This window comes from Anguilla anguilla, chromosome 18, assembly GCF_013347855.1.
Source record: "Anguilla anguilla isolate fAngAng1 chromosome 18, fAngAng1.pri, whole genome shotgun sequence".
Lineage (NCBI taxonomy): Eukaryota > Metazoa > Chordata > Actinopteri > Anguilliformes > Anguillidae > Anguilla > Anguilla anguilla.
Genome location: NC_049218.1, coordinates 15,166,653 through 15,298,128, shown reverse-complemented (window position 1 = coordinate 15,298,128; position 131,476 = coordinate 15,166,653). Strand labels below are relative to the sequence as shown.

Sequence of the window (131,476 nt, the reverse complement as noted above, 5' to 3'; positions counted from 1 at the left end):
CTGTGTGATATTTAATATTAGGCTGCCACTCAGCTCCTGAATAAATTCAACAATAGCCAGGCTTCATTTGATTTGTTGTTTTTATTAAACAGGCTATTCATTGTTATATTTGTTCCATGTTATATGTTACATTATTATACAAAAAAGCATCTTTTGAAAATGACTACTCAAAACTGTTATAATTTTAATAATGTGAAAGAAATTTAGATCAGGAGCAAAAATATGTTTCTATTCTGTACGACCTGAAATATTAATTTTGGATAATGTGGCTTTATGTGTTGGTGAGAATGACAGCAGGTGACATTTTTTTCATACTGATCCTACTGGTAACACTCTATCTCTGTAAATATAACCCCATTATTAATGACAGCAGAGTCATGAGGGTTATTAACCAAATTGACTGTTGATTTTAAAATTGCCTCATCTGCACCTTTATATTATATGCCCTCTCACATCCTTATGCAGTGAAACAGGGTTGTAATTCTCCAAAATTCAGAGCAGGTAAGTAGAATATCAGTGTTCGAATCCAAGAGATAAAGCAGCCCTAGGGGACTGCAGGAGTCACGGCCATGTTTGCATGACCTACCACCACTGTAGGAAGGACCCAATCAGCCATTGGCTGTGAATGGAAATGTAATGTATGTAAGTATTATGAAATGTCGCCTCCTAAAATAATGCGTATATGATGAAATACTGTCCCATGGTATAATACATATATGATAAAATATTCTCCAGTATAATTCATGGAAGTGATTAATTGTATGTGCTGACATCAAATTCATGTCAACCCCAGAACATAATAATTAGATAATAATATTATTGTGTAAAGTGTACTGTGTTCAAAATTTCCATCTGCTTAAAATAATTAGTTATCACAATTTTAAAGATTATTTTGTCATTTTACTGTTGAAATTTAATTCAAAATTTAATTTAAAAAAATAAATGACTTTAAAAAAAATTACATTATGTGTTAGTGATCTGACTCCATTTCACATTTTGACAGTTATGTTCTTAAACAAAGTTTTTGAAAAATATTCAAAATCAGATCCACCATTACACCACTTTATGGTTTGGTAATGTATTGATGCTGGATTTGAATACTGAATAAAATAGAAAACAATAACAAAGTTAAGCCTTAGCCTAAGTTAAGAAAATAATGAATGTTAATAATTTTATCAAATTTAGTCAAATTGACTATTCATATGTAATTTTGTCATAGAAAAATTGAATAAATGAATATAATTTTCACAACCATTCTATGTGTCATGGTTTTGGCTGATACCACCATTTATTTTCCTACCTGCGCCTTTTCTTCAGTTATTACGGCCATTGGTTTTTTCATACGCCTTTTCTTCAGTTATTACGGCCATTGAGTTGATTAAATTATACACGTGCAAATTTCTTTTTACAATTTGCACCTGTTGGCGTTCTATTTAAACCCTGAGCAAGCCGATAAGCTTTGCTTCAGTGTCACTTATGTTGCACGAAAGCCGGTATTCTGTCAAGCGAGGTAAAAAGGTAAAAAGGTAAAAAGGTAAAAAGGTAAAAAGGTAAAAAGGTAAAAAGGTAAAAAGGTAAAAAGGTAAAAAGGTAAAAAGGTAAAAAGGTAAAAAGGTAAAAAGGTAAAAAGGTAAAAAGGTAGCGATATTGGATTGTTGTGGCTATAAAATTAGCACAACAGTCTTTAGCTTTTTTAGATTGTTGGCAACCAGTTAGTGCCACAATCTAAGCTCAGTATTCTTTCTTTAGGGTTTTACTTTTTCAGCCTCGGTTCGAGGTCTGTTTTCTTTGAGTTGCCCCGTTTTCTGCTCTGGCAGTTTTGTTTTATTTTCATACTCCTTAAGCTTTAGTTCTTTTTTACCCAGTACGTGGGTTGTGTAGAGCTTTTCTTTGGGATACTCTCCCTTAGGAGTATTGTTTTCCTTTCCCGTGTCTCTTGAGACTTTGTGGCTATTTTACCTCTGGTTAATAGCTTAAAGAACCCCCCTGTTCAGTCGCGGTTGGTCTCCAAAACTCCAACTCCATCACAGTACACTGAAGCCACGAAATGGATGTACCAGCGACTCCAACGGGCTTAGAACAGGCTGTTGCAGCTCAACAGGCTGCCCTAACCGCCCATGATAGGGGCATTCAGATATTACATTCCCAACAAACAACCTCTTATGAACGGCAGGGGGAAATGCTTGAACGCCTGCACCGTCAGGAAGAAAGTTTGCGCAGCCAGGAGAATGCACTGCGGGAGCTTGCTGACAGTGTTCGCCAACTGGCTTGCGCATTAAACCCCACAGTTCCACAAGCACCTTCCTTTCCCCCGACCCCAGAGCCGATGGTATCAGTCATTGTCCGCGAACCTAAACTGCAGCTTCCCCTGCGGTATGATGGAGAAGCAGGGAGATGCAGGGGTTTTTTAGCGCAATGTACGATATTTTTTAGAGCTCAACCATCACGTTTCACTACGGAGGATTCACGGGTGTCTTATTTTATCCCTGCTAACAGGGACAGCCCTTGCATGGGCTGAGCCGCTCATCCGTTCACAAGCCCCTGTAATGAACACGTCTGAAAGTTTAATGGCAGAAATGGCGTCGGTCTTTGATCATGATATTACCGGAGAGGAAGCAGCTACAAGGCTAACGCGCATTCGTCAGGGAGAGAACAGTGTAGCAGCCTTTTCTGTCACGTTTCGTTCATTGGCTGGTGAAACAGGTTGGTCAGAGGCTCCGCTCATGACGTTATTTAAGAATGCGCTCTCGGAGCCAGTGAGAGACGCTTTAGCAACTCTTGAGCCCCCGGCCACATTGGATGCTTTAGTAAGGACGGCTATCAGGATTGATAACCGAGTGCGGGAACGTGAGCGAGAGAGAAGTGAGAGGAGGAACCGTTCCCTCCCATATGTTGCCTCTCTTCCGGTTAAGCCTGCAGTTTTGGTTCCCCCATTAGGCTCTCTGAGCTATGATGAACCAATGCAGATAGATAGCTCCAGCCTACGCAATGTGCAGGAACAAAGGCAGCGCAGCGAATGGTGTCGGTATTGCAGACAGAAGGGACACATTAAGAATGAGTGCCCTAAGCTGGGGGGAAACGGGAGGCCTCACTAGGTGAAAGAAAGGTCCCAGTGAGGCGTAACCCATCAGCCTTTCGAACTGTTTTATCCATTGAGCTATCCTGGAATAACCAATTAGTTAAAACTGACGCCTTTCTAGATTCAGGAGCAGTTGACTGTTTTGTGGATTCTAATTGGGCTAGTGAGATTGGATTGCCTGTGGTTCTCCTTTCACGGCCTCGCCACATTACAGCTCTTGACGGTCGCCCACTGGGCACCGGATTGGTTAAAAAGATTACCGACCCTGTCTGCATGCGTGTCCCTTTTAGTGGTCATTCGGAGCGAGTCCGGCTCTTCCTGGTTGATTCACCAGCCTATCCACTTGTTTTAGGTCATTCGTGGCTGATGAAACATAAGCCGCACATTAACTGGGGCAATAAGAAAAACACAGTGATTCAGTGGGGGCCCAAGTGTGTCAAACATTGCCAACAGAGGTCATCACCAACTCCTAATTTTCGTGGTTGGCAAAGAGAGACTAATTCGGCTTGGGACGATGAGGAAGAGGGGTTTCCGTCCAACCCAATTGCGCCATCCCCACCTTCTGAGGACAGAGAGGAGAGTTTGGATTGGGATTCGCGGTTCGACTGGGATCCTCCGGTTGATGACTTATCCCTAGGGGAGTTAACGGAACCAGAGACTATCTCTGACTCCATGCCCCACTCTCCCGCTAGTTCAGAAAATACCAGTATGGTGGGTGCGCTTCAGTTTCCATTACCACCTAACGTACCAGCCGATTACGCGAATCTCGCTGAGGTGTTTAGCAAACAAAGGGCTACCACCTTGCCACCTCACAGACCGTACGATTGTGCCATTAATCTATATCCTGGCACAGTACCGCCTCGCGGTTCCTTATATTCCTTATCAGCGCCGGAAAGTACCGCTATGAAGGAATACATCCAAGAGGCATTAGCTAACGGTTTTATCCGACCATCCACTTCGCCGGCGGGGGCAGGGTTTTTCTTTGTGAAGAAAAAAGACGGTGGACTGAGACCATGTATTGATTATAGAGGATTGAACAATATCACTATTAAAAACCGCTATCCATTGCCCCTCATGAACTCAGCTTTCGAACGCCTCCAGGATGCGTCAGTTTTCACTAAACTCGACCTCCGTAACGCTTATAATTTAGTGCGTATACGTGAGGGAGACGAATGGAAAACGGCTTTCAATACGCACAACGGCCACTTCGAATATCGGGTCATGCCATTCGGTCTCACTAACGCCCCCTCTGTTTTTCAGGCATTTGTGAATGACGTGCTACGAGAGATGCTGGAGAAATTTGTGTTTGTCTATTTAGACGACATTTTAATATTTTCTGCCAGTCTTTCGGAGCACGTCAGACATGTTAGACAGGTTTTAAAATGTCTCTTGGACGCCCAGCTATTTGTAAAGGCAGAGAAATGTAAGTTTCATGCCAAATCCGTTTCTTTCCTGGGGTTCATTGTGACAGAGGGGAAGGTACAAATGGATCCAGAGAAAGTTTCCGCGGTCATGAATTGGCCTACCCCAGAATCGGTCAAACAAGTGCAGCGGTTTTTGGGGTTCGCTAATTTTTACAGGCGTTTTATACGCAATTTTAGTTCAGTGGTGGCGCCAATTACCGCACTGACGAAGAAAAATACCCCTTCACGCTTTGAGTGGACGCCCAAAGCCGAGGCTGCTTTTACGGAGTTGAAGAGGAGGTTCAGTTCGGAGCCCATCCTGATAACCCCTAACCCTTCACTCCCGTTTGTGGTAGAGGTGGACGCCTCGGAGCTTGGGGTAGGGGCAATTTTATCACAACGTTCTCCCCAGGATCAAAAAAATGCACCCCTGTGCTTATTTTTCTCTGTCACTTTCTCCGGCTGAGAGAAATTATGACGTTGGGGACCGGGAACTTTTGGCGGTTAAGCTGGCTCTAGAGGAGTGGCGGCACTGGTTAGAGGGAGCTGAACACCCTTTCACAGTGTGGACCGACCACAAAAATCTAGAGTACATTCAGAACGCAAAGCGGCGCAATTCGCGGCAAGCTCGCTGGTCGCTTTTCTTCTCTCGTTTTAACTTTCTACTAACATATCGCCCAGGTTCAAAAAACATCAAGCCTGACGCACTCTCCCGGATTTTCGATCACTCTGACAGTGACCACTTCTCTGAGCCCATTGTTCCTACCACCCAGATTTTGGCCCCAGTTATGTGGGACATTGAGTCTGTGGTGCGGAGGGCTCAACGACTGGAGCCGGATCCAGGTGGGGGACCCCTTAACTGTCTTTTTGTGCCATCCAAGGTACGTGCCCAGGTGCTGCAGTGGGGACATTTCTCCCATCTAACTGGGCATCCTGGCATCCACAGGTTTAAGGATTTCCTGGCCAGGCGGTTTTGGTGGCCTGGGATGGAAAGGGATGTTCGGGAATTTATTTCCGCTTGTTCGGTCTGTGCCCGCAACAAAGGTTCTCAGCTCCAACCCTCTGGGCTTTTACGCCCTTTGCCCGTCCCGAGTCGTCCATGGAGCCACGTTGCCTTGGATTTTATCACCGGTCTGCCGGCTTCTGATGGCAACACAGTTATCCTGGTTGTGGTGGACAGGTTTTCTAAGGCAGCCCATTTCATTGCGCTGCCTAAATTGCCATCCGCACCAGAGACTGCACGGCTGGTAGTCGACCACGTCTTCAGACTGCATGGTCTGCCTCAAGACGTGGTGTCTGATCGGGGGCCTCAATTTGCCTCTCGGTTTTGGCGGTCGTTTTGTTCTCTTTTGGGTGCGTCCGTCAGTCTCTCGTCGGGGTTCCACCCGGAGACTAATGGACAGACGGAACGTACCAACCAGACGCTAGAGAACACTCTTCGTTGTCTGGCTTCCTCCAACCCGACATCGTGGAGCCGTCATCTCGCGTGGGCGGAGTATGCCCATAATACGCTGCGTAACGCGTCCACGGGGCTCTCACCATTTGAGGCCCAGTTTGGATTCCAACCTCCTCTGTTCCCAGAACTGGAGAAGAACAACGAGGTGCCGTCTGCTGGGTTCTTTGTTCGGCGATGTCGGGCCACGTGGAGGAAAGTCCGTGCGTCCCTCCTGCGCTCCTCGGCCAAACAGAAGGGACTTGCCGACAGGCATCGCCGTCCGGCACCCTCCTATCGGGTGGGTCAACGGGTTTGGTTATCTACCCGTGACCTTCCTTTACGAGTTGAATCTCGTAAACTCGCCCCTCGGTTTGTGGGCCCTTTTAAGATCGTGCGTAAAATCAACCCGGTCACGGTTCGCTTGCAGCTCCCTCGTTCCATGAAGATCCACCCGACGTTTCATGTCTCTCGCCTTAAACCGGTTCTCGTGAGCGCGTTGGCTCCGGCGGACCACCCGCCACCCCCACCTCGGCTCATTGATGGGGAGCCGGTATATACAGTACGCCGCATTCTGGCTGAGAGACGAGTGGGCCGAGGGGATCAGTTCCTTATTGACTGGGAGGGCTATGGCCCCGAGGAACGCTGTTGGGTCCCCTCCAGAGACATCTTGGACCCTGAGCTTATTCATGACTTCCGCAGGCGTGGTTCGGAGGGCCCGTCTGGAGCCGGTCCTTAGAGGGGGGGTCCTGTCATGGTTTTGGCTGATACCACCATTTATTTTCCTACCTGCGCCTTTTCTTCAGTTATTACGGCCATTGGTTTTTTCATGCGCCTTTTCTTCAGTTATTACGGCCATTGAGTTGATTAAATTATACACGTGCAAATTTCTTTTTACAATTTGCACCTGTTGGCGTTCTATTTAAACCCTGAGCAAGCCGATAAGCTTTGCTTCAGTGTCACTTATGTTGCACGAAAGCCGGTATTCTGTCAAGCGAGGTAAAGGTAAAGGTATAGGATTGAGTTGCGATATTGGATTGTTGTGGCTATAAAATTAGCACAACAGTCTTTAGCTTTTTTAGATTGTTGGCAACCAGTTAGTGCCACAATCTAAGCTCAGTATTCTTTCTTTAGGGTTTTACTTTTTCAGCCTCGGTTCGAGGTCTGTTTTCTTTGAGTTGCCCCGTTTTCTGCTCTGGCAGTTTTGTTTTATTTTCATACTCCTTAAGCTTTAGTTCTTTTTTACCCAGTATGTGGGTTGTGTAGAGCTTTTCTTTGGGATACTCTCCCTTAGGAGTATTGTTTTCCTTTCCCGTGTCTCTTGAGACTTTGTGGCTATTTTACCTCTGGTTAATAGCTTAAAGAACCCCCCTGTTCAGTCGCGGTTGGTCTCCCAAAACTCCAACTCCATCACACTATGCACTGCAATTTTTGCAAAAACACAATAAGAACATACTTATATGTACAGTATCTTTTTTGGCTTTGAGACAGATGATTGGCTGACAGGCCAAAATGTATTAAAAATGCAAAGAGCCAACAAAACAACCATGTCTGACCATATGGAATATGACTCAGACATTAAATACCTGCTTATTGTGTGAAACGTAAAAAAAATCCAATATGCTTTTTGCGACCTGTGTTATTGTTATGGGTGCACTGAAAAGCCTTGCTTCGTGAAAACCTTTTCTGTGCTTAAAGCAGTGCAGCTCATGAGCTGGACAATATGACAGTTGACACAAAATGATGCCACCAGTTTCTTAACAGTATATGAGTTGGAGACCACAGCCCTTCACACTTCAATGGTGCTGAATGCAGATATTACCCACACACACTGCACAACAAAGGAATTAATTTGTATTCTCTAGTTTGAGTGGTAGCAAGATCTGGCACACATGCTCCTATTATCATCTGCGGCATAATGCTAATCCACGCAGCCCTGACAGTGCCTTATGTTCCTGGCCAATATTATTCCTTTTCTCTTCTTATCGTTAATTGGTTTAGCTAAATGATACAGTAATCATGTTTATAACCCAAATATTGCATTAACATATATAATTATTCACTGGTACTGTCAACACCCCTATATATTTCCAATCCTCGGTCACAAACCACAACTTGTTCATGTTTTAAATTCCTCTGATCATGGATTTTTGCAATCTGCATTATCATTTGTATTGCATGGTCAGCAGGTTTCCTTTTGCTGGTGTTTCCCTGTTTGTCCTAGGCTCACAGATATCCCGCAGACAGTGTTTCTATTCTTAAGGTAACCCGCCTCTACTTATGTGTAAAGATATAAAGAGATTGGGAGCGGATGATGAGATTTAAATGATTGCGATTAATGCCATAACATTAATTAGTACATATGAATGTAAATGTGGTGTTTGCAGAGACACCTTGTGGACAATCAGCAGAATGTACCTCAAGGTCATAGGCCATATTTATTGGAAAATAGCCTTAACATACTATTTTAATTTGTCATTAATTTTGCTCATATTTGCTTGTTCTTAAATCAATCTCTTTTTTGTGGTTGGTTGAATACCATGTGGTATTAGCATGCATTTGTTCCAAATTAAAAACTCAAAAAGATGAAGCTGAATGAATGAATGAAGCAGAATACAAATCTATCAGAAAAGGGAGACCTTAAAATGTTTAATCAACACAGTCCAGAGAGAAGAACAGACTATTGTAATAGAACATTGTAATATGCATGCTAAGGTAAAAAAAAAAAAGTGAAAGTTAAATTTTTAAAAGCTGAAATTGCAAAAATGTATTAAGTATTCCTTTTCTATAAATTGCAGTAGAAAAGGGAAAGTGAAATAAGGGGTTTCATAAAAACTAGTGTGTTCCCTGTTCAAATGAGATCCTATATTTTATCAATAAAAATAAATAAACTTAAAGAAAAAGAGTTTTGAAACATTTATGATGAAATAAAATCTGTATGACTGTATTCTTATGACCAAAAGTAAAACAGTTTTTTAATTTTTAATTTAATTCTTATGTCAAAAAAGTAAAATGCCATTTTTTTTTATTTCTCTTTTGTCATTCAGGTGGATGAGAAATCATGTATGTTTTATAAATATTAAGTGATAAAGCAAATTCATTTTCAAAATGTATTTCACCAGAGAATTAATAAAATATATAAAACAAACAGTTTTATTATTAGACTCTCATAGGAGTGTGAAAAGAATACATTTTCTTGTCAAAAAAGTGAAAGCCTACATTTTTACATTTCTTTTTTCATTCATGCAAGAAGGACACATTTAACCATTCCACCAAGTCATTAAAATTGAAAAACCTGGGCTGATCAGTTCCCACAGTCATCCTCAGCTGTTCATGTCTGCAGGTGACAGAATCCATAAAATTGAAGGCCTTCAAGGGGGTGACCACAGGCCACAGGCTTTTTTTAAACGGGGTTAAGATAGACAGACAGACTGTGACATATCCTCACGTAGCTCCATTTGTTTACATTGCTCGTTTACTTGAATGAGTCAGTCTGTCTATTTTAATAACCCTGGAAAATGGTTTGAAGTTTTTATTGTGATCAAAGAGGCAGAGCTAATCTTTCTGTTCATTCCACACACGTGCGAGAATCTAATAGTAAAGCAGTGTGCTTCTACTTATGACCAGATGCTAATGTATTTTGAGATAAAATCAATGAATACAGACCCATCTTATAAACAGTAAAAGTGTGGCAGTTTTATTATTGTTCATGTTCTCTGGATTAATTTTGGATTACCTTTGTTATATAATTCTTAAATTTAGTTACAGTTACAATGTGATATCAACATATTTTCAGTATTTATTTAATATTATATTTCCATACTTCTATTCCATTATCAAATTCATGATACAACTTAAATGTTTTAGTTTTATGTCCAAAAACTTTTAAAAATTAAAAATGTCATGTTTCTTTCATTCATGGTGAAATAAATGAATAATAATGTGGTTGAAGACATTTATTTTTTAAATTGTATTTATTGATTAATTTCATTTGGCCCACCACCCCCTCCACTTTAGTTAGTTACATATTTTACAATATATTCCCAGTGTCTCCCTATAGTGCATACCACCCCATTATATAATTCATATATACAGATATACATGCAGTAGTAATACTAATAAAGTAGAAATAATTATAACAGTGTTGCAGATATTTACTCTGCCTCCCCTCTGTCCTCGCCCACCCCACCCCACCCTGCCACCATGTGTTAAACAGGTCTAGACAGATGGGCATGCAGGAACATAAAACCTAGTCTGGCAGAGACACAACATCGACAACAGCATTGTTCGTCATGAGCACAGTGGAAAGTTCATTGACATAAAAAAGCAAAAATATATAAATAAAGTAAATGAGAAAAGAAAAAAAGCAATACATTAAAAAATAAAAAATAATTTAAAAAAATATACAGTACTGTGAACAAATGTCTGAATCAGTGAGGCCCAGTATATTCATGTTTCTTTAGTTATGTGTACCTTGTGTATAATCTTATATTGTATATTGTATTTTCGCAGTCTTTGATTGGAACTGTTAATGTGGAATTTGTTGCTGCTGATCTAAGTTTGTATAATTGAGAGAGATGTTTCCTCGATGTTGTGATTTTTGAAAGATTGCCCACTAGTGGTGGGGGTTGCAGAGTGTTACGTGAAACATTGATTTCTGTTTTGAGTGCATTTTTGAGTTGGAGATATCAAAGAAAATTATATTTGCTAATCTCATATTTCTGGATTAATTCATGGATGGTTAGTAGAGTTATTTTGAAAGAGGTGTTTTAACTGAGTGATGCTTTTTTACTTTGTTGAATTAAAGCTGAAAACGTTTTTGTCAATTAGAAAATTCCAAATTAGTGTAAGGGAGTGATTCTGATCTTATTGATTTTCTACCTCACTCTCAGGCCTGTAGGGATGACACTATGTTTGAAGCAGTTATGTTTTTTGTTGTTGTTGTTTTTTTGGGAAATGAATGGGTGAGTTGTGAAAGTTCATTGCATTCTGTTTGTTCAATTTCTGGTCGGGGTTCTTGTTGGTGATTTCAATAGATCCATTTCATAAAGACATTTCAAAAAATGGATTTCACTGAAATAATAAAATAATGTACTTGAATGCATAAATTATGAAAAACGGGTTTCAGTGGAAAATCAGCAAAATACATAAGATCACAGTCTTAAGTGTGAAAATGTGAAAAAAATACCAAAATTCTAAATATTCATTTTTTTATTCATACAGATCAGGAATAATACCATTTACCATCCAGAGTGACATAATGTAATGTACTGGGTGCTGTTTTTGAAGACATGTTTGATGAAACATTGGTATCAGTGGAAAATCATGCGAATGCTACTGTCTTATTTCCAAAAACTTCAAAAAATATAATTAAATACAAAAATTCTAAATGTCTTTTCATTCAGACAGATTAGAAATCGTGTTTATTAAACACTCACTCAATGTTCCAAAGATCAAAAATGATAAGAACTTTAAATATCATTCAAAGTCTATTCTGTTGTGTTAGTCTGATTCCAGTATCATATGTAAGAATACTATTTATAGAATATATATATATATATATATATTTTTTTTTTTTTTTTAATTTTTTTTTAATTTTTTATTTTTTACTAATGCTGAAACATTAATTAAAATACACTTGAATTTTTTTCACCCTGGGTATATTGTGTTAGTATTCTCACAGATGGCCCTGAAAGCAGACTTTTCATAGATTATATTCCTTTTTAAATTAAAAAGTTTTGACAAATTAATTACTATTCCAAAGCTTCCATTCTCTGTTTAATGGATCATGGCTGGTAGACAATTCACATTAGCTTATTCACCATGAATACTCATACCAATTTTAAAAGGTTCAAATAGGCATGAAATTGTCTTCACCTTTGATGACCTATTGACAACAAATTGCCGTTCAATACCGTGTGCAATGCCAACTTCTCCTAAATTTTCTTTTTAATTGTATAAACTATTAATGGGGTACTAAATCTAAGGTTAATGTTATTTTAACATTACCCCAAACAGAGCAAATTTAAAGTAGTCAGCATGACTCAAAGAGAAGCAGATGGACATTTCTAGACACTTAGTTTAAACTCAGCACATATGGGGAGTGATATTCTGAGGATCATATATTTATATTGATGAGTTATATTTAGCAAGTTATCCCTCTTGGAACTTCAGTCATATGTAATCACATGTTTGAGCGTTCACAGGACATGTTGTGTATGATACTGTAACTATCGGACGTGCCGATTTTACTCTTTTTGTATGATAAATGACAGCAAAATCAGACAGTTCATTCCATCATTGTGACATATGGAAAAATCAGACTGTTGTACAGGGGGAGCAAACACCACGCCCAGACGGGTATGGGTTGTGCGATCTGGGCGTAAACAGGAACATTTGAAAGGTCCCTTTGATAGAGACAGGCAGGAACAGCTGGCCAAATGCACCAATCTATGATCAATGAATCAGACTGGTGGATAGGATTATATGCCTCTTTGCACAACTAAATCAGCCATCCAGAGCTAAACGACTAGACAGCAGAAGCTTGCGTGGCAGAAATGAACCAATCAGGGTACAATGAGAGAGAATCAGGGATTTAATGTAAACATCTATTTTCATGTCTTAAGACCTGAGAATATTTTAGTATATAACTTCTCAAAAAAAATGCCAAATCCCACCCACTAATCAGAAAGGCAAAGTAAGCTCTTACCGTTTGGACAGGTTTGGACAAATTTATGTTTATCATATTATTTTAAAAAATGGAATTTAAACTTTAAAAAAGAATTCCTAATAAATTATGTTTTAAATAAGACATATCATGAAAGTTTTTGAGCTCTGCTGTCATTTCTGAAAATTTTCATACAAAAAAAAATAAATATATATATATATATATAAAGTTCAACTGTAGCATTGAACTATGAGATTATTGTTTTGCAACTTTAATTGTTGTGCACTTGTAAACAGATTTGCTGTGACACTGTGCTATAGGGGAGGTCTGGTGGGGGTGGGGAGTTTGTCTACCGCAGACTTGCTGAAGTCATTAGTAACAGATGTGAATGTAAGGCAGTTACACACATTATTTCCTGTCTGCCTTCATTTTTCAGAGCACTAGACAGATTAATTATTTATTTATTTATACCACAGATGTAAATGTGTGAAACACAGCGTAAGAATATTGCTGATTACTACCATAGAATGACTCACTTAGAAACCACATTAATGAACATGTCTACTGTACTATTCTGTATTTGTGTGTGTGTGTATATATATATTCTTCCAAAAACAGGTGTATGAATCTTTTATTCCTCACACACTTTGATTACTTCAAATTTTCTATTATGATTAAAGTATGATTATAAAATGCTTGAATCTTATGCACTTTGGGCTGCAAAATTGTATGAAAAATGATTTATAAATAATAGCAACAAGAACATATTATTATTATTATTATTATTATTATTATTCTCATTATTATTATTATTATTATAATTAGAGTTTATTTCTGTTTAAAAGTCTGAATAATACATACATTTAAAAAAAATCATGGTTCAATATGATGTTATCATTATTTTATCCGAAGAATCTAATAATATTTCTTATACAAGTTCAATACAAAATTTCAGTTGGAATGCTATTTAACTTACTTACAAAATTTTATACAAATCTGCAATACATTTTCTTGTGAGATTTTGTTATTGACAGCACATAACCTTTCCATACAGAAGTAACTCTACATATATGTACTGAGAGTGTTGAATGTACCATAAATATTTTCCCAAAGATGGATGGATTCAATGAAAAAGGCTGCAGAGGACGATGAAAACAGGAACAGAATAATAAAGGATAGGTCATTCTCACAATACTAAGAAAATCAATAGAATTTTGCTTGGCCTGTGATGGGCTAATGTTGAATCTGACTCACCCTCTGTACTGATAGACTGATAGGCGTGACACTTTCTGTGCTTAGCCAGTGATAGGCTAATGGTAAACATGACTTCCCCACTGTGCTTTCCCTATGATGGGCTAATATTGAATTTGATATTTAAAATTTGCTGGAGTACTAAACGGTTTGATTTACAAATGTATTTTTTTAAATTAATTAATTGATTTGTTTAAAAACAGTATATGCGTAGTTTTAGTATTTGTAAAGAGGCAATTAAATATTACAACCCTCATAAATATTGACATCAGATTAATTATAGAAAGCTTTTCTTGATCTACAATTGACATCTGTCACATCAGAGACCAGAGCAGCTCAGTTACAAGCTATTTGATACAAAAGAAACAGTCAAACATTGTTATTCTCTTCAAGGATGACTTAATTTTTCAGTTCTCAAAAAAAATACATTACATTTCATTGATTGATTTTTAAATATTTTATAATATACATTACATTTATTTAAATATCTTATTCATTGTTAACTATAACAAAGTATTGTTATTAATATTCATTAACATTCATTTTTACATTGCTCTTTATCATATATAATGTAAATGTATGGGAAAATTATGGGACACAGCATTATCAATTAAGAAAAGCACCTCCACATAATTTTATCACTTTCAAGGAACCATCTTGGCCTGGACCAGATGGCATTTTTTTCTGTTTTTATAATGCATGTCTGTGAGTGCAAACCAAGCCTGCATTAATTGGCATTTCATTAATATTTCTGGGTGTCTGTGCTTTCCACAGCTAGGGATGCTTGGATGGGGGGCAGACTGAAGCTTCTCCACCTGCTGCCACCTGTTCGCCTCCCTTCCCCATCATATAAAAGCCCTCCGCCCACACAAGGGAGCACACTGCAGAGCCTGGCTGTGCTGGAGTTCAGCTCCATCTTCATCAGGGTTAGAGTTCTATATTAAGGAAGAAGTTCTGCATAAGCACCGATACTTTGAGGAGATTAATCGGCGGTCTTTGTGAGGGGCAGTTAATCAGAGGCTGGCCTTTTCTGCTTCCTCAGAAGAGTGTGTGGACAGCCACTCCCGTGGGACAGGGACTTTTGGATGTGCTTGGTGATTAATCCTTCCGAAACATGAGGTCCTGTCAGCCCGGCTCTGCAGATTCCAGCTCTGAAACGGAGTCTAAAAGTCCGGAGAAGTATGAGAATGTGACACGGCGGAGGACGGCAGCCAACGCCCGCGAGAGGAAGAGGATGCAGGGCCTGAACACAGCATTCGACCGCCTGCGCAAAGTCGTCCCTCAGTGGAGCCAGGACAAAAAACTCTCAAAGTACGAGACCCTGCAAATGGCCCTGAGCTACATAATGGCCCTCAATCGGATTCTAATAGATGCCCGGAGGCACAGCGCCCCCCACTGTCAGTGGCTGGATCTGCACATTGGGAGTATACAGCAAGACAACTATCCTTGTTATTTTGGACAAAGCTCTCCAGCAAGCAATGAGCACCTTCATCCCTCTCCTTATCAGTGTGACTGCTTCCACATCACTAATTAGAACAAGGATATTTAACATAGCTGTTCTGCTATCTGGTCCTGCATTTCCTCCTACTCCAGGGTAAATATATTTGTACTGCATCTTGTTTTATATATATATTTTTAACAATGCTTTCATTTCATCCAAACCAAAAATATTTTTTTTAAAGAAAACTTAATTATGCAACTGCTTTCATAGGGAGATAACTATAGCAGACAGTAAAGTTAAAGAATACAATGACATGCACTGAATATTTGAAAGAATGTCACTTGACAATCATTACTTGCGTGACATCATCATTCAAGGAACCAGTTTCACAAGAGCAAAGTGTTGCATTGTTTCAGTTAAGTCTTAAAAATGTGCTTCTAATATGCATTTAAAATGAAAATCTGTATAAATAGGTGGGATTCACATTCGTGAATACTTTTTGAATTAGACTGTTTCACAGTTTTTCTGAAATTCTCTAATATAGGCAAAGTGTAAGGGCAATTCCTATTTTGATGTGAGTTTCACTGTAAAAATGCATGTTTTCTATATTTTGTATTTTTGTATTAAATAAAAAAAAATTCTCAGCTGTATGAGAAATGAGTCTGCATCTTGCTATTGAAGGCTGCTTCTTTGCCATTGTTATGAATATTCAAATAAACAGATGGCACAGTGTAAAATATTATTCATATTTATTTGACCTTTTCTTTTTAGTTCTAACCAATAGTTCTGTGACTTCTGTGAGGAAATACTGAACACGGGACAACAACCATGGTAAAATGAAAAAAAAAAAAATATGACCCCAAAATGTTTTGTGAAAGTCATAACAGCGAGGGCTATAAAAATGAATAAAAGCTATACCTAAGAAAGGAGTCAGGTCTAGCCCATGTATAATTTGAAAACCAAACTGAAAATGGGCCAGACAGCACCACAGCTCAGTACAATGAGTAAAAGTGCACTCTCCTCATCGGCAGGAAACCAGCACCATCCCTCAGCCAACACAGTCTAAGGGCCACTGCCAAGAGCTGAGCCCAGCTCTCTCTCTCCAGGACCAGCTTGTTTAATATTACAGTACAAAAGGCACAGGGATACACTTCCACTCATACCCCAGCCTCCCAGGTGTGCCAGAAGGGCTTTACCTCCACTTCACTTTAAATGAAAAAAAGTCTCAGTGTATTAGTGACCAAATTACTGACCAAATATCAATACAGAAATACTCATACACATTTTTGAATAAATATAACTTTATTCACAGAAAAAAATATTTTAAAATTGATGCAACTTTACATGAATATAATATTTACTTTAAAATCAAACTCTCTATGTACTGAAACCTATTTAGTATGTATATTTAAAGGAAAAATTCAGAGTCTCTAATTGTATCCTTTAATTATTTGGGTACTTACTATGATCTTTAAAACCAATTTACTGTAATGTGCCAATCAGCATTAAAATGTAGATGCAATATTTCTGACTGCTAATAAAATAACTGCATTTCTGAAGTTAATATTTTTTCTGACATTGAACACTAAGTAAAAGTAAAAATTTTAAGGAAAAGGTTAGGATGCTGACTGAATTTTGTACAGCAGAAATATCTAAAATAAAGTACTTAAACTTGTTTGAACACCATTAAATAATGTCATTGTTGCAAATACTGCAGTCAGGAGATGTTCTGGATCACCATTATGAATTTTATACAGAACCCTAACTGGCACACGCTTTTGCTACTTTTTACCTCCTGCACAGTGATATGATTTTAGCATTTACATAATATAATGTATACAAAATATCTTTTGTTTTTTAACTACTGAAAGAACACTTGAGTCAAGCAAAACTTGCAGTACACAGTACAGACTGCAGTAATTATAGAATTTCAGCCCTATGTTCTTCCGATAAGAAAAAAACCCTAAAATGAGCAATAATATTACAAATGAAAGAAGAGATTATAGAGAGAAATTCTGAACAGTGTCATTACTCTCTCTGGAAACAAGTTGTTCTAGACAGTTATTGGTTCAGTACTTTCCCTTATATAATTTTTCATTGCATCTTTAATAACATTCTATGCATACCAGCTCAGTTTATCTCAGTTAAAGTACCACAAAATCTGCAATAAAGGATATTTTTTAATTATATTAAGATCCAATCTTTTTATACTGACAATTTGGCAATAGAAAACAAGAAAAAAATCAAACACAAAATATCTAAAACAAAGGAACAATTGTAAGGTATGCTAACATGAGTGTTAGCTTTTTCAGCCCCAATGCCACCATCACATTTGACAGGTAGTAGAAAAAACCTGAAAAATATACAACACAAAAGCCTTTTTAAAAGTAATACAAGTTATTGCCAGGAATAACAAATTACAGTGAGTCAACAAAGACCTATCAAGATGTTTCCTATCCTGTGCATGACCGCTTTAAACCTGAAAGACATGGACTCTAATGGACTTTAGCAAAGGTGCAATTCTGGTGAAAGGTTACATTCAAAACAAAAGTGGTATTTATAGGGTGAGAGCCGCAGGTGATGGGCCGGGTATGTAACACTGCCCCCTACAGTTCCTCGCTCTCCATTGCAGCTTCTGCAGGAGTGCTAGTGAACAGGATGGGGTTGTTTTCCATGGTTGGGAAGGCTGAGTGGACGTCCAGGCCCTGGCTGGCCAGGGCGGCATAGCGACTCCCCGCTGACCGCGAGGTCTTCATGGGCAGGGGGATCTGCTGGTGCCATTGAGCTGCCAACATGGAGGACTCATCATCAGTGCAGACAAAAAAAACAGGGTTTCCCAGGGAGGGAGGCAGGGGGATCCATAGCACGATAGCGCAATAGCACGTTAGCCCAGCAGTGAGATCAGTAGAGCCCTTGATAGCAGGCAGAAGCAAGGCCTTCTCAGTCTTTGACAGTCAAGATCAGGTGTACAGATATGAGATGGTATTTGTTAGTTCGTCAGGCAGGGGAAATGATCCAGAATGTGAAGAGGAAGAAAGAGACAGAAATGAAGACAGGTAATTTGTTCATTATAAGGAGGAGGCATTAAATAATCACAGTAATGCATGCATTGCCAGACCTGCCAGATAGTTTTCTAAAAATATTTCTGTCTCATAGGAAGTGTGAACGGCACCAATCTAGCCTGGAGGTGGAATTGAGGTGCTGTTATGATGGTGTTAGTCGTTTTCTTTTTTTAAATATCACAGTAATTAAAATTTTGAAGAGAGACCTGGGAGTTGGTGATCTATTTACCATACACAAATTGGTAGTGTGTAAAACTATGATCAGAAAGCTGAATGGTACTCAGATGTGTATGTGGTACATGATCCAGGACGTAACTTTGTCATATATGTATGGTGCATAATAATAAATCAGTTGGATTTTTGCTTTTTCATGACACCTTTTCTGTTGTTTTGTTGGGTTATCTTTCTTCCTCAGAGAGACTATAAATAAGTTCACTTTTGCGATTTCAAAAGGAAAGTTATTGCTTCTCTGATAAATGCAATATCCAAAAGATTTTTTTTAGTCAAACTACTGTGTTTGAATCAACTTCAGATCTGAAAGTTTTCATTTAATAAGCCCATTAATATTAAACTTGATTGACTGTCATGCAAATTTTCCGCAAGGCATGCACTTAGCAGAATAAGTGGGAAGATTACAAAGGATGAAAGAAATGGAACAGAAATCGGTATTGCTGCAGTCAGTTTGGAAATGAACACATACAGAACATTTTAAAATAATGACAATATAAAATAATTACAATTTAAACAAATAAAACAAATGACAGCTGAATGACTGAACCACCTAAATGATCCAGCTGCCACCCCTCACTGATTTAATGTTAAATATCACAGTATTGAAGAAACATTGTTGATGGCAAAGGCCAAAACAAGTATGTTTCACATGTCCAAATGGACTAAACTAGGTTTCAGCCAGGCACCCGGCTTCCATCTCTTTTCCTCTTAAAGCTTAAAGTAGTGAAGAATATAAACCAAGACAGAGACAAGGCAGAAACCTGTCAGTTTTTAAGAAAGCCCGCCAAAAATATGGACATTATTATCAGTTTTTAAGAAAGTCCACCAAAACTGTGGACATTATTATCAGTTTGTAAGAAAGCCCGCCAAAACTATGGACATTATTATCCGTTTGTAAGAAAGCCTGCCAAAACTATGGACATTATTATCAGTTTTTAAGAAAACATGTCAAAACCATGGACATGGAAAAATGCACAACAGTTTTTTTTTGAAAAATAGGCCAATTACAATAGGATGTCTATATCTTACCATATATGTCCAGCCTAGCTGTGCATGACACAATTCCTGCTTCATTTTTAGCTGATACTGTGTACCACGCAGCATCCTCTTTCTTAGTCGGCTGAATCAGCAGGCAAACATATCCTGTTGCATCCTGGTGCATGCTGGGATTAAAGCAAATTTATTAAATTAGAATATGAGAAATCATTATGAAAGTCCATATAACTTAACAAGTTGAGAATAATATAAGTATAATATTTTAACACATTTTCAGCATTTCTGTTCTTTTGCTCAGAACTTCATGATAGTAGACTGAATACCATACATTTGACTACATCCTACTTGTTCGACAGTGCTCATTGTAAAAGGCACTTTTTTCTATTTACAGTACAGCATAATAAAGCATGTGAAGCTATAAGCTTGTTATTGTATAGCTTATGCTATTCAAAACTCAAACATTCCTCGGACTTTAAAAAATGTAACCATCTAACCTTTATACTAAAAATCTTTTTTTGTCAAAATGAAACTTATCAGAGGGTTCTGAAACCCTCAGGCTCCAGTGAATGCCTGTTCTTCATTTTCTCAGCCTACATTTGAGGAAATGAGACAAACTGCAGTCAGGGAGTCCATGGTGCTCACCTTAATCTCTCCTTCATGAGAGGAATACTCTCATTGTCCTTCTTCCAGTAGATGACAGGAGGGGGCATGCCCACCACCCTGCACTCCAGCCTCACCGGTGACCCCTCGGCAATGCCCGTGTTCTGGAGCTTTTCCACAAACACCGGGGGTCTCTTCACCTCTCTCGCTACACCCAAAACACACACGTCAGAATTAGCACTGCGTCAAAAATAACGCAAATCAGTTTCAGGTGTAGCGACAGTAATAAGCCTGATGGGGAACCGTTTTCATACACATTTCTGCATTTGCTTTTCACTGACGGAAATACTTCTCACCCCTGGTTTCACTCAGTTACAGAGTACACAGACATAGGAAGTGATTTTGAAAGGAACACACACGTGGGACTGCGCAAAAGTGTCAAAATAATGCTCACTAACTCTTCTGGTGTGCAACTCCAAATCATTACACCATGCATTGATCGCATTGCATTTATTTGTCAAATCAACTGCATAAAATACAGCCTCCAGTTAGTGTACTAGTCAAACCATAACAACTTTCATTACCTTCTGTGGGTGGACTTTTATCAGTATTCAATGTTCTTGAATTTTTGTGAATAGGACTATTCTACAGTGTAAGGCGTGGAACAGGAAGTTGAATTCTTACCCACAACGCTTAACTCCAGACAGAAAGAGCTCTGCCCTGCTTTGTTTGTTGCGATACATGTGTAGGTTCCTGCATCACTTTGCTTCAGTGGGTCGATGAGCAGGGAGTGAACTCCATTTTCCCTCACCAGCATTCTGTGGCAAAAATCCGGAAGAATCGGTTTCCCGTTGACAAGCCACATCAAGTCTGGGCTTGGTAGCCCACTTACCTAGACAATAGAAAACAGTATAAAAGACAGAAAATGAGAGTTAGCAGAATTCAAGCAACTTAATCTCAGCCAAGATGGAAGTCAAGTCTACAAGGGGATCATCACTTTAAACATTCACATCAATATCATCCTCCATTACTGAGAAACAGAATAACACACAGCAGCTCACGTAATGTAACCCTGCTGATGTAACTTCTTATGCAATGTCACCATACTCATGCAATGTAACGTGCAATGTACAGAGTAACGCCGCTCATAAAGAATTTTTAATTCCAAATGCATGTACAAACAAAATATTATTGAATCTGAAGAGGCTGGATGGATGAATAAAGTAGCGACCTGCTGTAAGGACTAGACTGGAATGATTTACCTTGCAGTCCAACCTGCACACTCTTCCTTCATGAGCCAACATGTCCCCTGGGGCCTGCAGGAAGTGAGGTCGAAAGAAGCGCTCCTGAATAGGCTCCCCTTCCTCCGCTTCCTGCGCCCGGGACCGTATTCTGCAAAGATTCAGCAGGACAAAAGTCATATGCACATTAAACAGATGCTGTCATCATTGCTACTTGTGGTACTTATTAACTTACTAAATAGCCGGTTATCAAATATTATGTCAATTGCATGAATTGCATGTATGTAGCTACCTTGCTGAATATTAATAAAGAATTTTTTATTAATCATTTCATCATGATTTAATTTAATTGAAAACCGCAAGCCACTGTTTCCATGCACTGTGCTCTAAAGCAACTGATATTACGTTTACCTTTGAGAATGGATCATCGGGGTCAGCCGACTCCGTATGGGTCCAGTCTGGACAATCAAATGACCAGAGCAGCTGATTCTTCCCTGTAGAACACACAAGGTTTTGATACAGCCAACTCACATCAGCCGAGCCACTCACCGCTGTATGACCTGAAGCAAATGCATAATGTACATACCTGAGGGTTGGCGGCCATCACAGTGTAGTTCCCATCATCGTCATTTGTGGTGGCCTCGATGTGAAGAGCACAGGTTCCATCCCCCTCTCTCATCTTCTTATAATGTGTATTTTTCTTCAATATCTGCTTTCCATCCTTAAACCAGTAAACCTAAATAAAATTGGGGATTGTTATATATCAGTGCTCCGGCTTCAAGTTTGTCTCCCTTTCTCACATGGTACATCAGTCCTCCACCAGCTAGAGGCTGCAATAGCCTCTTTGTCAAGCCACTTCTCAAACAATTATCCCATTTGCACCACTTTGGCAATTTAAGCTGATTAAGTAATTGGCACTAATTAAGCACAGATGATGATTGACAGCAATGTTCACAAACTACATATGTCAAATTGAGTTTGATTACTTACTACTGTGGACATGCTACAGTATTTTTAAATGTCATACAGGGACATGTTTGGTTTTGTTAGAAGAGCAATTATATAATATTAACTTGCACAACTTAACTTGCGCTCCAGGACCAAGAGTGAGGACCACTGGCTCAAAGACATGCTTTTCGTAGCATTTAAACTTCCATACATGTTCACTTTCCTTCCGGACTCTCTCCATATTAGATTAACTAACTGTTTTTATAAATGTCTCAATTAGAAACAAAGTTGTACAATTAGTCACTTGACTGTACTGTTGGAGTGCCTATGGGCACCCCTGGTGGATAACCTTTGAAATACAAGTTTAAATCCCTGCAGGTCACATGGTGGAAACAAACTGATGGCCCTAATAATTACACGTCACATTATTAAAACAATGCTATTATATACCCTTTAAGCAAATGTTTTTAAAGCATGCATACCTTTGGAACAGGAATTCCAACTACTTTACAGCTGAATGTCACAGGCACTCCCTCCATGGCTCGGTAGTTCTTGAGTTTCTTGTCAAAGATGGGTGCAATGCATTTCCCAGTGGGGATCTCATCGTGCTGAACTTCATCGTCAGACTCCTCCACTGGTGTTCGCTCCAGGCGAAACTCAATCTCACTCATCAGCCTTTGCTCGAAGTTAGACACCCGATACTCCTGCAGAATGCATAACACTATCATGCTAACCCACTCCAACAGAAAGTTTGCATTAAGCTCAATGAAAAAAACAAACTTTTTATACGTATGTAGCATGCAGTTTGTGTGATTAGTATGTAGTATGCTTGATTAGTATTCAGTATTTTGATTAACATGCCATATGTAGTTTGTTTTGTGGACCCTGAAGCCTACTCACAAACTGACACATTGCAAAATTTAGAAGGTAAGCAAACTTGGGCTTGGTCAGTACTTGGCTGAAATTCCACAGGACTGTTAGTGAAGAGGAGACGTGTTAACCCTTCTGGTAAAATTCCCACAAAATACTGGCTCTTAAAATCTTATCACCCCTTGAAATATGATTAGCTATACAATCATTTGCAGTCCCTCCCCACTATGACTCCCTTGAGAATTCTCAGTTTACATTCCTGTTAAGTAAAAATGTTTCAATGCATACTTAGAAAAAAGGTAGTATTAAAAAATCACTCTTCCTACAGTTCCATGGAATCATTCACCAATGAGTACATGCTGCAAATCAGTGACCCAGTATCTGTTGCCATGACAATGGCAAATAACCTTTGCTCATCAGCTCATTGCACCAGACCTTGCAGCAATTTCTTTATGTTCAATTCATATATAACTAAGGTCTTTTCACTAGGCAGACATGTAGAAATAACTGATGTAAATTGAGATTACCCTTTACTCAGAAGGCATTTCAGTGTGCCCAGAAGCCAGAACCTACCATGCATAGACACGTGAAACATTTGCACAAACACATATGAAATGTTTGCACACATGCATAAAAATACTTCTGATTTATAATACAAAAACTATGGTTTTCTGTGCTTTTTTCAGGAAACTTGTAAAACATTTTCTTATCAATGTCAGTTTAAGTCAGGTCCTGGAATCTCAGTCTGGCCTTAAAGGGAGAACATCTGAATCCTCAGCAACCCACACCGCTGACTTATTGAGTGGTGAAAACAGTCTGTATGCGATGAATCCATATGGAACAGTAACATTTAAAGTTAGGAAGCAGTGTTTTAACAGGTGAACTTATTTTTTTTCCTTTGTAAACTCTTATAACAACTTCAAAGTCTAGTCTAGTTCTCACCTTTGTGGCTAGACTTATTTTTAACCAGGGAACATTCAGCCAGTATGCTATAGGATCTGCCTCTGTAAAAATGCAAAATCCTCTGCTCAGGCAAACAGAAGCAAAATAACCTAAGAATAGGGAAACACCTAAGCCACCTTTATTAGAGAAAAGACCATGAAGAAGAAGCAGGTAATGATCCTTCATCTGAATTCTCTTAGTATCACAGCTCTCTTAGTTTACAAGCAAAAGAACTCAACCGCTCACAGGTCCAGAGATTCCAATAGTAAACGGTATTGGAGATGTAATTGAAAATTACAAATGACACTGAAGATTAGCCATACTATGATACATATGATAAATATACTGAATTTAAATGGTGGCTCTAGAATTATTGCTAAGTTATTTGATTAATTTCTAAAAGTCATTGTTGTTGTCTTGTCATGTTATGACTATGTAGCCCACTTTGGTTATATAAATATGACATAATATGATATTTTAGAACAGCTAATATGCCTCCCAAGATAGCATAGAAAAGGGGTGTCAAACTGAGGGCCATGTCGAGCACTGTGAATCATATGAAGGGCAGACATGTAGAACTATTACAGAATGTGATTATGGACATGAACAGGGAGGGTGGGTAGTGTGACCTGGGGGGGGGGGGGGGGGGGGGTTGGTGCCATCATGGTTACAATTATATTTTGCATCATATGTGCTTCTTTGGAGATTTTACAAACCTCACATTTGTATTTTCTTCATGATTACAAAATCATCCATTAAAACCACGCAAATGATATTATATAACAACATGTTAGTATTCAATGAAATATTAGTTTAAAACAAGAGATATTAGTATAATGATATTAATATGTGCTGAAATGTTAGTACATTATTATGAAAGATAAAAAGCTATACTTATCAAAACTATTATTGATGTGTTAGAATTATGAAAAATATTCTGTTAATGAATTTTTTATTGTACTGAATTTCTATGTATTTTACATTCAAAATATGTGTAATATTTAATATATCACAATTAAAAAATGAATAGCGTTCAATGTAAAACTATGCAAACATTCTATCTGCCATTTTCAGTAAGAAATATTTTTGGAACATAATGGCATTTTCCGAAAAACAAAACTCAATGCATAGTATGTAAAAAATATGATCTAGTCAATAGAACTGCTTGTAAATGTATGCTTGATATTTAGTAGAATTTCTTTGGGAAATTCTTGATAAGAACTGCAATAAAGCTTCACTGTATAAAATATGCTTAATATTTAATGTAATTATGTCCATTCAGCATTGGTGAGGATCTGAAAGGAAGAGTGCTTTTGTACCTCATTGTAATTAAAAGTAGTTACAGGAGTGTTTGGTCCAAGCTGTCTGCCACTTTGCCTCTCATATGCAGGTTTCTATGGATGACAGGGATTAATAATGCACACACACGTAAAATTAGGGATTCATGTGAAACTTCAAACATTTAATGTGTGTAAATAATACTGACATCATATAATAATCTGTGTGTTTTAATAGCAATTGTGTGTGTATGGATATAATAATGTGTACATTTAACTGAAAGTCTTATTACCTAGTCAAATTACCCAACAAATGACTATGATCTACCCGGCAGTTGTATCTCACAAAATAATTCTAGCTGCTCACACAAAGGGTTCTCAGGGTATGTCCATAAATAAGCACTTTCTAAAATTAGTCTGGTAGCTACATTATTCATGTAAAAATGAAACAAAGAAACTAACAATTAGAGCCAATTGGACTACAGTTACCATGTGCTGAATTCTTTGTGTCTACAGTTATCAGAAACTCAGACATTGATACATACCATAATTATTAGGAATATACTGACTATAAAAATCTTCTGACATACAATGCAGTCCATAAGTATTTGGACAGTGACACAATTGTTGTTGTTTGGCTCTGTACTAGTTTTCATATAAACATCTGTGTTTGTTTGATGTGCTGAAAACTCAAGATAAATTAAGTGCTTGAAGTGGTTAAAAACAATGCAGGATTAAGCCATTAATTGAAGTGTTAATTGAAGTGTTCAGTACATTTCTTTCTTATTTTTGGATAAATATTTTCCACATTTAAGCTTTATTTTGTGTTTACTTTTGAGGCACTTAACAATAGTAACAATCTCAACAGGGTTTCTTGTTTGTTTGTTTACTGCAAGGCTTGAAGAACCCTAGAATTTGTGGGGCAATTATGTGCTGTCATAACTGCATTGAACCAATCATAGTGCTTTGACAGGACCTGAAAAAAGTCTTCGGATTAGTCCATATGAGTGATTGACCGCACATGGTAGATAAATCCATTACAGGGTTCAAATAGTTCACTGTTCCATCACATTGTCAGCCTAGCAGAAGAATCGATTAAAGATGCTTCATACAGCTAGCTATCAGCAGATAATTAAAAAATAAAGGTCAGTAATTACAGTTTTTTCACGTGTCATGGATATCTAAAAAAGTGTAAACAATCATTATAGTGAAAGTCAGCATAACAATCCCTCTAGAAAACCAGAGGAAACAGTCTGCACATGACAACACAATCTGCAATTGAGAGAAAAAACACCTTGGCGTACTTTGAAATGGTATGACAAACACAAACGGAATAACCCACAACAACATTGGAATATACTCAGTGCTGTTTATACCAGTGAGCATGTGAATTTGAGTTAAAGCACTTCTCACAAATTCATTAGAGTATGACCAAATTCAAGTGTATTGTCTTTAAAAACACAAAAGGTAATAGAAATATTCCCTCAGTGAATAGCAGAGAAGAATTTAAACAAGCCACTTATTTCTCACACAGAATATCTCGTTTACCAGTTTTGATATTGCATTGTTAGATTCAATAATTTATTTATGCTGTCACACTTTTCCTTTATGGTGTTTTTCACCGTGCAGCATAATGAGGTTTTAAATAACACATCTGTATATATCAGTTCTGAGAGCTGTTGGACAGCAGACAGCAGGGAGCAATATACAGTAACAGGATGAATGTAATGTTTTCCTATGGGAGAATGTGAGTAAAAATGAGTAATTACTGGCTGCAGGGGAGGGTGGCGGAATAGGATGGTATCACTGTACATACAGTTTATTCTGTAAAGGGCTCTCAAGTGTCCCTTATAATCCCTTCTCTCCAAAATAACGCACAAATTGTGCTGTTGATTAAAAGCACTGCTATGGACCCTCCCCCCAAAATATTCCTTTACCCAACTTCATCAGCCTTCACCATACTGGCAGGAAGAGACATATTTTTATGATCTCATGCAAGGAGAAGCGACATAGCAGCTGCTATGAGTCAGCGGAATGGGAGGCACAAAGGCAATCTGACCAAGCAGAATAGTATTCATGCCACTGCCAAACAATAAAGAATTTGTAACTGTGAAATCAATTATAAAAATACTACTAGGTCGGTAGAGGGTCTGAGACATGATAATGAGCTCATATGCAAATATAGCCAGTGCTAGACAATGATCTAAATAGCCAATGCTTGATAGCCAATACCTGTTGCCCATTTTGGGCAGAATTGTCTCTGAAATGTAGTTTCCTCTCCAGGTCTTGTACAATGTTGTCTTTGCTGTCCCGGATCTCCTCATCTGAGAGAGATCGATGGGTTCTTGAGAACCTCTTCACTGCTCCTTGGGATGGTCTATATATCAAAGTGTAATATTAGTTACCGCGAGGGAAAGACATTAAATAATGAAAGTCATAATAAAAACAGGCTGCCACCAGTTTTCTGGGATATGACACAACTAACTAAAAGTTGAATTCCCTATTTTCCAATTTTGCATTTCAAATCCTAATTATAGGCCTGTTTCATCACTACAATACCCTCTGAAAATCTGGGAGAGCACAGATTAATGCATGTGTCCTACAAGGCACACGCATTCTCTTCTGGAATATTTCTATATAATGCCAAACATTTTTTGTTTAAAAACTAGAATCAATGTTTCAATGGACCTCAGCTGAGGTTCAATTTTATCAGAATCAATCTTTTAAAATCATAATAATTGTTTCTTAATCTCTAAAATCATAACTGTTCCTCATGTGACTCACGTGACAGGGGCGCCCCTGGGCAGTCCCATGGCATTGGTTTGAGGTGGAGGAGATGTAGGCAGGGAGGGAAGCACCGAGCTAAGGAAGGCCACTGGGTTCTGGATGGGGCTGGGCGTGGATCCACTGGGGGTCGGAGAAGATGCTTGTGGGGGGGACTGTGCCCGTAGAGAGAAACCTGAGCCGAAGAGGTGGTGGGGCATCGGAGGGGGTGACGAAACAAGCACGGGGGGGCTAGTGGGAGACCTCAGGACTCTTGTTGGCAAGAGCTTGGGGGGATGGGGTGTAACCTGATTGGCTGTAGGAGAAAATGGGGGGGAACTGACAGGTCTCTGGGGTAACTGCGCTGCCATGGCATTAAGAAAGGGGACTGGGGATTCTGTGGGCGAGAGTGACTCAGAGAGACTGCTGACGGGGGAGAGGCCCTGCGCAGCTACAAACTCCCTGGGCCTGGTGTAGCTGAAATTCTGCGCCATGTTGTTGCTGCTGCTGTTGGAACTGTAGCTTTGGGAGATGTTCGTGCTGGTCGTATGCACCGTCTGTGACAGGGCTGTGGCAGTGGAATTGAGGAGATTATTGGGGGTAGGCTGGGGTTCAGGGTAAGCTGAGGGGGGCCAGGGGGATGGCTCCTGCTGGCTTTGAGGGGCACTTTCTTGCTGTTGCTCAAGTAGTACTTGGTTGTGGAGAAGCTGGAGTTGCACAGGGTCCCTGAAAGTTACAACAAGGTGTATTAAGTTATGTATAAACATAAGCAGCTTTATAAAATAAAATGGACGGCTTGCTTATTTTAATAAATGGTGGGCACACCACTGCAAACCAGAGGACAGCATGTAAGAACTGACCTGTATTTTTGTGCTAGTTTACTATTGTGATGTGATAGACCCCTGTGATTAAGCCACGCAAATGAAAGGTATAAACCCTTTACAGTTTTGCTGTCCAAACATATGTGAGAATCAGGTTCCAAATAGATCACAATAATCCAGGCTAGGAATGTCACAGTATACACAGGCTGAAAGGAATATTTACAGCAAGTCGCATAGTTTAAGGTAGCATACTGTGGGGAAAAAAAATCTCCAAAAGCATAATAAAGAACCTGTATGCTGTTCAGTAGAGGAGCACTACAGGAGAACTGTAGCAGGTGTTTCATTTGCATTTAGATGACATCTGACTGACAATCAGTCAGCTGGCTTTATTGCAGATATCAGCTCTTGACATTAGCTATATTAATAGTGCTGCTATTGTTTATGAGGCAGTTTGGAGACTGTCCATTCATAATTGAAGTAAGACAGAGAGGAAGAGAAAGAGGTTTGTATAATTTTCTTACTTAATTAGAGCAAATCAGAAATGATAACCTGATAATCCTGTTTTTTAAAAACATATGTTTAGTTTTGGTGATCATGAATCTTGGTAAACTGGGGAGGAAAAAAGAAACCAAATAAATCTTACATTTTGTCTAGGAATAATGGTGATTGAATTTTGGCCAAAGTTAGGGAATGACTAAAAACCTAAGAGCAACCTTAATGTTTATGCTCAAATGTCTAGGCATACAAATTCAAATTAGAAGGTGTTGCATGGAAACGCATCCCAGCTAACATCCAAAGCAAATTAAACTGTAACAATAAATGTGTTACTGTTACATACAAAAGAGTGAAAGAGAATAACATGTTTTTCAGCCTCATTGAATCATCGGTAGAACAGTGTGTTCCAGAGGCTTCTACACCATATAAGGCTGCATGCAGGACTGAGGGAGGATAATGACCTTGGCTCTGTGAGAGGTTTATAACATATAAGGATCTGTGTTTGGTTAATACAAATATGTTGGCTACTCGTTGTAATGAAAAACATGAGCAGACATTGGCTTTGGAGCAAGGAAACCAAGTAAACTACAGGTAAAGTCTTAAGACTTTTGAGGTTTGTACAGTACATGATCACTGGATCTGCATGTTCGTGACTGGAAATAAACATGAATTACTTGTGCACATTCAGATACACCGCATTAGGGTTTAGTCACAATTGTTTTATTTAATTCTTGTTATTATTCTTGTCACCAGAAAATTAACAATAATGATGATCTTAAATAATATGGAAACAGAGAGTCTGTCTATATTCGTATGCATGAAAATTCAATTAAATACTCATCATGAATGAAATAAACTTTGGAATACTTGGAACAAATAAAATCAGTTAAACTGAAGTCAGTCCGGTAATGTGGATTTCTGTTCCTTTAGAACACTTACTGTCAACAGTTATCTTACCCTGTCTTTGGCCAAAACAGAAGTCTGTGAAATTTATGAAGAATCAACCAAATTAAATCAAATCAGTCTGATAAATATCAAATATCTTGACAGAAATATTTCAATAAAAGGCAACCTTAGGCAGCTGAAAATACTCTTTCAAGAAAACAGGTTTTTTTTTCACAAAGTAAAAGGAAAATACATTCAATACAATAACAAAAATAATTGGTGACAGAAGCATATACCATTAATGCCCATTATACACTTACATAAAGTCATTCACCGGACAGCGTTGAATCCATATTGATTCAAGATGAGTCTTGCTGTTAGAGCAGAGTGAAACCAAACTACCCTTCAGTGTGTGTTAAGAATACAGCATAGCCCTGGCTCAAAGTGACACACCCACTATGACTCCAGCTACACTAGAACACTTCAAAATAAAGCCTGCACCAGTTTATGAGTCCTTTTGGTCTGTGAATCTAGCAAGAACTCAAGAACTATATTTGTGGACATAATTACTCTCTGATTTCTAACTATACAACTTCACCTTAATTTTCAACCACAATTTCTGTTTCTTGAAAAGAAAATGTTTATATCTTTGCTGTTTTCACATTTTAAAGGTGCTGTGGTGGACAGTTTTACAGCCATGATAAGAACAGCAAAAGGCTGATTGATATTACATGTTATGAGATACTATAAGTAGCACTCTGCTCTATCAGGGATCCAGTCATACTTACAAAGCTTCCTGCCAATCAATCAATGTTGTAACACTTAATAATCGCTAAACTAAATACTCACATAATCAACTGTGCAAAATCACTACAAATTAAACATGACAGGAAGCCTACATATCACAGAACCCGACAGACAGAACCTCCAACAACACAGTGTCCACATCACTGTACTGACGCATTGGTGTTTCTCCTTGGCCCAATGGATGACTGCCCCCTACCCGCAATTACAGTTCAGAAACAATTACAAACTTTAAATACTTCAGTCAACATTTTTAAAAGATTTCATATGCAGATAATAGAAATACAAAATCCTGGATGGGATACATGAAAAAGTAGGTCTTTAAAGTTATAGAATTTTGAGAGTTGTGGTAAATTCGTCCTAATCATAAAAATATGAATAAAAGCAGTCCTAAAGAGCTTTTGCACTTTATTTAGGTGACCTCATGAAGTCTCATTAAATATTAATAGTTCCAGCAGATGGCTATGACAGCATGACATAAAAACTGAAGCTGTATGTTGTGAGATAAAAGCACCTTTTGATTTTGTACGATCATGTAGAAGTACTAAAATTGTTTTTTCTTGATTCATTTGGAATTCTTTTTTGATATTTGCAAAATACCTGTGTACTATTATAATCGATATAATGTTAGTTGAATTTTAATATACGGGCCAAGTAATATTAATTCAAATACGCAGCCTCTCAGACATTTCTTCAGTGGCAGTGATTTGGATTCAGTCCCTCTACTGAATATTCATGTACATTCTGCAGGATGAATGTCCAGACTTTAATAAAGAAGCCATTTAGCAAGTTATATGTACCTACTAAACACGTTTGTGCTTAAATTTGAATTTGAATAACTAGACAAACACATAAAGAAAATTATAATTCAAGAATGAAGCAACTAATAAGCAATTTATGAGTATATTAAAACTAAAATATGATTTACTTAATAAGTGTGTCCATTGGATCATAACTGAAGCATCTGAAGGCATTGCACATGAAGTATACTCACAGTTTGGGCTTGGCCAGAACAGGGGGGGGTTCTTTGTGCAGAGCGTCGTGGGATTCACTGTCCTCAGACGCCTCGTCCTCTGGCAGTTTGAAGTGCACGCGGAGGCCCACCCGCGAGCTCGACCGCGGCTCATTGTGGTTCACCAGGACCCCTTCCAGTTTAGGCTTAAGACAGGACGCGGGCGGCTCCGGGGCGGGGGGGCCGGGCCAGGACTCGGCGTAGTTCGGCAGGGTCCCCGGCGGGACAGGGGGGTCTGAGGCCGCCACAAAGCCATCCTGTTTGGGCTTGAGAATGGAGGGGGGAGGGTCGCGGGGGAGCATTCTGCGGGTGCAGGGCTCAGCGTCACTGACCTCTGACCCTTGCAGCTTGAAGCAGAGGGGATCAGGGGGGAGGGTGTTGGAGACGGCCGGCGCTGGGTCCACCCGGGGCTTTAATATGGAGCTGAGCGGATGCGCAGAGAACGTGTGGGATTCAGACATTGCTTCCTCCGGAGGTTTCAGACAGGGCCTAGTGAGGACTGCAGAGACGGGCTCTGGTGCTTTGTGCTTGGCAAACTCCGCAGTTCCCTTGCTCGCTGCTTTGGTGTCAATAGTGCGACTCGCTTTGGCTGTTTAGGCAAAGAGTAATATATATACATGGTGCAGTCCCAAAATATTTACTTGATTTGACCATATTTAAAGATAACACAAACTAAGCTAGGGATTCTAATGGGCATCAGTACTGTTTTTATCACAGATACAAATATTACATTTACTCCATTCCCTTCCCTTCAATAACTGACACTTCTATGACTTTTATATCGATTATACCAGGTCTGAAAGTTATTTCCCTATCAGAAATTAAGAATAATCTTCTTTCTGTAAATGTGTAAAAACAAAAGAGCAATATAACTTAATAAGTGGAATGTGCAGCGATGCTGTACTTCATCTGTTACATTTCCTTTATGCATTATAACATTCTCTAAAAGCTCTACCTTTAACTTTCAGCTGTGCAATGCTGGACACAGTCCCATATTTGTTGACTGCTGTGCAGGTGAATGTTCCGGAGTCTTCTGGGAAGACTTCAGCAATTACCAAAGTGCATATTTCCTCTAGAAATAAAACAAAACATTAATACATTTTTGCAGTGAAATCATCATCTTTGTCAAGGAAAAACAACGTAGCCCAAGTGAATAAAACATATCTTAATATTAATGGAATCACATGCTTGACATGACTATCGGCACAGATTATAGTTGGTCGTTGTTTAATATTCCTGTAGGTCCATAAGTCACCATTAAAGCTACAAAATGAACAGTAGACATTTGGTACTGCTTGTCTAAAAAGGGTGACTCCATGGTGTTTAGTTTAACCTTTGTACCTGTATCCCATCACTGGAATAATTTTAATCCTGTTAAGTGAGATAAGCATCAGAATTAAAGCTGGCTATATTGTAGATAATGATATTTTTTATCAAATTGAAGTAAAATATTTATGTGAATGCATTCATATTTGAGAGGGAAGATTAATTTTAGTAAATGGGAAACAAAATTTTTTCTGTCTGTCTGAGCGATCACAGGTGTTTCAAATGACAAAAATAGCCTGCAGTTTAAAAACACTGGATAAGTGTAAGGCTGCTTTCAATAGGAAGATGTCTCATTCCCTTATATGGCTGAAGTTCTTGAGAAGAATCTTTCCTCTTGCTCCATGTAATCACATTAACATAAGCGCTGTGTCAAAGTGACGAATGGTTCTGAAGCACAAGCTGAAAGTTAACTGCAGTACTGTACCAAACATAAGCTTGGCAGACAACTCCATTTTTGAAAATGCAAGACAAGATTTCAAGATTTTTTAAAAGCAATTATGATTAGTTTTAAGATGATTCACACTTAATTTTCTGTTAAACTAGCTGGTAAAGACATTTACTCAACAAAACCACTTTTTTTTACAAAAATATTTTGTAATGATAAAATGTCACAGTAATTCCACATCAGATTTATCAGAGTTATTTCATATGTATTAATACATTGGAGCAGCACAAAAAACATCATTGTTTCTTTTATGCATATAAAATACCCCGTAATACTGAAAGACACAGGATTACGCTATGTTGTTATGAAAGCATTCATGCTCCCAGGCACCTCTGCCCTGTTCTGCGCTTACCTGATTCTGCCATGGAGCGGGGCTCTAAAAAAACAAACATTACTCATTACTTCAAATGCTCAAAAACATTGGCATCAAAACTCAATGTGAAGTCAATGCCTTTGAAAAACTGCACAAAAATCTGTTCCAAATGCCATTCTGAAATCCTTTAATAAAAAGCCCAAGAAAGAAGTAGATACTTTCTTTCAACTCTTCTTATGAACCATGACATTTATAAGAGGTCACTAAATGACCAGCAAAATAATATTAAGAACACATTTCCTCAAAGTAGCCTTAATCAACCCTATGTGAATTAAAGATCAATTTTAAGAAACCAGTCACTTACATTTATACAAGGAATTCATGCAATATACAAATATATATAGTATGTATGCATCTTTCTAAAATAAATTCATGTTGTGTTTTATGTATGCAGCAAATATAATAAAATAAATGAATACAATAAAGAAACGAATGACTTACTCTTTTGCAGGATTCGGAAGTCAGGGGAGTCATCTATCACAGTCCCTTCTCTGTACCAGTCCACTCGCGGAGAGGGAACCCCCTTTACCCGGCACTCCAGCACTACCAGCTGGCCCTCCAAGGCCGACACGTCCTGAAGACTCTGAACAGCAGGAGCATCATTAGCCCCATTATATTTCTCAGCGTTCATGATTCATTCATGATTCATTTCCAGTGAAGATGATGCAATGTTAATGCTAAATCTTAAACAAGCATCGAAAATGTTTAAAGGTTTACCTTCGTAAAAACAGGGGCAGCCATTATTGGTCTTCCATCTAAACCATGTGGATAGCTACCGCAGTTTTCACTCTGTAGAATATTGATAAAACAAGAAATTAAATTAGTGTGCAAGGAAAATAAATAAATATAAATTAGCATTGTCATTCAAAAGCATTATCTGCGTGCAAAAAAAGCTTGTGTGCGTTACCTCCAGAAATGGTCTCTGTGAGGTAACCAACTGTATGGGCGGTGGAGTGGACACCTCTTCTGATGGTAGTGGAGTAGATACCTTTACAGGTGTTGGTGTAGTCACCTGTACAGTTACTGGAGTGGAGACCTGTACAGGTATTGGCTTTGTCACTTGTGCAGTTAGTGGTGGGGACACCTGTACAGGTATTTGCCTGGTCACCTGTGCAGTCAGTGATGGGGAGACCTGTACAGTCACTGGTGTGGTCACCTGTGCAGTTACTGGAGTGGACACCTGTACAGGTATTGGCGTTGTCACCTGTGCAGTTATTGGTGGGGAAACCTGTACAGGTATTTGCGTAGTCACCTGTGCAGTTAGTGATGGAGACACCTGTACAGGTGTTGACGTTGTCACCTGTGCAGTTAGTGATGGAGACACCTGTACAGGTATTGGCGTTGTCACCTGTGCAGTTAGTGATGGGGACACCTGTACAGGTATTGGCTGTGTCACCTGTGCAGTTAGTGATGGGGACACCTGTACAGGTATTGGCGTTGTCACCGGTGCAGTTATTGATGAGGACACCTGTACAGGTATTTGTGTAGTCACCTGTGCAGTTAGTGGAGTGGACACTTGCACAGGCAACGGGGTGGAAACCTCCTGTACAGGTAGAAGAGTGGACACCTGTATAGATAATGGAGGGGACACCTCCTCTGCAGGTAGCACAGTGGTTATCTGTGCAGGGAGGGAAGTAGACACCTGCACCGGTATTGGAGTGGGCACTTCCTCTGCAGTGGACACAGGTGCAGGTAATAGTGGAGATACCTCTGCTGGTGGAGAACTAGATACCACTTCTGCAGATAGAGGAGTGGACAACTCCTGAGCAGGTAGCGGAGTGGAAACTTGTGCAGATAGGGTTGTGGCCACCTGTAGAGGTAGCAGAGTAGGCGCTTCCTGTTCAGGATACTGTGTAACTGGCAGACAGACAGGTGGCTGGGCGGAAAGGGAATTTTCCACAATGGTTGATGGTGGTGAAACGGGAAAAGACGCAGAAGTCTTCCTTGGCACCCTTGGTTTGAATAGGAAAGAAAACAAAAACAGATTGCCTTTATCTATGTTAGAAGTTCTACACCAGACATTTCTTCTCATTAAAGTGTAATTTTTCATGTTATTGGTTTGAGTATGTAACAATGCCAGAGAACAACAGCATTGCAGCTATTCACTTTGCTAAGATACCAAAAAGCCCCATTAAGAAAAAAAAGGATTCAATTCAACATAAATACACCATTCATGGGGTTTTATGTGACTTAAGTGACTTTTCCTGCCATAGCAGATACAGCAAAGGAAAGTCAGGCATTGTAACCAAGGAAGGTTTCACTGAGTGATTGACAGCATGGGCTGTGATTGGACATGCAGCAGTAAACAGCCTTTTTAATTTAAGTTTCATTTTAGGTTGGAATTTTATTGAATACCAAATCAACCCCCCCCCCCCCCCCCCCCCCATAAGTGTAACTGCACTTTTGCACTTATTTCACAAAAGCACAAGATACTCACTGTGTTACACCAACAAAATGCTGCTCTCCATCTGAATCAGAAGAAGAAGCACCTGTGGAAGATCATTAGCATTTTGGATTACATAGATGGCAGGTTAGGAGGCCACATAAGAATGAGATTTCACATTTATACGAAAATCATTTCTGTATTTTATGACATCAACATTTTGTCAAGACAATACAACCCTGGGCACAGCCAATTAAGGCCGGGAGCTAGCCAAGACCAAGAGACTGCAACTAGGGACTCCAGGTAATAACCCTCTATTCAGGACTTGAAAAGCAACAAGAGAATCACAGAAATGCTTCCTGAAGAACACTGAGCTCCTTTCGTGTCTTCTCAGAATGTCCCAGACCTCAACACCCCCCATACTGCTATTCTAAAAAAGACACACTTGTGCCCTTTTAGAAAAGCTTAGCACGACAGCTGTAAAGCTCCCAAAATTATCCCAAAGGGAACATCGGCCCATGTCTCCATCAAGACCACGGAGAAAAAGAGCACTGACAGGAACTAGAATTCCATTGTCCACCAAGGGACCATCTTCCACTCTTCACTTTCATGAAGCATTGAAGCACAAATCTAATTATTTTACCTCAGACTTTTCAAGAGATTATTATTCTTATCTAATATAAACCCTATGGTACCTCCCAGAAATTAACCTCCACACGGGATATGTAAAAGGTAAAAGGTAATCTCGATGAGCACACCATATTAAAGTAGCAGCATTGGGTGGCCAGTGTTACTGAGCTTTCCAGTGGTATCAGGTTTTCTATCCTGCCCGGGTTACAGTCAATGGGTCAAAAAAACAGAAGGCTTCACTATGAATGTGTGCAGCCTTAACCCAAGAATATCCTCCACAAGAGTTGTCTCATAGCACAGGCAATTCTAAATGTCAGCTAAACACATGCCTGATTTTTCACGAAAGCTTGATTAATTTACATTCAAGGGACACCTTTTTATAAATGAACTAATTAGAATGCAGTTTACAGCAAGAATTCATTTCAGAGATGAAAAACTATTTAACCTTGCATGACCTGAAATGATACACTAATCTATATTATATACTGCAACCAATATTAATGTGTATAATCCTGTTTCTTTGGGCATGAAGATACATAAACAGACAGGAAACATCTAAAAAATTCTCATACATGTTTCAGAAACATTATTTCATCCATTACAATGAACAGTAAACAACTGAATAAGTCACACAACATAAATTTAAATCTTCCTGCAAATATTTCATACTTACTTCCAAGTTTGTATTGGTTTTGCCCACAAACAAATTTGATACAGAAAACTTTATTTGCTAATACTTCATGAAGTTATCACAAACAAAAGAAAATTATTTAAAGAAATTAAATGGCGAACATTTAAAAAAACAAAGTCTGAACAGCTCTTACTGAGACGCACAACCATTTTCTTGCCCGAGCCTGTTTCTGCATATATGATGAGCTATTGTGCCTGTGTGTGGCCACAGGCACACCAGCTGGTGAACCTTCCCATCAGTCCAAACAAAACGCACCAGAACAGAGCAGCAGCTGTTTTCATGGGATGAACACTCGAGTGTAATGTATTGTTGTCTTAAATTTGGATGGATTATTCATGCCTTGTGAATATATTTGAACAGAATGAATATTGTAATAAAAAATTAATTTGGGTTGAACAAAACTGTACTCTGCAAACATGCATTAAATAAAGACTCACTGTGTACATTACATAGCCCAGAGGGATTGGTATGAGGTATGAGGTTTTTAAAGGGCTTGCCTTATGGATTTGTGAAATACAAATCTTACAGAACCTGAGAAGTTTCTTGCAAATCAAAATGTATTAATACATTTTATTCTTTCAACAATACCTGCACTATTTTATTTGCACATTTATTTAGATGTAATGAGACTGAAATAATTGTTGTGTAATTGGGACTGGCTCTAACAACCAATGGATGGATGACATTTATTTTTTAAATCCTGGGGTATTACATTTATTACTTTTAACAGATAAAATGAAACTTTGAATATTGCCCAGCTCATGAATTATTTTGAGGTCACTGAGATGCATTGTTGGCAATTTGAAATCCTGAGACAATTATTCTGTGATCCCAAGGAAGCACGTTCATTTAAAATATCTTCAGCCCTAGAGCTCCTGTATTGCATTTGACAAAAACTTAACTGGGTCATTTTAATTGTGAAACCTCAAGCCGAGTACAACTGGTCCCCTGATTGGGGATGTGGTCATGCACCTTCAATGTAGATTTCTGCAGAGGTAGAGTCCGTGCCATAGAAGTTGGAGGCAAAACAGGAGTAGCGGCCGGTGTCTTCTTCAAAAGCCTCTGCAATGATGAGAGAGTGCAGCTCTCCAACGCTGAGAATCTGAATATCAGGACTGTTCTCCAGCTCCTTCCCCTCACAAAACCACCTGCAAGGGAGACGGAACATGACCAGTTCTGCTGCAGGCATTTAACCGACAGAAACGCTCCCAAACAGGCAGGTTTATCCCATAAAGAAACGTAAATACCAATAACAGACTCCCACGTATGGTTCCAGTGTAGTGGCAAGTCTCATTGTCTGCTGAGAGTATGTGTTTCAGAGGAGAACATGTGCAACTGTCCCACAGTTGAAGGACCCCGTACTGACGAAATAGGCTCACAAATATGTAATTCAAAAATGGCAGGAATGAGGGAAAATTGTATACAACTACTTTTAAAAAATGAAAAGGAACATCCATTTATCCAACATCCATTGCTGAAGTGTCTGCCAATTGACTGTAAAGTAATGTAATGTAATGTAATGATTAAAACAAGTTTGGATTTTAAGTGGCAGTGAAGTAATGTTACATAGATGTAAAAAAATTATGAAATTACACAAGCCATCATAAAAAAGCTATCACAGTATATACAGCTAAATACAGCTGGAAAATAATAAATTGAAAGTCCATATGTCTTTTATATACATTTATTTCTTTACGCATTTTTTGAACTGGTTATGGCAGCAACTGTAATTTCTCCCCAACCCTCTGTGATTAGATTTCCTCCTAAAACCCAGCTGTCAATAATCCACTTGAGTTCACTTTAACACTGAGCTTCATACATTGACTCCTCCCCTTCTGCCAGCTGACTGTGCCATTCACAGTCACCATGGCAGCACACGCTATCACTATAGTAGCTGCAGTGAAAGACAAGAACAGCTTGCAGGACCCTGTCATGGCGGCCATGGTGTCAGGGGAAAAGCCCTGTCATGTATTTTTATAGAGACTAACTATGGATCACAAAGCAAATACCAATTTTTTTAAATAGACAAACTACTTTTGTGAAAGCATTTTAACGGGTCACATCACACACTCCAAACTGAATTTATATAGACAAACTGCTATTATGTACGTATATTAATGAGCATGACCAAACACTTTTTCAGTTAGAGATTAAATATAAAACCAGGTTCTCACCCCTCAGCCTTGTCCTTCAGTGGCCCTTGGTATCAGGCATTTCAGACATATCAGAAAGGGCTGCCCCATGGAGAAGGACTGGAAACAGGGGCTAACAGAAGGCTCAGTTTTGGGAAGGTTCTTCCAATTTTCTTTGGCTGGCTTTGTCTCAATGTACAAGGATTCACCTTTTTGCAAATTCGTATCTTATTATTTTATATTTCATCACATAATTCACACAGAGCGTGTGGACAACCCCTCCCTCCAAATGGAAATAATCACACATTTAGCACAGAAACACAATGGCAATAAACCAAACAGTGAAAAAAGGGATTCACTGTCATGGATTCACTTTTTTTAAATATTCCTTTTCCTTTATCCTCTCAAATTTGGAATTTAAAAATGAATTCTGATGTAACATACTCTACTGATGCACCCACCAGCCAGATAGCTATTCTTGCACTAAAATGTAGCCTAGTACATGCTAAATAGTGCTAAAGGAGAGAGAAGATGCTTATGCCTCACTGACGACAACTGGTATCCTGTGTGTGCCCAATGCAGAGTAGTCTTCCTTTCCTTTGGGATGATGCCATACATTTGTGGTGAGAACCTTTACTGAGTCCCTGGAATCAAATTTTTGCAGAATATATTGCATTATATATCCCATGAAGGAACTGGATTTATGTCAAATATGCTGGAAATGGCCACAAGCACCTACAAATAAAAAGCTATTGATATTTCAGTAATACAGAAACAATATTAGTCCAAAATATGTAGTATGTTGCAAAAAATGTATAGAACAGCCAAAAGTACACTCCTAGGCAAGAAAAAAAAATGGGCCAAGCCCAAAATGGCAAAAAAATTAAGCTTTCAATGGTCTTAACAACAAATCATTGGTCAGAAAATTAGCAAGAATTAAACAAATGCACTTCTGAGACCTCCTGAGCCACCATTTGCTCGTTTACTTTTGCTGCAGTGAACTGTTTGGGGAAAAGCTAGAAACAGGGAAATTCACTTATACAGTAGACAAATTAACATAATGTCAAATAAAAGTCATGTGTTGTGGTTGCATATCATTTGCATGACATGACTTCCTGGTGTCTGTGACCTATCAACATAATCAGAGTCTGGATATCTAATTTTCAGGCTGTCCTACAAGCGATACAAAAACTCTTTGCATTTGAATGGATCTCTATGGGAATTGGGGGGTGGGACTAGATTCAGCTGTACGCATTTGCAAATAATTCTGCTACAATACTAGCCTCATATAAAACACCATTGTCCATCGGATATTGAAAGCAAAACCTAAAATGGACCAGATCGTGTCACCACCACGATTGCTCTACCCCAATTACATTGGCAAAGTTAGTTACTATCACGTAAAAATATAAGTCAAATTGTATAGAAACCTTATTGGCATTAAAAGTTAAATCATTACACCAGTATCATATCTGGACAAAATCCCAGCTTTTAGATTCACACCATTATCCGATTTATTGTGCCACCAGAACTGCTCTGCCCCATACAAAATGTACGTTATCGTTGCTCTCCTAACATTGGACATTTAAGTGACCATACCACGAATTAATGGACACGCTTAATGTAACCACGAATTAATGGACACGCTTAATGTAACAACGTTCTGAACAGCAGCAGATTGACCACATTTCACGTCAATTAAGCGTATCTGTCTGTCAGGCAAAAGCCGTAGGGAAATGAGATGAAAACGGGAAGAATTACACGAATTTGCTTTGTTCAATTGCATGGCGATCTACCTACATGAACTCTGCGTTCGACCGGTCGATCGCGATCGACATATTGGGCACGCCTGGCTTAAAAGCAAACGAGAGCTTTCTCTACAACAAACTATCGCTGCGAAGCTTCCTGATCATTAACAAAATAAGAATAATAATGAAAACTCATAACAATTGTTTGTTTTTAATGCATTTTATTTTCAATTTGCTTAAATCTGATTGTTAGATCGACTCACAGAAACTCCATTATTGCTAGCCCGCCGCTTCAGCTTCAAACGAGAGAAAAAAAAAGGTGGTTCTTCTGACCGAAACGTCATGACCTTTGCCATTGGTTGAATGCAGTCAAGCTACGGTGGCCCTTTCAGTACAAAACATTCGACTCAAAACCAAGAATATTTTCCGCCCCCCTTGAGAAACCCTAGTCTAGGAGGAGATAGAATTATTTGTGTTATTTAATGTATTCGAAATCTCGGTGAATCTAAAATGGTAAACTCATGGGTCCTCGAGGCAAATGTACTCTGTGTGAGAAGCAGAAACATTATTTTCAGGTCCCTTGATGGAGTTAGATGCCAAAACGTTTTGTGATTGTAAGTTGAGATATGCAAATGTAAAATCAAAAATTGTAACTAAAAACCTGATTTATGTACGTAATTACTTAATATGTTCATGTTTCATGTCCTTTCTGCACCTGTGGAAATTATGAGTGTGTGCTCAATTCTCTGCACATTAGCTGTATGGAGGTTTTTTGGCAAGTCACCAATCCGTATTTTAATGTTAGCTAGCATTTGGCTAGCATCAGCGTTCACCCAGCTAACGTTAGCTTAGATAGATGAGATGAGTATAGTTTCATCATTTAATACCCAACTGTGTGGGATTTGTTCACTTTTTAAAATCCAACCACATTCACTTCTTGTAGGAAAAAATTATTTTTAATTCTAGGCCAAAGGGGTCAGGAGTTGCCTGTCAAATATAGCATATTCAGCCATTTGTTGTAGCACCATCGACTGGTCAATCGTGGCCAAAGTAGCTCATAAACCATTTGAGTATCCCTCTATCAGTGTGCCAAGTTTCGTAAAAAGTGATCAGGTGGTTTTGCCAGAACCTGAAGGTAGCATAATAATACCAAGGAATACAACAGGGTGCATACAGGCTTGAGACCCCAGTAATCTGTAAAATGCTTTCTGAAAGCATGCCAAAGCCCTTGTGTTTATACTGTGAGAATTTTAGGCAAATGTTGGGATTCAGTGTGAGTCTTTGAGCCACAGAGTGTGTGTCTCTGTTTCTGATACTTGACCTAGTGTACACCAAATTCCAGGATCACCATGCCAATATATAATCAAGTATTGAGTTACATTCCTCATGAGTAAGAGTCTAATTTGAAAGCATGAGCAGTACAAAATCGCTTCCCCATCCCTATCCTGCAGCTGTCCTTGTTTTTCCTAAAATTAGATGCATGAAATCTACAAAGGCCTACACAAAGCCAGTGTACAAACACTGGGGAATTAGACAAAATGAAAGTCTAACTCTCAGGGCCTGTTTTGCATGACATACTGAAGACAGGAAATGCAGCAAGCAGGTTTCTAACATTGATGCTAGATGCTTGTAGACAGGACCAAAAATGCCCTTTTAAATACAAACTCAAGTACAAAAATGGATGCAAACGGTAAAATGCTCTGACATGGGTAAAGAAGTGAGATGAGTGAATAAGGTTTCACCATCAACTCAGCAATCAGGCCTCACAAGAACATCACCTTTGAAAATGTAACACTTCTGTGCTGACCGCAGACAGGTATTTATTGTGTGCAAAGAGAAATCCACATTCTCCAGTCAGTTAAATTTATTGTAATCTGGCAGCACTAAATATCTTTAATTCAACTACATGTGACACCCAGCTGTGAAAACTGATACTACACTGCACATACCACCATTTGCACATATTTGAATGCCGTGTCAAAACACATCCAATTCTAAATACAAGTTCTAACACTAAATAGTTTAACAATAATTCTGTATATATTACATTGCTTGTTTGCTAGTCTTAGAACCAACAACAAGATCAGTAATACTATTAGCCTTGGAGATAACAAGAATCTCATCAAACTACATCAAATAAATCAACAATACTACAAGTAAGCAACCATTCAATAATTAACCATTCAGGCAATTAAGTTTACTTACCAAATATCTTAGCCTTTTTGGCAACTGCAGGTACGAAGAACTTAGAATGTGTTTGACTGTGCAATATTATTCCTTCCTTATAATAAGACACATATTATGTCGATGAACAGTGGCTTACATTGTAGTGGGCTCTCTGTCTTTAAGTGCTCCATCTTTCTCTGTGACCTTTGGTGTTAAGTACTTGTCTGTCTAGCAAGAATGCACTCCCAATTGAAGCCGAAGCAGCTGGTGAGGTCGATTAACTCCTTTTTTCCTAGAGAGTTAGCTGCTGTTAAACTGCCTTCTGTTTAACTGTCATTTAAGCAGTAAGTAAATAAGCATCCTATAGTCTGTATTCACTCGCTGTTTCATGCACATGCAGGTCTCATCACTGACATCAAGATCCAATGTTCCTGACATCACACTCTTACTGCCAGCATTTGGATCGGCAGCTGCCATGGCTTGTCTTTTCATCTGTCAGATACGAGACTTCCCCTTTGTGCCTCTCAGAAATACACCAAGGTTGCCCTGGCTTCTCTGTATCCAAGGGCTTAACCCACTCGAACAGAATTTTTTTTACTGCAAAATAATGCTTTCATAGTTTTAGTGAGGTCAGAGGGGACAGACGTTAATGCCTGTAAGGACTGAGAGTCTATGGTCATTGTAGATATTTCTGTGGGAAATCCTGAGAAACACCAAACACAGTGCTATATAAAATCTAGTGTCACTGAATAAAGGTGGCTGCCACACAAAAAACACTTCTGCTCGTCTTCAACAGCTTATCACAGAAATATGCAAATGATGATTTAATTTGCCTTTCTGTAAAAGTGTGTTCTCTAGGTGAAAGGGTCATATGGTATTTATAAAACATGAGTGTAATTATTTGAAGAAAGTGGTCACAATTTATTCTTATGAACTACATCACTGACACGTACAATATCTAGCCTGCATAATCAATGGACAACACTTTATCAAGTTTGTCCCTTATGTTTGGTTGGCAAACAAATACGACAGTAAGAGGCGATCATATTACAGGATCATATTATCAACTGGTTATCAACCTATGGCCATATGATTTGTTGTTGGCTGGAGTTATTGCTAATCATTACAATTGTTAAATATTTATACAAAAAATCTGCATATCTTACATAGATCCACGTGATATTGTGTACACCCCTCCCCTTTCATAACTAATGTCCGAGAGTAAGTTTCTGATGGAATGGCATAATGACACAAAAACAGCAGTATTTCTATCTGTATGTGAATATTAATGCATTCTTTGGCAGAGGAATAAATTCATAAGCCCTATTTGCACGGGACTAGTTTTACCCCAGGATGTCCTGTAAGTAATTTTTATGGCTATGTGGGTAATTGCAGTGGAGAATTCAAACAGGACGAATCCTTCCTTTTTCAACCAATCACTGAGATGTTTCTGTATCTCCAAACTGACAATCTCCACACCGCGAACACCACTTGAACGCATCTGCATATGCCGCTTGTACACGGCTTCTAATTGTGCAGAAGCTTCCAATTGCCACCGACTGTCATGGACGCAACTCATTTTTTTCCTCCCCTCCTTTGTTTTTGGTAAAGTCGCACATAGTTTCAGAACACTTGTGACTGGAACGCAGCTGAGCACTTTGAATCTTTTTTTTTACTTCTGTAAATTGGTCTCCATGCTGGGCTGGTTGAGTGTATGGAATTAAAAAAAATCTCTCCAGCAGAGTTTCAGAGTCTTCATGTTCCCAACTAGGAGAAATTGTTCATACGAGATTAGTCACGATCTAAGGACCTCTGAGTTTGGACCTCCTGTTCTGATTGCGGACATGGATGATTCGTAGGGGATTCAAATCACAGGAACACTAGGTCAACCTAATAATTACAATTACAGGACATCCTGGGGTAAAACTAGTCCCGTGCAGGTAGGGCGATAAACTGTGTTCGAAGCAGGGGTTCGTCTGACTGCCCATTAAGCTGCGTAGAATCGTTTTCACACAAGCTGCTATAATAGAGATCCAGCTCTGGACATTTACCCCGCTGCCACAATTATAATAAATCATTGGCCAAAAGCATTTGAATCACCTATGTTTTAGTGATTCATAATGACTATGCATCTACCTTTTCATTTCAATGTTGATTTGTGCAATATTATCAAGCAGCTTCTGTTCTCTTTTAAAAGCAATGCTCATTAAACTCCTTCAGGTGTTCTTGTACCTGCTATTTTATATGAAAAATCCAGCCAATAAAAGGTAGTAAATTAAGGTACATGCAGTAGCATCTTGTAGATTACAACCAAGTGAACGTATGTTAGTGAACAAATTTGTGTTCTCTTTGATCTTACCTAACTTCAGGGACAGGAAATCCTCTTACAATGCAGTCCAACTGAACCTTGCTACCCTCTGGTACCTCTCTACTCTTAAGCTTTTGAATGAACCTAGGAGGATCTGGAACAGGCTCTGCAGACTGCTCGACCGCGGTTAAATCCAGGCCTTCAGCTTCACATTCTTCCACCTCTCCACCATCACAGAGCTCAGTCTCTTCAGCCTCCTCCCGTCCACACTCTTCCTCCTCTTGTCCACACTCTTCCTCCTCCAAGCAACTCTCTTGTATGTCCAGCTGATTACCAATGGGTGGGGTGGTACCTTCTCTGTCACCTGTTTCCATTATCAGTTGGTCAGGTGAGAGGGAGATTGGTCTCTCTCTGTCTTCTGAATTGAAAGCAAAAACAGCACTGTCTGACTGAGTCTTTACATTAGATCTGCTTCTGTGAGCTTTGCAGGCACGGGGACGTACCCTTTTAGAACTGTTGGCCTTAAAGAGTGAAGACAGTTCTTCTATGAAGTCGGCGGCCTTGTTAAGGAATTCCTTTTTAGACTGAGTCTCAGGTCCATACGGGGTGTTTCTTACTGGCCTTTGAAAATCTGAATGAGATTCTGTTGGGTTCCTGTTATTCTTGATTCTGTTTTCTTTGGTAGCGGATGGCTGTGTTTGCCTGTCTGGTGACAGTGGATGAGACTGTGGGTACCTCCTTTTCTCAGGTGATGGGTTTTGGGCATGGGGGCCATCCCCCAGCCTCTCTTCCTGTGGGCCTTGACCAATGGCTTGCCGTGCCAGGTTGACGCTTTTGTGCAGCTCTTCACTGCTTAAGAAGGCCGAGAGGTCCGGAAGGTCCTCCTGTCCAACAGAGCCTTCTGATTTTCCACGGTGAGTTCCATAAAGCAGATGCTGAGGAGACGCGTCCACAGACCCCGTTTCACCATGCCTTCGCTCAGCTCTTGAGTCAACCATGTAGCTCTCTCTCAAAATTTGAGCTAGTGACGTATTCGGTTCCAAGCTGTTCTCTTGCATCCTGTTGAAAATTAAAGCACACCATCTTGATTTCTAAATACATTCAGTTCTTTATTGGATAAATTAGTCTAAATACTTCTTCACAAGAGTACAAAAAAGTTGTGACAGTGGAATGTTTTATCTATAAGGAATTCAACTCTCTGGGCTGAGTGTATTAATGGGTTGAGTGTATGAACATTAATGTTAAAAAACTAAAGGGTCAGAACCTTTAAGGTAAGATATTAGGTCTTATTTGGTTTCCATAAAATGTCGTCTTAATGACTGTGATATTCAAGTAATAATATCACTGAAAGTACTGTGATGTTATTCAGACTATCATTTTGTTGGCCCTTAATATTGCCAAAAATACTGCACATTTTTTCTTTGTTAGTAATCATATCTCAAGCGAGGCAAACACAATTATTGCTTTCCTACTACTACAATAAATGCTATGTGAAATTCACGAATCATATGACTATGAATTGATGTTAACCTGCCAACATTCACCTTAAAATCCCCAAATCCATTACCAGTTTTTACATTTACAGCGTGATTCAATGGCTAATTAACTCAAATCATTTCACACCTACACCTTTTTCTACACTGTATAGAAGAAACTGGCATCTGCATGTGAAAAAACAAGTTCTGTTAATTACACATTATGTATTCACATTTACAGTACTTCATATAATGCTGAATAAAGTAACCTGCTTTTAAAAAAAAAAAAAATTTTCAAGGGCAGTATTTGTCGGTGGCCACCGGTCGTTACTGAATACAGACATGGGATAGGACACACAGATGCTACTGACACTCAAATCATCGCAATTAAGAAAGCCATCGTCGCCCTTCCAACAGACCTGCTGGTGCAGCTGTTGTGTACATTAATCCTGCGCACCCAGCCCGCAAGCCCCAAGCGACAGCTAAATATAGTATGAAGAGTCATTTTACATGAAGAAAGAGAAAAATAGGTAAGCCAGCTCATCTACCTTTTAAATGAATTTGTACACCCAGAATGAGTTAACTAAGAGTTCACAGTTTTATGACACAAAATATTCTGACAGACAGCCAGGTTTCCCTTTTGGAAAAGGCTTAAGGAAAAAACCATCAGGCATTAGTTTCTGGAAACAGACACAGACGTCAAATTGAAATCTTCCTCTCTACAGAATAAACTTAGTCCAAGTGTTTTGCATTCACTGTCAGCATCTGTCAAAAGGGCTAATATTAGCTCCCTGATAAAGCATATAACTTCACACAAACACATCTGAAAGGCTGCATGTTTGGTATACCAATGCCACTTCATGTTGTTTTAACCCAAGTGACTGTCAGCAAAAAAAGGCTGTGAACTATTATAGCAGGTGTTTTACCTTCTGATACACCAAGTAGTACACGTCCAGAACTGGTAGTCCTCAAAGTGCAACAAAGGTTAGAGACCAGTCTTCCTGGGCTTGAAGGAAAATGGGAGAAGCTTAAGCCTTTTATTCTGGCAGAGAGGTAACCTTTGAGTTAAAGGGAAATATGGCTGCAAGTAGCTTGGGAAACCTATCACCAATACAAGCAGCATTTGTCAGCATGCTGGGTGCAGGTTATTTTGGGGTAGCCCTGACCATGTGCCTGGGACACACCACCTGATTGGACGGCAGGGGGCTTCTGTAAAGGGATTCCTACCCCTGTGCAGCACCCCCGCTCTACAGAAATCCCTCAAGGAGTCACACACCAGAGAAGTGCTCGCTGGCCATGATGAGCATGCCATTAACTAAAATAAACACAGTACTAAGACATTTCTGAAACATTTGTCAACATAAACTTCAGCTGTATTTTTAATTGCCAGAGAAATCCCTTCACAATTTCCTGCTGCAATTTTTTATCACTTAAGTTATAACTGTCCAACTAATTTCTAGCGATAACATGCTAACCAGTGAGAAAAATGTATTTCAAGAGATGATGTGCCAGAATATAACAGGTGACGAGCAGAAAAAAATGCAGGCAATACCTACCTCTGTTGGTAAGGGGAATCTTCATTTATTTACGTCTTGAAAATGTTTTTTTTATTTTTTATCAATTCATCATGGAATATGACTCAATAGTCATACATTAATCTATTTAAAAGTGAATATATTTTTTGTAAATGCAGTTGCAGTCTATATTTGAGGGCTGAGGCTTCACATGAGAGCTGACGCACAGACATGCTCAGAAATAGATGTGAGATTACAGCATCTGCATGGAATGGCAGGCCCACAACCAAGAAGACATTCTGCCAAGTGTGCCTCAGTGAACTCTACTACGGAGATTCTACACCTCTGTTATACATGAAATGTATCATTTACCACGTATTACATTAAGCACGGTATAAACAAAGAACTACTACTATGAGTATTCTATTATAGGAGTACCCTCCTACTATGACTAATACTATGAGTACTCCACTATTTCTTTCCCCAAAGTGCTGATCACACCCCAGTTTCCTTCAGATTTTTTATTCAGTTTATTTTCAGAGAATGTAATCATGATGCCTTAATCTGAAAATTATCAAATTACTGAAACATAAAATGGGGCACCAGGCTTGGGGCAGGTTTATCAGGAGGAACAGAGTGTCCCTTTCACCTTCTGAAGATATACTAGCCTTCCTTCTGACTTTCTGAAAGCACAACATTAGAAAGTGCAATGACCTCTAAAACATAGATCAACCACCTGAATAAAGACAATTTTGGAGCAGACAAATTTTGGCAATAATTTTTTTAAACTTGAATTTTCCAATTTGGAATGCTCAGTTGCATTTCCATTGCTTCTGCCTTAAGTCACAACAGGAAATGTGCAGTGCAGCTGCAGAGCTGCACGGTCATTGCATCAGGGAAGTGCATTTCATGCGCAGCTGCTGCAGCCAAACAGCAGGCACCAAGTGAGCATTTCTTCACAAGAGGTTCTCCATAGCAAAGTCGAGTAAGTATACACACAAATGCACACACCCTCTGATACATGTACTTGTGTACAGCAGAGCAGCTGCCAAAACTAACCAGAGGGGGAGCTCTTGCACAAAGCACAGAAAAACCCTGCTATTTGTACCCTTCCATCCTTCCCTGAACGAGGAAAATGGAAATGATTTATTTACCAGTGAGATTGTTTTCATTTCAAGAAGAGAAGAGAACTCCTTTTTAGTAGAAACTGAGCTGCTTTAAAAATTCAGCATAGACAGAAATTTTTATTTACCAGTGTCACAAAAAATGAAAAATCATTTCTGATAAATGGATTGATCACAGGACACACAGAGGCACTTCTTCCCCATCAGAGGAATTCTGTACTTTTTCATAGCAACAAAGCTGTTCATTTGAGAAAAATCATATTTTTTAAAAACCTGGTAAAATAACAGTCACCTGTTAAATACTGCAAAAAGTCAGTATTTACACCATTAAATGAGGGGACCATGACAATCACCCTCATTTGCTAGAGACTATGACTGCTCTTGACTCACATTGTGCTTTAACATGACTTAAAGCTTTAGAAACTTTCTATTTTACACAGTAACTTCCATCATGTGATACGGTATCTGTGCCAAACTACAGCTTCCTCAACAGTTTGGTGTTGGATTATTTTGCCCACAATTTCAGCATTTGAAGGTCCCTTCATAAAAAATAAAAAAAATCAGAATTTCCAATTCTTTTATCTGCAGCTTCTGGAGGTAGACCAAGGAACAGCAGATGAGGGAACATCTGTAATGAAACCATGGATATAACCGATTACAGACTGCACACATTAATATTTAGCACATGATTCAATCATAAATCTAAAACATTTTAGACAAAAACAGGGTGATAATGACTTCAGACAGAACCTCACAGAAATCAGGGTGAAAATGACTGCATACACAGAACCTCATTGTAATCAGGGTGAAATAATGGCAGAGACAGAAATTCTATAAAATCAGGGTAAAATGACCACATGACTGCAGACAAAACCTCACTAAAATCAAGGTGAAAATAACTGTTGAGACAATCCTCCCCTTACTGTTTGCCAGGTCTTCACCAGCCCTTTTGCGCGATTGGTCGCCCCTGAAATATTTTCAAGAATCAGATTCTGCCATGCACTGGTAAATACAAGCTCTAGGGCATTCAGCGGTAATGCACTGAAACTGCCAATGTATTTGGTTGCATTTCACCCACAGAAGTGAACCCACCTGGCAAAGCCATTCTGGATGAGCTCCATTTGAAGTTTCTGGTCCTGAGCAGCGTAGTGTTGGAGCTCAGACTGAAGGACTGGCGGATGAATCTGGGGAATGAAGCTGGAGAACAGAGCTGGAGCCAACTGTACCCAGTCTATGAACACAGAAAGCAGGGAACTGCTACCTTTTCACAGTATGGACCACATTATCAAACGACAGTTACCAGGGGACCACATGAGAGACATGGGAACAGTGCCACTCAAACTCAGCCTTGAAAATACTGGCACATTTATGATCAATCTCAAGAGAAGGTAAGGTAACACTGCAATAAATAAATCTATTTTCACTACATGGAAACAAGTCAATAATCATACAATATATCTATGATAATGCTACTCACAGAGGAAAAACAAAGAATTTCACGGGAAAATGAATTTATCCACAAATCAGGTCAATGAGGCTCCCTACCTGGCCGGAGAGAGTAGAGGCCCCTAACTACACTTTCCATGGTGGAAGGTGTGATTTGAAAAGGTGTGGACTGGGCTTTTAGAAGGAGAGCTTAGAAAAAACAGAAATACAGAACAACAGATCTTATCCCTGCTTACTGCTCAGTGTTGCAATCACTGCAGCAGTCAGCCTGTGGAATTCACACACATATCAACTGACACTGCTTCAGTAATAATAAAAAACATCCGCTTTCTCTTCATGAAAAAATAAACATTATTAATATGTCTGTCCTGAGGGATTTATAAACACAAAGTCCAGTCAGTGAGTGTGAAAAGCATAAACTTACATGCAGGACAGTACACAGAGCATGGAAGAGCACAGACCTAAGTATGAAAACATGAAATACATGTGTGGAGAATATAAAAATGGTGAAATATTCTACTCACGCATTAATGTGTTCACGTGTTTATCTGCAACATTGTCTGTGAACAGCCTGACCAGGTCATCTCTCAGATCTCGGTTGAGTTTTGTTTCAATGTAAAACTTGTTCTAAAAGTGAAAATGAAAGAAGAACTACAGACTAACAGGTCTCTGTGTCTTATTTGGAAAATGTTTATTTTGAAAACACCAGCATACATTGGAAGACTAACTTTGCATGCGGCATGAAATAATGTCATGAGGGAAAGTAATTTTTTGCCTTTCCATGTAAACAGACAAAGAATTTGCATTTACTGGGTCAGTAACCTACCATATATATGAATATGGGCACTATGCTTTCCAGGGCTGCCATGTACCGGGTGAGAACAGAGTCAAACTTTTCAATAAACTTGTCTGTTGGGCAAGCCTAGTTAAAAAGATAAAAGTAGAAATAAATTTGTTAGAATTGTCAGAACAGTCCTTCACAAATGTAAACAGAGTTCAGAAATACAACAAAACTGATCATGTCCAAAACGGTAGTTACCTTAATTATTTTTTTTATTTTTTTTTTAAGTATCACACATTCAGATTTTTTTGTAGTTTTTATATATGAGATACTCAATTACTCAATTAAAAGGTCAGAGTCTGCATTCATCACTTCATTAACAGTCAATCAATTACATGTGCACCTCACCTGCAAATCTTCTGAGACCTGTTCCAAATGAGCCGTTATTTTCTGTTTTAAATCACCGTACATCATTTCCGAGTGCTGCTGACAGACACATTTATACACACAGCTGAAAACAGAAACAAAGTGGGAAAAAATAAATATATATTTTTTCCTGTCATCTGTAAGATGTTACATTAGAGTGGCCTTTTGCCACAGTTTCTTCATGCTAATTTAGAGTTCCAAACATGTTAATCACACCCATTAGATTGGGATGTTGGGAGAAATATTTTAGCAGGCAGAGGCAGTGCAGTGTAGTCCAGTCTGTAGTGGTGTAATTAAGACCCACTTCACTTTGGTTGTATTAAGATGTATTTGCAACATGAAAGAATACTGGCTGATATGAAATAGCCTATGTCTCAGGCTACTAGTCCAATTATCCACCAGGGCATACATCAGACAGAGCATAAAAGACAAAATTATGACACAAAAAAATATACATATTGTGCACAAGAGAGCTTTGGCATGTGAATTTCAATGAAATACTAATTTTACACATAATTACATTTGTAAAACATAACTTTCTGTGTTACTGTTTTCTGTGTTATCAACTAAACACATTTTTTTTTTTTTTTTTTTTTTACAAACGTATGCCAAAACAAACATGCAGCCACACAATTTAGGAATATTAAGCATCTAGAAAGTCATCCATGCATGTTACCTATATATTTGCTCATAGGAGATTGGGATGTAGTCCACTGGGCTCTGTGTCAATAGCTGATCAATGGCTTGTTCCAGTTTTGGCCAGTATGTGCTTTTATAATCCTCTGTAGTCATTACATTCATCACTGCATCAAAACAGGAATACATAAAAAAGGAAACCGAATCATTACCGACAACCTGAAATTTTTAAATGTTTTTTAAATTAAGAATTCTTTAACTTCACTTAACTTATCATACTTGATAGAATGCACAAATATTAAATAGCCTACACGTTTCTAAGGGAATTAATAATATGTTAACAAGTGAAAGTTCTTTCTGTAGCACTTTAGCGTAGTTGGTACCTAACATTGGAATACAACACAAGTTTCGATAACATATATTTGAAAAATAAAGTTTACCAGTCCACAATATGCAAGATAGCAAATTACTGAACAGCTTTTGTTTAGGATATCCAGGTAAAACTACAGCCTCTGGAGCAGTCATATGGAAAATATTTGTAAATCTAATCCTGGCCATGCCAGTGTCAACAGAAGGTAGCCCGCAGGATGTTGCGGGAGAGGACTGAATATCGTTGGGATGTCTCTCCTGTTAGGTCAGGTGCGACTGGCTGGCTGCATTAAGGCAATGTTAAATGTACAACATTTTTTAATTCACACTTTCAATTAGTAGACTAATTTGTAAAAGTTTTCAAAACTAACGACGCCTTAAGGCACAGCTGTTCAGATCATTGTGTTTTCAAAAACGTCTTTATTTAGCTGAACTCCCAAGACCGGAAAAGACGAGGCCAAATAGACTTGTCAGCACTCTTAACACCAGTTTCTTGCCGTACAAACAATGTACACTGTCATGTGGTAAACACTGAGCCTGCTTGCTTACAAATATGATCGCTATAAACAACCTCAGTAAATGCTAAAATTCAAATAATTTAACTATTGTTGATGCTTCGCTAGCTACAAGACACCCACTAGACTCTGCAATGTGATTATGGTAAACTTACAGAACTTGGGAGCTGAGTTATTGATGTTAAGAGTAGTGTTCCCAGGGACAGAAGCGGTAGCACAATCTGAATCGCTGGCCCAGCTAGATTCCGACGAGTAACTGTGCACAGACTCTTTTCTTTCACGAACTTCTTCCAAATCGCGTGATGAATGTTGTGTTGTAAGTTCGGGGCAGCGCAGAAAGAGTTTTGGCTCATTTGAAAGATTATTTTCGGGGCACCTCAATGTATTTACACTCGTCTCCCAGTTATTATGGTTGTGATCATCAGTAATCTCGAAGCGATCTTCTTCCATAGTCTCCTCCATAAGGCCAGATAAATTCCAAGAACTAGGTAAAAAATAATAATAATAATAATAATAAAGTCCAGCGATATCACCTCAGAGAGCTACTTTCATTTTCAACCTGTCATATTCGCTCTTTTTTCCTCCTGATTTCAACCACTGATCAGGGAATATTAGGCTACCGCATTCTTACTAAATTTTACGACACTTTTCAGCAAGATACGTTCTATGCGAGTTCCTTCTGGGAAATGAAGTCCTTTTGATAGACATCGTTCAGTGCGACCGGGCGGGACCCTTGTCAATTATAACAAATATATTCCATTACATATGTTGACTTCAGGGCAGAACAGGCAGACAAGTAGTAATTGTAATGTAACTTAATGTAATGTAATGGTCTTTGTGAACACATCGATTAATCTGCCTACATCTGACCGGAAAAGATGCATGCAGTGCACTCGTTCACCACCAGATGTCTCTGCAAAACTGTGAATTGTGATCGACCAGTCGATCTCAGAGGCCATGCTGGCGGATCGCATGTCATTTAAAACCGCGCATCTTCCCGTTTTCATTTCTCTTCCGTATGGCTTCTACCTGACAGACAGGTACACTTGATTATTATGAAATATGGCCAATCTACTGCTGTTGAGAACTTTGTTACATTAAGCATGGCCATTCATGACATAGACACCATTTTTATGGAATCATTCATGATGCTAAAAATGCGTTTTCTATGTTTGACCAGCTCACCTCTTCACTTGAGATTTTTGTTTGTAGCGCTCGAGGGTGTCCTCAGCGGAGGTGTGGGTGGGTTTGAGGACGGAGGTGCAAGTGGAGTTTACAAACACAGAGTCTAGGGGCCACAAAATATAGTATAACTAGTATACATAGTATACTACCTAGTAATATTGCACACAAACCCTGACCTTTTTTGTATACAGAGAAAATGTATACACACTGAGGTTGCTATGTATCCATGCTAGTTTACTTAGCAAGCTATAGGCTTGTAATGTCCAGTCAGAGTAACTGATAAGAGAAATTTAGCGGTTATTTGTAGGCTAATGAATGAATTTGTGGGTCAGTGACGTGCATGGGCACCCCTGCTGTAAAACACTGAACCAGTGGCTGACAGTTCACCTAAATATGTACTTCCATTGACATTTTAAACAAAATATTATGCAAGTCAAGAAGATAAAGGTTTTCCTAGAATCATTCAAATAATCAAATTTGACCCAGAGACTGGATCAGTACACAACACTACAATAAGCAGAGTTGTGGCACTGCCGTGCAGATAAATTAAAATTAAGCGGAAGCGCAGATCCACCCAAAAATAAAAATATTTGAATGTTTTAATTTACATTAGTAATTATTTTAAAAATGTAACCACAAATGTAAGACTTTAAAAAGCATCCCTCCCCATAAAAAGCTTTCCCGGACAATTCTTGAGACAAAATCAAGAATTACATGAATAAAGATGTTATAATAAAAGCCTATTAAAAACCACTGAAGGACTGTGGGAGAGTTGTAGCTAGTAATAATTCAGCTAATTAAGTCAATCGAAATGTGTGCTGTCCCTCAGGCTCATTTACATGCGAGCAGTGCCCTTACGAAGCCGCCTCACGTCCACATTTCCACATTTCACAGCTCCTGAAACATTAGCGAATCATATTAATTCAGCCATGCTCCATTTATGCACTCTCATGAATGCCGTGCTTCTGTAACTCTCTGACAGGTTTTAAAATATCTTTTTTTTCTCTTTTCTTACTTAACAGACTGGGAAAAACCCATTCTCAGGCTGGAACAGCCTTCATCCAGGTGCATGGCCTCAGATCCCAAACACGTTTTAAGCTATACTTTTTCATGTATTTATTTTTGTCTAGCGGGGCTGTGTAGATTTATACATGGCTTTGCTGCAGGTTTGCAGATTTGTGGCCCTGCAGAAATGTGGTTGGAGTGGTGATGAGAGTTGTAGTGAGACTGAAAATTCAGAACGCTCTGTACTCTCTCAACGTGCCAGTCTAATTATATTCCGATTCACCGGAAACAGCCTCATAGCTGCTGGTAGGGAACTTTGTTTTCTTTTCTTTTTGGGGAGGGTGGGGTGCAAAATGGCTCCCTGCAGTGGAAGCAGGAGCTGGTTATGTTTATATTTTTACTAACATTATTAAAAAGCAACACATAGATTATTTGCAAGCTGTCTAAATCAAGCCTTAAAGGTCATGAAAACTAACAAAACAATTCTTGTAACCGATTACCTTGTGACACCCACATTTTTTAAAGGATAATTTTTCTTTGCCATTTAGACAGAAAGTACAACTGTGGATATGTGTGCTTTAGTTGATAAAACAAAGCAAAAGATGAGTTTTATCCATTACATACAGTGCCATGAAAATGTATTTGTCCCCTTCCTGATTTCCTCTTGTATTGCATATTTGTCATACTAAATGGCTTCAGGTCTTTAGACAAAATGCTATATTAGACCCATATCACCCATGTGAAAAAGTAATGCCCCCTTGGTTACTCAATCAACCAATTAATTGATAATTTCATTGATAATTAGATTCAGCTGATTGACCACAGCCAGGCTTAATTGCAGCCAGGACTGTTTAATTTAAACCTCACTCATATTGAACCTTACCATCAGAGTAGTCATCACAAAGTCTCTACAAGCACACTATGTCACTATCAAAGGAAATTCCAGTAGAGATTAGAAAAATATTGTTGAAATATATTAGTCTAGAAAGGGTTACAAAGCTATTTCTAAGGCTCTGGGACTCCACTAAACTACAGTGAGCGCCATTACCACCAATGAGAGAACATTTGGAAGTTGGAACAGTGGTGAACCTTCCCAGGAGTGAATGACTGCCAAAATTTCTCCAAGGGCGCAGCGACAACTCATACAGGAAATCACAAAAGATCCCAGAAGAACGTCCAAAGAACTGCAGTCCTCTCCAGCCTCAGCTAAGGTCAATGTTCATGACTCCACAATAAGAAACCTTTGCCTGAAGGACCAGGTTGAGAAAATGAGAAAAACAGTTGAGTGCCATCAGCACAGCCATGATATGACACGCCATGAGCAGAGATGACTGGACCAAGCGATTTAGTGTAAAGAGAGGAGAGGACCAAACACTGAGCCCTAGGGGGGACCAATCAAATAGAGGCACGGGGAGGAGATGGATCCCGTCCAGGTGACCTGTTAGGATTGATCAACAAGATGAAAGGCAAACAAAGCAAGGGTGAAGCCTTGAGATGCTCATCTCAGGGAGGGATGCAGTGGTTGACACCATCAAACACTGCAGACAACTGGAGCAGGAGGACTCAAGTCTTTATGACTGAGGAGAGCAGTGTCAGTGGATGGAGCAGCCAGACTGGAAACCCAATAGGTTGTGATGGAGGTTATACTGCTGGTGATGTACAGTCGATTACAAACTGCACACTTTGAGTAAAAATTTCAGAATGGGGTTATTTGTGTGCGTGCGTGAGTGTGTCTGAAAATGACTGCAATTCCAGAGATGGGAAGTTTAGTCAGAACCTCTAGGATCCCTGCCACTTTAAGGTACGTGCCGCTGGATCACTGAAAACTAATGAATCAGGACACCAAGTTTATCATCAATGATGGCCTGTGATTTTAAAAATAACAGGCGTTTAAAATATTCTATTTGTTGCTTCAGTTGTTTGCAGTGGAAATAAGAGTGTTTCATGGTCTCTATTTAAAAAAAATAACCTGCATCAAAGGGAAGCGCTTTGCCTTTTTAGTGGAAAATTTTATTGATTAGAAGGAAATGTGGCATCTTGCACAGCTTGGATTTATTTAGTATCTTCTGACACTGATCCTTCAGCGAAGGGGGGAAAGCAAAAGTGCTGTGAGCACAGCTACACTGGGAGCACAGCTACAGTGAGAGCACAGCTGCACATAGAGCACAACTACAGTGAGAGCTCAGCTACACCGAGAGCACAGCCACAGTGAGAGCACAGTTACACTGAGCACAGCTACACTGAGAGCACAGCTAGACCGAGAGCACAGCTACACTGAGAGCACAGCTAGACTGAGAGCACAGCTACACCAAGAGCACAGCTACAGTGAGAGCACAGCTACACTGGGAGCACAGCTACAGTGAAATCATTGCATTGCACATCAATAAGGAACATTTTTTCCCCCAAAAGAGCAGTTGGTGTGCATAATATGCATCACTGTGGCACACATCACATATACTTCAATTACTGCTAACAATTAGCAATTACCTTCAAACATTTTCCCCGCAATGTATATAATTAGGATTTTTTCAGTTTAAAAAAAAAAGAAAGCTTTTGTTTTCGGTGATCATTCTTTTATTTCCTGTTACCCTGACAACTGCATCCTGTGGTACCACAGGATGAGTCACATCAGCGCAGAACTCCTATTCACAGCCTTGTCTTCTTTGTTACATTTCAGAGTGGCACAGCATCTGCTTTAGACACATGACACGTTGGAAAAGGGTTGTGTGACAGCCATTCCCTAACACACTCCACTGTACATAGCTGCAGAAAGCACTCAGTATGGCCTGGAGGCATATGCTTGTGTCTGACAAGGCCACAGATGCAGCTATGAACACAAAATTGACACTTCTACACACAAAGTCAAGGCTGTATGATGCCATTCTCTAATCAACAAAAAACGTGTATATATCTGATATGGGACATCTAAAAATAATAAATGCAACTCAAAAAGTCAAGCAACGTCTACACAATTTTATCACTGTCACTGCTATAACACATTGCTTGCCAGTTCTTCAATTGCCTCATTTACTTTATAAAAATAATTATTTGTCCAGACCTGGAATAATCAAGTCTACATCCTTTGAATGAGCTCTCGCAAGAATCATCCGGAGTCACAAAGTACACAGCGGCGGCATAACACACACCCATACAGGGTCTTGACAACCATGCAGTCACAGTAGGAGACTAGGGGGGAGAGGGGCACAGAACACAGCTCTCATCTCTGTTCAGACTTCCCATGAGTCACAACTGTAGCACCAGTCGGCAGTCCATGACACCGTGCCAGGGTTCAGGGGTCAGGGGTCAGGGGTGGCCCCAGGGGCAGCCGCACGGATCCCCACAAACTCTCTTCCTGTCCCACAGGGACCGCAGTTCCTCCGGTGAGTGCTGTGGCGATGACAGCATGTCCAAGTAGCAGTGTTTCTCACACAACCACCCCGAGTCCTGAAACACACACATACACACATTTACAGACGCACACATACATTTACATACACACGCACACATACATTTACATACACACATTTACATGCGCACACATACATTTACATACACACATTCATTTACATACACACATTTACATACACACACACACATATACACACATTTACACTCGCAAACAAACATTTACGTACACACCCACACATAATTACACATTTGCGTGCATACAAATTTATACACACATACATTTACACACATGGACACACATTTACAAGCACGAAAACGCATACATACACAACTGCAGGAACACTGGTATTTATACACACACCCACACACACACACAAACATACTGTACACAAATGTGCACTCACCCACATAACTCACATGAATCCATGGTAAATACAGGTAGATGGGAGAATGACTCAGTAGTATAAATACAGGTAGATGTGAGAATGATTCTGTGGTAGAGCTGGGTATTATACTGCAATGATAATTATGACATTTTTTTAGCGCAGTAACAATCATCGATACCATACCATGTGGTGCCTTTCTTTTCATCTTTTTTTCTTTAATTATACCTGATGCAGTAGTAAACATCCAAATTTCAGAGGCAACATGAAATGGTTCTGGGAAAAAAACATCACCACTGATATCTACTGGGTGTTGATAAGACAGCCGGTCAGCAGCAGGGTTGTACTGTATAGCCTTCATGTGACTGACAAAATCACATCATCATATGGAAGCTTTACGACCTTGCAGGTGGCAAGTGCTGCTGGCAGCGATGACTGTTATTACAATTATTTGAAAATGATTATTGCTGCAGTATACTGCTCAGCCCTACTCTGTGTAATCAGTACAGGTAGACTGGAGAATGACTTTGTGGTACAAGTACAGGTAAACTGGAGAATGACTCTGTGGTATAAGTACAGGTAGCCTGGAGAATGACTCGGTTGTATAAGTACAGGTAGACTGGAGAATGACACAGTGGTATAAGTACAGGTGGACTGGAGAATGACTGTGTGGTTTAAGTACAGGTAGACTGAAGAATGACTCGGTGGTTTAAGTACAGGTAGACTGCAGAAAGCCTACACTTATCCACCATGGACTGACCTGGTACTTTCCTGGCCCAACTGCAGCCATCCATATGCCCATACTTACATCCTCACCCTGCAATAAAATGGCATTTTCCACATTAACACTGTACACTAATATCTGAAAACTAAGCAGTTATAGGTTGCACTGAATAGGCAACAATACGGTAAGAAAGGGTATACTGTTTCCATTTGATACATCACATTAGTCCTATTGTAAAAAAAAACTAAAATCTAATTAAGCCACGCTACCACATATTGTGCAAACAAAAATAGCCATGCACTGCCACCCTTAGGAGACGAAAAAGTTTTGTTTTGTTTCGCCTGGAGCCCAGCCCATATCCGAGATGCAGAAGTACTGTTGGCAAAAGCCTCCTTCTGTGTAAGCCAGTCACAGCCCCGTCTCCACACCTCTTCTGGGTTGATGGGGTAAGTATTATGTGTTAAAACCGATCTAATAGAACTGCACAAATGACCCTGCTCATTTCAAACCGCCTGCAGTCGAGCAGTGACAGCCTGGACAGTGTTTTTTTCTCTGTTTTTTCCTGTTTAGTATTTCTAAAGTCCTGTTTAGCATTTCCTTGTTCCGTTCCAATTCCATTGGTATCATTCTTTAGCTTTTTATTTGGCTTTTTAGCAGTTTGTTTAGGAGTTAGTAGCTTGCAGTAACGTAAAAATTTCATAGTTTGTTCATTGTTAAGATTTGGTTTTTATAATTACATAGCTTTTCCAATTGTAACGTTAGTCTGCTCTAATTGCAGTATTTTCCAATTTTAGTTTCAATTGCAGCATGTACGCTAAGTCTAGCAGGTTTCTAATTTTAGTGGAGATAGCTAGCATGGGTTTCACTTGTCCGGCTGTCAGAGCACCACCTAGTTACTCACAAAATTACACTGTTAAGACTAAGTTTGCTTCTGCAATTGAATGCTCAAAGTGAAACCGTTCGATTACGTTCAAAGTGAAACTGTTCAGCTAGCTAAGGTTAGTCTATTTTCCATGGCCATGGATGATAATTTAGGTGACGTGGTTCCTTACGGGGGAGTAAATAAGCTAGAAGGAAACGATACAGTTGTATCATTTACTTGTCTATTGTGTAACCGTGTAACGGCAGCTCTTGCTCCGCCTACATGCCTGTGACGTGTTACCGACTGGTTCTATTGCTCCTCCTTCCTCCCCCCTACCCTCTGTGCTCTCGCTCTCGAAGACAGACCAAAAGCTGGTGTCTCTGTACACTTTAATTGTGGATCATAGCTAGCCCTTCATTTAAATCTTACACTTCATGTTTTTGTGTGAGCGCAGGGGTGGGATACCTGGTAAGCCTTCAGTCGGTTTGCGTTACCGGCCAGCCATTCCACGAGGTCCCGCGAGACCACGTACCCAGAGCCGCAGGCGAAGGCTGGATACGCGGGGCTGCTGTACTCCAGCTCCTGCCACTTCCCGACGCGGTCCACCGCCCAGCTCTGCCTGAAACTGAAACGCACGCGCTCAGGAAACACCCTTTCACGGCCTCAACGGGATACCAGAAAGAGGAACTCTCTCCATAGGAACGGGTCCAACAGGCTTCTGCCCTGGACCCCACTTACTTTCCCCACCAGAAACTATTCCTCCGGAGTCGCTTGTGGTCTATCTTCATTAATACTGCGTCCACGTCGATATAGCAATCATCATCCGTCTTTAGGAGGAGACTGAAGTCAGCATTTCCTATTGACCTATTGAAGCAGGAATGGCTACTTTAATTAAAACATCCATTTGTAACTTTTCTTCCCCCAGAATGAATTTAAACATAAAATTAACGTAAATCCTTTCAAGCCTGTACCAGTACCATCACTGTACACACCGCACGCACACATGCACGCACGCACATTCATATCATTCAAAGATTCATACCAGTTGTAGAACTGCAGCAGTTTGGAAGGCACATTCCTATAGGTGTCAATCACATCTACAAACACCATGTCGCCATGGCGAAGGCTCTCCTGATCCAGGGCTTCATCCTCCAGTCTGAGCCTGGAGGCCTGGTCCTGCATCCGCTCGGGCCGCCCCCGCAACATCTCCAGCAGCACATCCACATCTGAGAGGACAGGGTCTCGACACGTCAACATATAGCACGTGCACGCACACATGCACATCAACATACAGCACACACATAAAGCACACGCACGCGTGTCAACATACAGCACACACATAAAGCACACACACGCGCATCAACATACAGCACACATGTAATGCACATGCACACACAAACAACAAAACGCAACACAACACATACATCACACAAGCAACACATATCAGACAAAAATTTCACACATGTAACACAAAACACAATTTGAAGATTAAACTGAAGGGGAGAATGACCATTTCTTAACTATAGATTCTGTTTCTACAGAACAATACAGTACCTGCAGGCTCTTTTGGCAGTGAATTCCATTCAGCCATTACTTTTACAAGCAGGCTCAATATATTGGCAGGTTCTATCACTCAGCCGTTACTCTTATAAGTGGGTTTAATGTACAAATCGGTGAGCAAAATGTCCGGGTTATATACAATGACATTAACAGACATAACAGGCTGCGCATAAATACAGTGAGTGGATAAATTAGTACTTTACATTACTTTCACACAATTTTTATGGATGAGGACATTTTTGATGATTGTTGGATCGTTAAAAAATGGAGTTAGACAGGAGGGAGCGGTTAGATTTCAGTGCAGTCCGGCTGCAGAAGCATCGCTGTTCCCAATCAGTCTCACAGTCAGAGTGTTTCAGTAGCAGCCCTTTAACCTGAACACAGGATGTTTTTTTCATTCCAGGTCCTTCAGTCCTTCTACTGCTTCTAATGCAGCTGGACTTACCGTAAATGGAGTACGTAAACCCTCCTGCTACACCAGGAAAGCCAAGAGCACTTCTGTGAGGCAACGTTCCCTCCTCAATCTGCAACACAGATATACTCTTTCACAGAACACAGCCACAATGCACACGGCCAATAGCTATCCATGTATGATTTTGAAAGGGTATGATTTCGAAAGGGATGATTTAAAAGCATTTAAATGATAACAATCTATACGTGGTTCCTTGAGCGTGGTGATGCATTGTCACTACATCAACTCCAATTTGAGTTGAATTTTAATAAGACCAAATAATCTCTGGCGCCTACTACATCAAATAGTATGTTCTGAGGAGCAGCACGGAGCCTAAGGAATGTTTCCAGCACTGTGCTGAATTCATGCTGCAAAAAATTCTGGCTGTTCTGGAGACAAAATGGGGTCCTACCCTGTACTATGTAGGTGTACCTAATTGCCACTGAGTGCATATAAATAGATTCCCTTTATTGGATGATGTACATAACTGATGCCTAGTAATAAGCTGAGCAGAGCTTCAAATCACAGAATCACTATGATTACTAACCCAACTAGGGCCGAGTGGCATACCACAACAATCATTTTCCAATATCGTTTGCATGCAATGAACAAACATTGCCATCATGCAACATATTGCTTTTCTTTTCCTTTTTAATCATGCCTGTTGCGGTAGTGAACAGTCAAACTTCAGAAGCCATGTGAAGCGCTTCTGGAAAAAAACATCACCATTAACATCCATCAGCCAATCCGTACAGCTTCCATGTAATGTCATTTTGTCAATCACATGGAAGTTGCAAGGCCTTGCTGATGACTGGCTGTCTTATCAACACCCAGTAGATATCAGTGCTGATGTTAATCCCTGGAAGCATTTCACGAGGCCTCTGAAGTTCGGATGTATATTACCGCATCGGGTACGATTAAAGAAAAAAGACAAAAGCTTATAAGCCGCATGGCTGCAATGATTGTTATTACACTTAAAAATATTCAATAATTATTGTTGTTGTACATCACCCATCACTACTGTAATGAACATTAGTGCCCCGCAACCTCCCCCCCCCCCCCCCCCCCCCCCCCAAAAGAAAACGGAGCTATACTTGCAGAGGATATTCTAAACACTCCTCCCCCATTGTTGAACTGAACCCTCGAGACGTTTGCAGTCACCAGATCAGCGTCCAAACTCTCCCAAACCAGTGTTCCTTCAAAGCCCTGAGGACAGATAGACAGATTTTCTTCAAAGCCCTGAGGACAGAGTTACTTCAAAGCCCTCGAGTCAGACAGAGTTCCTTCCAAGACACAGACATAATTTCTTCAAACCCTGAACCCTCTTGACCTATATCCCTAAAGTTTGAACCCAGCTCCTGTGTTCATGTCCTTGCATTGACCCGCTCCACAATGGCACAATCACTCACCTTTGGCAGAATGAACTGCTCTACAGGCTTATACCACACCCCATTCATACTGGTTCCTGTGCTCATGGAGCTGAAACGAGCAGTCACCACAGGTTCCTGCACAGGGAACACACAGCCACCCTGAGATCAGACACAGAGCTATCCTGAGATCAGACACAGAGCTATCTTGAAACCAGACACAGAGCTATCCTGAGATCAGACACTGAGCTACCTGAGATCAGACACAGAGCTATCCTGAGATCAGACACTGAGCTATCCTGAGATCAGACACTGAGCTAAAAAAAACTGGACTGTCCCTCTCCTGTAAAGGCAAAATAAAAGCACAATGATAAAATAAAATCTGTATAATTCTGGCTGCTTAGGGCTAATCTCTAAAAGAATTTCCCTTGGTATTTTCAGGATGCATGCTGTGAATTTCATTATTCATTGACCTTTGGAGTGTACGGATCAACTGATTTTTTAGTGAATAAGCTGAAATATCCAGGGAAATTACACATTGATCAGTGACTCTAAGCAGAATATCTGCAGCACTATGATAAAAAAGAAAAAACTAAACCTAAAAGTCACAGCATTTTTCACTGCTCAGTGAAAAGGGTCCCAAAAATCCATGGACACAAAGGACAGATCCGGTGAAAAATAACCCTTTATTTCTGAAACAGGGGAGGCAGCAGTCCTGCCCTTTGAGTGAGGTAAGCACATGAGCTGCTGAAAAAAGCCTCTCTCAGTGTGCAGGATCCTAGAACTGGTGATTTTCTTTGGATAAAAGCAGGAGACACAGCGGAGCAAAAGCGCACTGTCCACTCTGGATCGGATATAGACCTGCAAACCCCAACTCCCCCCCCCCCCCCCCCCCCCCACGCCTGAGTGCCTCCCCCACGTGCACAGGCCGGCTTACCTCCTGATCCACCTGGAAGAGCTTAACCGTCACGTTACCCCGGAGTTCCATGTTGGGGCCATCGGGGAACACCCCCAGGCGGGTGATCACGATGGGGTGCAGGACCTTGAGGTCCAGGCTGACAGCAGACACCTCAGAGTGAGCGAGCACAGAGTCGTCGGGCACAGGGAGCACCTCCACTTCCTGTCCATTCACTGCAAACGCGAACCAACATCAATCAGCGGGCAGACAGGCAACATCCTTTAAACACACACTGATCGGTGTAGGCACTTCCTCAAGCTGGGTCTGCTGACAGGGTCTTCTGGTGACAGCGCACTAGCAGAGCACCAGCTCAGGCAGACGGTGTGTTATCCTGACATCAGCCATTTTAAAGCTCTCTCTTTCTCTCTCTCTCTCCACCTCAGGGCTCTGGGCTGAGCGTAGGGCTCATCTCAGTGCCTGGGCTTCTTAATTAAAAAAAGTGCAGTTTATTACCCAGGAGATCAATGCAAAGTACAAAGCTGTTAGAAGGGGTTGAGTTTTATTTTTACAATGCCAATGTATGTCCCTTCTCCCTTGTCCCTTGACAAAAAACCCCAATTAAACAGGGAGCACTGGTAAGTAAGGTTCAATGAAGGCGATGCTTTAAACCTTCTGGAGGGGTAGAGATGCTTTTGGCACAAAGAGGAAAGTCGAAGGATAGTTAAAACACTCATTTCTGTAGTCCTGTCATTACAAAAAAATGTAAATGTTCCTCCCCGGGAAAAGGAGAGGAAAAAAAACACTTTGCCGCCAATTAATTGTCCATTTAGCACACACTGACCTAAATCTGGAATTAAAAGCATAATTGCATTTTAATTAACACAGCTGTTCCTATGCCACTTTCAGTCACAAATCCAGACTGTATGCCAACACTTCATACTTTGCAAATAAATAAATAATAATGCTGTGCTGCTGGAACTGCAACAGAGAAGTCATGGATCTGAGCAGAACATGCAGAATAAATTAGCAAGTTTTATTTTCATTGATTGACCATTAGGCAAGAAGAGGCAAACAGAACAATTCCCTTGAGACTTCTTGAAACAGATCCCTGGCAAAGGCCTTACTGGGTGATTCAAAGGGCACAGACACTCTTATAATAATCTCACTGATAATGGCCAAATAAGACAAACACTTAGCTACCAACAATGTGGTTTTAGAAGAAAATTGGATTGGTGTAAAGCACAGAGTCCTGCATCTCCAAAATTCAACTAATTAAAGTGAATGAGACAGACTTGCTCTGTCAATCAAAAAACAGGATACTGCTTCTCTTTCATCCCAACATCTAAGCCACACTGCAAGCATCGCTAGTGCATCATGGATTTATGCAAATAATTTGCAGTTAAACAGCACAGAAGCAGCTAGCTAATATGTGACTAGTTTGCATCACTGCAAACTGCATTTGATGCATAGCCAACTAGTGCAGAAATCAGAAACTAGGAATTATAATACGTACACATATTTACAATTAAAACAAACATTAACTTGCCTGTTAATTATACAAATATTTAACTATTCATATTGTAACATTTATGTTATTTTCAACTTCACTCATACAAGTTCAGTAAAAACATAGAGCAAGATGGGAAGAGTGGTTAGTCTAATTCTTGTCCTAATCGTTTCAGTCTAGAGTAGTTAACCACACCACAAATCAAAGAGCGCCTTCCAGGAATGGCCTAAAGATTAGCAATGCTGGCCACCAATTCTGAATCAATCACACAGCAGGATACAATACAAATTCTGTAGGAAGTTTCTGAAATGAATTTGCATAGCTGTAGAACCTCCTTTGCAAGTGACCCAGATCAACGTCACACAGATGCATTTTTAAATAGAGGTGACCCTTCTCCACTGAGCAACAGGAGAGGCCAAAAGATGTCATCCATATGTGACAATCCTGTAACTAAATGAGGTGTGGACACTGTACCTGGATCAGTAAGGTTGAGCAAGGTACATGAGTACGGATCCTCCCTGTCCTCTTGAGGTATTGGACAGCCTCGTCTTCCAATGATAAACTTAACAGCCACCCTGAAAGATGCAGGACACAAGCCGGAGAGAACTTCACACAGCAGCACCTTTACACAGTAAATTCACTGTATTTCTAACCTAAAGCCATCAAAAGTGAAGGCCATCTCTTGTTGCTATGGTGATAGATTCACTGGAAGGTTTTGGTCAGCCGCTTCAGTTTCTCTGTGTACGTGAGTTCAGGTGCCTGATGCACAAACCATCAGAATTAAGCCTGCTCATTTCAATCAATTACCTTTCTGAATTAAACAGGTCCCTCACCAGACAGTGGGGACACTGCTTCACCTTTACTGTTCACTCCATTTTTCATTATGTGTTGTTAGTCTGGCTCTCCCCTTTCCCACGCTCAAGAAGTTAATGTCTTTACAACTGTAATTATTATCTTAGAGGAAAAGAAAACACAATGACAACTGATACCTCTTGAGAGGCATTTTTAAAAATGAGATTTCCCTGTCTGCCTCAGAAAGAACAGTACTGTAACAAACATGGTCAAACGCTATGTTCAAAATTCCTTGCTGACGAAGGAACAGCAGAAATAATTTGTGGTCTATAAATCCCAATATAAACATGAATGCAATTATAATGCAAAATAATATTTATATTTACTAGATTACTTCAATTATGAAAAAAGTTATATGAAGCACAAACCGATGGCGGAACTGCGGGTGCTGCTTGATGTAGCCCAACCAAGTCTCCCTTATCGCGTCCCGGAGATCATGGTGATGGCGTGCGGACAGCACTCCCACCAGAACTTCCAGGGATGATGGCTGTCGATCTGTGTTATTTTAAACAGGTTTTACAGTCAAAAACCTATCGACGCCATTGAGAAACTGCACTTATCCTCTCCCCTTTCTTGAAATACCAATCTACCTAAAATTCAAAATGTCAGTGTTCCAATATCGTGGCTGGTGTTTCGGACTGACTGGTTTAGGCCCAACTCAAAAACGACAGGTGACTGTATAGTGTCTGTCTCTGCTGGACCCCCTACCATCACATAGTGCATGGCTCCGAAGTGGAATGTTAAGCGAACCCATCACTATTGCATACAATGATTTACTTCACATAGCAGTAATTTAGCTGTATTTATTGCCAGTTTTGTACTTCATTAGAAATGTCTCAAGTAACGAAAGACACCCCCCCCCCCCCAGCCACCCAACACATGTTAATAAATACAAAACGCCTGCATAATCACGGCGAACCAACAATTTGCTTAACACACCATTTAAACTCTTTTGGATCTTTCCACTAACACGACTTTTCATGTTTCATGCTAGCAAGCGAACGTTAGTTATTGGAACTCCAATACCAGTCGTCTCACAAAGTCAGAAAATTAGATGTCGCTAAAAGCAACGCCCACATCAATAACAAAACAAACGAATATCCGTGCAGTTACAAGACATGCCATGTGAAAACGTCGTTACTTCGTTTCATGTACAGCCATCTCTTCACTAGCGATAAACAGAGCAGAAGATATATAGCTTATTAAAATGCAGAAGACAAATTCGCTTGCCAGTGAGCCGAAAAGTTAGAAACTGCATGGGAGAGCTATAGCTACCTGAATCGTTGAGATCCAACAAGGCAGTTCTGTTTGCTACCAGCCAGAGATGCACCACCACCGCGATAACGCACGGACACAACAGCAATGCTAAGCTTCGCATGGACAGACTCCTTGTTGCTGATCCGAAGGTTTAACGGGCTGAGTGCGCGAACGAGGTCGGTAGAATTGCTCCGAACAGTATTACCCAATTTCTGAACGCGATACATTCCGGCTTCGGATGCCCCATGTCTGCTCACTGCGTGAGAGGTCGACGACAAACGTAGAACCAATAGGAAGAATGAAGCGAGGCGCTAGGACTTCTGGGGCTTGGAGTTGCATGTAATCAGCAACAAAATAGACCTGTTTTGTGGTAACTTATGATACACTTTTCTTAATTATTGAGCCAGTATTTCGTAAAATTAAATTAATATTAAGATAGGCATGTTAGGTCAGACGCTGGTGGTATATAAGTTAAACCAAGGAGGTTCTTTAGACACAAATTAGACCCTGTGTTATAACGACTAGCTACAAGGGGCGCCACCCCAGCACCCCAATCCTGCGGATGTAAGGTGTAAGATTGACACACCGTAAAACAAACTTAACTGTTAAAAATGGCAGAAACAGTTTTCCCAGTTTGAGGATTTTCATATTTACACATTATTCACGATTGCAGATTTATTAAAGTGACAACGATCAAATTAACCGCTGTGAAACATGAAATTTTAACGTTTTTCGTTTCTAGTTTCGGCGTTTAGGCTACTGTAGCTACCTTGCAAATCTACAACAATATAGGCGCTCATACAAATTAAACAAGTTCTATTCCGAAGCAATTCTGCCCAATGTTTCCTAAATTATTTAATGTAACTTGGCCCTGTTTTTTCATCTTACATTCAGAAAAGAATGTGGTCTTTCAAACTGTGTCACATAATAATAATCTCGCCTAAATATAAAAGGATGTTAAATAAGGCAAAGAAATACCACTTTAAAAAAATAATTTTACTCATTTATTTAATACAACACTTAAAAAATATAATACCTTCAGATTCTTAAAGTTGTTTCTTAAAAGTTGTCTGAACACACCACCCAATAGCAAATTTTTCATTTCATATTTCCAAGCATGTCCTGCAAATGAATTATTCTGAGGTACTTATTCAACAAATGCTTTCCAGATCAGGCAAAATATAATTCGATTTTGATATACATTATATAATAGTTTTTTTTTAATGACAATATGGAGCTGGATTTCACATCTTCCAAGTTATAACCAAATGCCTACACAAATAAGAATTTACAGAAATTATTTCAATCACCACTATATTTATTACAGTTGTTGAGGTGTTTAATTTAAAATGCATGTTCACTAGACTCTAATACAAAATCAAGATAGGAAGAAAACTATTAGATATTCTGATAATCATCAAAAGGCTCATGTTATTTCTGAGAATATTTTGGCAATTTCCTTCTTCAGTTTGTGTGTGTGTGTGTGTGTGTGTGTGTGTGTTTGTGCGTGTGTGCAGAGATGTACTGCAACATATACATGTGTGCAAGCAAAGACAATTACTCAAGAAACTGTAACAAAGAGATTCAAATACAGTCAGCGTGTTTGATAAATTGTATCACAGAATGCATCAGCGTGTACACACAGTATCTGATTATATAAAGTGTCAGAGACTATATGGTGTAGAGTGCACCCAATATGAATGCATGTAAAGTACTTGTTTTCCACATGGCCCACAGCTTTACACTTCATTGCTCCTCTCTTTCCACACCTCCACATTCAACAGGAAATTAAAAACCTACATGACACGTGTGGCTCTACTCAATATAGGTCATAAACAGCATATGTGATCGTTCTCCAATGATTAATGTACTGTATGATGTACTGGCATATTTAAATGTTTGGGCTTGTACATAGCTATGGGATTGTTGCTATAAGGTTGTATGTTTTAGTATTAAAATGATATACACATACACACCATAAAATGTTCGAAAGTTTCTTGTGCTGTGGCCTAATGCAGTGTCTCAGACCTTTGTGAATTACAGCCAAACCACAGCTATATTTTTGGTTTTCTGACGTGTAAACATTCATGGGTATTGTATACAGAGGGGTGGACAAGAAGGGTGAAATCTTGCCAAGATGGAAGACAACTGTACTAATAAATCTGATGGAGTGTAGAACGGACAAATATATAGACCATTGAAAGATGACCTGAGGTTCATCACAAACACAGTGTGTGATAAACCACATGTCCAATAATCAGAAACGCTGCATAACAGATAACACTCAATGTCGTGCTTACATTCCTGATTTTACTGAATATAATCAGTAGCAATTTCTTAAAAACTACAAATATCAATATGTCTTCTCTGCCATCATTTGTCTAAACAGCAAAGTAGCAGGATGATAACTGTTTAAGTGTCAACTGAAAAATACTGTATTTTCTGGAAATCCCTCCTCTGGCCTTAGCTCCAAGGCATGCAAAAAATTTGCTATTTGCTCTAAAAAAATAAAAAAAAAACTAATCTCAAACAAGAGAACAACTTTATTCCTCAATACCGAAGGCTAAATAAAATACAAAACCATAATGGACCAAAATGGCATGTGCACCACCTGTTCATAACTTGGGTGTGTTACCCATAATGCTTCAGGCTGGTCGGGATGCCAGGGTCACGGCCCCACCCCTACAATGTGGGAGTCAGGTGTCATGGGTTCCAGCAGTGAAGGGGGGCCACAGCCCTCAAAGGATGGTGCAGAAGAGCCTTTTCTGGCAGAAGGGATTTTCAGAGATGGGCAGAGGCAGGATGAGAGGATCATCTTCTATATGAGCCTGGCAGTATGCTATCAGATCGGCCGCCGCTTTAGACACCTGAGGGAGAGAGTGACAGAACATCAGTATGGTTCAACGCTGACCTTACAGAGAACACGATGATCACACACACACACACACACACATACACACACACACTGGGAGGGGGTGGCTTATAAAGCTTAAGGGTCTATATACTGACTTGGCTGAAGCAATCTAGAAAATCTGTTAGAGTGCTGCAATGCAACAACAACCACATGAGCATTTTGCTCATTTTGGCTAATTTTGAACAGTAAGTGCAACGAAAATAATGGAGTCATTATTTTCATACACTAAAAAGCTCCACTTTGGACAGCTTTGGGTTGGAGATGGTTTGGTGTAAACACACGGAAAATCAGATACATTCAGTGTGCCCATCAGCATACATCAGCCAATACACACCACCCACCTTCTGCTATTCTGCTGCAGAAAATGGAGTCCAAAACCCCGAGACCAGAGACACAGCAGTAATTGTGACCCAGCACATCGTCAAATGCAGATGGGCTATAATTATGGAAGATAAACCAGCAGTGCTGGAGTGCCCCTCTAATTTCTCCCTCACATGACAGAATGAGATACATGATAATTAACATACAGTCCTCTCCTCTGCCAGCTCACACACACTGTGTTCCCACTGCTGATCTACTGGTTCGCTGGCAGACCCCTAATTAGAGTTTGAGATCAGAGGAAGAAGCTGTCCTCGCCATCTCCCCGGAGGGGAAAAATCCAGAAACACACCATGTTTTCATTAGTTTCCCATTCAGGGAGTTGGCTTCCACTTTCACAAATGCATGCTGACACCAGGATGTTAGGACTGTAATTCAGTGATGAGCTTCCCCATCTCAATCCGGCTAAAAATGTTTTACAGTTCAATTAATAGATTGCAGATATGTATACACATTATCTCCTAAACAGAATTGGATCCATTTTTCTACAAAACACTACACCGCACCATCACTACAAAACGGAAAGATTACAAGAGTAACACCCCTGACAGGGCAGTAAATTGTGTGTGAAAAACAAGAGACAGCCAATGAGCCACAATTATGGGGCTGGAAACACACTGTTAAACTGATAATGATACTGATCCTGTTTCTGGTGATGAACAAGCTCACTGACTACAGAATATGATCTATCAATCAGAAGGTAGTTTTTCAATTATTTTCTTCTCTGCCTTAAAATGGGTGATCATCATGTATATCAGTACAGGTTTGTCCTAAAAATTTTTTTTAAAAACCAACAGGTTGAGAATAGTACTGATAATCAAATAAAATAAGCTGATTCACTGGCCCTCTTGGATTATTAAATAGGTAGAAATATGCAGACACAGCAAGCATGTCACACAAGCAGCACACACAGACATGACAAAACACGTGTGTACACACACATAAAGACACACACATACAGCTACACAGAACCTTTATCCTTTCAACAAAGGTTTCCATTTTGAGTTGCTCCACAGTCTTCCTCGCCTGTGCGATACTGGCAGTACAGTTGGACACGCTGTCATTCATGGTGGCGTCCTACAAGAAACAGGCAAGACCAAAGGAAAGGAGAGAGTGCTTTGAGTTTCCATGTACCCTGTACCTTCCCAGAGAACATGTATTTGGACATTCCCTTTCAGCCAGATAATGTACGGCTGGTGTATGGATGGTCCTGACCTTCAGCCCATATGAGTCCATAGCCTCAGACTGCTTTCCCCTGGCATTAATGTTGACAAGTGCAGCAACATTTTCCCACTGAGTTTGTGTTGGCTACATGAGTCATGGGGCTTTTGCAAGTCTTGAATTTCGTTACGGAGTACCGGCAACTGAATGTAACTGAGGATCCTAATGTAGTTATGGTAAGTTGACGATTCATATACAGAGTATTCTCAGAATAAATTACCTCTGTACGTGTAAGCAACAGGTAATAATACATTTTTAAAAGTAATAATTAAATGGAAGCAAACTCAAAGCAAAACAATCACAATTCATTTTCAGGTACAGTTCCTTTTTTATGTACTCCTGGTATCCATTGTACATGAGAAACTGCTTTTTATGTGACATGAAGGGGGGAAAGTGACTCAGCATAGTGTTTCACCACTCAGCCATATGATATGTTCATAAAACCACTCTCAGGGCGAAAGAATCCCAACTCCTGTCACCTCCAAGAAAATGTGTCTGGAGTTGTAATTTCTCTCCCTCTCTCTCTCTCACTTCCAGATGGATGCAGGTGAAGTTGGCTGAGGCTCTAGCACCTCTCACATAAGAGAGGCCGATGAGCACGATACACAGCGAGGAGCAGAACAGCAACAGTCTGGGGTTTGAGGTAGGCGTAACCACAATGCGCACTAAAGCTAAATGAGTCATGTGATGGATGGAAGCAAGACTTTTAAATAATGTTGCACAAATCAAACAAATTAACAGTTCAATCTATTGTACGACAGCATGCCAATTAAGCATCGCCATGTGTCTGCAAGACACTGACAGCTCATAGCAGATGGACCGACCAATCTGAACCTTTCTAATCAGACTAATGAGGAAATTCAGGTACATTCAGCAGCTACCTTCTTGGTGGAAAACAGCATCTAAGACCTCTAGGATGCAAATTCCCATCCATCACCGTAACATACAGACAACAAGGAAGACATCAGAGCCAGGCTATATCACAGGAGGCAGAGAAGGCCACAAGGAAGAAAAATCACCGATGGCCTTTATGACATCATCAGGAAAAACTGGACAGGGGTGAGGGTGACATAATGAGGGAGCATCTATGCAGGAAGTGAGCTGCTGGCTCAGGGGTGAGACTATCTGATGGGCTGAAAGCAATACAGTACTCCAGATGAAACCCTTCAGCTGCAAAAGGCAATAAGAACAGTTCCACTGCCTGCCTGCCCCCCCTTCCCCCCGAACGCTGAGAGGTGTAGAGCTGATACAGAGGTACACAGTAGCTACTCTCAATGTTTCTCACAATGGAGGTTAGGGAAATGGGCTTTAAACTCAAAAGTTGTGAGTTTGATTTCGATTCCACAGGGTATTGCCCTAAATTGCTTCAATAAACCACCAAGCTGGATAAATGGAGTGTATGTTTACAGAATTAAAATAAGTCTTACAGTTGCCAATTTGCATTACCCAATTTTGTAAAGTTCTCTGGATAAGACTGTCAGGCTATATGCTGAAATGGGAAAATGTAAAAAATATTTACCTGCTGCACTGACCTTTATTTATCAGCATTAGTACTGTTGTGGCAACAGCTGCCGTTTGACGCAATGGCCCATAGCGTTTTATGAACAGCGTTAAATGATGAACGCTAAACAATGTAATTTATTGTTAGTAATAGTAACAGTTGTAGCCTGGACAACACTCACATGCTCGAGCTTCTCAGTCCACTGCAAATACATGGTAATCACAATTAAGCGCAATTTAGAGAGGCTGTTATTTTGGCGGTCATTTCTTATGCGTTGCATGGGACACAATACATATTCATCAACTAGTTCGCGTGGATTGGTCATATTCAAGAATTAAAACAAAGCCTGAGCAAAATATCAAGTACAGCTAGCCAAATTGACAAGTGACCTCGGTTCATTAGTTTGTAAAAAATCTTCTGGGTTTTCTGCACAGCATTCAATCTTCAAGAAACAGCATTTACATTTCTGGCCAGCTAAAATGAACTAATGAGTGTCAAATTGCGCTCCATATCAAACTCCAGCGTCGAATCGCTGTGAAGTAGGCCTACCTACCAAATTGCTGACTACATTCACGCGCAATGCTCCGTAATGTAGGCTACCTGTGCTGTCGTTTAGCAGACAAGATTTTCCCCTTTTAATTAGTCTACTTTTAGGTAGCAGTCAAACCGGCAACCCCGACAAAGTTAAGCTATTTAAATTTTAGCTCGTAGCTCATTTGAAGTGTTATTTTGCCGTGACAGGTTGTTTCGTGAAACTGATAATGGAATTATACAAATGAACACATTGGAAATGTTAATTTAACCTACCTGAATTGGATTGTCGGTTACCCAGTGTTTTCCAACAAATACGGAGTCCCACGAACGCAAGATTCAGTAGTCTGGATATGCAGAAATATTTAAAACCTACGCATCACTTTCTTCCTAATTAGGAAAACACAATCCAATCAATCACAGGAAATAATTCAATAACTCTTCAGACTACTTCTCGTCATAACGCAACACGCCGCCAGTCGATGCAGAGCGTATTAGCCAAATGATAAATTCGCTTTCAACCCTGCACCGCCCTACGTGTCTTCAGCCCTGCTGGAGTAAATTTATAGCAGCAGGGAAGACCCTTCCAGTCATGTGCCACAGCCTGAACTGCCCTTTTTAATAGTCACAGATTACGTGTGTGAACGAGACATTCGGTCTGGAGCCTACTGTAGATCACAGCTGATGGGACATCATCACGAGCAGCCTGGAGGTGCTCACTTCTGAAGAAAGGGTACACACTTCACGATAATACTGAAATATATTATATATTGCTGTACTCATCTCTTGGTTTGTACCCACAGGTCCTAAATTTGACCAACCCTTTCCCATAATCAGGAAGAAATAACACATGAATTCATAATAGAAATGTGTATTGACAGCTACATGAACTCACATGCCAATGGATTCAACAAACAAAGAAAGAATAAATAAACTGACAACAAAAACCTTCTCAATGGTCCTCTGAAAACATTTCAAATTCTGTTTTTGCAGTAGGTATTTGTAACCCAATAACATTTGTAGAACATATTAATTTAACACACTGCTTTTCACACCATTGCATTACACACAACATACAGACATAAGGAGAAACATGAGGGAGATTATATGTACATGTATACAAATACAGAAATAGAGCCTTTGATCATATGACACATTGTAAACATGTAGAGCTTTGGGTGGACAAGTCCATGTAAAAAAACTGAAAAGGCACCAGTTATATTATTTTCATACTTTACTGAAACCTGCTAAAGAAGCATTATGTAAATCTGCATAAACTCATTACAAAATTCACTGGAAAATTAAATGCTTGTTGTGAGCATGACATAACAAGAACTCTCCCTTTCAAGTAGTTTTTAAGCATTACACGAAACGTAGGATGTGCAATCCTATGAACTACCAACACAAATTATATAAGGCTAAATGTGAAATTATACTGCAGCAGCAAATGCAGGGATCATGGTACCACAAGTGATTTCAGCCCTGATTTTTTTTCTCCACCACATCCTCTAACCTAACAAACAACATGACTACTTTAATCCAGAGTAAAGGAAAGAACATTTAAGGATTTACGGCCAGGGCAGTATGGAAAGTCACACCCATCAAAAATTGGTTCTCTGCAGATCCTCCGATGTCCTCTGCAGTTGAAAGCGGATTTTAAATTTGAAATAGAATTTCATTCTACTGCTTCCAGTTTTCAAGGGACACAGGAAAGACTAGCACTCTTCTGAGCCATTCCAGTAAAATTACTTGTACCTTGGGAAGAAATCTGTCTTGCAAGAGGGCAATTTTGCTCTGACTCCTCATGATTTTAATGAGACACTTGTAACAGTCTCCGGAGTAAAACACTGAGGATAAGTGACAGTTTGCACTGTACATGCAGCGGTGCAGTGGTTAGCGCTGTTGCCTTGCAAGAAGTAGGTTGTGGGTTTGACTCCCAGCTGGCCAGATCTTCTCTGCATGGTGTTTGCATGTTCTCCCGTGTTCACATAGTTTTTGTCTGGGTACTCCGGTTTCCTCCCACGCCGAAAGACATGTCACGTTAGCTGTACTCCTGCCATTGTCTTTGACCAAGGGACTGGCCTCACAGCTGGAGTTGGTCCCCAGGTGCTGCATTGTGGCCAACCACTGCTCCTAAGTAGCCAGGATGGGTTAAGTCCAGAGGGTAAATTACCCCACAGGGTTCAATAAAGCATATCTCAGGTTATCTTATCGCACACACCCTGTAGCTACTCCCTTGGCACGAGTACCCAGCATGCCACAAGATAACACACAGGGGCCCAAATTCTGTGACATCACATCAGCAACATAAGTGGCTACGCAGGGTCTAGTTTCTGTACAAGATGACAGGCACAGAGCCTTAGTGGGCTTTATCATAGAGGGATAATGACTGGAGAGGGACAGAAGGCTCAGAGAGGTCAGAGGGTGCAGCAGCTGTAACAGCACCCCTGTCTGGCAAAGCCAGTCTGTAGCAGTTTAGAAGGGAACATACTCCAAAACAAATCAAAATGGAGCCAGCCAGCTATACATTTGAACCACTTTCGTGGCAAAAAAGAAAAAACAGTCACAGGAGGAAAAAATGTACAAATGAAAAAAGTCTGATGAAACACTTGAGATCAGGTTGAAGAAGCACCATCTGAGCATCAAATCCCCCAGCCAGAATCTGTGAACAACTCCCTTCCATATATATATATACATCTTAATACATTCAGATTTCTTATATTCATATATGTACACATCTCTCTTAGCTTTCTCATTCTTTTAGAATGCTGGGACTGGCTTGTAGAGCCCAGTAGAGCTCCCGCTGGGTTGGGCACATGTTCTGACAATCCCTGGTGTCTCTGGGGAAGCACATGAGGTCAACCAGCAGCGTAGCTACTGAGGAAGGAGTAGAACATGGGGAGCTTCATCCGCTGCTGGTCCCGCCGGCACCAGACCATCACCGTGCCATCGCCGTTGGCCGTGTACAAGTGGTGTCCTTCACACGAGTACGTCAGGCTGGGGGAGTGCAGACCAGCACAGTTTATAGCAGTCAAGCAGCATTGCTACACTTGGCCCCAAATCAAAACCCATCTGGTGCAGCCTGTAGCTTCTCATTGCCATTTTGTTGATAGATTTATTGCAAAGTACATCTGTTTTGAGTGCAGACCCATTTTAATTTATTCTAATTGTACTTGACATGGTTCATATACTGCCAGCTGGGAATTTTCCAGGAGACAATATTTATATAAACTGCAGAGGAATTTTATTGCCATATGGTCATACACTGACCACTAGGTGTATATATGTGCGTATGTTGATTTCCCTGCATCTAAATAGTGTGTGAATCACAAACGCATTTTACCTGATGATGGGTTTGTTGGACTTGGGGAAAGTGATCTCTCTGACAGGCTTCAGGTCCAAAGTGCTCCAGAGTCTTAGAGTGAGAGGAGAGGGATTTTAAAACCACATTAATGCAGTGTTACCATGCACATTAATTCATTAAGCCTACGAGGGTTTAAGGGGCCGATTAACCGCAGGTAGAATCATATATAAATATAACATTTATATTATATTTATACATGCAGATATAACTATAAAAGAAGCTTATATAAAAAGAGGCTTCTTATATTCCACTTTCTCTTGAAGCTAATGTGAATGTAGCATAAGCATAAGAATCTATTCATATCTGTTCTAGATATTCTCATATTTTTAGATATTCTCTCTGAGTGAAAAGTCCATTAGGAACAGTTCCACCACACTGTGCATTCAGCATACTGACTTTAACTTCTCAGTGCAAATACAATACAGACTGGCACTGATCTCTGTTTTAATCCAAACTGTGTGGTTCAGTAGGTCACACCGTTTAAGTTAAGAGAGTTTTCTAACACATCTAATCTAAAGTACCAGCCACTGGGTGTAAGTGGATTGGTGCTTGGAAATCGATCTCCTGAGATGGTCCTCTTGTTTGATGACTATGTGCTTTTCCTGCCGGGATAGTCAGAGTATTCTGTACCTGACGACACCATTCTCCAGTCCCCCGGCGATAACATTGACGGACATGCCTTCTGGCTGATTGGAGAACGCCAGAGAGTGGATGGTTTCTCTGCAGTGAGCCAATTCAATAAGGGCTCCATTCACCGTCCACAAGCGGAGGTCACTGCCGCCCCCTGCTGGTAAAAGAGGGAACAGGCAAGATGCTAATGCTTCTGAAGCATGGGGTGGGGCAGGGTGAGGGCTAATATTGTTCAGTGTGCAATATTAAGACAAAAGGATTTTTTTATCAGTCATGTCCACATTATTTTTTTCCACTAACAAGCAGGTTACAGTTCATTAAAATCTTTAAATAACTGCTTTAAAAAGTGAGTGACCCTGTGCTCAGCCAATGGACCAGCCATCCTGTGAACATATAAACTATTCACATCAGAGCTGGTAATTGCTTTGCAGTTGATTTTTTCCTCTCGACTAAATAACTCACCTGAGTCGCATACAGTGGCGATGTCACCTGTGGTCTCGCTGGCAGACACGGCTGTGACAGGATTCTTGTGCCCCATGAGGCTCTGTATGTAACATAACCTGGGGTTGAGGAAACACATGGTTCTCACCATGAGGCGTGAGACACTAAGCCTGTGACAGCTTCTGTTCTTACAGCTGACACTTCTGCATCCTCATCCAAAGCGTGTGTTACGGATTTACTTGAAGTATGTAAGAAAAGGAGGTTCGTACTCAACTCATCCGTCCATAAGAGTTTGTTCCCAAACTCTAGTCTTTGAATGTACTGTGGTGCCAGGAAGAGAGATGACACACTGCCCCTGGAGCTTGGGGTTTTTACCTGTGGACTTTTGACTTTTGTTTGGACCGAGGAATAACATTACCTGCTCTTACTGTGGTGCTAAGGAATTCTCAGAAGAGAGAAGAGCACACACCTGTTCAGATCCCAGAGGATGCAGGTGCCATCTTGGCTGCCACTGATGAGCACACTGTAGGGCTTGCAGACAAACAGGTGGGTCACCTCAGCTGTGTGGCCGTACAGGTGCACCTGGGAGTCCACCTCCATCTCTGAGGGCTGCAGGAGAGACCACACACACGTCCAGTTCCACACGCAGACATTCACATGCCCACAAGGTAGTGGGGGACTACACCCTTCACACCTGGGGTGTCCTAGAAGTACACTGTCAAATGGGAGAGAGGGTTGCCGTGGAAATGTACCATGGTGTTGGTGAAGCCGCAGTGGTAGGCCATGATCACTCCACACTTAATGCCTGTGAAGAGTTGGCAGCTGTCAGGGACCCAAGCACAACTGCTGACCTGGGGGCGAGAGAGCAGGGGAGGGAGGAGAGAGAGAGATGGACTGAGTTAAATAGACAGAGAGAGATATGTGGGTTTGAACACTGCTCGCTGAATTTGGGAATGCCCTTGTATGTACTGCAGAAGACTAGTTGGCACTAGAGGCCACACTGTACTGTGGTTAGGTTATCAAAAACTGACCTTGTTCATGACAAACTGAACAAAAGAAAATAAACACATCACTCCATTTTACAGCATTTGTAAGAGTAAGTGTGATGTGTGCATGTGCATGTGCATGTGCCTGTATGTGTGTGTGTGTGTGTGTTTGTGGGTCACCTGTGTGTGTGGGCGTGGGGGGGGGGGGGTGTTAGGGCTGGGCACACCTGGTGCAGGTGGGAACTCTGGATGAAGTTGACTGGCGGCTCACTCTGCCTGCTCTTGAGTCGCAGTATGTTGTCAGCATAGCCCCAGCTCAAGATGGCCGACCACTGGATATCCGTACTGTGCATGCTCCGCACACCTGCAAGCACACAACTGTAAGAGCCACACTCTGCCCGAGTCACTGTGGGTGGTTTGTGGGTGTGGCCCTGTGAGCAGTGTGTAGGCATGGCCCTATGAGAGGGGTATAGGCATGACCCTGTGGGCGGGGCACTGCAGGTACCTTGCTCCTTGCTGTAGATCATCATGAGGCAGAAGTTGCGGGACAGGCCGCAGACTGCCCGGGTGGGCAGGGCTAGCAGGGAGCCGAAATGTTCTCCGTGGGGCTGACTGAAGCACACCACGGGGTCGGGGGCAGAAGGGGACCCCACGTAGTCACCCCACTTCAGCCCTTTGATCCAGGGCAGGGGGCTCTGCAGCATGGGGAGGAGAGATCACACCATCACAGCCCTCCTTAACCCAGCGAAGCTGCAGTCAGCCATACAGAGGCAGTGTAATGTCACTGGATAGCGCATCTCCATAGAGGCCAATGTTCATTTGTTCTTTTTGACAACCACACACCTGGTGCAAATATCATGCTTATAGTGTAGTACATTTATATTAAGATAATTCAGCTTGGAAATCTTTCTTGTTTTTGGGCGTCCACGATTTTGACGTAGCCCACACCCATTGTATTCATGCAGCTGTAACGATGAATATTAGGCTAAGTTCACGCTAACCATTGTCTTGTACACATTACACTCATACCTGGCAGACCACCTCCCTGGGCGGCTCCTTGCTCTCTCTGAAGGCCCGCTGGACAAACAGGCCCACGGCAGCAGGCAGCTCACTCTCCGGGAGGAGGTGGGGCCCGGAGCGGCTGATGTGGGTGCTGCTGAAGAGCTGCCGTGGCGTCTGGCCGTACGTCTTTATCATGGTCTCCAGGGCCCGCCGCTGCACCGGGTCCTCCACCGCCGACACGTCCATCCCAAAATACGTCTGCAGAGTATGCCCAGACACACACACACGCATTCACACACATGTACACACATGCATGCACAAACACACATGTAGGAATTTTAATTAAATGTAAAAGTACTAGCTGATCCTCCCTATTGAAGAAGCTTTTGTACCGGATGGTGGAATTCTTTGACCAGATTGATATCTGATTAAAATCTGTTGAAATTTGTTGTGGGATCCACTCAAGTGCAGTTGCGTGTGCATGCTATAAACGGACCCCCGACGTGGAAGTTTTGTCACGTTAGATCATTGTGGGCTGGCTCTCACCGCGGGGTGGAAGACGTTGATGGCCTGAATCGCGGCTTTGCCTTTCTGCTTAACCCCAAAGACCAGGTCGATCCAGTGGCACAGCGTCTGGGACACCTGCTCCGACTCCAGCGCCTGCCGATGGATCAGGACGAACAAACGCGGATCGTTCCGGGCCCAGGGGGGCAGGCTGACATGGTCCACACGCTCCCCGTTCTGCCGCAGGCCAAAGTCGAACCCTGAGGGGACAGGAGGAATGAAGAGAGGAGAGACAGATGGGCCCATTAGCTTCTCTGTTCTGGGACCGGAGTGTCTGGAGGGCTGATTCTTCCTGTGAATTCAGCCCAACCAAGCAAGTTCAAAGGATTGTCCTGGGTGTATTATCACAAGTATTTAATGATCATTCAATAAACAAATTATTCTCCTTACTCAATCAGGCAAGTATGCCACTTTAGACAATAATTAAAATAATATTAAAATGATTTTGTGTCCAGTAATAATAAAAAACACAACTGATTCCAATCTTTTTGTTATAAACCGGTAATGATTTAATGTGCTACGCAAACACAGCAGACACATTTAAGAAAAAAGGAAGAAACTGCTAGCTGAACATGATGCACCGGTATCAGGAACAGGTTCAGGCACACCATCCCTGTAATGGGATGTTTTCCATCTCACTGGCCACTGCTGCGCTCCTGCAGTACCTTCTCTGTTGACCAGGAATTCAGGCAGGTAGAAGAATTCCGGGATGAGCTCCTTGACGTCAGTCATGGACTCGTAGGAGGACAGGCGCCATGTAGTATCCATAGAGTGGAAGGTACGGTCTGGGATGTCAAAGCTGCGGTCTGTTCAATTATGCAGAACAAAATGCTAAAGCGTTTGAATGACACTGAACTCACCCCAGCAATGAACCACATCCCAGGGATGGGTCAGGTTTGGGGATAGAGGGATAGAGATTTTGAGTTTAGGGGGATAGGGGTGTTAGGGATAGGGGGATTGAGTTGTTGAGATTAAGGCTTGGGGATCCCACACATTTGAGTCAGGATGTGTAATGACTTGAGCCACTCATAAAAAGCAACAAACAATACTGGATATTTCACTTTAAAACCAGGTCACAGAAGACACTGGTGAACACAGCAAATCTAGTCTCACATGAAATTTGACATTATCATAACCTTAACATCAATTACATCTATGCAGGCATGCATTTATGATCAATGCTGATGTATTTATGATGGCCTACTGTCTACGTTAATCATATCATTGAAGTATCTGCATGGTCTGAGCAGCAATGTACGGAGGAATCCGGTCACCTTGGTAGACCAGGAACATGTTGGTGAAGGGGGGCATTCTGAGCAGGAAGTGCAGCACGGTGCCGCTGTTGGAGTAGTGGGAGCCGTAGTGATACGGCTGCACAGGGGGCATGGAGGCCTTCTCATCAGCCCCCCTCCTAAACTCCTCCTCCAGGTACTGCAACACAGGTCCTCATTAGACATAGCAACATGAGTGCACATACATACACACACATGCATGCAAAAAAAAACACACATATGCAAGCACACACAGATGTGATGTGTATTTGTATAAAGAGCCATGGTGTACGTTTCAGATACTGTATATGGAAACCAATCAAACTTCAGCCAATAAGCACTTCTGCCACATCGCAGATGAACGATATTGATTGTGTACAGAAAGGAAGGAATGGGTGAACATCATGTACCTTGTAGTTGCTCACATATCGGTCCTCCTTCTCTTTAGTCTGCACTGCTATTGGTTTACTGAGGTTCCTGACGGAGAACACAACACACCCTGACACATGAGACTCTCAGAACACCAGGGACAGCCCAGAACAGCAGCTTAGCGCAGAGCACCAGGCCCAACCCAGAACAGATGTCCTGTTGTCCATTAACTCAGCTCAGGACCATGCTAGTATACAGACCTCCTAATTTAGAATGAACTAAGTCTCATTCAGAACCAACATCCTGGTGCTAATCTAATGAGCCTCACTGCACAGTCATGGAGACAGCACTGCCTGCCTTATATACACAGACTCACAGTACCTGCCTTCACATATGAAAATGAATCTCCATGCATATTTCATTCATAGATGAGGTCGGACTTGAAGTTCCTCAGCTGCCACTCTGAACATGAGTTTTTTTTACTCAAAGCTGCACTGTGCAGATGTGTTAACTGTCCTAATAGTGTCAGATGATGCGACCCTAGGAGAGCCTGACAGGTTTGATGGCGACACTGACCTGTAGATGGCAGCATCGTTTAGGTCCAGTGTGTCGCTGGTGTAGTCCCTCAGGATGAAGGGGAAGACGGGGTACTGCATGAGGTCGTTGAAGGAGCGGCCGGCGTTCTTGTTAAGGTGTGTGAGGTACTCAAAGTTAGAAATCTGACCGCTGCTCCACAGGTGTGTGAGCGCCGTGATGTTACCGTACTCCAGCAGGTTGGGCAGGTTGGACGAGAGAATATTCTGGTAAACTGTGTCACGGAACTGTGCCGTGAAAGGATGGAAACAGCTACTGTCACACACACGTGTAAATCAAACACTGTATGTATCACACACAAACACACACACACACACACACACACACAGACACACATATGCACATACACACAAACATGTAAAATTAAAACTGCATGTACTACACACACGTGTAAAATAAACACTGCACATGCCGTACAGACTTGCCTTGGTGTTGTCGAATGCCAGTAGAAAGGTCCTGCCATTGGTCAGAAATATCTCCACGCCTCTGTCCTTCAGCTGCCACCAGCGCTTATGGACCTCCTTAATCTCCTCATAGGTCCAGGAGAAGGAGGCAGGCTCCATCTCCTCCTGGGGATCCTGGTAGGAAACACAGCCCAGATTCAGGCCCAAACTGCATCTGCATTCCACACAGCCCTGCTGTTGCATACATATGTGTGACAATCCATCTTTACCTGAGTGTCATGGGCTTCAGCAGAACTGTCCTCCACAAAGTACATCCCGGACTTCCCTAAGGACAGACACAGCGAGTGAACATTGTCTCTGAGGACAAACACAGCGAGTGGGTCTTGTCTCTGAGTGAGCGTAAAAGGTTGTGCATGTTTTGAAATATTGTTACCTATCTGGTGAGAAAGGTGACTGTATGGGAATGATGTAAAGAAGTAGGAAGATTATGGGTATAAATGTAAAAAGTGGGGCCTTACCCAGCAACAGCTCTCCTGCAGTTTCTCTAGAGGGCGCCACATTAATGCACCGCCTGGTGAACCTGGGGATGAATTCAATTGAGCAGGTAAACGCCTCTGCTCCTCAAGAGCACCCTGCCAGGTGTGTCAATATGAAGGGAGTGGGAGGCGGATGTGGTCTTACCTGATAAGCTCGCTGGTGGCTTTGTCTTTCACAGTTGAAGAGTATAAGCGGGTTTTATCCCCAAACAGGTATGACAGTGGAGGCTTGACTTGGTCTATACAAAGACAAGATTTAATCATACCAGTAATCGTAGTAATACCAGTAATAATACCAGTGCAGACATATGCACTCATACATACGCATACACATGCGTGCACGTACACACACACACACACACACACACACTCCTACAACCGTATCGGACAGCGGGGTATACCCTTTGCCTTGCAGCGGTCCTGCAGCAGGTGTTTTTTTGGGATGGTGAGATGGCACCTCTGTAAGCGCCGCCTCTCCCGGTTTGGGCCCTCGGTGGGGTCCAACTGCCAGGACGTGGGGTATGAGGCCTCGTCATACCAAACCGCTCTGAAACACACATACACAAAACTCTGTAACAAACGGATACAGCTCTGAAACACACGTACACAAAATTCAGCAACAAACAGATACAGGTGTGCGCTCCCTGCTCACCTGTCATGTGTAAGTTGCTGTACTTGTTCCTTCCAGAATCGGCTGGCACTCAGGTCTCCCTTGTACAGACGGCGGATGTGCTGAATCACCTTCTTGCGCTCCAAGCCCTGCCGCAGGGACACATTCTGCGTGACGTCTGCCGCCATCCTGAAGATGTCCTTCGACCTGCTGTCCAGCCTCTGCATCAGACTGGAGAGAGAAAGGGGCGTGGTCATCAGTCACAGCAGAGCAACGCTAGCCCCGCCCACACACTCCACCAGCCAATCACAACCTCTCACCTTTTCTGAGTGATTCCCATTTTCTTCTCCCAGGCGGCCTTGCTCATTTTTTCATCAGACAGGTATTTCAGCTGCTCCTGTGGGAGAAGTGGGGGGGGGGGGCATGGAGGTGGTGAGAGGGGCCTGAAACCCTAGAGCTAACTCAATGAAGCCCCCTCCAGCCTTCACCCCACCGCCTGCTTGGGTTGGAGTCGCCATGGTTACCTCTTTGATGGCCTTGATGAGGTCGGGTTTTGGGGGGGCGCTGGGCGGGACGCAGCGGTGACCGCACAGTTTGAGGGACGTCAGGAAGACCCCCCCAGCTGTCTGCTCCTCCTTACTCAGCTTGCCTTTGTGGTCATGGAGCAGCTCGTACAGGTACAGAGCTAGCTTTGGCCCGTGCTGTAACACGAAAACACACACACACACACACACACGCACACACACGCACACGTGTGCAAATACACCCACAAAACACATAAACACATAAACACCCAGCTGCGCAAGCTTGCACACTGCAGAAGATTAATTATTTCAGTGTGGTCAGGATGGCTCAGAAAGAAATGGAAACAGCATGCCGTGAGAACAGGATATTTTCTCACACACCTCTGCTGTAGCAGCTGTCTGAACTCTAGGCAGACAAGCTGCTCCCTCACACACACTTGGCGCAGGGCCGCACCCTCCCCTCCCTCACCTCCAGACCCGGGCTCAGGCTCTCCCGCAGGATTTCGGGGTGGCAGGGCTCGTACACCAGCTCCAGCGCCTCCTTCCTGCTCTGCAGTGGCCGTGCAGGGCTCAGCGCATGAACCAGGAGGCGCCCGATCTGCACCCGAAATGTGTCCCTGCAGGACCACAACATCCGCCTCCACTGCTGCCTGGGAGCACCGCCCCTCCCCGACACGCCCTGCGAGAAGCATGTGTTCACATACATGCCCATCTACTGCCATCACACATATACACACTTACATGCACATGGCCCTTAGTACCAACTACTATTCATACATTCTGTTGATACATTAACTGTCACTCTACCACAGGGGTCTGCAACACTGGTTCTGGAGAGCCACATGCTTTGCTGGTTTTTGTTTTCACCTTAAAATAAGCACCCAAGTAACCAGGTGAACTGAGCTAGCTGTAATCAAACTGTAATCAGCTCTAATTGATTAATTTAGTGCAGAGTAATAACGAAAACCACCAGTGCCTGTGGCTCTTCAGGACCAGGGTTGCGGACCCCTGCTTTGTTATGTCTTTTATCTGTAGATTACCTTCATGGGTTTCGGAGGATACTCACCAGACTAATCTTCATCCCCTCCACCATCAGCCTAAGAATGGCCTTCTGGAAGCTTCTAATGCTGGTGAGGGGCGGAGCCAGGCCATTCTGCCCCGGGGCCTGCTCTCCTGGGCCAGGCTGCTGCGCAGAGGATTCTGTCATATTCAGGAGGTCAAAGCAGTCCTGGCTGATATCTGAAAAACAAGGGACACTGTGACCCCCCTGCAGAAAGGGGAGTGAATGGGGGACGGGGATGGGGGGGGCTCACTGTATCATGTTAGAGGAGAAATGTGGGGGGCTCACTGTATCATGGTAGATGAATAATGTGGGGGGATCACTGTACCATGGTAGATGAGACGGTTGACTGCTAGCACCACCAGTCTCTGCAGGCGCTGCACAAGCTCTGATTCGCTGGCACGGGCGGGGTTCTCCTCGCTCATCCTGCGTTGCATCATCTCCGTCAGATCATCCCCCGCCATCGAGCGCACCCGCGTCAGCAAGGAGTCCGACTGCACCATGGAGAACCGGCGCCGGCCTGTGCGCGCACACACACACACCACATGCACACACACACACACACGCACACACACCACAAGCACACACACAGACACCACATGCACACACACGCACACACACACACACATACACCACATGCACACACACACACACATGCACACACAGACACACACACAGACACACACCACATGCACACACACACCACATGCATGCACACACACACACACCACATGCACACATTAATTTAATCACATTTAATCATTTGCACATAACAGAGATTCTATGCATCAGAATTTGTACTCTAGAATACAGAATTTTACATAATTATTTCGGGGTTTCTCTATAGTTCTACATTCTGACACTAATACAGGTTAACATTAAACAGACACTTTTCTAAGCATTACTTTAATATGTTCAGGTCTACAGCAGGAAATTTGTGTTCAGCATGTCAGCATGATGAACACAACACGGTTAACAGCTCTTTTCTGACCCTACACAATCAGTCCTGTTACCAGCACATCTACACACATTCAGGTACTGCACCTGCGTCAGCGGGAAGCAGGTAGGAGGTGGTCCCTGTGGGAGAGGGGAGGGGGGAGTCCTGGGACAGGAAACTGAAGGGGGGTGGCAGTGGAATCTGTCCATATGAACAGTAGTGCTGCCTTGGAATTCGAGGAAAAAGGGAGTCTTTCGTGGCCATGGAACCTTGGACCAGGGCCGGAGGGAGGGTATGACAGACACAGGGGAGGGTATGGGGGGTATAAGCACAGACAGAGGGGGTGGTATGGAGGGATAGAAGGACAGAGACACGGGTGAGAGTTGGAATCTTCCCAAGACTACGGTCAGGTGCTCAGATTCCTTGGCTGAAAAGCCATGCTACACCTGGACAACCTTACTGCTTTTTAAACAGTTGGTGCGGCTCGACTGGTCTTCAACCTCCCCAGACACTCCCACGTCACTCCCCTGCTCACTACCCTCCACTGGCTGCCTGTTATAGCTCGCATCAAATTTAAAACATTGGTCCTAGCATACCAGGCAGTCAAGGGATCAGCCCCAGCATACCTCCACAAGATATTCAAACCCTACATGCCAGCCAGATCCCTCCGTTCTGCTACCTCAGGACGCCTAGCACCTCCCCCTCTTCGCACCTGCACTTCCAGAACACGTCTCCTGTCTGTTCTGGCCCCACGATGGTGGAGTGACCTCCCTGTGGAGGTCAGAACAGCTGAGACACTGACCCATTTCAAACGACGACTGAAGACTCATCTCTTCAGGCTGCACCTCTCCCCATCCCTCCCTACCCCCCTGTAAATGACTGTAAGCTTAGGGTTGTAACTAGGCAGCTGTTTCGTAGGTGACTTTGGTGCATTAACTCTCTTAACTACTGCTTGTATTTTTTCCATAGACTGCGTTGTTGCCGTTCTCGTTGTTTAGTGTTAATCAGTTTAACCTTCAGGGTCCAAGTTGAACTATGCGGTTGTTCCCTGCACTTGGACCGGTACTTCTCTCTAGGGGTTTCGTCATACTTGTTCCTGGTTATGGTTATACACTTTGTTGTACGTCGCTCTGGATAAGAGCATCTGCCAAATGCCTGTAATGTAATGTAATGTAAACTCAATATGTCACATTTTTTGGGGCCGTTGAATTTGCATTGGTGCTCAGCAAAAAATGACCCGATTCCACATTGTGCAAGAAATGTAAACTTCTGTCATCTGACCCATCTCAGAGGGAAGCAAAGTTCGGCTCAGGACCAGCAGTTTGACCTCTTTAACGTTTCTTAGGGTGTCTGAGCAGCGGTGAAGAGGGTGCTTGGATCCCAGTGGCGGCGATGGCGGCTCACCAGCTATACTCCTGCGTTTCTGCTGAAGGGCACGGCGTGGAGAGGGGGGCGGGTCTCCAGAACTGCTCACATCCTTAGGGTTCTGATTGGCTGTGCTTCGGATGAACTCGATGGCAGACTGCAGGACTCTGAACTGCAGAACCACGGCCATCTCTGCCAGCAGCCGGAAAGGACAGGAGGACAAAAGGACACATTCAGCCACTGCACTGAAGCAGAGGGGCTCAGCCCTGCAAAGTGCGCGAGGATTTTGAGATGCAACAATCCTCAAGCAAAAATGCATGTGTGTGTGTGTGCGTGTGTGGCAGTAAATGATGGCAGTGCTGCAGCACTGATGGACAGCCCCCCCTCCCCTCCCCCCTCTCACCCTGTGTGCGCTGGACCTTGCTGGTGTGCAGGTAGCCCAGCAGTGTGATCAGGTCCTCCATTATGCGGAAGTACTGAGACCCCGAGGAGCTGCAGGAGTGAACGGTCACGGCCACCAACAGCTGCTGGATGTCACACAGCAGGAGTCTGTATTCATTCAGAGTGATTCTGCAGAGAGGAGAGCCTCGTTTGTCACACACACACACTTCTCCTCTAACATTTTTTCTTTTGATTGCCACTAAAAAGAGGTGGGACCCAAACCACTAGATCAGTGACATTGGTTTGTGATGCAATATTCAATTTTTACATTTATTTATATGTCATTGTCATTATTATAAAATCCTTTGTTATGATGTGACAGAATTGCATGAGCTGAGTTGTTCAGTGTGAGGCTGAGGATGTGAGGTGGACTCTGCATGCTGCTGTACCCGTTCTCCAGGCCGTTGAGGGTGGCCAGTGTGTTGAGGAGCGTGTGCAGCAGGCCGTGGTCCAGCAGGACGTCCCCCAGTTTGGGGCAGGTGTTGAGCAGCTGCCGCAGGACGTACAGGGCGTTGTGCACCAGCGAGCTCTCGTACAGGGAGTTCTCTATCAGCCCCAGCACTGGGATGACACAGCGCCTCCTGAACGGGTCCATGCTGTCTGCATCCTCTAGATCTAGCCTGCATGCGCACATACATACATACAAACACACACACACATACGAGCACACCACAAACACACAAACACACACACACACACGTACATAAACAAACATGAAGATACAGTAAGTCGAGGTAAGAAACGCAAGCGTTTGGTCATGTGACAGTTTGTTACCCTGCCCCACACTCACTCGTCCTCCAGCCCCACGGGGCGGCCGAGCAGCATCTCCAGGGAGAACTCTAGGAGCTCCTGCGAGCCCGGCTGCTGGTACAGCTGGTTGGCCAGCAGAGAGAAACCCTGCTTCTTCAGAAACTTCTCCTTCTGCTCCTTAGTGGCCCGAATGAAGTAAGCATCAAGCAACTAGAGACGGACAGAAAAAGGCAGATGAGAGCCTGACAGAGGAGAGTGGGATGAGAGGAGAGCAACAGAGTGGGGAAGAGAGGAGGGAAGGAGAGAAGAGAGGGATGAGAGGAGAGCAACAGAGCAGGGAAGAGAGGAGGGAAGGAGAGGGGAGAGGGATGAGAGGAGAGCAACAGTGCGGGGAAGAGAGGAGAGAGGGATGAGAGGAGGAACCTTCATGACGCCCAGCTGGATGAGAGGCGATGAGTGGTTGATCAGGACGATGAGCGCTTGGGGCTGGATGAGGTTGTCCATCACCTGGTCCAGCATGCAGTCAGGCAGCAGCAGCAGCGTCCCCCTCAGGAGCTCATACAGGCCGCAGCACATCAGAAGCAGGCAGCCCTCCACATCGGACCTGAGCCCGCACAGCACGCAGAGTCAGGCCATGCACAACTCACTCAGAAGGCAGGAGCAGGTGGTCACAGTGAAATTACACTCCTCAAAGGGACAAACTCCATTTCCTGCCTGAATCACAGTCGCAGAGGCAAAGAGCATTTTAAACATCCTGCAGTGTTAGGAGTGGCTTGCAGTAGGGCTGGGCCATAAACCATACTGACAATCATCAAATGTTTTTTAAGCATAATATCAATCCTCACCGCCATGCCATATATCTGCTTTCTTTCATCTTTATGTCTTTAATCATGCCTGATGCGGTAGTAAACATCCAAACTTCAGAAGCCTTGTGAAATGCTTCTGGGGGAAAAAAAACATCACCACTGATATTGAATGAGTGTTGATAAGACAGCTAACAAGCAGTTGATAAGGCCTTGCAGCTTCCACGTAATTAAAAAAAAACACATGCAATGATCACATGGACATTGCATGACTTTGCTGCTGGCTATCAGTGGTGGTATATCCCCGGAAGCATTTCATGTCGCCTCAAAAGTTTGACTGTTTTTTTTAATTTATTTTTTTAAATATAAAAACATGTATATCCAATTCCCCACCCCAATCAGAAAAAAAGGCCAACTGTTTGCAATCACAGTTTCGTACTCCTCTGAAAAATGTGGCATCACCAGCTGCTTCTTTGCCAACGACAGCTAAGATTGGACAAAGTGAAGTCGGGGGAAGACCTCAGCATGCAGTCCGCAGGTACCCAACTGATCAACAGGGATCACTAGATAGCAATGAAATGCGAACCTCTAACTGATTGAATCCTTCCATACTCTGGGTGACACAGTTGCAGATTGCATGTTGTCCTATAGAGCTACTGACACAGCCTGGATTAGACCCGAGGAGGTGAAGCTCATCCATGCACCAGTATGGTGCCTTGACCGAAAGAACCATCCAACAGCTCTGAAGCTTCAATGTTTACTACCACATCAGGTATAATTAAAACTCAAAGACACATAGAAAGGCAGCACACCACATGGTGGCATTGATTGTTACAGTGCTAAAAAAATATTAGGAAATTATCATCACGAAATACCGCCCATCCCTAACCTGCAGAGGGAGCCATACCTGTCAGTGGAGCCGGTCGTGCTGTGAGCAGTCCCGCAGCCGGGCGTGTCGGCGTAGCTCTCCCAGTTCCTGGGCAGCGTCCTGCTGTCAGCCAGGCTGCTCCTGCGGGTGATTGGCAGAGCGCTGTTGTGGGCGGGGAAAGCGAGGCTGCTCCTTCGGGTGATTGGCAGAGCACTGTAGTGGGCGGGGAAAACCAGGCTGCTCCTGTGGGTGATTGGCAGAGAGCCATTTTGGGCAGGAAAAGCCAGGCCCAGGCTAGCGAAGGCACTCTCCCTCTTCTGGGGAGACTGGAGATGCTGCAGGTTCTCTGGAACAAGTGGTGCCTCTACGCTGCCCGAGTCAAAATGGTCTGCTGCGTCCCCGTCCTCTGGCTCCTCCTCCACACTAACGGGGGGAGTGTCCATCCCGCCCCTCTCTGGCCGTAGGTCACAGACGGTGCTGACCGAGTCGGAGCTGCTCATAAGCTGCTCGGCGCCGTCCCGCCTCACGGTCTCCGTACTGCTCTGGTGAGCTCCAAAGGGACCTCCGTCACTGTCCTCATGGGACAGGTGGGGGGACAGAGATGGGGAGGAAGGGGCTGAGAGAGGTTCATTGGTGGGGGGCAGAGACTGACCCCCATCATCCTGTTCTGGAGAGGGTGGCGGAGTTGGATCTGTTCCGTAAAGGGAGAAAAATGTGGAGATTTTACTACAATCACAAACACATACACACACACACACACACACACACACTGGAGGGTATTTAGCACAGTTACGGGAGAGGACGGGCAGTACAGTGCTGTACCTTGGGAGTGTGCTGCAGTGAAGCTGATGGGAGAGGAGGAGAACACAGAGCTGCTGGCAGAATTCTCCCCACTGCTGTAACGCCTCAGAGACACTATGGACTGCACCTTCTCCTGGTGCAGACTGCCATCTGTGGCATAGAACAGCACACACACTGTTTACTACCACATTCAGAGTACACTGCCCGTAGTATGCACATACACACACACAGAACAACACACACACAGATGGAGAAACACACACACATGCACACAGACACACAGACACACACACACACACAGAAACACACACAGATGAACACACACACACATACACACACGCATGAGCATACACACACACACACCAATGTGCAGGTAGAAGTAGAAGCTGGTGGGGGTGTGGCACACGTGGGTCTTTGAGGGTGGATGCACAGCCAACAGGAAGTTGTAGATGAGCCTGAGAAGGTCCAGGTCTGGAGGGGAGCCCAGGACTTCCTGAATGATCTTAGTGAAGGACAAACAGACCTCCTGGGGTACAGGGGTCAGCTGCTCCTACAGGAGTGAAACAGGGATCACCTGGTGTGGGACAGGACCACCCTGCCCTACCCTAAATACTGTCCCTGCATTCACTATAACTCCCCTGTCTGACAGATCATTCAGCAGGGTACGTATGTATTTCTCCAAGGGGCAGATAGGGATTCATGTAGACTAACAGACACTGACTACAGCCTGGCCCTGCGCTGGTTTATTAACCCTGAAGCTTTTCATATTAATGGGAGAAAGTGTCTTTTACCTGTAGCACCTGGCAGGTGAGCAGGAAGCGGTGGACCACCTGGGCCTTGAGGAGCTGCTGGATGTTGAATGTCTGCTGGGGGTGGTGCACCCTGATGAGGATCTCCAGGGCTGCAAGCAGGGTTTCCCATACCCCATCCTAATGGGGACACAGGCCAATCACTCATGCTGCACAGTATCACTCACTGCACACTGCATGTATCACTCAGTGCACACAAGTGTACCTGAGCAGCTTATTGAATGAACAGGATGATTGACATGGAATATGGGCATGAGACTCCCACAAGTGAGGTTGCTCATAGGTGGGAGTGGGTAGGGTGGAGTAATGGGTGGGTGTGGGTACCTGAGCCCTGGACCAGATCTTCCAGTCCAGCAGCACACCGGACACCAGTCTCAGGTCCTGCACCACAGCTGTGGACTCAGTGTTCAGACAGAACTGCCCATCTGCACTAACAGTGAGGATCTCCTGACTGAAGCAGCCATCCAGCACAGCCTGGGTACAGGTCCGAGGGCAATGGGCAAAGGTGAAAACATTCGTATCACTGTCTTACTTAATGCAACACTTCACAGAAAACAACTACATGTAACAGGTAATACCCACATTTCACAGGTAACAGCTGAACAATACATGTCCATTTCTGGGACCCATTTCCCATTCCCTGTGCTTCTGCCAATCCCAAAAGCCTCTTCCTGAGCTGAGCTGTGCAGTGCCTGTGCTGGAGGCCTGCACATCTCACTCAATTGGAAAGCTTAGAAAATGGCCCACAGACTGGCTAGGTACAAGGCAGGGAAACAGACTCCTTCCAGCACAGTCAGGTTGACACTATTCTTGCAAACACAGAAAAAAGGGTAGCTGCAAACCTTGAGTATGTGGTACCCCACAATGCACTTGGTGTTGATGAGAACCTGGTGGATCATGGAGTAACCATGGCAACTGTCCATCTCCTGGACTCGGTGCTGATTTTGTTTGACCAGAGACAGCAGAATTTGCAAGGCTAGAGCCTGGGTCTGCTCACAGTCACTCAACTCCACAACCTTCAGAGGAGAGGGAGAGGGAGAGAGAGAGTGTGGGAGGAAGACAGAGAGAGAAAGAAAACAAGAAAGTTCCATGGAAATAGTTTTGTAAAGTTGTGAATTGTAGCAATTGTTTGTGTTTGGGGGATGTTCTGTGGTGATTAATATTTGATGATAAGAAATCATTTTAAAGAGGAAAATGGGCCAAACAACACCAAAAAACATTTTCGGTCATGAGTTAGTGTGAGGAGAGAATGCCAGGGGACCATCTCGTACCCTGGCAAAGAGAAATATGAAGGAGGCAGCGCCCCCTATCTTGTGCAGGACGCTTTGCAGGCTCTGGGACTCGTTGGGCCTGAGGGCACGGAGGACCTGTGGCTCCAGCACGTTACTCTGCGCCGTCTTAGTGCGCAATGTCCGCTGAGTCACAGCCATCTTGGGCTGTCCCTTCAGTGCAGAGAGTGGCTCGCAGATAGAATACTGACTGGGGCAACCTGGGACATACACTACCGCCAAACCCTCCTGAACCACACACACACGCACATGCATACGAATACAGATACAAAGACACAGATACACACGGACGCATACACACGTACACACAAACACAATTACAGACACAGACATGACAGGAAACATAATTAATGATCACAGAAAGGAAAAAAGCTTATTCACAATGACTAAATGTTTTTTAGTAATTGCCTCACTCATTACAAATCAGTAATGAATGCATTTATTCTGAACAGTATAATTTATAATAAATTGAAAAAGCTGATTCTGCCCCTAACATAATTAAGGCATAAAAAGTAACATAGGATGTAAATGATAAATGTGCTCCATTTTAGCTATCTATGTAATGTAATGTAATGTAAATATTTTCAAATCTGTCCCAGACTCACGATAAGTGACGCAGTTTCGGGTCCCCCTCCTCTGCTCCTGGACATCATTCCCCAGTTCTGCAGGCCCTCCAGGGTCATGTACCTGGACACCTTTGGGCTGGGCGTGCCATACTTGCAGGGTATGATGGAGGTGCAGTCAGGCCCGCTGGTGTACAGATAAAAGGCTTCCTCTGGACCAATTCTAGAGCCTGACCCAAAACGATGCATCAGAGACAGGAAGATAGGGCTACATGTGACCTTTGGCCTCTCTCTCAACCCCCAGGCTGTCACCTGTGAGTGGGTTTACTTACTTTGTGCTCTATTGGATAATAATTGTTTATTTAGAAATAATGTTCTATTAACTAATTTGGGAAACCATTCCTTTCCATATTGGTCATTGCTGTGGAGATATTTAACATTTTAGATGACAAACTTTTTTTTTTTGCTAAACATACAGTGCACACAGGAAGAAAGCAATTGAAAATAAGAACTTAAATGAAATAAGAACAAAATCAAGGAAAATTAAACTACAGTTCAGATTAAAGTAGAATGTCAAATCCCTATCCTGACACAGGAAAATTAATAAGATTGTATTCCAGTAGAGAGTGACTGGGAGATGGTGTAGTGTGAGTGTATCCCAGTAGAGGGTCATACAGAAACTGAGTAGTGAGATCATACATACCATTGAAGACCATCACACAGCCCATATCCCAGCATCCTCTCTGCCAGGCCAGCTCTTCTGCACAAGCCTGGTAGTGTCCAAGAAGGCAGAAGGTCTTCGTGTCCATGGACAGGCTGGACTTCCTGGGGAGGGCGTAGTCCAGGGACAGCTCACACTTCCTGTGGAGAGAGAAACAGCGCCATCTAAAATACACTAATATACATATACAGGCATTAAAGCAAAATTACACCAAGTCTTTGTGCAACCACATAAGTTAAATTTGAATGACTGGAAATTGTTGTGCAGGCAAAAGTCAAGATGACTGCCATGAGACCCAGTTTAATGAGTGGCTTTGGTTCAAACACAAGGCCTCTATTTGCCTTTATTACTGTATATTTTAATGCAGCAGAGTGCAGTGGCAGGGATTAGCCTGTAGGGGGTGTACCTGATGCCGCACACCCAGAGTGCCAGGGTGCCACAGATGCTCTTCTTGCCTTCAGGCTGCTGGGTGTAGGTGAGGGCAACATGCTGCCACCGGCCTGGAGTCAGGACCCCCTCCCCAGACTCTACTTGGGCTAGCAGACCTGCCTTCATCTCATCATTAGGGTCAACACAAATCCTGTTCAAAGAGTAACAGCAGAGTAACACTAACCCTGCTCAAAGAGTAACAACAGAGTAACACTAATCCTGCTCAAAGAGTAACAACAGAGAAACAGTAACCTGCTCAAAGAGTAACAACAGAGTAACACTACCCTGCTCAAAGAATAACAACAGAGTAACATAAATCCTGCTCACGTTTAACCTCACCTGAATAAGAAGGTTCCGGTGGGCAGGTGGGCCCAGAGCTGCAGCATGAGGGCCTTGGAGCCCAGCGAGGCAATGTGGAGAAAGCCCTCCTCCACCAGCGAGTCACCGGGACGGGGTGGACCCCGGCGCCCCACTGATGGACACTTCTCCTGCTCTGGAAGAGAAAGGCCAGGCTCACCCACACACAACCCAAACCAGCCCCACGTTTCAGAAAGGCCAGGCTCACCCACACACAACCCAAACCAGCCCCACGTTTCAGAAAGGCCAGGCTCACCCACACACAACCCAAACCAGCCCCATGGCCAGGCTCATCCACACACAACCCAAACCAGCTCCACGTTTCAGAAAGGGCTGGCTCACCCACACACAACCCAAAACCAGCTCCACATTTCAGAAAGGCCAGGTTCACTAATTTTTGCTTAGTACCTGTGCTGTCCTGGTTGTTGTCCCTGAACTCTGTTGATTTCATGGTTTTCCTGTCCAAGTTGCCAGAGTTTTTCCATGCAGTGGGTGGGACCCTCATCCACAGTGACAGGCTGAAGCCATTAGCCGCATGTGGCCAGCAGTTCTGCCCCACTAGGGGCAGGTGGATGGGAGCCACATACCAGGGAGAGGTGAGCTGGTGAGCAGGGATAGTCTCTTCACCCCCCTCCCTGCACCTCAGAGGGGGTTGGCCCCTCCATGCCCTGCCAACCCACGCCCGGCTGTGTCTGGGACCTGGGCAGAAAGTGCTGGGTAGCAGCGGAAAAGACAGGAAATGCAGAGCCTCCATGTCCATGTTGGCCTGGACAATCCGCAGGATCCCCTTCAGAACCCCATCCTGCAGCAGGACACACATTTTTACCCATAATCCCCTCATACTATTATACCATACAACCCCCGGCCAGAGCACTAAACCAATAGCACTAAACACTAAATAACATACAAACAGCAATAAACACTAAGCAAAAAACACTGAACATGAAACAGACAGCACATATGGTGCCATTGAGGCCTACCAGGCGTAGTGGTCTCTGCTGGCCATGTGTGGCTAAGTGCCTGACTCTGAATTCCTATTCCCATTGCTTGTTTGTAAATGCTGTTTTCATTCAGGGACAGAGAGGGAAATCTTCCACTTTTGTATTTGTGACATGAATATAACTCACATGAAGTACTGTTGTTTGGCCGAAAGAGGGTGCTACTCACAGCGGGAGGCTCCTTCTCCAGGAACAGCCGGATCAACATGGCTACTTCTTCTGCTGTGATGTGGTCCCTCACCATGGCAACCAGCAGTTCCATTAGTACCGCCTGACACGCTGTGCAGACACAAGGACACAGGTATACCCCCAGATGAGGCAAGAGATCCTGTAGGCATTCAGCTGCTACTGTACTGACACAAAATGGCTGATACAGAACAGGAATGACTGCATCAACCAGATACACTTGGGTAGGACATGGCATAGAGATGTTCAGGAAAATAAACAAATTCACCTTGAAAGGAAGAGTCTGACTGCTTCAGGGTGTTCTGGAATCCTCCCAAAATGGTTTTCACAGCTCCCTGTGCAGGTAAAAAGAACTGGAAGGTGACGGACACATTTGGAAGCTGCTGTGTGTACACATGCAGAGACTGCCTCTCTAATACAGGAGAACAGAAGCCCGCTTTCCCACTCTTTATGTAACCTCAGTCATCCTGACTAGACTATAAGTGGAGGATCTAATGGTTTGAGTCATAAAAAAAGATTGGTATTCCAAAGTTTAAAGTGCTAAACCATTTTACCTGTTTATAAATTAGTAAAAGGACCTTAAAATCAATTCTAAAGGATTAAAGGAGCCAATGCAATGCAGACAGAACAGCACTAATGTGCTCTCGCGTCTTGGTTTTAGCTCTAATGCAGCAGGGTTATGAATAATTTCACAGTTAGTTCCTTAGGCAGACCTGTAAAAGTGCTCTGCAATAGTCCAACCATTCTACACATTGCTGCATTATAAGGAATCTCACTTTGTCTGTATTTGTTGAATAAAAGAAAACAGTCTTCTTCTAAGTCTTCTTGTCCATGTGGGATTTAAAATTTATATCTGAATCTAAAATCACCCCAAAGTTCCTTTCTTCAGATTTTGTCTGTAGAGCCAGACTGCTGGGCCTAGTATAAAGCTAGTCTCTTTTTGATCTGGGACAAATTAAAATGTCTTATCTTCATTTAGTTTCAGGAAATTCTTGCCCAACCTTTCAGTGATGATAGACAAGCAGGCAGGCAGTGCAGTAAGAGCAGATGGGGGACAGTACTGACCTGCTGGTACAGGAGTGTAGCATTATGGGGGTTTTTGCACACCACTCCCAGCAGGCTGTGCAGGATGTGAAGAAGGACCTCCGGGGTTGGGGAAGAAACAGAAAGAATCTGCAGCTCCAAGGTACAGATCTCTGGAAACAGCAGCACCCCCATGCAGCGACCTTCTGCCTTCATCCCGAACACTGTACGTCGTACTTGAGCCAAATCTGCCTCTTCACCTGCTACGGCAATGTCAGAAACAGGGATATCTACATGAGAAAAGTGTGAGATAAACCTGAGAAACGGTGAGATCACCATGAGAAACAAAAGACTAACATGTGAAACAGCAAAACCAGCGTGAGAAAAGGATTCTGCAGCTATGCCATACCTTGGTCCTGGCGGGTGGTACACTCTGGGTCGCTCTCACTGTCAGCCTCATATCCCTCCTCTCCATCCTGGGACCAAAACCTGCCTTCCTCTGGCTCCTCTCCCTCATCTGAGAGATCTCCTGCAGGAGGTACAAATTCCTCTCCCCACAAGGACTTCACACACACACACATACACACCCAAACAAACAACCAAAGTCATCAACTTCTGGAGGATAAGATGAGGGTCCAAGATCAAATACAGAACAGGAAGGAACAATACTCCTACCAGTGTGTTCTTCTCCACTGTGGCCTCAAAGCTGGTGCACACTTGTGCCAAGGCCACACGCAGCAGAGAGTCAAATAGTGGGATGGCCAGGTCGGTATCCATCAGACCCAAACCACAGAGCTGGTCTCGCACCTCAGTCAGAACCTCCTCTACTGACCGCAACTAGAGAGAGGGGAAAAACATGTGTTTGTGTGAACTGATGTAAAACTAACTGTGTAACAGATTGTCGCAATAAATCAGGCCAGCCCTGATGTTGTGTCAGTGCAGGGGTAAATATGTTTGTGTGTCTGTGTGTGTGGGAGGGGGGCTTCATGGATTCTGTACACTGTCACCCCCTGGCAGTGAAAGTGACATCATTAAATAGCAGAGGTTGAAGAGAAACAACACATACTGTAGCTCTTTTATTTTACCACGGATTCCATTGAGATTTTTAGAGTTCTAGTGCTGTACCTGTGGGTGCAGGTGGGAGTTATAGGGCTGTACCTGTGGGGGCAGGTGAGTATTATAGTGCTGTACCTGTGGGGGCAGGTGAGAGTTATAGGGCTATACCTGTGGGGGCAGATGAGGCTCATTCTTATTCTGGGCCATGCTGCAGCTGTGCAGACATATGGATATCAGGGCCTCCAGCAGCCGCACGCTCTCCAGAGCCCACTCCTCCTCCTGCCTCCAAGGGGGGACTCTGGCCTGGGCCTCGCCTCGCGCTGGGCCAGGGGGATCAGCGGGATCCTGGGCTGCGTCTGGCTGGGCCGGATCGACCCTCCCCTTGGGCTCCCTCCTCCTGACTCTGCTGTCCCTGGACTTAGAGGCCAGAGTTTGGATGACCAAGATGATGAGGTGGAAGCAGACCTCCAGCCCCCCCAGCCTGTAGAACTGCCTCCGAAAGATGGCGCTGGACAGGTAGACCCCACGGCACGCGGTCCACACGTCGGCCGCACGCCGCAGCTGGTCGCGGGACGGCAGAGCCAGGCGGTCGGGGGAGAAGCGAGGCGGACGGGCGGACAGGGGTTCGCTGGCCGTGCTGTCATAGCCCGACGTGTCCTCCGAGTCGTTGGTGGAGTCGCGGTCCGAGTCCGCGTCCCTGCTGACGCACAGGAAAGCCATGCGCAGGAAGAGGTTGATAGTGTTGAGGTGGGCGTTCGCCCCGCCGTGCCGCGGCCCCTCCCCCGCCCTGCACTGGTGACTCTTCCCCTCCCTCAGACCCTCACACAGCGTGCTGAGGCTGGGCTGACCCCCCGCGGGCCCCCCGTCTCCCTCTGTGGTCCTCGTCTCCGTGGGGATGGGAACCGACAGCAGGATGTTGCCCTGCTCTTCTACCTCATTCAGGATGAGTGTCTCAAACACCTTCAGGGCCCATGGGCGCGTGCCGTCCAGGTAAACCAGCTCCGTTACCTGGTTCAGCCCATTACAGCCCAGGAACAGGTCCCGGGTCATTCTGCTGGGGTCAACAGAACAAGAACCACAAACAATCTCAGAACATTACCATGTCAACCACCCACATACTCAGAACATTGTCATGTTGTTACAACCTGGGCCATAAATCTGTGTTTTTGCTCCTGTTCTCTATTCTCTACTGCTTGTGAACAGGGCTATAGAGAACCAGAAGAGTAGTGTTGGCTTAGTACTATTTAATATGTTCTCAGTGACCTATCTGGTTAAATAAAGGTAATGGATCATGAATAACATTACATCAGCAGTGCTGCCCCAAGATTACCGTATAAAGAATGAGGACAGAGAAGTGGAGATGGCTCCTGTTGGCCGGGGCTCACCTGGACTGTAGTAATGCAGGTAGTGTGCGCAGGTACACCTGCAGCACCTCTATGGGCAGGCACTGGCTGTGGTAGCTGCAGGCCTGGGCACAGCTGGTGGACACACCCAGCTGCTGGGCGTGGTGGGCCAGCTCCACGCCCCGCTGCAGCAGGGGGTTGAAGACGTGGGTATAGAGCTGCCAGCGTACCGCCAGGTTTCCCCGCAGGACCAGCTGACGCACATGAGCTGCCATCAGCAGGCTGAGCTGCCGGTCCTCGCTAAATGCCTGGTCCTGATAGGCCGCTAGAGCATCCCACTTCCACAGGAGGTCCTCGCATTCCCCGACCCCCTCTCTGGACAGGACGCCCTGGGAACGGCAGGAGCCAGGAGAAGGCGGGGCAGCGAGACCCCCCTTCAGGGCTGCCTCCAGGCTTGTCAGCTGGCTGCTATCCAGAGTACAAATGTTGCAGGCGACCTGATTGGCTGCCTCTGTAGGCTGCCCCGCCCCCAGCTGCTCCAGGAGCAGACGGCTGAGGAGGTTGAGCACGCGGGCCTGGGGGCTGCCCGGGCTGCGGAGGCTGAGGAGGTGCAGGAGGGGGCCCACCACGGAGCTGGGATCCATGCAGCAGCAGATCCCCACAGCCTGCAGCCCGGCCAGGATCTGCAGGGATGGGGCGCTGTCGGGGGGCAGCAGCTGGAGCAAGCGCAGGCACTGCCGGGAGATGGCGGCCAGGCAGCAGCAGCGCTCGGTGCAGGGTGCCTCCTCCCCTGCCTGCTCCTCCTGGAAGGGGTTGTGGCGGGCGGCCCGGGTGACGGTGGAGGCGGGCGGACCCGAGAGGTCGTGGTGGTGGTGCAGGAACTGCGAGTACTGGCAGCGGCCGTGGTGCTGCCGGGCGCACACGGACTGGTGCTGCTGCTCAGACTTGGTCTCCTTGACGGCGGCGACGATGTTCAGCGCGGCGGCGATGATGTCACGCGAGTGTCCGGCCGCCTCCTCGCTGATGGCGGACTCGCGGACGTCCGGCCGCTCCAGCCGCAGCAGGGCGTGTTCCAGCAGCAGCAGGCCACGGTGCTGCAGGAACTCGTGCAGCAGCTCCAGCGCCTGGCTGAAGAAGAAGGGGTTGGGCTCTGAGGCCTGCAGGGAGCCCAGCAGCACCCCCAGAACCCCGCCCAGGAGCTCCGGCAGCAGCAGCGCCCCGTGCCGGGTCTGGGAGAAGGAGAAGTCGTCTCTGACCTCCTGCAGGGTCTTTTTGGGGCGCGGGGCGAAGGGGTCGGCCTGCCGCTCCAGGCAGCTGCGGATCTTCAGGGTGGCCTGCAGCAGGTCGGACAGGTTCCTATGGAGGTGCTGGGGCAGCGCCTCCCCCTGGCTCACGCCCATAGACATCAGGTGCAGGATGGAGCGCAGCAGCATCCTCTGCACCAGGGCCACGGGCTCCTCCGTCCAGCCCTGAGCTAGGTCCCCCGCCCCGCTGCCCCTGCCGCCCCACGGCTCGCAGCAGTCCCCGAACTCCGCCAGCATGCGGGTGAGCGTGGGCACCACACTGATGGCCAGCCCGGGGTTGTGGTTGAGGCTCATGTCAAACTTACAGACCTTCTCCAGCAATGAGAGCAGGACATGGCAGAGGTCCAGTGGTGACTGCTCCATGCCATCGAAGATGGACAGAGCGACGGGCTCCGTGAGCGGCTCGCTCTTGGACCTCTGCTGGAGGTCTGGCCGCTCTGGGGCGCTCATGGTTTCTGCGTCGGGGGGCGCCGCATTCGGGGCTTTCGTACGGCAGTCCTGCCGGTCGACTGGCGCGGTCGAGCCTCGGGATCGGAGACGTTTACCCCCAAAGCTGATGGGCTTATCTGCAGGGGTGTCAGAATTGGAAGCGGGCAGCTGGGGCCTACGTGCATGCCTCACCGTGCGATGCTGGGAGGCCCTGAGCTGGCACCGTGACCTCCCAGATTCCTGCACGTCTGAGACGGCCTTCTCCCTCCCCGATCTCAATGCCTTCCTCTCACGCTGGAGAAACACTTCTGGCAGTGAAGAGAGTGTGTACTCTGGAGAGATGAAACAAGATGAAATCTCATTAGTGTTTCAGAAACTCTCACTAGTGTTTCAGAAAGTCTCATTGGTACCTGAAAAAGTCTCATAGGGTCTCAGAAAGTCTCATTAGTGTCTCAAAAGCAGACCATAATGAGCACAGCCCACTTTAAAAAAGTAGCTTTGCAGGCCTTAGCACCAGCAGGCAGAATGAAAGAGCATCTACAGGATTAAATAACGTGATATTCCATGATGAGCACCCCTTTCACTATTGAGATGTTTTTCTCCAGCAGGGTCAGGCAAAATCATTTGAGTCGTATCACTAATGGTCCTACAGGGACCTCAGGAGTCCACTCTTAAACTGCTTCACTATGCAATTATTCGTACTGAACTATAAAATTTACTGTTTCAGACAATCTGACCAGGGATGACATGCAAGAAACACACAAACTCAATGTCTCTACAAATCTTTAGCTTTGACTGAGCCTTGTGGGGCTCCAATCCAATCTCACATAAAAGGCTTTTTAAATCACAGGCAAATCCACAAATCCAGTCTGATTTAGACAGCCATTCTAAATCAACAATGAGTGTTTGACATACTTACATAAAAAGCCCTCAAAAGAAGGTGTGCTCTGCTGGGTCACAGCCCAAAAATAGGAACCAATAAGGCAGAAATGTGTGAAGGGCTTGTTAGAAAGCATTAGCACACGCTTGCTACAGGCCCGTGTCACCTCAGGGTCAACTACCTTCAGCCACAACGGAGACCATCACCATCATCTCAACTGCAGCACATTTTAATAGCAACCACTCAGGAGCCCAAACACACATTATTATCATTGTTTTGGTTGTTGTTGCTGTTGTTGTTGTCAATAATAATAATAATAATAATAATTTGGAATGCAAACATTATGTAGTGTTCCATTCAGTTGGGATTTTGGTGTTCATTTTATTTTCCTGAAAAGAATAAAACAGATAAGGAACTAAACTTTGGGATAATCTGCTGTGTAACTGACCGTAAATGGCAATGTATCAACACATTACTATAGCGAAAGTTAAAATCGTAACGGAGATCTTCGTACTAATTTAAGACTGAATGACTGCAGTGCAGCTGCTGAGGACCACAATGTGAAGCAACAGGAGACAAAAGTGATGCATGAACAGTTCACACTTTGTTCAACACTCAAATTACATAGCAGTTTTATAATAACAGAATCAGCTACATGCTCTGCTGCGCCATAAACACTTATTCTGCTAGTGGGATATTTCTTACTTCGTCCTCATCACAGCCACTGTGAATCAGCCATCGTGTGGCACACTTTTCTCCCCCAAACAGACCGTTTTGCAGGCAGGGTCTGTACAGCGAGACCTTGGACTGGGTAGTGAGATCTACAGCTTCCACTAGATACGGAGAAGACAAGCCTGTGTGCTACAACACGGAACATTTATCAAGGGAATAATGCTGTGTGGTTTTTCTCAATTTAGAAAAATATTTTAAAATGTAAATACAAATGCTAAATATTTGGAAAAGTCTAGAACCCAAGAACTTAATTCAACAGACAAACCTGTACAGAGCTCCAAAATTAGTTTTCCTAAACCATAGCTAACCACAATCTCCACACTATGAGTCTATAGCTAAGCTGTTTTAGGCAAGCTCTGTGGGTTAGTCAAAACAACAGGTGATGGATTTTTGTGTAACTGATGCATTCCTACCCTTGTAGATTTGGGGTTAGTGCTTTTATCTTTAAATCCTTGTAGAAATGGGACGAAGAGCACAGAAAAGAAAGTAAACTGGGTAAGAGCACAGCTGGAGAAGGTCATGTGACAGCAGCAGGTTTGGGGAAACAGAAGCCCCCTCACCTGGCACAGACCCCAGGGAGAAGGGCACCTCTTGTTCTCCCTGGACTCACCTGGTTGGTTCTGTAAAGGTATCTTCCACACCAGCAGCAGCAGGGACAGCAACAGCGTCAGCAGGTCCTCCCGACACGCCAGCTCCTGATTACCACAAGCACACTATCACCAACTCTCTCCCTTGCTCTCTCTCTCTCTGTCTCCCTCTCCCTCCATCCCTCCCTCTCCACAGCACTGCACCGCCCTTCCTGACAGGCAGTATGTAGGGGGCGGGGCTAAGGGTGGTAAACAGGACAGAGAGAGTTCATTAAAGTGAGCAGTGGGGTCTGACTGCTGTATGTCATGCCTGCATGTTGGCACGCCCATAAATACCACACCGTCCCTGAACAGTCCATCCACCCCCTCCCTAGACAACCCATCCACCCCCTCCACGAACAGTTTGCATGTGTGTGTCTTAGTGTCTTAGAGGCATACTTGTTCAAGTATCAGAATGTGTATTTGTAGTGTGTTACAGGCGTGGTTAATGTCTAGTGGACTTCCCCACCTGGTCGATGACATGATCCAAGGTGTTGAGTAGTAGGAAACCCCGCCCCCTGACCAGGTACTCGCCCAGCTTCAACATGCGACACTCTTCCTCATCCTCTCCCCCCTCAGCCACTGCACTGCACAGCCGGTGCACGTCAGTCAGGAACTCCCGCGCCAGTGTGTTACTCACACCAGTCATATCTGAGCTGAGAGAGGGGGAGGAGTCAGGGTGTCAATGCACCACTCATATCTGATCTGAGAGAGAGGGGAGGAATCAGGGTGTTAATGCGCCACTCATATCTGAGCTGAGAGAGAGGAGGAGGAGTCATGGTGTAATCCCTGGGGGCATCACTGCACAATGCACCAGTGACTGAAAGTCCTTCTATACATACACTCTTCACATCCATTCCATTCCATATTATTTTATAAGGGACTATTGTGGTTCTGGTATCCAGCACTGCCACAGTACCTTAGAATGTACTTTAGAATGTGTTGAAAGGCAAAGATAAGGTTTGTTTACATTCACTTCTGTATTCTAGCTCAGAAAACTAGTAAACCCAGGGTGGGGAAATAACCCAGTCCTGGTGACAATCCTGTCTGGAATTTCTCAAGCTACATGCATTCCTTCCTTCCTTCTGCAATAGCCTCTGTACTACACTAAAGTCTAAAGTGATTCAGTGCCAATACCCGGGACCTCTGTACAATCCACCCAGTGCTCTTGCACAGTGCCCTCCTGTGGCTGTTACCTGAACATCAAATCAACTAGAAAGATTCTAGAAATGCAAATTATTCTGGGCTGTGGGTTATGAATCAGGCTTAACCATGCTCAACCGCTGACACTACCAACCCTCAGCCCTCAGCCCTTTGCTAAGTAGTCACACCTGAATTACACAAAACCCTTAAGATATTATATATCCATAATGTAGATATTTTGATATGTACTATTTAATTTATTTTATCATCTTTAATTGAAATTATCATACATTTTACTGGGAACCCTCTCCTGTCATGTGGGAGAAGCAAAAACAAACCTAAATTCAGTCACCAGAGATTTTGCTCTGCGCAAAAGTAAAAAGTTAACTAGCATGTTGCTACAACACAAGATGGGTTAAATGATCACAGTCTGGCCTCCATTATGCACAAAACTAATTACGTCTTAAAAGTTAAAATAGGAGACTTGTTATAAATTGTTCAGGTTTTACCAGTGAAAAAACATTGCCTGCATTGTCAAATGACATTTCAGATAAGACAAAAATATTCAGAATATTGTATATTCCATCCTGACATAATCAGTTAGGTACATTTTTTACATGCAAGGTGACTAACATACTCACACATATATATACACACACACCATGCACGCTCGTGCATACACAAACACACACACACACACACACACATTTACACACAAGTTCTGTCTCAGAAACGATCATCATTACTGAGGGTGTATTCTGCTCCATTCATTCTCAGATGTTCAGTTTTCATGTTCTCTGTTCTTCTCAGAAAATTGAATTAGAGACTCATTTAAGATGGAAGGCTCCTATATCAAGAGCGTTGAAGCATGTGTTGTCACATGATACCAACACTACACTAAAAAATCTTGCCCTCAGTCAGCACAATGTCAAGGAATGGTTATATATTACTGCTTACATCCATCCACAAATGGATACATGCAGCCATTAGTGAAAACATGCAACAGTACTATTACAACATTGCATATATAACAGTACATTTCAGCATTTAGCAGATCCTTTTATCCAGACAAACTTACACATTTATGCACACATACAGTGTAGAGTTAGGTGGCACATTGATATACCAGAATATGACTGTGTCCTTTGTCTTGAGGTCCAGAAGGTGCTGGACACAGTGGAAGAGGCACACGGAGTACTCCAGTTAGCCCAGACTGACCTGTATCAGGATTTTAAAAAACAGTGTTCAAATTTAAAAGTGAGCTTTACATGTTCGACAGTTCAGTCACAAGGAATGGGTCCTTTCACAAACCGCCGGCCAAAATGATTGATTGACCAACTCACCCTCTCTCAGTCTCATACTAATGCACTGTGTGTGAGAGACTCATACTAAAGGAGTGTGTGCGTGCGTGTGTGTTCATGTGCATGTGTGTGTGCGTGCGTGCGTGTGTTTGTGCGCGTGTGAGTACAGCGAGGACTGTTACAGCCTTACTGCACTGTGATAACAGCAGAGCTGCTACTTAAACAAGTGGCTTAGTGTGGCCTGGTTTCCCGGGTGGCCTGGTTTCCCCTTCACTTTCCAGCATGGGGCCCAGACCTTAACAAGGCTAACTTCATTAAGCAGAACCAGAGTCACTCACATGCCCAGAGAAATGCAAGATTAGAGCGCTCATAATAGAGGAGAAAGGAAAGAGACTGGGACGGAATAAGGAAATGATAGCTTTCTGGGATAAGGGATCTCAGGCCCGGTGCAGTTTCTCCAGATGCAGGGAAAAGCTAACGCCCTCTGTGCCACCCAGCAAGTGTTGGCCATCTTAAGGACTGAGTACGTACATGCTGAGGTGTGATGCTGTAATGGTCTGTCTGGAACATACAGGCATTTAAGAGGCTGGGAGCTCTTCTGTCAGGTGTGATATTATTATAGTTCCTTATGAAAAATGTTTGAATTCTTCATGCAAACTAGCCAGCTGCTAATCTCAGGAATTACAATGTTGGCAGAATGCCTGAATGTTCAGCAAGAGCTCTGATGAGAATCAACCCGACAGGTTTCCCACTCCGGGGATTTATTTCTGGATCAAATATACAGTAGCTCTGTGACCCAGATGAGTATTACTGGGAAAACATGCACACAAGACCAGCTAGGACTCCAAGTGATGAAAGATACAAATGTATAATGTTTTATTCTAAATCATGAAGCTGGTGAAATCCAGCAAACATGCTTTTCTGCTTTCTAATGCAGTGCCAGACTCTGGCTGCTCGGGGAGGAAAAGCCACATTAAAAACGTACAGCAGCTCGTTGAGCCTCAGATGTGAAGTTGGCAGAGTCAGAGAGGGCCAGAGAGAGTGCTGAAGGTAAGTGTGCAGTCACTGGCCTGCACAACATGTGAACCACGGGTCATTCTACAGCAGAACATCTGCAATTCAAATCTAACAGAAACATCCAGGGTATCATGTCAGCACTGATTATTTCTCTCTAAAAAAAAAACATTTCAGGCATTTCATATGAAAATATGCATATTACTTTAACATGAGAGATGCAATGAGAGCAAATGTCATTCATTGATAAGTAAACAGATATTACACTTCACATGTGCTGAATGATGCCATGCTTTTTAAGGACAGCGGGTTGGTTTTGTGCAGTAGTCACGGCTGCGCTTGCAGTGTGAAATCCTCCATCTTTCCTGTCCCTGAAATCAGTCCCTGATACAGTCAGGTCCCACAGGAAGCAGCGCTCTGAAGGAGCAGCTATTCCCTGCTTTTACATCACTCAATGCTTCCCTGTCTGAATGACTACCCTGCAGCAGTAAAAATGTTTCTGAAACAGAGCACGATCACATTTCCTGTTGATCAGAGAATATGTGAAAACAGGGCTGCAATTGGTCGGCTCACAAGACCCAGTATCTATCCTGGGCTTTCTCCAGACTGGGAGTTATGTAGTCTTATTAGTAGTTAAATACATTTGACCCATTTCCTTGCTAGACTTGCATTCAACCTTGTGTCACAAATAATACAAATATGGTATAATGATAGGGAAATGTCACTGTAGGCTGGCAGGGCAGGGTTTTTATCCCTCAAGTTATCAAAGTATGCAGGATGTATGAAAATATTGTGGTCATACTGGTACTGGCCGATAATGATAAGCTTGTTTTAAACTATTATCAGGCAATAAACTAAGATTAAGGCCAATGGAAGAAGTCTCGTAGAAATTATGCACTTGAGAGGCAATGAATTTGATTCATCATTGATCTTATAAGTGCACTAAATGGGTCAACTGAACTTCTTATTTATTATTTATTTTTTCTTAGTCATTCTTCCAAGCCAAACTCACAACTAAGGCAATAAAGACTCTCAGTAGTTCTTTAGACTAATATTTTCAGATTAATAGTAAAGTAAGTAAGAATATCTTGCAACACAAATAAAAATAGTTACACTTTTGTTGAGGTTTGTGCTCATCTACCTCTTCCACGAATGTAGAAACATGGTTGCAGTTTTGCATTTGTGCTGCAATGTAAAGCAGGGAGGCAACATTTTTGACTAATATGGCCAGACACATATCTGTCACTGATATAAGAATATCCACAGTTAATCAGGACATCTCCTCAATACTCACTCTGATCAGTCCCAGTGAACCATGTGTGGATAAAATAGCATCACTGCTTCTGTAGGAGAAAGACAGATCAAGAAAAGAGAGAGAGAAACATCCACACACCAAAAGAGAAACAGAGAGAGAGAGAGGGGGAGGGTGTACACTGTACATACATTATCTCCTTCTAGGTAGGATAAACACAGTTGAATGAGGTAAGATGCAGGATCGTGGCTGATAACTCACCAAGCAAGCACTCCTCTTCAAATTAGAACATCTCAATGCCCTGCGCAGGCCAATGGAAGAACAATGCTGTGGGACCCTTCAGTGAGCAGGGCAGGATGTCTACTTTCTGCTAAGCGACCCTCTGAAGTCAGGAACACCTCACAGCTCAACGTGAGAAAGTCTAGGATTCACATGCGCAATAATCAAAAGTGAGAGTAAGAACCTGCCCACAGACACAAACAACGGTGTAGAAAGTGTAACGTGTCAAACTGTCAATACTACCTTACCGTAAAAGAGACCTATAAACAGGAAGAACTGGCACACCGCTACCACTCTCTCTCTCCCCATGTAGGGCTTCGTAACGGAACCAGTCTCTTTCAGTAAATCAAGATGAATATCTGTAAGACTGTCACCCACTCACTTGTGTGTGCATTTTCTACACACAAAGGAAGGACCCTCAGAGGTGAAGGTAACAGTTTTTTTCTATCAAAAACAGAAAACAACAAGAACAACCTTTGCAGATAAAACCAGTCACTTCTTTTTTGCTAGGCACCCACATTCAGAGCAATCTAAACAGCTGTTAAATATTGAATATTTTTTTAAATTTGAAATATTCCTACTACACCTCTAAATAAAAGCACACACCGAATGCTTAAATCTAACAAAGTTTGATAATGGGGAGAAAAGGGTTGTGAGATCAGCTATAGCAAGTAATGTACTTGAGCCTGGCTGTCTACTTTAATCCTGTTATAATAGACACACAAAAAAATCATTGCTGGTGTCACTGCTATTGATGTCAGCTTTAGTGTGCATAAGACATGTGAACAAAGCAGGGCTGTGGCTAACTGAAAACTACAATCTTGTTTAAAATCCTATTTTGGGTTTAAGCCTGTAGGGCTAATTATGGTCCATAGGACAAAACCCCAATTGTTTTCCGATGTTTTATTATTATTTTTATATCTATGTTTTTCTCAGGTTTCTTGTGAAATGGTAAATTGTAGAGACTTGAAACTTACACTCATAAATGTGTGAAATAAAAAGAACTTGAAATATCACTTCAATCAGCCACATGGGGCACTACAATTGGATTGGATTTTTTTGGCTAATTTTTGCATAATATTCAAATACATATATTTTTTCTTTTTTGCTAAGGTTGTTTTGTTTCTGGACTGATTTTTACCAAACATGGTACATAGCATTAGTGTACATAACTACACTTGCTAACTATGAACCAATTAACAATAACTATGGGAGCTGTGAGCCAATGAATTTTAGATTGGGCATGGCCTATCACATAAATGGTTATGTCATTGACCTTTTCAGGGGAAAGACATGAAAGATAACAAAAATACATTATAATAAAATAACAACAACAACAACAACAACAATAATAATAATAATAATAATAATAATAATAATTTTTTTTTACCTTTTATGCAAAAAAAATATTTAAACCAAATATTTTTCTGAATTTGCTTATGCGGTGAAATTCAACTCCTCAATTCTGTACAGAGTGAGGTTTTTCCCGCGGAACATCAATGAAGTAGTCGTCTATTAGCGTTCTGGAATTTCCCGACAGACGTGTGCTACACCTTTCCCAGAGCGTGCTAAAAAGCATTAGGTCAGGGAAGAAGGCTCACACTCCACTTCTGGTTTCTTTATTATCCTTTAAGAAGCTCATCTGTTGAACACACAATCAACCTTAATTTGATCAGGACCTGGGGGTTTTGTTCTTGTAAGCAAAAATGAATACTTCTTTCCCTTTGTCGGCAGAAACTCAACACTGCGTTTGTCCGCCTTAACTGGCAAAAGAGTCATAAATTGTATTAACTGAAAATGATCCAGAACGACCATCATAATGGACAAATAATAATTTTCTGATTGCCTTAGAGACCTACATTAATGGAGATGTCGACTGCACTAAATGATCGAACAAGCTCTGTGGGCCACTGTAAAAAGATTTCATAACTGCAATGCTGTAGCACTCTGTTGATCTGAACAGACCTGCCACAAGAGAGCACTGTTGGGCTGCTAGTTTTAGGCAGATGAGATCACACAGACTGTAATGCAATGGCACGCCCACCCACACACAAACACACAGACACACCAATTGCAATGTGACACTGCATTACAGTCGATGTGTTCCTTTGTAATTTCTGCTCAAAGAGGCAGCAAAATACACACACGTGTGTGTTGCTGCTTTATTGTAGCTTTTAATTTGCATTGATTTAACAATCAATCCTGATGGAGGAATTTGGAGGAATATTAAGCAGCATTTTTCATCATAGGTTGCAAACACTTTAAACTAGTAAATTTATTTTTATATATTTATAGCAATATTTGACAGCAAGCATGTGTGCTCAATTTAAGACACAGATTTAATTCACTAACTCATTAATAACCATTTGCAGTATGCAAGATACCAGGTAAATATTAACTACTATTCATAGCATTTCAGTATCAGATAAGTAAGAAAAATAAATTAAGATTCTTTTAGATTCACTATGTTTCAGTTAGGGGGTTTACAGGGGTTTTTCTGGAAATGTAGAACAAGAAGGTATTTCGGCATGCATGTTGTTGACAGGGGGTCTTCCTCCAGAAAAATTTAACATTATGGAAGTCCATTTACTGCTTTTCTGTGACTTCTAGAATGTGAAATAACTAGTTGTGCAATAATTTCAGGTTATTATTAATAAACAAAGACTATTTTAATTTTTTGTTTGTAAAAATATATTACTTACTCAAAAGAGCATACAATACCTCAATAATAAGAATTCCACTGCTAATGAACATATAAATAGGCTAATTGAAAATAATAATTTGCATAATATGAGGAATAATATTATACAAATCTTAACCAGAGGAAATGACAATTCTGCGATGCTGAACAGGTTAACTACCGTTTAACGTAGGTTAATTTGTGTTATGGGTTAGTGACACGCTACTCCATATTACAGTATGTGGTTAGTTTGTTTCATCAGCCAGTCATCTTCACCAGTCAAGATGACTTTGGACGAGCACAGGTCTCCATTTGGGTCTGGCCTCAAGGGAGATATGGAGGAAAAGTCTGGAAATCACTGATGTGCCAGAACCCCACATGTTCCTTGGAACCAGATTGGTAGATGATTTTGGCCACCCAAATATTTGATTGGCTCATTGTATTGAAGATGTCAACCAAGTACTACTGCTTTAATGTTTAAGCATATTAAATAAACTCGGCTTCCACATTTTCTTCTCAAAGGAGGGAATTCCTGCCCCATATCACATAGCTGTGGAGGACTTTTAGCCTGCTGTTTGCAGAACTGCTTTAATTCAGACAAATTAGTTGGTTTTTGAGCATGAACTGCTTATTTCACATCCTGCCACAGCACCTGTATTCGGTTCAAGTCAGGACATTAACTAGGCCACTCCAAAACTTCTATTTTGTTTCTTTTCAGCCATTTAGATGTGTTTTGGATAATTGTCTTGCTACATAACCCAATTATGCCTAAGCCTCAGCTGGTACAGAGCAGAATTCATGGTTTCTTCGATAATGGAAAGTTGTCCAGGTCCCGAGGCAGCAAAGCATCCCCAAACTATCACACTACTATCACCATGTTTGACTGCTGGGTCACCTTTGAGTCATCTGTCCACAGAACATTATCATCCAAGTGCTTTTTTGCAAATGTGAGACAAGCATTGATGTTTCTCTTGGTTAGCAGTGGCTTCCGCCTTGCTACTCTCCCATGAATCCCATTTTTTTCCCAGTCTCTTTATTATTATGGAGACAATGACATTGATTTTAGCTGAGGCAAGAGAGGCTTGCATTTCGTTGGATGTTGTTTGGGATATTATGTGATCTCTTGGATATGTCTCCGCACACTTGGAAAATTTTGGCAGACTGGTCACTCCTGGGAAGATTCACCGCTGTTCCAAGTGTTCTCCATTTGGGGATAATGGCACTTACTGTGGTTTGGGGGAGTCTCAGAGTCTAAGAACTAAGTTTTTAATCCTTTCCTGACTGACATATTTCACCAACTTTTGCTCTCATCTCTTCTGGAATTTCCTTTGATTGTGGCGTAGCGTGCTGGTAGAAACTCTGTGGTGGCTACTTCACTCTGATGGTAAGGTACAATATTTGATTAATTGATTTAATGAGGGGAATTACTTTTTCACATGGGCGATATGAGTTTGATCATTTGTTCATTAAATAAGTGAAGTAATTATTTTAACACTGTTTTGTGTTTACCTAGTTTCCCTTTGTCTAATATTACATTTTGTCTAAAGATCTTAAAATATTCAGTAAGACAAATAAGCAAGAATAGAGGAAATCAGAAAACTTTTTCATGCCACTGTAGGTCACGCTTTCTGAAAAAAATACTTCTGCAACAGAGGCACTCCTGTTTCTTGCGCAAGCATCCTTAGGGAGTCTCATAGCTCCTCACCCCTAGCTCCTTCAAAGAGCATTTAATGGGTTGGAATGTCCTTGAAGATGGCAGAGTTCAGTCAATTTCTAAACCAGGCAAGGACCAAGGAGACAAGGATGGATAAAATAAGCGATTGGAATGAGCCTATTCTATATACAACTTAGTCATGTGATTATTTTCTATCTTTACATGTTGACAAGGCCAACCGAATGCAGCCTTTAATGCTGCTTTCAAGTGGTGTTGGATTTACGGTCTACATAAATTTCGACTTCAATGAAATTTATGTAGACCGTAAATCCAACAACTCTTCAGGACAAGATCACATTGAAATCAATATCACTTGCCAGAAAAGTTTGGGAACCGCTGTCCTGTAGTCACTTATCCTAAAACAATGCGCACCTAGCAGGGCAGCTGCCATTTAATTGCGTGAGACCACGCTAAAACCGCAACCCGCTTGGTCATTGCCTATTAACGAATTATGTGAGAATGAATACTGTAAACAGTGAACACATTTTATTTCTTCATCAGGTACAGACATTATACATAAAATCAAATGGTGTGGTCAAAATGAACCAAACTGAGTAGTACAGTTTTAACGTATATGTATCTTGTTCTATAGAGGGTGCAGACGCAGTAAAAGCCACATTGTTACTGTCAGATCAATAATGGCATATTTTGCAATAATGCAAACAAAGTTACCTATGCTAAAGTTAATGCTATCGCGATATTGACCGTAAGGAATTGATAGTTGTATATTTAGAAATACTAACATGTGTAAAACAGTCTAACCTCTGTTTTTTGCTTATTAGACCCGTCACACTAAAGTGTCGGCAGCATTAACCAGTCTGGTTATTATACAATTTCTATATTATTTTTCATGGTTAAAAAAAGGTTATGAAGTCAATTTTAGTTATAAAACCTGGATTTTACGTCAGGCTTTACTTTATTATCAAAATATATTTCTGCCCAATATTTCTGAATATTTAGCCTAAATAACAAATACCAGTTATAATGGGACATGTGTGTCTGATTGACAGATGTGCGATCGAATAGTGCGGGAGATTTTTACCTAGTGTCAAGTCAAGCCCTCCCATTTGGACCTTTCACAAGGGGTCATATTTTTTCTGGGCGGTACCTTGCTCTGGCTGCCTAAGGCGGCCTGCTCATCGTCTTACATATTTGCCCTCCCAGAGTTGCAAGCGCCGGGAGGAAGGCGTCCAAAAATTAGCCTAGAGAAACATTTGGGGTGGATGATGACATACAAGTAAAAAGGCATTTTATTAAAAAAAAGCAACACTGACCAAAAGGACACTCAATTGGGTTCCTAATGGGAGCGGAGGGTTTTGTGAGCAGACGGCGAATGTCAGCAGAGACCCCAGGCAGGGACGGCGGAGTCGCAGGAGCGTCAGCCGGTGCAGAAATTCGATGGCTCGGTGGTGGCAGATTTTGGGGTATTTCAGAGGGAATTGTAGGAAGCATATCCCCTATGATTGGAGGGGAATCGGACTTTAAGGCTGTTCAACTACACGGCCCTGTTGAGACTCGTGAAATCCCCGAACCGGACTATGAAGGTCTGCCTCAGGGTGCTTCCACTAGTACCTACATGCTAGCTGGAGCTGTCGCCGGAATCATGGAACACTGTTTGATGTTTCCAATCGACTGTGTCAAGGTAAATTGAGGATTTCGTGCCACACACAGAAACGATGTCACAGAAATGTTTTCGGCGTGACACCTTCTGGCTAGCTAGCCAATGTTAGCATATCGATAACTAGCGTGGTTCAACCGCCTGGCAGTGGCAAGGTCGAAACGGACTATCATGCATCACTTTATTAACATTTGCAACGTTAGCTTGATAGACTGATGTGCCTACTTGTTTGCTGGCCACTTCCATGTCAAATGAATGGGTAGCTAATAGTAACTCTTTAAATAATTCCCACTTGGTTATTTTATCATTATTATTTATTTATTTATGTTTAGCAAACCGTAGGGGTATGTGCAGCCGGATCTCCTCAACAGCCCGTCAATTGCTATTGCAAGGCTCGTCGTCGTTTAGGGATTAATTCAATTAGACTAAGTATGTAGCTAGCTATATTGCTAATGTTGGTAAAACAAATCACTGTGTATCTCTACATCGTTTACTTGCTAAACAGTTAACGTTTAAATGATCAAGGACAATATTCATAAACAGACACTGAAAAACAGGTGGTGGCGTAGACGGTTAACTTGGATAGCTAAGTTACGTTAGATAGCTAGGTTGATGGCCTAACGGCACGATACAGTACACGAGTAGCCAGTTTAGTCGACCGCTTTTTAGTTTGTTATTGCATGAACAAAGTAACCGATACACAGACATAGCCAGCTACAGTGTTGCTCAGGAGAGCTGTTGCTAGATGGCTTGCTAGCCAATAACGTTAGTTGGCTTGCATGTGTAGCTGACTTGGCTAACTGTCCCGAGCGCCAGTGATTTTTTTAAAAAAGTGTTTGTTTCATATTTCCTTGGACGGTCATCCACATGGCAGATCATTTAGTAAAGTAAAATATCAAGCTGAATTAAGTTAGTCCAGTGGTTTGGTAGCTGTTTTAAATTCAATCTCGTTGCTTGCAAGGCCTACTATCAATCACGAAACATTGAGCCCGTAGTCCGCTTGACTGCCTTGCCTGTTCTCTACGTGTGTGTTGCTGGGCTCTGTACTTTACACCGTCACGGCCTTGTCTGACCGAGACTGACCATTGAAAATGTCCCGTTGCAGTTTGGTTTGGTAACTAGCTTTTAAAACTTAAGCTAGTGTACACGCGATTGTGTCTGCATATGTAAATGGGTGCCATACACAAGTTGCTTTTTCGTGGCATTGATGTCAAAATATACAGAATTGGCGGCTATCTGCAATAAAACGTCTCCAGATCACTAGATAGGCTAATGTAGGTCGCTTTTACGTTTCTTTCTAGTCGGTCACTAAAGAGTAGGCTACCGTAGCCTAATTCTTTCTGTGCAGTAATCATGGGTATTTTGGCAGCGGGAGAAGTGTTTACTGTTACTATAGCATGGGTATTTGGGGATTAGGAGTTAAATGCCGAACAATTTGTCGAGCAGATCTCTAGAATTACTAGTAGCCTATTGGTAGCAGCAACCACGTTTTCTTGTGAAAATAAACGAGGAGCTTCATATCTTTTGGGACAAATGCATATTTTTTCTTGGTTTGGCTCTGTACTCTACAATTTTAGATTTGTAATTAAAAATTTCACATGTGCTTAAAGTGCACATTTTCAGCTCTTATTAAGTTGTATTTTTTATATACATTTTGCTTTCACCGTGTAGAAATTATAGCACTTTTTATACATGCCCCCCATTTCAGGGCAACATAATGTTTGAGACATATGAATGTTATGTAAATGAAAGTAGTCAGGTTTAGTACTTTGTCGCATATCCTCTGCATGCAATGTTTACTTGAAATATTTGACCCATAGACATCACCAGGTGCTGAGTATCTTCTCTGGTGATGCTCTACCAGGCCTGTACTGCAGAAATCTTTAGCTCCTGCTTGTTTTGGGGGCTAATAGCCTTCAGTTTTCTCTTCAGCATATGAAAATGCTTGTTCAGTTCGATTCAGATTGAGTCAGTATCCTGTCAAGAACTTCAAAGTTGCAGTTGGCTTTGCAAAACTCTTTTGTTGCTTTAGCGGTATGTTTGGGATCATTGTCTTGCTGTAGGATGAAGCTCCGTCCAATGTGCTTAGAGGCATTTGGTTTAACTTGAGGTAAGATAAGATGCTTCTGTGCACTTCAAAATCCATTCTGCCGCAAGGAGCAGTTGCATCATCAATGAAGTCAAGTGAGCCAGTAGCTGTGGCAACCATACATTCCCAAGCCATAACACCCCTACCAACATACTTATCAGATGAGCGGGGGTGCATTGCATCTTGGGCAGTTCCTTTTGTCCTCCACACTTTGCTTTCGCCATCACTCTGATACAAGTGAATTGTGGTCTCATCTGTCCACAATACCTTTTTCCAGAACTCTGCAGGCTCTTTTAGGTACTTAGCAAATTGTAACCTGGTCATGCTGGTTTTGCAGCTAACTAGTGATTTGCATCTTGCAGTGTAGCCTCTGTAGTTTTGTATTTGAAGTCTGCTGCAGGCAGTAGTCACTGACCCACCCATACCTGCCTCCTGAAGAGTTTTTCTCATCTGTCAGATAGGTGTTTGGGGTTTTTTATTCATTATGGCGAGAATTCTTATGTCATTGACTGTAGAGGTCTTCCTTGGCCTACCAGGCCCTTTGTGATTGCTGAGCTCACCAGTGATTGCTTTCTTCTTATAATGATCTTCCAAACATTTAGATTTTTGTAAGCCTAAGTTTTGGCCTATGTTTCTGACTTTTTTGCTTTCTTATTACTCAGCCTCATAATGGATTCCTTGACTTTAACACCAGTAACCAACTCCAAAAGCCTAGAATCCAGACTAGTTTCTGAAAGCTCTCTTATACCTGCACTAACGAAGCATTTTAACAGACCTGACTAATCAAAAACTCATATGAAGCTGTTTGTCCCAAACATTATGGTGCCCTGAAATGTGGGGGCTATGTATAAATAGTGCTGTCATTCCTACATGGTGAAAGCAAATGTGTAAACAATACTTAGAAGCTGAGAATCTGCACTTTAACCACTTGTGAATTGTTTGATTATGAATCAAAAATATTGAAGTACAGAGCCAAATCGAGATTTTTTTCCCCCCAAACATTACGGAGGGCACCGTATAACAGTTACTGTCAAGTTTTTTTTTTTTTTGGGTAGGCTAATGCTGGTGACCATCAACATTAGAAACGGCTGACTGAGTGTCACTGTTTAACTCATCATTTAACTTTTTTCTACCTTTTTTCTTGAAGGCATTCCAGGGATGATTTCTGCTTGTCCCAAACAAAAAGTTTTTTTTTTTTTAAAGTCATCCCCGGTATGTCGGGACGCCATTAGTCTCGAGCCTTGGTGTGTGTGTGCGTGTGTGTGATATATATATATGAGTTTTGAACAGTATCAACTAGGTATTTTTGGTGGGGGGAGGGGATAACTGGATGCATAAGTGTGTTTAATACATCCTGAATCACAATACATTTTATGAATCATTTTAAACCAAGTTGCTGAACTAGCTAACTAGCCATGACCACACCCCATAGCAAAGGTCTGCCATGACCACGCCCTCTAGCGAATTCTTGTTCCAAGAATGTGTTTAGAACATTCTGATTTTATTTTTGTAATCTGTGCTTTGTAAACGTCCTCAGTTTCCACCATTCTCCGAAGGAGCCTATTTTGGCCGATACAGATACACATACTGTTTGCATTATCTCACACATACTAAACTTAGTATGTTATCCTCTTCCACTCCAAGGCTCCAATCGTAATTATTCACTGGTAGACTGTTAAAACAGTGGGAGTAAGAGGTCTGATCAGTGGGAAACAGCTCTGTGCTGAAGAGAGCTGAACAGCTGTTCCAGTGTCTCATGTTCCTGTGTGGCAGTGTACAGCAGTGATTTTGCACATTTTTGCACATTTTATGCACGTCTGTGTGTGGTTATTTTGGTTCATTCGTATCCATGCTGCCATGTGTGTGGTGGTCCCTGTTATTTAGGGTCATGTTTATCTAAGCTGCCCAAAATAAATCACCTTCACTGTAAAAGTGCTGAAATTTCCCCCCATGCACAGTCATGCCTGCTTGCACATTTCCTCTGGCTGTGTTTGTGAATTATTCAGCAACAGACTCGCAAAGCTCACAGTCCCAAGCAGTCCATTCAAGAATTTCTATGATAACACAAGGCCTGTTGACCACCTTCTGCTCATGGAGGTACTTTATTGTTAAAGTGCCAGGCTTATCCACTGTTCATGAGCAGCCACTGGATAATGGTGCGAACGTGGACTCTGGACTGCTCTTTGAGCTTGGCTGTCTGTGTTTTGGTTTAGTTTCGAGAGCTGTGCAATTCAAACTACACATTTTTGATCAGGTTCAGGTCTAAAGAGATGGCCATTGCAGCACACTGAGCACAGTAATTTTGTGGTCAGTTTACTGTTTCTTGGTTGATTACGATCTTGGCCTGCGGTACATCATGTGAAGGTGGTCAACAGTGTAATGGCTGCAGCTGTAACCGGTAACTGTTATGCAGCTGTAGCCCCATACGGTTTAAAGTGGCACACTGCACATATTGTTCTAGAGCTAAAATAAGTGGAATGCCTCTTGACTTTAATCTAACTTGCATCATGGACAGGCCACGTTGCTTTTGTTTTTTTTTTTTCTTTACTCTGCCTATTCTGTTTCTGTGTTTGTTCTTTTTGTGCAAATTCTTAAATGAAGAAATAAAATACCAAGGCAATCACTCACAAGTCATTGATGGCTAGGCCTGAACTGAACTCTCTCCAACTCTCCCTCCCCCCATTTCTGTCCTTCTCTCAGACGCGGATGCAGAGCTTGCAGCCCGAGCCGGCGGCGCGCTATCGTAACGTGATGGAGGCACTGTGGCGCATTGTGAGGACTGAGGGCTTCTGGCGGCCCATGCGCGGTTTGAACGTTACTGCGGTGGGGGCAGGGCCAGCTCACGCCCTCTACTTTGCCTGCTACGAGAGGCTTAAAAAGACACTGAGTGATGTCATCCACGCAGGAGGCAACAGCCATGTGGCCAACGGTACCGCTGCCCCCCTTCCAAGCACACACACGTGTATGCCCAGACACATGTGCACACAGACACTGACGCGTGGAATGGACACGCATGCATTGGTGTACGTGAGTGTGCACAGGCATACACAGATGCATGAACACCCACTAAGAGAGACAAACGGCAGCATATATTTGCACATGTTTCAGCCCTTTCATGCCCAAATGCACTGTAGCTACAGTGTCCTGTGTGGAAAAAGGGAAATTGGAAAACAGGATCTCAGATGGACATGGTTGCATGTAGTTTAGAAGACAGCATTATGTGTGAGGGACTTGACTAGTACCCAGAGTGTTCTTAGTTACCCGGGGAGAAAGAACCCGGGGTTCTTTCTCTGTTAACCTGGGGACCGGAATATCAGGTCATGAGTGTCCTCTGTAGCCATAGCCGCAAAGGCCCTAGCTCACTTGACTGGGCCTTGCTCCTCTGGCATTAGAATGCATTATAACATCCAGAAATAAATGGATAACCATTCCCCACCTCAAGAAAACCACACACCTCTTTGTTTCATTTAGGGGTTTTTCCTTAATTAAAACAGGAGGGGCCATTTGGGCAAGCAAACATTTTATAGTTTGCTTGTTGCAACCAAACCGCACAGAACAACTCTGAGGAACTGCAGCTGGGAAAGCTTTGCTTCTGTCTGTACAAGCAAAGTGCATGACCCGTATCGCTGTAGTCTGTAATGAACAAATCTTTGTAAGCCTATCAACAATTATCTTTCTTCTTTGTGATCATGTGATGTGTTTTTCTCGATAACATGGGAGCTGCAAGACCTTGCTGCTGAGGGGATGTCGTGTCATATCAGCACCCAGTAAAAAGGACTGGTATTGGGTTTTGTTCCAGAAGCATTTCACATGGCCTCTGAAGCTTGGATGTTTGCTAATCTATTGGGTGTGATTGAAGGGGAAAAAACTGTATGACAGTAATGATTGTTATTATGCTTTTTTAAAAATTTGATAACTTTCGACATGCTTTATAGCACTATCTGGAAGTATGATTTTCCATTTAATTCCAAACTTATAAGTCTGCTAGCATTTCCAGGTTGCAAATTAGGTTTTTTTCCCTAGGCTGTCCAATTTTTTAATGTTATTTATTTTGGACACCGTTTAGTGTTCGTTTCCCTAATATAAACAGTTAAAATTATTTCTGCATTTTGATTTATTCTCATTTTTCTATAGTTCCGGTGTATTTCAGTTTACCTGGTGTGTAATTTGTATCTCAAAACCAAATACTGTCAAATACCATCATACCGTCAACAATATGGAAAATATCATGTGATATTTTGGCCACGTCGCCAGCCCTTCTCAAAGGGAACAGCAGATAATGGCGGACGTTCTCTGCTCTCTTTACCTTCCTGGTTTTTTATGTTTGGATCATGCGCCGTCTTGTTTAAGAAATTTGATACTGGGCTTGCTGGTCCTGGTACCCTTACAAGGCAGTACTGTCAGAGCAGAAACTGTTTTGAGCTTTTGCGCCCCCTTCTGACTTTCTCTGCAAAGTGCACTCTGATTTTGCTTCTTCCTTGTGAAGCTGTAAGGAACCTGTTAGTTATCCTGTTAGTTAATTTATGTCATTCACACTACATGAGGTGGATTTCTGTGTTTGGGATTGCCTCAGTCCCGGTGTGATGGAAACGCTGCAGGATCATGAGTCTGTGGTTTACAGTGAGGAAATGGTGTGTGCCCCCGTAAAGAGACACGAGCACAAAGTCCAGGACGGAACACTGGAGACAGAGGCAGTGAGGTCTAGGGAACCATTGCACACTGTGATGCAAGTGTGCAATGGTTCTAAACCCCTGGTCCTTGGAGTACTCCTATGTATGCTGATTTCCATTTGTTTTGTCCTTGAATTCTTCACTTTTCACATATGGTTTTGTTTCCATTACCAGGTGTTCAAAACTTCAACAATGAGGTCATTTAGGCCTTATTCACCTGTAGGTGAATGAATGAATTACATTACATGCATCCAAATAAAATGAGAGCTCTTCTGAAAGGAATCATTTGCCATGGCAGCTTGCTGAAAATGAAAGCATTTGTTATCTGAGAATTGATCTGACTGAATAAAAGCCCTTAAATGAATATGGAATGTTCATTCATTGTAACGTATCTGTGAATCCTAAGAAATTGATTCTTAGGGAATTACAAGTAGGGCTTGAACAAAAACCAGCATACACTGGGGTTTTCCAGGTCCTAGGGTGAGACGCACTGTACCATGGTCTTCCCAAGTACTGTTCCACTGGTCTAACCGATGGGTCCATGTGCATTGTTCTCTTCCTCTCTCCTGTTTATTTTTTTTCCTTCCTTCCCCCTTCTTCCAGGTGGGGGGAGAGACTCGGTAAGTGTGCTCCGACACTGGCAGATGGCCTCCACCAGGCGGTGCTATTCTCTTAGTGAAGACACTGAGTCGTTTTCATTTGCTTCAGTCTTCCCACCCCTGTCCCATACAGCTTCACTGTAGCCCATTCCTGCGTGAAGCTCAGGAAGTGCTCCTGCTCCCTACAAATTTATTGTTATTTATTTGTCTCCCCACCTCTGTAAAGACATTCTATAGTGGCCTGGGCTGAGATACACAGTACTGCAATCTTGTGACATTGGCAACATCTCATACTCAAGAAATGGAAATAAAAACCATTAAATACACCTTCACTCTAGTTCTGGATTTTTCACTCACATATGTGTTCCCCTGCAGTGACAGGAATATTTAACCTGCTGCCTATGGTCCCCCGATTCCTCTCCACCCCTTCAGTAGTCATGCGCACGTCTTTTTAGCGCTGCAGGGGTTCAGCTTTATTGGTAATTCTGAGAAGCACGGACAGGCCAGGCTGTCTGTCTAAGTGAATCCGCCCCACGTGGGTGCTGTCCAAATGAATCCGCCCCACATGGGTGCTGTGACTGCAGTCCCGAGGCACCCGTGTGCCCCCTCGTAGCCTCTGGTCTCACCTCGTTTATTTTGCAGGGGCGGCTGGGTGTGTGGCCACGTTGCTTCACGATGCCGTCATGAATCCAGCTGAAGGTAAAACCAGTTTAAACATCGTCTTCATATGCAAAGACATGCAGGAGAGACCTAACTGTTTTATTACTGTGAGTCTGAACACACTTGTGTATTACATAGACCCTGCCATTTTTATTTTTCAGTATGACAGAACTTATACAGAGTTATGCAGAGTAATGTTTTTGGATAATGTATACTAGACAAAGCCGCATATAGAATGTGTAAATTATAGTATTCGAGCAGCAAACTGCCATGCCTCAAGAGCGAATGGGGTTCCCCGTCCTATTCCTATTGCCTTATTGGAAGGGGAAGGGGAAGGGGCCAGCTAGAGCATGTGCATCTGCCCCTTGCTCAGGGTCACCTTGAGCTGCAGTGAACAAAAGTCAAAGTGCGCTGGCTCTGCTCTGCTTTTTCAGTGGCATGTGTGCTCAAGCTGTGTTTACAGGCATTTTGATTGGACCCTATCCTTTCGTTAATTCGTCTTTTTGCTTCTTCCTCCTCTCTTGGTGAAAACCCTCCCTGTCAGTGGTGAAGCAGAGGATGCAGATGTACAACTCCCCGTACCGCAGCGTTTTAGACTGTATTGGCGCCATCTGGCGCAAGGAGGGCGCTGGGGCCTTCTACCGCAGCTACACCACCCAGCTGACCATGAACGTGCCCTTCCAGGCCCTGCACTTTATGACCTACGAGTACCTGCAGGAGGCGCTCAACCCCCAGAGACAGTACAACCCATCCTCCCACGTGGTTTCGGGGGCGCTGGCGGGGGCCATCGCGGCGGCAGCCACCACCCCGCTGGACGTCTGCAAGACCCTCCTGAACACGCAGGAGTCCCTGGCGCTGCACTCGCTCAACTCCGGCGGGAGCATCTCGGGCCTGGCCCATGCCTTCCGGACGGTCTACAGGCTGGGCGGCCTGCCCGCCTACTTCAAGGGCGTCCAGGCGCGCATCATCTACCAGATGCCCTCCACCGCCATTAGCTGGTCGGTCTACGAGTTCTTCAAATACGTCATCACCAAGCACCAGCACGAGAAGAGGAGGCGGGATTAGGAATGGGGAGAAATAGCTCCTCCCCTGACCGACACCTTAACCCCACCCTGCCCTGGGCGTCCCAGCTGCCACGGAGAGGCTGCTGTATGGTAGCCGAGGCAACCAAGACGTTTTTCAGGACTGAATACAATAATCCACTAAACGCACAAAGTCCTCAAAATCCTTCCTTATTACTCCTTATCAGACAAAGTCGATACGAGAGAGCTCTGTACATGATTTAGCAAACGAAGAAGCATAATTATTACAAGGTATATTTAATCGCAGTATTTTTTTTAGAATTTAGCTTGAGGCATCATCAGCCTCTGCACTTTTTTACTCCAAAGTCCACTGTAAAGATTGTAGCATTTCCCCTGTCTGCCACCCAGAGGCGCTGCGATTCTCTCTGGCAGATAGAAGCTCTCTAAGCGAAATGTAGAAATAAAGTGTGTCAGACCGCAAATTGTTAGGGAACAGATCACTTTCTGAGCTTTAACTTGATGTTGTAGTGTGGCCACTTGAAGATTCCTAGCTGCTAAGATGCATCAGGAGAAAGGTATACACATTGTTCTTGCCATTTACATTCTAAATCAGGAATTATGTTGCACTTAAGAGGTTGAATATGCATTTGTGAATGAGTTTTTGATTCCTCTTTTAAAATTAAATTGAACATTTTTATATAAGTTATTGACATATAACTTAATTTATTGGATTGTTTGGAATTCAGGTGTCAACGGTGCAGTATATTTCTTTTATGGGATTACACAATAGCACTGAATGGGACAGTAAGAAAAATACATTCATTTTTATGTAATTATACTACATATTTTCACCCCTCTGTAACAAAAAAATCTGTTAACTGAATAGCCAAACTAGGAGAAAGTGTTACACTGCGATGCTGCACTGAAGTGACTTGTAATCACATGTAATCAGGCAGGAAGGCTCTCTGACAGCAGTACTGACAGGTGACCTGTTGAGTCAAGTTGTAGCCACTGCTTTGTTGAGCTTGCAACGTTAGTATTACAGAGGCAATGCCTTACTGTACCTCTGCCCTTGCCTGACCACTGTACTAGCTGCAGAGATGTGTGCTTCTCAAAGCTAGTTTTTTTTTCTTAAACATTGTTCACATAGGCATATTAAAATTTAATTGCGCTCAGTATGCAAGATAGAACTGAGAAAGGTAAAGGCGAACGTCATCCAAACAATCCATTTTTGATAGTAAATTGATCACAAGTATAATGAAGAATATGGCCAGTTTTAGCACGCTAATCCTCTAGATATCCGTCTTATGTGTGATGCATTTTTTTTTTTTTTATCATTGGAAAGCCTGGTGTAGCAGCCATGCCAGTTTTCAGTGTAGCTGAGGCTTGTTTCTGTTGTAGGAACTGGAGTGAAAGGTATCTATAGAACCACAATTTAACATATACAATTTTTACATTGCTACAGTGGAGGAATTGGTCAAATACAATAACATCAGATTACGGTGCGTATATATTAAGTATCAATGAGGAAAGTCAAAATTTTCTACAATTTATTTTACTACATTTTAAATTTATTCTCAGAAATGGACCCCTTGGTTTATCAGCAATGGGGCTGATGTGTGAAATTTTATTCACTGCAAATGTTGGGGCAGATGACGTGTATGGCAGTACTGCTGTCAGACCAGACCAAATATAGCTTCTGTGGATGTTCTGCTCATCTGCCAGTGGAGGCAGTGTTATAGCCTGGGAGCATCAGGTTATGAGGTTAGTATCTTTGAGTGTGGAGGCTACTGTCATTGTTTATGTCATCGTAAATATTTCAAATATGTCTGCGTTGTCCTGGGCTGAACCACCTTCTTGTTGATTATGAATGGACTTGCTCATATTGATTCTTGTCTGACTGCCCTTAAACCCTTGTCAGCTCTCAATAAAGTGAGCAGTAAATTTGTGAAAGCTGCTTGCTCAATCTGGGACACGGTCTCACGTCTTCATTTTGCCTGAATGCAGACTTTCATTAGAGCATACTGCCATTCTTGGAGCATTCTTGGGTACTATTTTATGTTTGTTTTTTGTTTTGTTTTGTTTCTTACTCCCAAATATATCCAGTTATTTTTTCAGGGTGTACTGTCATTGAGGATCATGAATGAATATCTAGGTGTTTCTTTGTTTGGGCAGTCTAGCTGCACCCTGGATTGGATCCTTGGAACATAACTGGTGAAGGGTAGTAGTCCATGTTCTTGAAAATTAATCTTGCTGGAATTCTCCACCAAGGTTCATTCAGTAATAATGGTCAGCAGTCAGAGGAAATAAACACAGATGCGGTGCATTCAGAAAGTATTTGGACTGACACAATTTTTGTTGTTTTGGATCTGTACTCCAGATCATTGAATTTGAAATGAAACCATGAATGAGGTTAAAGTGCAGACCATCAGTATTAATTTGTACCTCAGTGATAGAAAGAGGGAAGTGTGGAGAAAGAAAGGAACTGCTTATGATCCAAAGCTCCGCCCCTCATATGTGAAACATGATGGAGGTACTGCTCTGGCTTGAGCATGCAAACCAAATGCCACAAAACCAATTGGATGGCATTTTGCTTTGGATCATGAGCAGTTCCTTTCTTTCTCCTCACTTTCCTTTTGTCATCATTTTGGTAATAATGATCTGTCCATAAGTCTTTGTTCTAGGTCAGTACAGTTTGCCCAGTCTAATGTTAGGTCAAAGAACAGCTAAACCTCACCACCACAACTGCAGCCTTTATATATTTAGTTTGCAGGCACATGATTCGCTATTTGGAGGAGCAAGCTGTTTGTGTTAACAAGCAGGTGTACCTAATGAAATGGCCCTTGAATGTGTATACACGTAGCTATTAAGATCTACATAGGCACGTCCATAATATGACCGCAGAAGGGTTCAATTTTAATGAGTACGCAACAAGGACTGATCTCTATCAGGATTTCAAGCCAACTTCTGCTCTTGATTAATCAACCTCGTTAATTTAATTCATTGTTTTTATAAAGCCATGAGCTGCAGCTGTGGTTCAGTAAAGGAATAAACAAGCATTGGTGTATGCACCTTTTTAGAAAAATAATCCTGATTAATTGGTTGGAAAATAAGAAAAAACACAAGCCTTGCTGGAAGAGGTGCACCTCTGCTTTAAATTGGAGCAGAATGTTTGGTCTGAAATGCAGGTGCGACTGTGACCTTTACTGGAACTGTCCCAAATGAGGAGAGCTCAACCCAGTGGCTACCTGCCGATGGCTCCCCCCTGGGGTAGCCGATGCATGTGACCCCCCACCCCCCAACCCTGCGGTGGGTGAACCTGATCTCCGCAGTCCCACAGGCATGCATAACACAACTGTGTGAAGTCTAGATCTTTGGCCTCGACTCAGCACCTGCCTCTGCGCCACACACAGACACACACACGTGCACACACACAGGGATGAATGGGTTCCATGGATAAATGCCTTGGTGTGTATGGGTTGTGGAATTTGAAACTCCCTCCCCCCAAAAAAAGGAATAATGGACACCAGAATGCTTATGGAACTCTCAAACTCATCGCTGTACACAGTGCTGGGGGGTCAGTCAACACCTGGACAGGTCTGCTTTATTTGTGGTGCTCCTGACAGACCCCAGCCTGTATGTGTTTCTGCCCATCATC

At 42.4% G+C, this 131,476-nt stretch overlaps 7 protein-coding genes across 11 annotated transcripts; 2 read left to right on the top strand and 5 right to left on the bottom strand.

Moving 5' to 3' along the window:
* Positions 1-14,639: 14,639 nt before the first annotated feature.
* atoh7 (atonal bHLH transcription factor 7) lies at positions 14,640-15,483 on the top strand. The gene has a single exon (XM_035401136.1). The coding sequence runs from the start codon at positions 14,947-14,949 to the stop codon at positions 15,364-15,366; it is 420 nt and encodes a 139-aa protein (XP_035257027.1). The 5' UTR covers positions 14,640-14,946; the 3' UTR covers positions 15,367-15,483.
* Positions 15,484-17,390: 1,907 nt separating this feature from the next.
* On the bottom strand, positions 17,391-49,025 carry mypn (myopalladin). 3 transcript variants are annotated; one of them, XM_035399479.1, is made up of 21 exons: positions 48,824-49,025; positions 46,474-47,481; positions 39,041-39,216; positions 36,802-36,853; positions 35,272-36,316; positions 35,082-35,153; positions 34,806-34,947; positions 34,344-34,367; positions 33,176-33,292; positions 32,203-32,809; positions 28,225-28,929; positions 27,673-27,817; positions 25,483-25,557; positions 22,834-23,055; positions 21,990-22,139; positions 21,815-21,897; positions 21,425-21,554; positions 20,847-21,054; positions 20,205-20,370; positions 19,596-19,729; positions 17,391-18,058 (listed from the first exon to the last, which is right to left on the bottom strand). In XM_035399479.1, exons 2-21 carry the CDS (start codon positions 47,478-47,480, stop codon positions 17,880-17,882), a joined length of 5,439 nt encoding a protein of 1,812 aa, XP_035255370.1. In that variant the 5' UTR covers position 47,481; positions 48,824-49,025; the 3' UTR covers positions 17,391-17,879. The 3 variants fall into 3 exon arrangements, with proteins under 3 accessions (XP_035255370.1, XP_035255371.1, XP_035255372.1); XM_035399481.1 differs by having other exon boundaries at positions 17,966-18,218; XM_035399480.1 differs by lacking the exon at positions 25,483-25,557.
* Positions 49,026-50,627: 1,602 nt separating this feature from the next.
* Positions 50,628-55,348, bottom strand: cacul1 (CDK2 associated cullin domain 1). Its single transcript, XM_035399433.1, has 9 exons — positions 54,864-55,348; positions 53,865-53,991; positions 53,171-53,273; positions 52,808-52,903; positions 52,506-52,608; positions 52,081-52,170; positions 51,628-51,766; positions 51,459-51,502; positions 50,628-51,163 (listed from the first exon to the last, which is right to left on the bottom strand). The coding sequence occupies exons 1-9, from the start codon at positions 55,168-55,170 to the stop codon at positions 51,114-51,116; spliced, it is 1,059 nt and encodes a 352-aa protein (XP_035255324.1). The 5' UTR covers positions 55,171-55,348; the 3' UTR covers positions 50,628-51,113.
* A 3,538-nt stretch (positions 55,349-58,886) lies between these two features.
* b3galnt2 (beta-1,3-N-acetylgalactosaminyltransferase 2) lies at positions 58,887-70,443 on the bottom strand. Of its 3 annotated transcripts, XM_035401117.1 has the most exons (13): positions 70,186-70,443; positions 69,279-69,405; positions 68,533-68,633; positions 66,591-66,784; positions 65,696-65,791; positions 65,385-65,492; positions 64,281-64,359; positions 63,318-63,501; positions 63,014-63,139; positions 62,741-62,900; positions 61,450-61,506; positions 60,724-60,820; positions 60,235-60,342 (listed from the first exon to the last, which is right to left on the bottom strand). In XM_035401117.1, coding segments are annotated over exons 1-13 (1,434 nt in total). In that variant the 5' UTR covers positions 70,289-70,443; the 3' UTR covers positions 60,235-60,340. The 3 variants fall into 3 exon arrangements, with proteins under 3 accessions (XP_035257007.1, XP_035257009.1, XP_035257008.1); XM_035401116.1 differs by lacking the exon at positions 60,724-60,820 and having other exon boundaries at positions 58,887-60,342; positions 70,186-70,441; XM_035401118.1 differs by lacking the exons at positions 60,724-60,820; positions 65,696-65,791 and having other exon boundaries at positions 58,887-60,342; positions 70,186-70,441.
* A 715-nt stretch (positions 70,444-71,158) lies between these two features.
* Positions 71,159-77,309, bottom strand: LOC118217552 (guanine nucleotide-binding protein G(I)/G(S)/G(O) subunit gamma-2-like). Its single transcript, XM_035399407.1, has 3 exons — positions 76,989-77,309; positions 74,432-74,536; positions 71,159-73,034 (listed from the first exon to the last, which is right to left on the bottom strand). Exons 2-3 carry the CDS (start codon positions 74,525-74,527, stop codon positions 72,906-72,908), a joined length of 225 nt encoding a protein of 74 aa, XP_035255298.1. The 5' UTR covers positions 74,528-74,536; positions 76,989-77,309; the 3' UTR covers positions 71,159-72,905.
* A 282-nt stretch (positions 77,310-77,591) lies between these two features.
* LOC118217551 (lysosomal-trafficking regulator-like) lies at positions 77,592-110,071 on the bottom strand. The gene is made up of 53 exons (XM_035399406.1): positions 109,999-110,071; positions 108,247-108,433; positions 107,762-107,846; positions 103,849-105,871; positions 102,632-103,517; positions 102,083-102,244; positions 101,817-101,970; positions 101,450-101,670; positions 100,653-100,719; positions 100,368-100,477; positions 99,609-100,002; positions 99,183-99,336; positions 98,821-98,994; positions 98,397-98,554; positions 97,736-97,923; positions 97,113-97,358; positions 96,684-96,857; positions 96,166-96,315; positions 95,824-95,961; positions 95,396-95,582; positions 95,054-95,182; positions 94,271-94,922; positions 92,984-93,164; positions 92,601-92,770; positions 92,200-92,430; positions 91,773-91,939; positions 91,409-91,561; positions 90,112-90,273; positions 89,396-89,587; positions 89,074-89,246; positions 88,477-88,686; positions 88,008-88,184; positions 87,804-87,880; positions 87,526-87,714; positions 87,275-87,420; positions 87,019-87,112; positions 86,856-86,917; positions 86,607-86,662; positions 86,359-86,511; positions 85,916-86,160; positions 85,381-85,447; positions 84,974-85,130; positions 84,365-84,505; positions 83,682-83,899; positions 83,163-83,393; positions 82,639-82,828; positions 82,361-82,497; positions 81,900-81,998; positions 81,617-81,756; positions 81,169-81,266; positions 80,707-80,863; positions 80,056-80,127; positions 77,592-79,709 (listed from the first exon to the last, which is right to left on the bottom strand). Exons 2-53 carry the CDS (start codon positions 108,424-108,426, stop codon positions 79,571-79,573), a joined length of 11,316 nt encoding a protein of 3,771 aa, XP_035255297.1. The 5' UTR covers positions 108,427-108,433; positions 109,999-110,071; the 3' UTR covers positions 77,592-79,570.
* Positions 110,072-118,256: 8,185 nt separating this feature from the next.
* On the top strand, positions 118,257-129,791 carry slc25a28 (solute carrier family 25 member 28). The gene is made up of 4 exons (XM_035400296.1): positions 118,257-118,802; positions 123,568-123,796; positions 126,779-126,835; positions 127,341-129,791. The coding sequence occupies exons 1-4, from the start codon at positions 118,461-118,463 to the stop codon at positions 127,859-127,861; spliced, it is 1,149 nt and encodes a 382-aa protein (XP_035256187.1). The 5' UTR covers positions 118,257-118,460; the 3' UTR covers positions 127,862-129,791.
* The last annotated feature ends 1,685 nt before the right edge of the window (positions 129,792-131,476 follow it).

Excerpts from the sequence above, each read along its gene's own strand:
- slc25a28 (XM_035400296.1), top strand. The coding sequence starts at position 118,461 with ATGGGAGCGGAGGGTTTTGTGAGCAGACGGCGAATGTCAGCAGAGACC. Across the intron at positions 123,797-126,778 it reads CAACAGCCATGTGGCCAACG|GGGCGGCTGGGTGTGTGGCC; the intron begins GTACCGCTGCCC and ends TTTATTTTGCAG. Across the intron at positions 126,836-127,340 it reads CGTCATGAATCCAGCTGAAG|TGGTGAAGCAGAGGATGCAG; the intron begins GTAAAACCAGTT and ends CCTCCCTGTCAG.
- b3galnt2 (XM_035401116.1), bottom strand. The coding sequence starts at position 70,288 with ATGCGAAGCTTAGCATTGCTGTTGTGTCCGTGCGTTATCGCGGTGGTG. Across the intron at positions 68,634-69,278 it reads CACCCGCAGTTCCGCCATCG|GGTGGCTGTTAAGTTTATCA; the intron begins GTTTGTGCTTCA and ends TGCATCTTTCAG. Across the intron at positions 63,502-64,280 it reads GTTTACGTACTCCATTTACG|ATGTGGATGTGCTGCTGGAG; the intron begins GTAAGTCCAGCT and ends CTGTCCTCTCAG.
- atoh7 (XM_035401136.1), top strand. The coding sequence starts at position 14,947 with ATGAGGTCCTGTCAGCCCGGCTCTGCAGATTCCAGCTCTGAAACGGAG.
- LOC118217552 (XM_035399407.1), bottom strand. The coding sequence starts at position 74,527 with ATGAATGACAGCGTGTCCAACTGTACTGCCAGTATCGCACAGGCGAGG. Across the intron at positions 73,035-74,431 it reads CCTTTGTTGAAAGGATAAAG|GTGTCTAAAGCGGCGGCCGA; the intron begins GTTCTGTGTAGC and ends TCTCTCCCTCAG.
- cacul1 (XM_035399433.1), bottom strand. The coding sequence starts at position 55,170 with ATGGAGGAGACTATGGAAGAAGATCGCTTCGAGATTACTGATGATCAC. Across the intron at positions 53,274-53,864 it reads TCCTATGAGCAAATATATAG|CTGTGTGTATAAATGTGTCT; the intron begins GTAACATGCATG and ends TTCTGTTTTCAG. Across the intron at positions 52,904-53,170 it reads AGGTCTCAGAAGATTTGCAG|GCTTGCCCAACAGACAAGTT; the intron begins GTGAGGTGCACA and ends CTTTTTAACTAG.
- LOC118217551 (XM_035399406.1), bottom strand. The coding sequence starts at position 108,426 with ATGACTGGTGTGAGTAACACACTGGCGCGGGAGTTCCTGACTGACGTG. Across the intron at positions 91,562-91,772 it reads CAAGGTCCAGCGCACACAGG|AGATGGCCGTGGTTCTGCAG; the intron begins GTGAGAGGGGGG and ends GGCTGCTGGCAG. Across the intron at positions 80,864-81,168 it reads CGCCACTGTATGCGACTCAG|CAGGGGGCGGCAGTGACCTC; the intron begins GTGAGTTATTTA and ends CTCTTTTACCAG.
- mypn (XM_035399479.1), bottom strand. The coding sequence starts at position 47,480 with ATGCAAGAGAACAGCTTGGAACCGAATACGTCACTAGCTCAAATTTTG. Across the intron at positions 34,948-35,081 it reads CTGCCCCTGTTTTTACGAAG|AGTCTTCAGGACGTGTCGGC; the intron begins GTAAACCTTTAA and ends CCTGCTGTTCAG. Across the intron at positions 34,368-34,805 it reads CTTCCGAATCCTGCAAAAGA|AGCCCCGCTCCATGGCAGAA; the intron begins GTAAGTCATTCG and ends TTGTTTTTTTAG.